Source organism: Antechinus flavipes, chromosome 2, assembly GCF_016432865.1.
Source record: "Antechinus flavipes isolate AdamAnt ecotype Samford, QLD, Australia chromosome 2, AdamAnt_v2, whole genome shotgun sequence".
Lineage (NCBI taxonomy): Eukaryota > Metazoa > Chordata > Mammalia > Dasyuromorphia > Dasyuridae > Antechinus > Antechinus flavipes.
In genome coordinates, this window is record NC_067399.1 from 81,858,723 (window position 1) to 82,002,901 (window position 144,179).

A 144,179-nucleotide genomic window follows, 5' to 3' on the forward strand; every position below is an offset into this window, starting at 1 on the left:
TAGATGAAGGATTCATAGTATTTTTTGTGTATACCATAGGCATTTGACAATCTATTAAAGCCTGTGAGAAGCTTCCCTTCTCCTTTCTTGAGAAGACTTCCTTCTGAAAAAAAAAATTTAATTTATATTTTATGTAAATGCTTAATTTTTAATATCCAAATTCATGGAACCCTTAAGTTTCCCCACAAATTCGATTTCTGAATCCCTAGTTAAGAACTCCTAAACTAGACTCTTGACCCTCTCTCTCTTCTTGATCACAATTACATATTTGCAAAGTTGAAAAGGATCTAATTGGTGATCCAGTGGAAACTACAAGAAAAAATATCCAACAAATGATTATCAGGGCTATACATAAAGATCTCCAGTGAGAGAGAACTCAGTACATCCTGAGACAGTCCATTTCTTTGCACTTGGCACAGTGTTTGGCATATTTTAAAAAGCTTTCTTTTTTCCTTCTTTACTTCTTCCTTCCATTCCTTCCTCCTCTTTCTTCCTTCTTTCTTTCCCTTATTTTCTTTCTCCCCTGCCTCCCTTATTTCCCTTCCTCCTTTCCTTCTTTCCCTCTCTCTTTTCTTTTTCTTCTCTTTTTCCCTCTCTCTCTCCTTTCCTTCCTTCTCTACCTCTTTTCTTTTTCCTTCCTTTCCTTTCTTCCCTCCTCCTTTTCCTTTCTTTGCTCCCTGTTTTACTTCTTTCTTTTCCTCCCTCCTTTATTTCCTTCCTTCCTTCCCTTTTTTCCTTCCTTCACTCTTTCTTTTTCTTTCTTCTTCTCTCCTTTCCTCCCATTCCTTCTGGATGCAACTTTGGAAAGAAGAGAACAAATCGCTCATTTTCTGATAAACAAAATGCTTTCTTAGGGAAGCAGTTTGGCTTAGTAGAATAAATGCTTTATTTAGATTCAGAAGAATTAGGTTCAAATCCTATATCTGCTACTTGCAATATATATACATGGCCTTTCTTTGGATACACACTTTCCTTATCTGTGGATGAGTAGAATCAACCGGATCACCTTTGAGTTTCCTTCCAACCCTAAAGGTTTATTTCTATGATCCTAAACCTTAGCAGTTGACAGTAGGTGGGCAAATGACAAGAAATCTTAGATATTATTGTGTAGGCAAGAATCCAGCACTTCCTATCCATGTGATCTTTCGCAAGTCATTTCTTTTTCTTCTGGGTCTCAGTCTCCTCATCACTAATGCTAACATTTACAATACCTCTTTAAGGATTGCAAAGCACTTTACAATTGTTATCTCCTTGAAACCTCATCACTACATTGGAAGGTAAATGCTAGTACCATCTCCATTTTCCAGACAAGGAAGCTGAAACAGAAATTAGTTGACTTACCCAGATAACAGAGCTAGGAAATATCTGAAGTTGCATTTGAATTCAGATCTTCCTGAATCGAGATCCAACATTTTATCCACTGATCCATCTAGAAGCCTAACTATAAAAAAGCATTGTTAGATTTTATGATCTCTGAGATTCAATCTAATTAGTTCTTTTGATTCTATTCTATATATATATAGGACCAGCACTAAAAACAATACTATCTTACCTAACAATGAAAAAGTAGTTTTCCCAAATGTGAAATTTCACATATCTATAATTGATTTCAAGATTCCTCTTCTTGATCACAATTACATACTTGCAAAGTTGATAGCAAGATCATTATTGTATTACACTACACCATGCCAACATTCAGCTAGTCAGAAATAGTTATGGTATTGTTTTAGGGAAACTGTGATCCAACTAGAGATAAATGTGTTATCCAGAAACTTGAAAGCTAAAATCAAGGATAAGAAGGTTAATTCAATATATCAATACATGTATTGATTGGTTTGGGGGATTTTCTTTCTTCTTTTTTAATTATTGTATGGGAAAGCTTTTTGAGAAGGATAGGGAAAAGAATCTTGGGGGAAAAAAGTACTAGGAATGTAAAAACAATGATATTAAGTTTTTCAATTTTAAAATAAAAATGTTTGCTAAAAAGAAAAGGACATGAGGAAAGGAGAGAGAATTTTTTTAAAGGAAATGGTAAAAAGAAAAGATAGAGGGAAAGGGGAATGAGGAAAGAGAGGAAAAGAAAAAAGGAGCAAAGAAAAAAGAGTAGGAAAGAGTAGAAAGGAAAAAAAAGAAGAAAGAATGAAAAAGAGAAAAAAGTAAAAAATTAAAAGGGAAAAAGAGGAAAGAAAGGAGAAAATGGAGACTGCAAAATGGAAGAAGGAAAAATAAAAGAAAAGGAGAAAAGAGAGAAAAAAAGATTGGAGAAAGGGGCACCGAATAGGCAAGGAGAGAAAAAAGAAAAGGGAAAATGGGAAAGAAAAGGTAAAAAAGAAAAAGGGAAAGGGGTGAGGTAGAAAAGGAGAAAGGGAGGAAGAAGGGAAAGGAAGAAAATCCATCTTAGGCTGGACTTCCTGTGTGAGGCCCCTGATATCAATTGTAATTCAATGTGAAGAACGTCTTTGACTTGCCCCACTCACCAAGAAAGGGAAAGTTTTGGATCCTGTGGTGCAATAAATAACCCCTCATTATCTGGAAACATGACTCCCAGGCAAGCAAAGCCATTTGGTAACCACAGCCCCACATGGCAGAAGCCTTCTTGTGAAATCTGGTACATTTGGTCCTCTTCCCTTTTGAAAGCTATTAGTGGAACAGAGCCAGCTCCGTCTGGGTTTGTGGTCCCCTGGCTGGGTCTTACAAAGAGCTGTTCAGCCCTGTGAGAACACAGCCTTGCCTGGGAATCTCGAGCTGCAGCAGGCTCCATGTGGTCAGGGGGACCAGCTCAGAGGGAGCACCATTTAGTGAAATGGAATTCTCCTCTAGAGGAATTACAGATGGATGTAAATGAAGGTTTTCCACTCAAAAACAGGGCCTTTCCAGGCTTTTGATAGTTCCCTTTGGCCTCCATCTCCCTCTCCAATTTTCCCCTCTGTAAGAAATGTTTCCTTGGAAAGGGATGGGGACTTGGGGGTCTCTCTCCACTTTTAGGGACATGCAATTGTAAGGCATTTAGAAAATGTTTAGCAGCCTGCAGCTGCTAGCAGGTCGAACCACCAGACCCCTGAGTAAAATTCCTCCCTTGGGTTTGTGCCCTGTCCTTATGTTTCAAAATAAAGATCTCCAGCCTATTCACAGCTGTCAGAAGCTTACAAGGAGTGTTAATCAGGATCAGCACAGACTGGCAGGAACAAAATCCCCACTCATGCTACAGAGACCCATGACATCCATCCACCCGCTAGACCACATGAGGTATTTGAGAGTCTTTGACCTTGTTAGAAAGGAATGAGCAGAGGAGGTATCACTCCCCAAAACTGGGGGAAATCAGTAGAACACAGCCCAGGCTGGGGATTTGGCCCATATCCAAGCACTTAATAAATGCTCATTGACTGACTGGCGTCATTTTTTTAAGTAGCATAAGTTCAGTCTAGCAATTCTTCTGATGACAATCATCATCTCAGTCTGGACTTTAGAGGCTCTGGAATTTTAAGCAGAGAGGTTTGGAGGAGGCTGATCTAGGAAGATCAAGGTCAGAGTTTGAAGGGAAGAGATGGAAGGCTTGTGGGCTGTTGGGGTTGTGGAAGCACATCCGAACATTATATTGAGTCCCAGGGCACATATTAGGACTAGGAAAGCTCAGGGGTTTATGAAAGGAGGGAGGGCCAGCTACAGAATATCAGAAGAGCTGGGCAAGGACATAAAAAAAAAAAAGTAACAGGATTTTGCTGATGGTAACTACTTGTGTGACCTCAGCTCAGTCACTTGTCTGATGCCTCAGTTTCCCCATCTGTAAAATAAGAAGGTTGAACTAGCTGGACTAGATTTCCTTCAGCTCTGGACCTATAATCCTGTATCCTTGAAAGGATGTTGAACACATTGATGCTCCCATCCAGAGACATTATTTCATAATTATTTCAAAATTCCATATTATTTTAGTTTGTTGCAAGAATACTTTGAAAGAGGAGCTTTGGCATCTTAGTCCTAGTAGCACATCTAGAACAGCTGCCATGGTGTCTGCATTGAGAGCCAAGAACAAACTAGATACCCTGAAGAAGGAATGCTTCAGGGCTATAAAAAGTTCAGCAAGGAGGGTACACTATGTTGTTGGTTGCTCAATTATTTTGGCTGTGTTTGACTCTTCACGATGCCATTTGGGGTTTTCTTGGCAAAGATGGTGGAGTGACTTGCCACTTCCTTCTCCAGCTTATTTAAAGATGAGGAAACTGAGGCAGAGTTTAGTGACTTGCCCAAGGTCATACAGTTAATAGGTATCTGTGGCAAGATTTGAATTCAGATCTTCCCCTGATTCTGAGCACTAACCACCAGTGAAGAGTCACAAACATGCACTTACTAATCATACATCTCCCACATACTCCATCTTCTTTTACCAGACCGGCAATTGGTAGCTCCTGAGAACTCACCCAAACTTTCCTCATCAAGTTCCCTTCTAGCCCTCAGGGAGACCTGACTTGCTGGCAGCCCCCTAAATAAAGCATGGCACCCAGTTCCTGACAGAGAAGCAAAATGGAGAACACATTGTACATTTTCAGATACAGCCAATGTGAGAACTTGTTTCCCTTATCTGTGAATATTTGGCACAAAGTTCTAGGGTTTTTGTCCCTGCTGCAGTTGCATGAGGAAAGGAAATAAATGCTTGTTAATTAAAATTTGCAAGTTTAATTAAGACAATACATGAAAAATATCTGAGGAGTTTGGTTCATCTTTTTAATTGATAATAGTATGATGCCCTAGAAAAGGTCATCAACTCAGAGAAAGAGGACTAAGGTTTAAAACCCTTCTCTTCCAGTTACCATTTATGTGACCTTGCATGAGTCAGTTGTCCACTTTGAGCCATGGTTTCCTCATCTGTAAGACAACAGAGTGGAATCAGATGATCTCCAGATCTTTTCCAATCTATGTGTTGGAATGCAACAATATCAATGCAAAGAAGTTGTATCCATCAAAGTGTAACATCCAAATCATAAGAATAATAGTCTTGCCAAGCAATATAAGGATCAGAACACATCTTCTGCTCTTACTTCCCAGTACCACATTTTTTGATACTTTATTTTTTGTTATATTGTTAAATCAAATTTAAATATGGGATGAAAAAAGAAAAAGAAAAAAATGGGCATATACATAGAAGACCATAAGAAAGGATTCAATATAAAACAATAAATTTTTATATCAAAAAAAGCTTTATAACAAATACTTTACATTGTTGTCAAAGCTACCCAGATTTTCTTTGTTTCCTTATTGTTTTTGTTCTCTGCTGGGTACTTTTACTTAATTTTCCCTCCCTCCCAGCACTTTAAAAAAGTCTTCAATTAAAACATGGATATAAATATATAGATATATAGATATATATGGATATAGATATAGAGATATCTGCAAACATACACAAATATACATAAACACTCATACATATATTTGTAAGACTGAACTATGCTTATTTCCTCCTATCTGTTTCTCTGAAAGTATACAGCTTCCTCCTTCATAAGTCCATATCTTTCTGTGTTTTTTAAAACAATCAGCTCATCATTTCATACAACACAGCAATATCCCAATCCAATAAACATATACCCTTGCAAAATCTTGTGTCCAAATTTTTCTCCCTCTCTTCCCAACTTTCCACTCCCTTAGATAGCAAGTAATCCAATATAGATTATGATTGTCTATGAAAGTTTTTCCCTAATTTTATTCATTTTTTCCTGTCCTTGACTACAAAGCTTTTTTAATTTATACAAGAAATTTTTAATTTAAAATAATCAAAACTATCTTTTGTATACTTCAATGTTCTTACCTTACAATATGGTTTGTCTGATAATGCTGAATCTATTTCCTTTATATCTTTTCCCCCTGTTTTCTTTGAATCCTAATTTTTTGTTCTTCCATATGAACTTTGTTGTAATTTTTTTCTAATTCAGTAAAATAATTTTTAGTAATTTAATTGGGATGACATTGAATTAAACTGATTAGGTAAAACTGTCATTTTAAATTTTTCATTAGCACCCACATATGCAAAAATATTTGTAGCAGCCCTTTTTGTAATGGAAAGGAACTGGAAACAGTGGATGCCCATCAGTTGAAGAATGGCTAAATAAGTTATAATATATGGATGTTATTAAATATTATTGTTCTATGAGGAACAATGAGCAGGCTGATTTCAGAAAGGCTGTAGAATTAACCTCAGTTTGAAGGATTTCACATTCAACAGGCACAGGCTTAAATTAGTGAAATACAGAAGTTTATTACTAGTCAGAACCTTGATTTAAACAAGATATAAGAAAAAAGAAAACTTATAACATAAAAGTAATGCATAATTAAGAAATGCAGTGATCACCTAGACAATATAAGAAACAAACATACAACATACAACATACATCATCACCACTATGAGGAAACACCAACATCTGAATTCCTTCAGCTGGGAGAACCTGGGTCACAGATATTCAGAGTCTCAAGTGGGAGACTGTTAGGCAAGTAGCACTAAACTTCCTAATTGAATTCTCCAAGTTCCTTTTCACCAGGAATTTTTAATAGACTGAGAACAAAGAAGACATTACATTAAATATTCTCATTTAATACAAGATCCTTGAGACAGGATCCTCAGGTGCAGAATTTTTCCATCACAAGAGGCCCACCAAAGAGCATATTTGTTTATTCCTTTAGGAGGATTATGTTTACTCCAGGAATTGGCTGGGTTTTTTGAGGTAAATATAGGCATGCCATAAAGGATATTCATTAATTAAGAGAGAGATCTTCCTAATGCTTCCTGAGATTCTATGAGATAACTGGGAGTACGTTCCAAAGTTCTAGGCAACAAAATTTACACAAAGGCATGCCCAAGACTCACTGGGATTTTCCACTAGGATTCCTTACAAAGCCCTGGAGAGACTTACATGATGTTAAATGAAGTGAACAGAACCAGAAGAATACTGTACAAAGCAACAAGATTATGTGATAGTCAACTGTGATAGACAGTTGATCTTTTCAACAATGAGGTGATTCAAGGCAATTTCAATAGACTTGTGATGGAGCGAGCCACTTGCATCCAAAGAGAGGATTATGGAGACCCGATATGGATCACAACATAGTATTTTCATCTTTTTTGTTGTTGTTTGTTTGCTTGTTTTTTTCTTTCTCATTTTTATTCCTTTTTAATCTGATTTTTTCTTGCAAACCATGATAAATCTGAAAAATAATGTTTAGAAGAATTGCACATGTTTAACCTATATTGGATTACTAACTATGTGGAGGGGAAAATTGGGAAGGGAGAAAAATTTTGCAAGAGTGGATGTTGAAAACTATCTTTGCAAGTATTTTGAAAAATAAAAATCTATTATTAAAAAAAAGTTTAATTAAAATTGTATTGGCCTTTCCTACTCATAAACAATAAATATAATTTCAGATATTTCCCAGCACTATATTTTACAAGGAACATTTATGAACAAGAGTCTCCAGAGAAAACTACCCAGGAGAGTGAGATTTGAAAATTATTACATAATTACTTGAAGAGATTGGGAATGCTTAACTTGGATTTAAGAAGAGGGATAGTAATCCTAGCTCAGATTTATATAGTGCACTGTGGTCTTCAAAGAACTTTTTATACAAAGTCCCATAGTCCTCACAATACCTCCATCAGGTCCATGCTTTTTTTAAATCCTTATTTAATAACTGATAAGACTGAGGTTAAGTAAATTTACCTGAGATCACATTGCTCATAAGCATCTGATATAAGATCAGATACAAGATTCCTGACTCTAAGCCAGGGTTCTTAATCTTTTTGTGAGGAATTGACCTCTTTGGCCATATGGTAAAGACTATAGACTTCTCAGAATATTTTGAAATAACTGAATGAAATACTAAATTTCAGTTAGAGATTAGTGAAAATAATATTTTTTTCTCATGCAAATTTATAGACACCACCACCCTAAGGCCCACAGACACCTCCTCCCCCCTCAGACAAAGGACTTCTACTCTCAGCTCAGCTCTCTATCCCCTCTGAGAGATTCCTTCTCTAAAAAGAGCTTAATAGTTGTCTTCAAATAATTTTTTAAGGGATATCACATAAATGAAGGGACTGGGGAAGAATTGTTGAGGCAATGTCCAACAAAAAAACAAAACTTCATAACAATTAGAGCTCTCCAACAATGATCATAAGATAATGAATTTTGTCACTGGGAGCATTCAAGCAAAGACTGGCTGATGTCTGTCAACTACAATAGGGATTCTTGCTATCAGTAGTAGGTTGAACTAAATATCTCTTAATGTCTTCTCTACTTATTTATTGTATGCTGACACTATCATTGCTACTCTCATGTTGGTAGACTTCCTTCCTAAAAATACAAGCTATTTTTTTTGATATGTAATAAATTACAACTGTTTGACTATCAAGGGTTAATCTCTAACATTGTTTATTAGAAATTCAATAGATTTAAATGTTTTTTTAAACCCACTATGTGATTTTGTGAGGAACTTTAGTATATACAGACTTTGTCTTCTCAACATTCCCAATCCCACTCCCCAACCCCCAAGATAGAATAATGGTGAGAAATTGGCAAATACAGGCTTCCCATCCAGATAATGGCCATTGGTGTCTAAGGCTTCAAAGAGCATTGAATGAGTGCCAAGGTTAAGTTGCCCAAAAAATCACTTCAGAAAAACTGGCAATGAACTCAGCCACCTGTGCTCTGGACAGTCAACATTCTCTGAACCTTCAGAGTCAGATCAAAGATAAAACTTTTTAAAAATTATTAAATTACTTTAAAAGCAAAACTTTTCCTTTATATCTCAACTTCTTACATTGTGGTTTCCTACTCCATATGGGATCTTGTAATTGAATGTGAGGGTCCCAAAATTATAATTTGTTATCAGGATGTGATTTGTATACCTATACACCCAGACTCATATAAAAATTACTCAGGAAAAAAAGGGATTTCAAATGGGATAAATTTAAGAAGTCCTGCTATATGAGCAAGAATAGCCCGGCTGCAAATCATACTGCTTCTAAAGATTCACTACTGCCTTCCTTTTCCTTTGTACCTTTCCTGACCATCCCCAACCACCCTGGACTCAAACCCTTCAAAAGGTCAACATTGGTTACAGAGACATAAAAATTTACCAATCATAATGGGAATCAGAGGTCATTACAACTCCATCCCCTTTATCATTTTGGTACCAGACCAAACATACTATATCCTTCACCTCTAACTATACAATCTGTGTCTTAGACTCACCCTTCACTTTTTAATAAAGTAGAATTAATGTTTACCACATAGCCATGCATTTAGAGAGCATCTGCTGCTTAATGTTGGAAACTGGTTAGTAGAGATTGATCACCTCCCTCCAGCTTCTGAACTTAGACCTTCAGGCCCAAGGCAATGAAACAAAATAGAAGCTATGCTTTGGAAAAAACAATCAAATCAAAAGCACCTAATCAAGTCACAGAACAGAAGCGGGAAAAGAGGCTACATCTTAAAATTAATTTTATTTAGAGTGTCAGGTTTGGCCCCCTCCTTAGTCATTGAGTAGTCACTCCACACAGTGTCTTCGGTATTTAAAGGCAATTGAACTTTCTTTCTTAGGGAGACTAGCTTTTATTCATTCCTCAGCAACTTTCTCAATTCTTGCCTGAGAGCATAGTTCAAGTTTCCAACAAACTATTCGGCCAACAGGCTTAAAGCATAGATACAAAACTAACTTGAATGTGCTTTCAAGATTGAGGAAACATGGATAAAAAGTTTAATAGAGCATGGCATCCTTAGGAGACCAGGTCTACACCCTCAGAGCTTCTGGGATTGAATATATATATATATATGTATGTATGTTGCTCTGTAAAAGGAGTAGCAGAAAGAAATGGCAAACCACTACAGTATATTTGCCAAGAAAACCTCAAATGGGGTCACAGAGTCAGACATAACTGAAATATGACTAAATAACATATACATATGATTTACATATGTACATCTGTATAAATATGTGTGTATTCTATATGTGTGACTATAGATGTGCACTGTAATGTGAACGTGTGCCTTAATATCTATGTGTATATGGGTGTTTGTATCTACATGTATATGTGTGAACACTGTATGTGTTATATTTGTACACATTTACATGTACATAATCTTTAGTGTAGTAGTGCCCTCCTCCAGAGCATTTAGATACTTCTTCATTCCCAGTCCCATACAAGTTCCTCAATGGCAGCAGAACTGGAACTGACATAATGACATAATCATCACGAACCAGCTTCTTAATGCTGTGGTATTTGCCTCTGACCTTCCCTATCTGGGCAGTAGGTTAAGTATTGGAGACATGGAATTAAACAGACCTAAGTTCCAATTCAGCTGGTAGTGACTTAACCTCTGCCTCCCTCAGTTGCTTATCTGTAAAATAAGAATGATAACAGCACTTATCTTACCGAGAATAAGTTAAGAAGTGTTTCACAAATCATAGAATTCCTTATAAATGCCATTATTATACTTGCTATTATTATTATAATTCCCACTGTGTGAGGGTTTTTGAACTGAAAATAAAGTTCTAGCATTCTGACAATGTACAGCCTTCCCTAATTTGGGGTAACATTGTACTATCTAATTTCAAAATGTTTAAATTGTTTTAAAATGTTTCAGTCAGGAAGAAAAATCTGGATTCAAATTCTGACTTAGATATGTAAATGTGTGACCATGGCAAGTCACTTATTTCTCTCAGCCCTGCCAGTTTCCCTCTCTATAAAAAGGAAATAATAATGGTACCTCTTGAAATGCTCCTTGACTGGCTTTCTCACAGGTTATTATTGTAATAATATGTTGTTAACATGTTGTTAACATAAATGTTTAACTATTATTAAAGATAACATAAGTGTTAACTAATTATTATTATTCCTATTTCCCACGTAAACCATGATTCAAGAAAATTTATTGGCTTGCCCAAGGATATACTAGAGTGGTTTAACTAGACAGAAACACTGAAGCAGTAAGTGTATAAGAAAACAAATAAAGATGATAAATTAGTGTTTAAATAGAACCTACTCTGTTCCATAAACTAGGATAAGCATTTTTACAAATTGTATCTCATTGATGTTCACAATAACCATGGAAAATAGATGCTATTATTGTCCCCATTTTACAAATTTACTCATTCATTCAATAAATATTTATTGAGCATCTTCTGTGTTCTACTCACTGTGCTAAGTGTTTTGCAAATAGCTCATTAGGTGCCCATCAATTGGGGAATGGCTGAATAAGTTATAGTATATGAAAGTAATGGAATATTTTTTAAAAATTTACACAAACTGATGCTGGGTGAAATAAGCAGAACCAGGAATATATTGTACACCATAACAGCAAAATTATACATTGATCAACTATGAAAAGCTTAGTTCTTCCCAGCAATTCAGTGATCTAAGGCAATCTTAATTAACTTCTATAAACATTTATATCTAGAGAGAGAAATATGGAGACTGAATGTAAATCAACACATGCTATGTTTCCTTTTTTTCTCTCGTCGTTTTTTCCTTTTGTTCTGATTTTTCTTTCCCAACATGATTCATAAAGAAATGTGTTTTTTTTAAATAATAATAATAATAATAATAAATGGGACAGCTAGTTGGTATAGTGGATAGAGAACCAGCCCTGAAGTCAGGAAGATCTGAGTTCAAATCTGGCCTCAGACAGGTATCACTTCCTGGCTATGTGATCCTGGGCAAGTCATTTAGCTCCAATTGCCTCAGAAAAATAATAATAATAATAAATGTACATAAATAACCATAAAATAAAATTTTTAAAATATTCTCTCATTTGATTTTCATAATAATCCTGGGTAATAGGAGCTATTATTGCCATTTTTTAAATGAGGCAATTAACACAGGTAGAGATTAAGTAACTTGTCCAGGGTCATAACAACTAGTAAATGTGTGAGGTTAGATTTGAACTCAGAACTTTCTTTCTCACTGTAGCACCAGCCTATATGCCTCTACAGTTTAGTCTTCCCCCTGCCTAAAATAATATACTTATTTCCCTTCCCTCATTGAAACCCTATCCAGCAGTCCATGTTGGTGTTTCGTTTTGTACAGTCTAGCCCATTGCTAACTTACTTTTCCATATCTATGCTATGCTCATTCCTGCTTGCGTTCATTTCCCCAGTGCTCCTCATGTTTAGGATGAAATCTCACTTTTTCTCCCTATTTTTAAATTCTACCTTCCCTTCAAAGCCGTCTTTTCCACAAAGATGTGTTTCAGCTTAAGGGAATGCAAAAAATCCTTATCTAGATTTACAGAAAAGACAAATTAAGGAACTGATTATTTCTTTAACAGAAACAACTTTCAGGTGACAAGAGAATTCAGCTAGAAATCCTTCACATAGCAAGCTCTCCATGTGATTTAAAGTGTGACACCCTAATTAGCAATTTTTAATTAGCAATTAGAAAATGAAATATACCTGCAGCCTGATTTTACCTGAACTTTGTGATCCCAGAATTACTCAAGCCCAAGCTGCTCTGAGTAGACATAGAACCAAGATCCAGGTCCCAAACACTCCACCCCCACCCCCACCCATAATCCTGGCCCTGGACTGAACAAAACCCAATCGTGTAAACTAAATAATCATCCACATTCTCACAGAAGCTAACTGCTCAAACCGTTCCCTTGTTTGGGACCACTGAAAAGATGGTCTTCGTCTGTCCCCTGCTGGCTTGCTTGGGAAACTACAACAGGAGATACAAACAATGGCTGTGTCCAAACACAGGTTGGCAAGATGCACATAACCAACCGATGGGGTTTGGCCGGGGGTGTGCTGGTTGTCACTTCATTTTACTTTCCAAGAAATTCAGGTTAATGTGAAGTGATTTGTCTAGAAAAAAAAATGATCCTAGAGCCAAGCTCTCCCAATTCCCAGTTTGAGGCTTCTTCTACAAGATTAAAAGGCTTTGGGAAACTAAAATTCACAATCAGCATTAAACTTTTTAAGCTCTTCTTATGAGGGAAAAAATACTGTCCACCACTAGAAAGATATTTTTTGATGTAGTTCCTAAAGTGCACTCTTTACCAGCATAGATCCATTCATTTCAATAAGCATTTTAGGCACCCAGGACAAGGCTAATTGCTAAAAGAAATAGAAAGCATATCCCTACTCTCAGTAAGCTTACATTGTCAATGAATAGATAACAGCACCGTTCCACATGTAGCCCTCCTCTTCCCCCTTGTTGACTACTACTTCCCTAAATCCTACTGCATTGGCTAACTGGATTCCAGAAAGACAATTATTCTTTCTAGAGTTCCCAGGGAAAACCAGATATAGGATTACAGATCTGGGACAGAAAAAGATTATAAAAGGCCAAAGTGATATGGCCCACCTTCAAATAAAAATTGGTTATAATTGAAATATCTTTAATAAGAACCAGAAAGAACTACTCTCATATGCTAGAAAATAAACCAAAGGAGTCATGTGTAATATATGTACATATGACCAAAACTCTTGGTTGTAGCCAAAGCTTTTGAGAAGTAGGAGTTCACAGGAGACCACTATACACGGCAACAACAAGATTATATGATGCTCAATTCTTATGAACGTGGCTCTTTCCAACAATGAGATGATTCAGATCAGTTCCAGTGGTCTTGTGATGAAGAGAGCCATCTACATCCAGAAAGAGGATTATGGGAACTGCATGTGGACCACAACATAGCATTTTCACACTTTCTGTTGTTTGCTTGCATTTTGTTTTCTTTCTCAGTTTTTTTTCCCCTTCTTGATCCGATTTTTCTTGTGCAGCAAGATAATTGTATAAATATGTATATATATTTTGGCTTTAAGATGTATTTTAATATGTATTGGATTATTTGTCATCTAGGGAAGGAAGGGAAAATTTGGAACACAAGTTTTGCAAAGATCAATGTTGAAAAATTACCCATGCATATGTTTTGTAATAAAAAGCTTTAATTAAAAAAAAAAAATACAAAGCAGCAATTAAGTGGCACAGTGCATAGAGTATCAGTCCTGAAGTCAGGAGGACCTGAATTCAAATCTGACCTCAGACACTTAATACTTCCTAACTGTGTGATCCTGAGCAAGTCACATAACCCCAATTGCCTCAGAAATAAATAAATTTTTAAAATTTAAAAATACAAAATTTTTAAAAGGAGAAGTAGGGATTCAGGGAAGACTAGTATCTCTGATGTGAGGACTGCCAAGCTTTTTCAGGCTCATCCACCATTGGTGTCCACTTGATTCTCCACCTCTCATATTTGGTTCCAAGAGGCTAGATAGCACACACAGTGGCCATACTTCAGTAACTTTCAACAGATGAGCTAAACCAAGTTGATGGTTAGTAAGAAGTCTCAAACCTGTTGGTGAGTTAGGAGAGTGTCAGCCCCAAACATGTGAAAACTTACCCCAATAGAAAATTCCCCAAATAAGAAAACAAAATAAGAAGCATTTGACAAAATTTTCTCAAAATTTCTGTTTTCTTAGCCTTATGCTTATAGGCCCTTTCTCCTCTCACAAGCAAAAGAAAAAACAAGACAAAGAAAATCTGGCTTCCAGCTTGAACCTGATTTCACATTAAGCTTTCCAAGTTACAAGGAGTTTTCCCTATAGAATTCTGGTTTCTGAGCATAGCCCCTTTCTCAAATAAGAAAACTTTCTTGAATAGAAATTCTTCAATGATTCTCTCAATGAATAATGCCATTTAACTGAGAACTATACAAAAGTTTCTATTTCTACACAAGGCATACTAAAATTCTTCCCCCAGAGATCTAATGGGATGGGAGTTGTCTAGTCTCTCTGGTGATGGCTCCAGCTCCCAGCAATAGTGTTCTCCCAAGTGTAGGGGAGATTCTCCTGCACCCCAATTTTATTAGCCATGAGTAGTCAAATTAGCTTTTACACAGAATATTGATTTTGGAAGGTAAAATTACAAATATATAAACTTATGCCCTCAACACTAAAGTGATTTTTCCAAAAGCACAGCTCTGATCATGTCATCTCCCTGCCCTTTAATCAATAAATTCCAGTGGCTTCCTGTTGCCTCCAGAATTAAATACATAATGCCCTGTGTAATATTCCAAGCCCTCCACAACCTAGTATTCCTGTCTTCTTGTATCTCACACCCTCACACATATTCTTAGATCCAATGACACTGACCTCTTTGCTGTTCCACAAACAAAACTCTCCATTTTTTGTTCTGGTCATTTTTACTGATTGTCTCCCATGTCTGAAATTCTCTCACCCATCCCTTCTCTCTTCCTGCTGACTTTCCTGGATTCTTTAAGTCCCAAATAAAATCTCATCTTTTGCTGGAATCCCTCTTAATTGTTTTCCTCCATTAATTATTTCCTGCTTATTCAGCACACAGCTTACTTTGTATATATCTGTTTGTTGTCTCCCCTTTAGATTGTAAGGACTGTCTTTAGTCTGTTTTTGCATCCCCAACATTTAGCACAGTTCCTGCCATATAGTAGATGTTTAATGGATGTTTATTGATTCATTAAACATAATCTTCTTCACTCTTTGCACCACCTCAGTTGATCTCTGGGGAGAAGAAAGGGATTAGGTTAATAATTTAATGTAATTCCAATAGAGCAAAGTCCCCATTCCACGGCCACAATTCACTTCAGCCTCATATTCTGTTGTGCCACAGTTCCCTTTTAATGTCCTGACCCAGTTCCTCCAATTGTCCTATGTAGTTACTCTGCCTCAGGTTATAACCTTTTCCTTTTAATGTTTCATGAGATATCTTTAAGCTATAATCATTTCTTTTTAATGTTTGACAGGATAAAGGTCTATCCATTTTAGACATCATTAAAATATCAAACCTCTCCAGTACCTCCCTCCATTGTGTCATCCTAGGTGCCTCCCCCCATTAGGTTATCCCTATCCAGGTACCTTCCCCATTATGTCATTGTTCTTGTTATTCTATAAAAATCAAGGCTGTCCCGATACTCAGGGCTGGATTCTTGGAGACAATAGTCTCGTTCAGCCCTAGGACCAACCATGGATCCTTTTGGTCCCAGTAAATCTCTGGGATTCACTATTAATAAACTATTTAATAAACTATTAAATTGGTCTCTAATCTCTGTCTTGCTCAGTTACAATCCCACATATTCTGATTTCTCAGGGATCCCATGCCAGGCTGACTAGTTGCACTGGTCCACCTGCAGTTCTATCTCTAAGGTCACTGGGGCTCAAACTCTTGAATTCAAACTGAGGAGGACAAACAATACAGAATAGAAAAAAGTGCCAGGATTGTTTCTCAGAGTAGGGGAAGAAAAATCCTTCACCTCTCACCACTTCAGTTCATGGCAAATGAAACCCCAAGTAAAAATTGTCAGAAAAGAGCACAGCAGAAAGCCAACAGATGAATCTCAATGGTTTTAAGATTAGCGATCACTAAATAGATTGTTCCCACCCACGTATTAAGGAACAGAGCAAAGTCCATGTAAAGCAAACTAGGAATTTTCAGAAAACTCAAAAATGTCTCCATGTTAGGAGAATTAGACATGCATTAGAACCATTATTACTATTAATGCTAATAATTTATTCAATTAATGTAATAATATTACTAATGCTATATATTAATAATAATAGCATTTATATAGCCTTTAATGTGTACTAGACACTATGCTAAACACTTTTTAGTTATTTGATTTGATCCTCACAATAACTCTGAGAGATAAGTGCTCTTATCCCCACTTAACAGATGAAGAAACTGAGACAAACAGCAAATAAATTACTTTCCCAGAATCACACAGCTAGTAATAAATGCAAAAATACTGAGAGGGATTCTCAAAACTATGGCTTGGAAACCATTATGAGCTAAAAGATATAGAGATCTTGCGGTAGTTTTCTGAGGTCTAATAAGGGGTAGAGAGGAGGAGAAACATGAAGAACTCAACAAAATTTTTTGCAAGCAATATCCTCAGTATTTGTTACCAGCCATTATAACTATTAAATGCTTTTCATGGTGAACAGGTTTGGGAGCTTATCACAAGCATCATTTGCTATCATATCATTATTATTATGTTCTTATTTGATTGTTTTCAATCATGTCTAATTCTTGGTGATCCCATCCATTATTTTCTTGGTTGAGATGATGAAGTGGTTTGCCATTTTCTTCTCTAGCTCATTTTGCCATGAGTAAACTGAGGCAAACAAGGCTTAGTGAATTTTCCAGGATCACCTAGCTCGGAAGTGTCTGAGACCAGATTTGAACTCGGAAGATGAGTCTTTCTGATTCCACATCCAGGACTTTACCTACTAAAGCTACCTAGCTGCAACTAGGTCATACTAATTAGCCCTGTATTCCAGAACCTCCACAATCTGGCATCACAGCTTTATACATGCATGCCACAGTTCAGCTCATATGGACAACTTACGACTTCCAGTACACACCCCCCATATGTGTGTTTTTCCTCTCCCAGTTATCCTTAACCTCCAACTCTTTCTTCTCCCACCTTACTCTGTTGAATTCCTCTCAGTCCTAGAAAGCCCATCTGTCCTCTGACTATTACTAGGACAAGCTATTCCCTGAACAGATAGGACCCAGATGTTCTAAAGACATCTCCTTTTCTTGGATTTCCCATTAGAAGCTGAATGTCCTTTATTGTTGTGAGTCTTATGTGTCCCTGAGGATAGGATAAGATTACTCCCACATATTCTGATTTCTCAGGGATCCCATGCCAGGCTGACTAGTTGCACTGGTCCACCTGCAGTTCTATCTCTAAGGTCACTGGGGCTCAAACTCTTGAATTCAAACTGAGGAGGACAAACAATACAGAATAGAAAAAAGTGCCAGGATTGTTTCTCAGAGTAGGGGAAGAAAAATCCTTCACCTCTCACCACTTCAGTTCATGGCAAATGAAACCCCAAGTAAAAATTGTCAGAAAAGAGCACAGCAGAAAGCCAACAGATGAATCTCAATGGTTTTAAGATTAGCGATCACTAAATAGATTGTTCCCACCCACGTATTAAGGAACAGAGCAAAGTCCATGTAAAGCAAACTAGGAATTTTCAGAAAACTCAAAAATGTCTCCATGTTAGGAGAATTAGACATGCATTAGAACCATTATTACTATTAATGCTAATAATTTATTCAATTAATGTAATAATATTACTAATGCTATATATTAATAATAATAGCATTTATATAGCCTTTAATGTGTACTAGACACTATGCTAAACACTTTTTAGTTATTTGATTTGATCCTCACAATAACTCTGAGAGATAAGTGCTCTTATCCCCACTTAACAGATGAAGAAACTGAGACAAACAGCAAATAAATTACTTTCCCAGAATCACACAGCTAGTAATAAATGCAAAAATACTGAGAGGGATTCTCAAAACTATGGCTTGGAAACCATTATGAGCTAAAAGATATAGAGATCTTGCGGTAGTTTTCTGAGGTCTAATAAGGGGTAGAGAGGAGGAGAAACATGAAGAACTCAACAAAATTTTTTGCAAGCAATATCCTCAGTATTTGTTACCAGCCATTATAACTATTAAATGCTTTTCATGGTGAACAGGTTTGGGAGCTTATCACAAGCATCATTTGCTATCATATCATTATTATTATGTTCTTATTTGATTGTTTTCAATCATGTCTAATTCTTGGTGATCCCATCCATTATTTTCTTGGTTGAGATGATGAAGTGGTTTGCCATTTTCTTCTCTAGCTCATTTTGCCATGAGTAAACTGAGGCAAACAAGGCTTAGTGAATTTTCCAGGATCACCTAGCTCGGAAGTGTCTGAGACCAGATTTGAACTCGGGAAGATGAGTCTTTCTGATTCCACATCCAGGACTTTACCTACTAAAGCTACCTAGCTGCAACTAGGTCATACTAATTAGCCCTGTATTCCAGAACCTCCACAATCTGGCATCACAGCTTTATACATGCATGCCACAGTTCAGCTCATATGGACAACTTACGACTTCCAGTACACACCCCCCATATGTGTGTTTTTCCTCTCCCAGTTATCCTTAACCTCCAACTCTTTCTTCTCCCACCTTACTCTGTTGAATTCCTCTCAGTCCTAGAAAGCCCATCTGTCCTCTGACTATTACTAGGACAAGCTATTCCCTGAACAGATAGGACCCAGATGTTCTAAAGACATCTCCTTTTCTTGGATTTCCCATTAGAAGCTGAATGTCCTTTATTGTTGTGAGTCTTATGTGTCCCTGAGGATAGGATAAGATTACTCCCTCATTTTTCATTTTGAAACATGTACCAAAGGGAAACCACTTTGGGGAGAGGGGGCATTTTGTCATAAATAAAGAATCCTGATTCTAGGTTAGTCCTAATAAGGATCTTCTCTTTTCCCATATTTACAGTCAATTCTTTCTCCCAGGAAGGAAAAGACAATGGAGGCACAGTTAATCCTGCCATTTAGATTTTTTTCTCAGTGGCTCTGTCTCCATTAAAATTCTCCTCCAATATTTCACTGTAATATGGAAACACAATGGATGGTTGTTGTTGCTGTTGTTTTTTTTTTTTAAAAATTTGAATAAACAACATTTTTTTTAAAAATACAAAATGGAGTTGCCATTTGATATAGTGAAATGACATTGGATTTAAAGTCAAGTTCAAACTCCAACTTGGCCATGGGGTAAATAGATGATCTCTAATATCCCCAGATTGTAAGAGAAATGATCATTTATCCCTCATATTAATAATTAATTAGTGAATTAGAACCAGGATTGTTCCAGAAGTCTGTAGGTTGCTCAGTCAAGGACATTGCTAATAAGGAGACTGGATTAACTTTCTCCTCCATCTTGTTCAGACCCCATCCAATCTTATAAGGAATTTAATCTAAGGTGGGGAAACCCATTGTGCTCTTCATTTCCATTTGAATTGTCTTAGAAAAATTCTGAAGATCACCTGGCAGGATAAAATACTAGACACAGATGTCCTATATAAACTGCTAAGCATTCTAACTCTACTGCAAAGCACTCAACTCCATTGTATGGGCCACATTATTCAAAAGCCAACTGTATGCTTGTCAAAAAGATTATTTTTTTTGGAGAACTCACAAAGGGTAAGCATTCCAAAGAAATTATTTTTTGGAGAACTCACACAGGGCAAGTGCTAACAAGATGATCAGAAAAAGTGATACAAGGACACTTTTTTTTAAGAACTTTAGAATTGACTACTCAACATGGAAGACACTGGTACAGGACTGTCCTGCATGATGTGTACTCATCAGATGTAGAGGGCCAAACTTGGAGAAGTATTATTTCTCCAAAGTTTGGCCCTTTACATCTCCCACTTTCTTTTGTTTTAGAACACAGGTGGTCACGCCCTCCCTGACTTCTAAGGAGGAGAGGTGAAAACACCAAAAAAAAAAAAAAAGGTGACCACACCCTTCCTGACTTTTCAGGAAGGTAAGAACACCAAATCAGATATTGTTAGCAGATTTTCCTCTGGGCTGAAGGGTCTTACGTGAAACAGATATACCTGTATCCTAGAGAAGGGGCTGTGCTCTGTAAGTAAATCAGAATTTAATTAGATCAAAAGAAATGCGAGTTTAGAGAAGCCACCCCAAATGGCCATAGGGACTATTTGTGTCCTATCTGTAGCAGAGCATTCGGAGCTCACGTTGGTCTGATCAGCCACGGTTGGAAACACTGTAAACTAACTCTAACATACCTATGTCATTTTGCTCCTCTTTAACAACAAAAGACAATAACCAATCAACAAACTCAACACAAATATGGAAAAAGCAATGCTGAGCAATTTAGAGAATTTAGAATAATCAAAATTACATATCCCAGCCCTCAATAGATAGACCCACCTCTCATAATATTCATTTTTAACCTGTCAGAGTTAATTACTATCATTAGGAACATCCCCTCTTCTTAGAATATATAATCCATGAGCCCAATCCATGATTGTTCTTTGTCATTTGAGATTGTCACTAACAAAATTAACAAATATTAACAAAATGCTGGCATTATTAATAAAATAATAATTTTATTATGTCTCTTGAACTTTTTAAAATATCACAATTGTATCTCAGGTAAGGGATGCTCAAAACTCAAAACTCCAAATAGTTGCTAGAAAGCCTTGTGACTTCACTTCTAGCAGGAAAGAAGGACAAAGGTTGCCAGGAACAGCCAATACTTTCTAATCTTGCTAAAGGAAGCTTGTACTGAAAAAAACACTAAGGGATAGGATAACACTTGAAAAAAAGTCAAAGTAGACTCAGTTCAGAGAATGGCAAATCAAGCAGAAATGAAAGAATTTGAAAGACCACTAATGCTAATAGGTTTCTCCAGTTACCCTAATCTTAATCACAACAAAGTCAAAATAGTGATAGGGGTTTTGTTTTAAACTCAATGGATTAACTACTAATCAGATAACTACAAATTACAACTACTCAAAGGTACCACTACACACCTCTCAGACTGGCTAAAATGACAAGAAAAGATAGTAGTGAATGTTGGAAGGGATGTGGGAAAACTGGGACACTGATGCATTGTTGGTGGAATTGTGAACGAATCCAACCATTCTGGAGAGCTATTTGGAACTATGCTCAAAAAGTTATTCCAAAGAGATATTAAAGAAGGGAAAGGGACCTGTATGTGCAAGAATGTTTGTGGCAGCCCTCTTTGTAGTGGCCGGAAACTGGAAACTGAGTGGATGCCCATCAATTGGAGAATGGCTGAATAAATTGTGGCATATGAATATTATGGAATATTATTGTTCTGTAAAAAATGACCAACAGGATGAATACATAGAGGTTTGGAGAGACTTACATAAACTGATACTAAGTTAAATGAGCAGAACCAGGAGATCATTATACATGGCAACAAGACTATATGACAATCACTTCTGATAGACGTGGCCCTCTTCAACAATGAGATGATTCAAACCAATTCCAATTATTCAGTGATGAAGAGAGTCAGCTACATCCAGAGAAAGAACTGTGGAAACTGAGTGTGGTTCACAACATAGCATTTTTACTCTTTTTGTTGTTGTTTGCTTGCATTTTATTTTCCTTTTCTCTTTTATTTTTTTTTACTAGTTTGGTTTGATTTGATTTTTCTTGTGCAGCACAACAATTGTATAAATCTGTATGCATATATTGGATTCAGCATATATTTCTACCATGTTTAACATATCTTGGACTATTTTTCATCTAGTGGAGAGCATGAAGGAAGGGGATGGGAAATTGGAACACAAAGTTTTAAAAGGGCTAATGTTGAAGAATTGTCTATGCATATGTTTTGAAAAATCAAAAACTTTAATAATAAATAAATAAAGTCAATGGATTAATTTCTCTGGAAAACAGGCTATATAGTGGTTGAAACTCAATAGAAGGCCAGAAGGTGGCAGAAGAGGATCCATAAATAATAGTCCACCACTGGACATGACTAAGGGCAGCCCAATGACTTTGGTGCTTTTAAATTGGCTATCCCCATTAATTATGTCTTCTGATTATCCCGACTTCCTTTAAGACTCAGCTTCGTTCTTAGTGAGAGGCCATCACAATCTCCTCCAGCTGCTAGTCCCTTCTCTCAAATTACCTTCCATCTGCCCTGTAGTTATCTTGTTTGTAAGTAGTTATTTGAAAATTGTGCCCTCCATTAAAGAGTGCATTCCTTGAGAGCAGAGACTGGCTTTTTTCCTTCCACACCCATCCACCCTCACCACCACCATCCCCTCCCTCCACTCCTAAAGTTCCTAGAATACATAGTAAGTGCTTCACAAATGCTGGTTGTCTCATTGACTTAACGCAGTGCTTGATGAAGAATTCTAGTTATTATTTAGTCATTTTTCAATCAGATCTGACTTTTTTGTGTGGGGTTTTCTTGCCAGAGATACTGGAGAGCTTTGCCATTTTCTTCTCCAGCTTTCCTTTTCCAATTCATTTTACAGATAAGGAAACTGAGGCAGACAGGTTAAGTGGCTTACCCAGGGTCACCAAGCTAGTAAATATCTGAGGCTGGATTTGAACTTAAAAGATGATTTTTTTCTAACTCCAAGCCTGATACTCTATCCATTTATACCTCCTAGCTGCCCCAAATAGAAAGTATTTAATAAATACTTTGTCGATTGGCTAATTCTGCTAGATAAATATGTTCACTGGCCACATATGATCTTTGTGTGTACCTTTTCCCATAAGAGAGTGCTCTGTAAGTACCCTCTCTGGTCAAATCTGAAACCATACCTGTTCTCTGCCAAAATTTTCTCCCTTACTGGTGGAGTGATGTCCTACAGGATAGTATATAAGTCTCCTGAGCACATAGGTGATCAGCTCCTTCTTATCATTTATTTTGCTGAAGTAAGTTTGGAGGGGATCCCTGGGTGTTACACTGAAATTATCCATGAATCAGACTTTTAGGAGCTGAAAGGAACTTGAGAGGCATCCTAATCCAATTCCTATGTGAACAAGAATTTCTTGCCACTTTATATACCTGATCAATTTAGCAATCTTTGGTTGCTGTATCACCCTGTTAACTCATAGTGGATTTGCAGTCCATAAAAATCCCTGAATCATTTTCCAATGAACTGCTGACTTGCTTATAGGGGTTAAGTTGAATTTTCAGAATCAGAGTATAAAGTTTTATATTTATCCTGAAATAATCCTTCTTAATAAAGTTAATATGCAACCTTGATCTCCAGTATATAGATCCTTCCTCTCCATTCTCCTATAATATTTAATCTCTCCCTATCAAATTATATATTTGAAATGTATTTAGCACAGTGTCTGGCACATATGAAGCACTTAACAGATGCTTGTTTGCTTCCCTTTCCCCTTTTCCCTATCTACTGGCTCCTTGCCTGTTGCCTACAAAAATGCTTACATCTCCCCTGTTCTCATCTCAAAGAAAGAAAAAAGAATGATCCAATCTTCTCTGATAGCTATTGTCTTATATGTTGAAAGGAAAAATCCTTCACTTGTTTATATCGGTCACTTAGGTTCACCTCAGCAGAAGAGGTTTGCCTCAGTTCCTTCCCAAGGTAGCAAAAAGGAGACATTGTGTAGAGGTAAGTGACAAAGAGCAGGTAATACAAAAAGCCACCCACTTGATGTTTCCTTCCTCACCAGAGCCTCCCCCAGTACTGATTGATAAACAGGATTACTGAGTCTACATAACTTAAAAAAAAAATCTCTCATTTTCTTCTCAATTAAACTGACTGAGGGCAGGGTGGGGGGAGGGAAGAAAGGAAAGAGGGGATTGGTGGTGAGGGGAGAGCAATGCTTGATGCCTCTATTCCTCCCCTCATTCTTTTTTCTAAACAACTTGATTTCTGACTTCAGCTGAAACTGCTCTTTCCAAGGTTGTCAATGATATATTTCTTTACCCTAGAATGTGATTCATTTGAGCCAGTTGACTTGGCTTCATCAAGGATGCTAGAACTTTTTCTTACTATCTCACTATTTGGGGTATTAACTCTCAATTAGCCATTTTTTTGTTCTAAAGATCATTCTCTTAAGCAGAGAAAGCAAAAATATGAATTGAACAATTCTGCTTTATTCATGTGATTCAAGATGCCAGAACGCCAAAAAGCACTCCTTCTCTTCTTTAATCCTCCAATTTACCTTAATAAATAATGGGGGGTTAGTAGGAAATGTAGTATCCTTAGTTTTCCTCACTAGCTTCAACAAAGCTAGGACTTAGTATACCTAGTATTTATTAAAGGACTGTCATACTTATATATGTATACTTCCTTATCTGTCCTTATTTACATCTTCTTAATCTTTTTTGGGGGGGGAGGAAAGAGGGGGCTGAGGCAATTGGGGTTAAGTGACTCACCCAGACTCACACAGCCAGGAAGTGTTAAGTGTCTGAGGCCAAATTTGAACTCGGGTCCTCCTGATTTTAGGGCTGGTGCTCTATGCACTGCACCAACTAATTGCCCCAATCTTTTTAAAAATCTTAAACTGGGGGAGCTAGGTGGAGCAATGGCTAGAGCACCAGTTCTGAAGTCAGGAGGACCTGAATTCAAATTTGATCTCAAACACTTAATACTTTTGTAGCTGTATGACCCTGGGCAAGTCACTTAACCCTACTTGCCTCAGCAAGGAAAAAAAATTTTAAACTGATTGTCTTCAAAGGTGTTCTTTGTATCCATATGTGTCAATTGCCTTCAAAGGGTTTCTTTGTATCTACATGTCTTTTCCCTTTAATAAAAATTGTTTTCTTTGTGTTTTTAGAACCTCATTTGTGAGATCAATGGGATCAATTACCATAGGATCAAACAATTCTTCATTTGAACCTTCTGAAATTTCCCCTCCCCAGTTGTAAAGTGCATTTCAAATTATGTCCAGTTTTCTTCCTTCTTGAGAACAACTGCTAATGGTTTGGGGTCTCTTTTCTCGGTAATATTTTATTTTTTCCCAAATACACGTAAAGATGGTTTTCAATATTTATTTTTGTAAGACTTTGTGCTCCAAATTTTTCTCCTTACTTCTTCTCCCCAAGACTGCAAGAAATCTGATGGAGGTTAAAAACATGCAGTTCTTTTAAACATAGGGAATCTCTTTTCCTAACATTTTTACTGCAGGCACTAGTACTTCCTCCTTGGCAAGAATCAGATTCAGAACAGAATTTCCCTGATTGTTTCTCTGTCTTTTGAATGGCAAAGTCATCATTAAGGCAAATGAAGACAGTATTAGCTGTTCCATTTACAGAAGTTTACTCTAGCAGATGTTCAGATAATTAATTATTCTATGCAAGGCTTATGATCTATTTCCCAAATAGATTCTTCTTTTTTCTTTTCATCTAGGTAGTCTGTATGCTCTGATAAAAAAAAATCATTTATGCTTCTATTAATCTTCACACAAATGCTTTACACCAATAGTGTCAAGCTTAAATACAGGGAGGTCCTGGGTTAGCATGGAGAACCACTAAACCATATATAAGGATCCCTGATGGCTAGATATTTACTTAGAAAACCAAATATTAATGTTATTTTATGTTCTATTTTATTTTTCTTATTTTGTAAATTTATTTCTCAATTATATTTTAATCCGGTTAGACAATATTCAAGACAATATTCAATTGTGTTTGCTCTCCTTACTGATTCCTAAATTTCCTGAAAAAAAGCATACCTTACTAATATATCATATTCCACCTCCCTTCACACTCACTCTCTCCCCCTGCCCTGTTTATTTTGAATAAGATATGTCCTTCAAAGTTAGCATAGTGATTGATAAGTTTCATCCTGCCCCATCTTGGAGATACTTTTGAGGTCAAATTTTCCTCCTTTGAAAGAAAATTTCTTCCATGTTCCTTATGCATTTTTTGCATAGATATCTAAACCCAGGGGTTTTATGATTTCCTTCTTTCTTATGTTTTATCTTCTATATACTTCTGGGTGTCTCGAGTACCATTTTTCTTTCTATACAGTAACTTCTCTATAGAATCTAATTTGGTGGTTCTACTTAAGTGGTTTTCTCTATACCTACCTTCCTTTTCACTTTAAAACCTTTAAATTAGATTTGTAATGCTCCAGGCAAGCACATCTTACCAGCAACTTATTAAAACTCCTAGCCAGGAATGGAATGTGTCTATCATTTTTATACTTGGCATATTTAAGCAACTGTTGTATAAGTTAAATCCTGTCCTCCAGCATCATCTTAACTAGCTTTCCCATTTTCCAACTCCACCTCCCTTGCTTTCAAAAAGTCAGGAATAATAAAAATTCCACAGGTGCTCCTGAGGTCTTCAGCATCTTGCCCAAGACTTTGCGATCTTCATTGAGGCATTACTTAAATCTATAAGACCTGATAACACCAAGAAAGAGGGAAGAGAAGACCCAGGACAGAACTTCAGGAAAGATTCATATATAATAGACAGGTGATGAGGCAGTAAAAGAAAACAAAAAAGCAAGCTCAGACAGACAGAAGACTGAGAGAAGTATATGTGCATGCACCCAAGTTTGATGGGTGTGGTGAAGAGAATGATTGATAAGTGTTAAAATCTTTAAAGAGGTTAAATAGAATGAGATTTAGAAAAGGGCATCAGATCTAGCAGTTAAAAAGTTGTTCATCTGTTGTACTGACATTTCATAATATGCATGTGGTTTGGGTTTTTGAGGGCTAGACCAACAGAGCACAAGTTCTGGCAAGTTCTTTACCAGTTGCTTCTATTTTACTATTTCTCAATAAAATTACTCTTTTGTTATTGTTGTTTATAGTCGTTTCAATCATGTCCAACTCTTTAAGACCCCATTTGGGTTTTCTTGGCAAAGATATTGGAGCAGTTATCCATTTCCAACTCATTTTATAGATGAGGAAACTGAGACAAACAGGATTAAATAACTTACCAGGATTACACAGCTAGTAAGTGTCTGAGGCCAGACTGGAACTAGGGCAAATGAATCTTGCTGACGAAGGGCATGGTACTCTATGGATGGAAAGAAGAAAGGAAGGAAAGAAGGAAAGAAGGAAGGAAGGGAGGGAGGAAAGGTAGAGGGAGGGAGGGAGGAAGGAAGGAAGGAAGGAAGGAAGGAAGGAAGGAAGGAAGGAAGGAAGGAAGGAAGGAAGGAAGGAAGGAAGGAAGGAAGGAAGGAAGGAAGGAAGGAAATGAACAAAATGTGCTTAAGTCTACATTCTCTCCCTCGAGGGAGATAGGATTTTTCATCATGTATCCTTTGGAAACATCTTGGATCATTGTTTTGATCCAAGTAGTTAAGTATTTCACAATTGAGCATCATTAACAATATTGCTATTACTGTGCATAGTGTTCTCCTGGTTCTGCTTACTTCACTTTACATCAGTTCTTATAAGTCTTCCCAGGTTTTTGGAAGGCAGGAAGGAAGGAAGGAAGGAAGGAAGGAAGGAAGGAAGGAAGGAAGGAAGGAAGGAAGGAAGGAAGGAAGGAAATGAACAAAGTGTGCTTAAGTCTACATTCTCTCCCTCGAGGGAGATAGGATTTTTCATCATGTATCCTTTGGAAACATCTTGGATCATTGTTTTGATCCAAGTAGTTAAGTATTTCACAATTGAGCATCATTAACAATATTGCTATTACTGTGTATAGTGTTCTCCTGGTTCTGCTCACTTCACTTTACATCAATTCTTATAAGTCTTCCCAGGTTTTTTCTGAAGCCATCCTGCTTGTTATTATTTATACCACAATCGTATTCCATCACTATCATATACCACAACTTATTCAGCTATTTTTTTCATTTTAAGTAGTATTTTATTTTTCCAAATATGAGCAAAGATAGTTTTCAACATTTACTTCTGAAAAACGTTGGGTTCCAAATTTTCCTCCCTTTCCTCTTCCTCCCTTCTCCCCAAGACAACAATCTGACATAGATAGGTTAAACATGTTCAACCATTTCTTAATTGATGGGCATCCCTTTAATTCCAATTCTTTGCCACCACAGAAAAAGTTGTTATAAATGTTCTTCAGTTACTTAATCTTCATGACTCCATAGACCATGACAGGCCCTTCTATCTTTCACTGCCTCTCAGAGTTTATATTTATTTTTTCCAAAGCACTATATCCACCTCATACTTTGTTGTCCTCTTCTTTTGCCTTCAATCTTTCCCAACATCAGAGCCTTTTCAGTAATTCCACCTTCTCATTACATGACCAACGTATTTAAATTTCAGCTTCAGTATTTGAACTTCCAGTGAATAGCCCAAAATAATTCTTTAAGTATTGACTTATTTGATTTCCTTGCTTTTCCTCTCAAAACTCTCAAAGTCTTTTCTTCAATTCAAAAGCATTGATTCTGTGGCATTCAACTTTTCTTCTCTCACAGCTTTCCTTATTCAGCTTTCCAACTTTTACAGTCACATTGCTACTGGAAAAACCATAGCTGTGACTATCTGGATCTTTGTTGACATGTCTCTGCTTTTTAGTATGTTATCCAAATTTGCCATACATTTACTTCTAAGGAGTACACATCTTTTAATTTTATGGCTGTAGTCATTATATGTGATGATTTTTGAGTCCAAGAATAAAATATCTAACACAGCTTCCATTTTTTCTTCCACTATTTGCCAAGAAGTGATGGGACCACTTGCCAAGATCTTAGTTTTTTAATGTTAAGCTTTAAACCATATTTTATGCTCTCTTCTTTCACTGTCATCAAGAGACTTCTTAATTCTTTATTTTCAGCCATCAGATTGTTATCATCTGCTCAGCAAGAATTCTATCATCTCCACTAATATTATTAGCACTGCTTCCTAAGGCCCTCTTGATTTTTTTCTCCAAGATATCTGGTTCTAGATAAGTAACCACACTATTATAGTTCTTTGATTATCAATAACGTTAAAATCTTTCTTGTATTGTTCTTTTGTGTATTCTTGCCACCTCTTAACCTCTTCTGCTTCTGTTTAGACCCTACCATTTTGTCTTTTATCATGTTCATTTTTGCATTCCCTTGATATTGCAGGTTTTCTTGAAGAGATCTGTATTTCCTATTCTATTGTTTTCTTCTTTAACTTTGCATTAATCATTTAAGAAAATCTTCTCTCTCCTTGTTATTCCCAGGAATTCTTCATTCAGTTGGGTATATCATTTCCCTTTTCTTTTCCTTTTCCCTTTCCTTCTTTCCTCCACTAAATCTATAAAGCCTAATCAGCCATTTTGTTATCTTGCTTCTTTTTCTTTTAAATATTTTTTGTTGCTGTCTTCTGTACAATAGTGTGAACCTTTGTACATGATTTTTTAGTCATTCAATCCACCAGATATTATCTGCCAGATCTACCTACTCTAGGATTATTGCTTTGTCATGGCAGAGAGGCTTATGTAATTCAATGAAACTATGAGCTATATTGTCCAAAATGGACAATTCATAATGTTGCTATAAATATTTTTATACAAATAATAAATTCCTTTCTCTTTTTAAATAATTCTTTGGAATATAGACCTAGTAGTGGTATTTCTGGGTGAAAAGTTATACAGAGTTTCATAATCCTTTAGGCATAGGTCCAAATTGTTCTCCAGAATGGTTGGACCAATTCACAACTCTACTAACTGTTCATTAGTGTCTCTATTTTTCCACATGCCCCTCAGAATTTTTTTTTCTCGTGTTAGCCAATATGATAGGTGTGAGGTGATATTTCAAAATTGATTTAATTTTTATCATCAGCAGTCATTTTAAATAGAATTTTTCTTCTCTCTCTTGCTGGGTTTTAATGGTAATATATAAAAATGCTGATGATTCATAAGGATTTTTCCCCTTTCTTGCAACTGTGCTAAAATTGTTAATTGTTTCGATTAGTTTTTTAGATGATTCTTGAGTATACTCTAAATATACTATCATATTGATGCAGTTTGAATGGTCTCAATTCCTGGTGGTCTAGAGGTTAGTGGCAATAAGAGAGTTGTTAAGAATCCCCTTTAAATCAGCCACAGATTTTAGGAGTGAAAGAATTCACTCATTCTCAAATTATTAGTTGCAAAATGAAAGTTTATTGTTGGATAGAAATCAGTTAACCAAGAGATGACTTCTATAATGGCAGATTTATTGGAAAATGGAGTTTTGCACTGAGAATACCTTCTCAGTGGACAGAAAGTCCTGACAGCTGAGTGAGCTACCTAAGTCCATCTGCAAAAACCTTAGTGGAAGGAAGCTGTTATATTGGATGTCTTGATGGAGGCTGGGACAGCCCAGGTTCCCAGGCTTAGATTCTTATCAGCCAGGATCTCCTATTGGAATTAACAACACTTCAAAGTGTTTTTTGACCAGGATTTCTAATTGAATCAAAGGCCCTGGCATCCTGGAAAGACCTGGGGAGGATAGGCTCCCCAAGAGGGGCTGAGAATCTGAAAGGGATCACAGATCAAAAGGAAATACAGTTTCTTAAAGGGACCACAACCTGCTTCAATATCACTTGCAAAGACTGATAATTTTGCTTCCTCATTGCCTAATTTTATTCCTTTGATTTTTTTTATCATAATTAATATTCCAAATACAATATTGAGTAAAAAAGGTGATAATGGACACCCTTGCTTTTCCCTTATTTTCCATTATTGATAAAGATTCATTTATTTCTATGCTTTGTTTTGTGTGTGTGTGTGTGTGTGTGTGTGTGTGTGTGTAATGTGAATGTGTATATATATTGTGAAAAACTTTCTGCATCTATTGAGATAATCATATGATTTTGGATTTTGTTTTTCATCTGGTTAATTATGCTAATAGTTTTCCTAATATTGAACTAGCCTGACACTTTTTGGTAAAATCTCATCTGGTCATGTATATAACCTTTGTGATATGCTACTATAATCTCTTTACTAGTATATTATTTAAATTTTTTTACATCAATATTCATTAGGAAAATCATCCTGTAGTTTTATTTCTCTGGTTTTTGGTTTTTTCCTTTCTCTGGTTTAGGTATCAGCCCTATATTTGTGTCATAAAAGAAATTTGGTAGGATGCCTTCTTTGATATTATTTTTCCAGATAACATATAATATTGAAATTAATTGTTCTGTGATCAATGATGGACAGAGGCAGTTACACCCAAAGAAAGAACACTGGGAAATGAATGAAAACTATTTGCATTTTTGTTTTTCTTCCCAGGTTATTTTTATCTTCTGAATCCAATTCTTCCTGTGCAACAAGAGAACTGTTCACTTCTACACACATATATTATATCTAGGATAGACTATAATATATTTAACATGTATAGGACTATTTACCATCTGGAGAAGGGGGTGGAGGGAAGTAGGGGAAAAGTTGGAATAGAAGTGAGTGCAAGGGATAATATTGTAAAAAATTATTCAGGCATGGATTCTGTCAATAAAAAGTTAAAAAGAAAAAGAAAAAAAGAAAAGAAAAAAGAAATTGTTTTTTAAATGTTTGGTGGAATTTACTTGTAAATCTGTCTGTCCTGGAAGTTTTTCTTCTTTTTCTAAGAGTAATTTTAAGTATTCTACTTTTTCTTCTGTTAACTTGGACAATTTATACTTTTTGTAAACATTTATTTATCCATTTCAATTAGATTGTCAATTTTAGTGCTTATAAGGCAAAATAGCTCCCAATAATTGCCTTAATTCATTTTCACTTGTGTTGCATTCAATCTTTTCATTTTTGATATTAGCGATAGTTTTTCTTTTTTAATCAAATTAATCAATAGTTTATATATTGTATTGCTGTTGTGTTGTTTTTCTCACAAAACAAATTTCTAATTTTATTAGTTCAATTTTTTTGTGTGTGCTTGTTTCACTTTAAATTTCATTAATCTCTCCTTTAATATTCAGGATTTCCATTTTTGATATTTAATTAGGGAGTTTTAATTTTTTCTTTTCTTTTTTTTTTTTTTTGTTTTACTTATATGACCAATTCATTGATCTGCTCTTTCTCTTTTTTATTAAAAGATATAAAGATATAAAATTTCCCCTAGGTACTGCTTTGGCTGCATCCCACAATTTTAGTTCAACAAGTTGGAACAAAAGGTTTTGCAATTGCCAATGCTGAAAAATTATCCATGCATAATATCTTGTAAATAAAAAACTATAATTTAAAAAAATTCAAATGTTATGCTATTTGGTGCAAAAGTTTAGTGCTGATATTACTTTATTGTCTATAGTACCTTTTTAGCAAAATGTAGTTTGTTTTATCTAATTGGATCTATTTTTGTTTTTGCTTAGTCTGAGATGATTGCTAACCTTGCCTCTTTTTACATCAGTGGAAGCATAATAGAATCTGCTCTAGCTCCTTTTTTTAACTCTGCATGTGTGTGTCAAGTATTTTTCTTGAAAACAACATATTGTAAGAGTCTGATTTCTAATCTTTTCTGCTTTTTTATGGAGGAACTAATTTCATTCACATTCACAGTTTCCTTCCATCCTATTTTCTTGTATTTATCCTTTTCTGTTTTTACCATCTCTCCTTAAAAGTCTGTTTAGCTTCTGATGATTACTTCTCTTTATCTGCCTTTCCTTTAATCACATCCCCACCTCCTTCTTTTATGGTCTTCCTCCTTAACCTCCTTGTGGGATAAGAAAGATTTCTAGACCCAAATGAATGTGTGTGTATGTGTGTGTATATATACATATGTACATATGTATATATGTGTTCTTCCTTTTTGAACCAATTCAGATGCAAATGAACTTCAAGTGCGATCTATCCAAACACCATCATTTTCCCCTCCATTGTAAAAGCTCTTGCTTGCATGTCTCTTCTATAACAATTTTCCTCATTCCTCTTCCTTCCCCCTTCTCTCAGTGCATCCTTTTTTCTCACCAATATTTTTTTTAAAGACCATCCCAACATTACTGACCCACACCCATGTCCCCTTTATTAGGGCAGTTAGAAGAGGACATGAGAGTGAGTCAGTAATGTTGGGATGGTCTTTTAAAAATATATTGAAAATATGCCTAGACTATCTGATCATGGCTTTCAGGTGTCCAATAATTATCTTTTTAAAATATATTTGAGGAGTTTTTCACTTTTTCTTCTGTCTTCTTTATTCAACTTTGTTTTTTGATGTCTCTTGGAGTCATTAACTTCCATTTGTCCAGTTCTATTTTTTTAAGAAATTCTTATCAGTGTTCTCTTTTGCTCAATTCTGCCTTTTCTAAGGAAGTTTTGTACCTCTTTTACCATGTATCCAATTCTATTTTTAAGGGTTTTTTTTTGTGTGTGTTATCTTTTTATGTACCAACCTGTTAATTTTCTTTTCATAGTTTTCTTGCATCACTCATTTCTTTCCCCAATTTTTGTTTTACCTTTTTCATTTATTCATTCATTTACTTATTTTCTTTTTTGCTGAGGCAATTGGGGTTAAGTGACTTGCCTAGGGCATCTAGGAAGTGTTAAGTGTCTGAGGTCAAATTTGAACTCAGGTCCTCCTGACTTCAGGGATAATGTTGCACCATGTAGCTGCCCCCATTCCCTCTTTTAAAGTAATTTTTAGCTCTTTCAGGAATTCTAATTGGGTATGTATTCAATACACATCTTTAAGGTATAGCTATTTTTGACATCATTGTCTCCTTCTGAGTTTATGTCTTGAGCTTCCCTGTCTCCATGCCAGCTTTTTATGATCAGATTCCCTATCGCCTTTTAAGCCTATTTTTTGACTTTGAACTTTTTAAAAGTTGGGCTCTTCTCAGGATTAGAAATGGAATGGAGGCACTCCAAGCATCAGGGTTTTTGTTTTGTTTTGTTTTGTTTTTTTGGTTTTGGTTTGGTTTTTTGCACCGCTACTTTCAGATGTATTTTTCAAGTTTTGGAAGCTTTTCATGCTTCCAGGATTATCAGTGTAATCACTGCTCTCCTAGTTTGTTCTGATTTTACCCAGGAAGAGTCCCTACTCCTTTGCTCTTTTTCTAACCTCTTAAGTTATCTTGTCTCACCATTATCTTTTCTTGGCTCTGCTATTCTAGAATTCAACTTGAGGCATTATTTTAAAGTCCTTTTTTTTTTTTTTTTTTTTTTCAAATAGGGGAAGGCTAAGAGCTTGCTGTAGTGCTTCTCCTATTCCACAACCAAGATTCCCATCTCACATTCCCCACTGCTACAACTTTCAATTGCTGTAGTAATTAAGTCATTAACATTCCAGAAATTTGTTATCCAGAGAGGAAGAAGTGATACTGCTCCTTAGGGTTTCTGATCCCATAACCAAAAGCACTTCTCCCAGCCCTGAACTATGACCCACAAGTTGGTATCCACCAAAGCGTCTTAAACTGTGGGATGCAACATTATATGTAATCACATAACTGAATATGGGGATTGTGGAAAAACTTAGCTTCAGTGTTCTGCCAGGATTTAACTGTGTAAAAATAAGCATCTCCATCTCATCGATATGGAAATTTATTTTCATCATTTCATTCATAATGGATTTAAAATTATATATGTACCAAAGTATTGTTTTAAATCTTTATGGTTTATTATCCATATTTGACTTGTGTACTCATGTACCTAAATACTCAGGGCATTGTAAAAATTCCTCTGGTAAAAAGGGATCACGAGCAGAAAAAGTTTAAGAAGCCCTGGCATAGAAAATGGAATTGCCAAACAGCAAGTATTCTGTCCTGAACTCTGTGCTGGCACAAATGCCCGCTATAATTTAATTGCCCAGTCTCCTACTGTTTCTAGCTTAAGAGCTTATGAAACACTTCATGAACTTATTATGCAGAGATCACACTACAAGGCACAAATAATCAGGCATTTTCTTAACTTGTAGATTTCAGAGAATGATTTGTCATTGAATGACAGAGCAGAAAAATGACCTTAAAGGACCCACCTTCCAAACGGGCTTTCATCTTTTTTCCTTCTCCTGAATTCAAATATTGGCTCTCCTTTTTTCATTTCCTTAGTTTTGAATTGGTTAATAATTTAACATTTGAAGATATTGAAATGTGATAGATTGTCTACCTTTCCAGTGGACTTGTTTCAAAGAAAAGCTTACAGATCCAAGTTTCTGGAAATAAGTGTATAGCTTTCTTTGGATCCATTCACCTAACTTAAAATGGATTTCAGGTATTGGCCGACTCTTTCTCCTAAGTAATCAATGTTCTGTGGACTACCCAACCGCACCTTGACCAGTACTTTGAGACTTTCTTTAGAACATCATTCTTCTCATGAGCAACATAAGTTACCAGTCCTCCAAAAGGTGGTTTCATCTCTCATATTAGACACACGCGTGGCATTCTTCATCAGCAGCTCTGCTGCTCCATAGAACAATCTCCCTCCTCTCTCCCATCCTGCTCCTTATAGACTAACCATCCAAAATGTCAACTTAGGCTGATTTTCTTCTCACCTTAGGAGGGCTGGAAGGAGGGGCACTAAACACCTCCCAAAGCCTTCCTGTGCAGGGAGCTCTTAGTAACTCCATTCTCCATCTACAGCTTGAATTGGTTTTTTAACTCAATGAACTCCTGTTGACATTCCACTTCCTGCTTTTCAGCTCTCGTTTGTATCTTATCTATCCCCATAAACTCCTTGAGGGCAGGAATATTGTCTTTTTCTTATTTATATCCCCTATATTAAGTACAGTGTCTGATGCATAATAGGCACTTTTTTCTATTGAATGGACCTGGCAGGTGATATAGGTGAAATGATGTAAACTTCAGTAACAGATACTCAAGAAGTCAAAAACGATTTATTTGGTAATTAGATAATGAGAAGCTACAGATCTATTTAGGAAAAATAATCACTCAGACTAGTAGTAGTCTAAACATGAGTATTTCACAAAAGAATTGATTTTGTGAAGAAATGGCTTTTGCAGTGATTATAGAAGCAAAATCTCAGTTCAAGAGTTAAAGGGTCCCCCCAGAAGCCACTTTGTCCAACCTAAACATGAACAATCTTTTACAACACATCCAGCAAGGGATCCTATGACCTGCAATAGAAGACCTGGAAAAAAGGAGGAATCCAAATACCATTCGAAGCAGCAATTCCCATTCAAAAAGTAGATTGTTGGACAGTTTTCCTTATATCAAAACTACATTTTCTTCTCTGACTTCTACCTTGTTCCTATTTTTGCCCTGTAGGGTCAGATGCCTCTACTATCTAAAAGACTTAACACAATTATCTTGCCCCACTCTGACTCTTCTCTACACATCCCCAGTTGCTTTGAACAATTCTCACGTGGCTTGAACTTGACAATGCCATACCAACTGCCCTCCTCTCAACACTCCTTTATCAGTGTTGTTCCTAAAACACGGTGCTCAAAACTCCAATATTCCAGGAGGGTGGGAAGGGGTTGGGTATTATCTCTTCCCTAGTGCTAGACATTGTGCTTGCTTTGGTGTAAGCACCTTAACATTTTTGATTGCCATATCAAACTGTTGTCAAAAATTCTGTCCTCAGAGCTTCTCCTCTCATCTTAACCACCTGTAAACGCACTTCCAACATCATTATTCCAGGTGATTCATTCAATGCTATCTCCAAGGTCATCGTCCTTTTAGACACCTCCTCAATATCCCACTAAACACACTTCTCTTGGTTCTCCTTCTGGCTTCAGTCTCCACTGCTCGATCAGCCCCATCATGTTCATGAGGTAAGAGTTCACATATCTAAAACAAAAATTTGTGATCTTTACCCCAAAACCTGTCCTCTGGCCAAATTAAGAATACCATCATCTTCCTGACCATTCAGATTCATAACCTTTGGAGCAACCTTATGCTTTCAATCCACGTATCCAAACGTTTGCCAAAAACTCTCAGACACGTTCCCTTCTCTTTACTCAATGTAGCCAGCACCCTAATTCCACTCGTCACATTTATTCTGTGCTACCATAATTATTTGACCTCCCTACCCTATTTCTCTATTCCAAGGAATAGAGCTTCCAAACTGCCTTTCCTAAAGCATGTCTAACCATGTCACAACCCAAACTAAGTCTAAAGAATTCCTTTTACCTATAGGATCCAATTTCTTTAAAGTAAATTTGCTTTAAAGCAAAGTCCCTTCCTACCTTTTCAATTTATTTGCATATTGCTCCCCTCCCTCCATGATGCAGGTATGCTATCCTGTTGTTCTTTACACTTAACACATCACCTTCCATCTCTGGGCCTTTATCCCAGCAATCTCCAGGTTCAAGAATGTCATGCCTACTATCCTGTTGTTCTTTACACTTAACACATCACCTTCCATCTCTGGGCCTTTATCCCAGCAATCTCCAGGTTCAAGAATGTCATGTCTACATCTCTGCCTCCTGGGATATCTAATTTCCTTCAGCTCGCATCAAATACCACCCACTGTTGAAAGAAGGGGATCTTTCCTGGTCCACCCAGGACCAGGGCCAGCTACTAGTACCTTCTCCAATGCCAACTTGAATTTAACTATATATAACTATATATGTTGCCTTCTCCATTAGAATATAAACTTCTCGAGGGCAGACTTTTCCATCTGTCCAAGTATTGCCAATACTTAAAGCAATTTTTGGCACATAGTAAACACTTAATAAATGTTTGTTAATTGAAGTCCAGTAAGACATCAAGATTTTTTAAAATTCCCCAAAAAATTATAAACTTAAATTTAAATGGATAACTGTCTTTTGAAAGGGGGTTTCCCATTTACCTATGCGATTCTCTTGTAGTTCTGTTACCAATGACCAAGAGTGCCCAAAGACCACAATTTGAAATAAGAGAAATTATACCTAAGGTTTCAGAGACCCCTGCAGTGAGGGAGCCATTTGCTGCTAGACCTGTTCCAGAGAAATCCTCTTGAATTAATGTGCCACACTATTAAGATAGTGAAAATCAAAATTATTCACAAATTAACTAAGGCCAGCATGAATTCTATGGCATATTTCAATGGTAGAGAACATAATAATTAAAAAATATACCTCCCTAGGATTTCTGAAAAGTTATATAAGAGAAAGCCCTAATAGGTGGCACCCTAGTCATAAAATATCACCAAAGGGGAAAAAAAAGATCAGCTATATTTGTCTTCCATTTCTCTACAGTTCCATGAGTCCTGTGAGTAGGCAACAGAGCAGCATTCTTCCCCATCCCCAAAGAGGGCAGAATAATCAGTTTTGTTTGTGTGTGTGTGTGTGTGTGTGTGTGTGTGTGTGTGTGTGTATGTATGTGTGAAAGAGGGGAGAAGAGGAGGAAAGGGAGAGGAAGAAGAGGAGGGGAGGAGAGAGAGATGAAAGGGGAGAGGGAGAAAAAGATACAGAATGTTCACAGATCAATAATGATTCTAGATAAACTTATTTTATTCTTGAAATATTTCTGGATAAGTAATTTTATCAAAAAGGAAACAAACAGTACTTTTGTGGATTCCTTTATCTGAAAGGTATTATAACACAGTAAACACTGTCATCACACATTTGGGAGACAATCCCAAGTAAGGTTCTGGTCCACCTTCTTATAAAAGATCTCAAATTCTGAATAATCTCACATCTGAGTATCAAATCAAGCCTAAGGTACAGCCAAGTACTCGGAAGAGTTTGGGGATTCAACCTCTTAGAGGACTCTTAGTAAGCAGCATTATCACCTTTCCCATCTAATCCCCCCCCCCAAAAAAAAAAAAATAATAATAATAAAATACTTCACTTTGTCACATAACTTGAAGATCTGGAACAATGTTCCAAAGTAGATTTTTACACTGTGTGAAAGAATAACCCATTTGCTGGTGATGATTATTTGTAAACTATCTGGTCACCAACAGCCTTGGAAGGCTAGCCTACCTAGACTCTCCCATCTTATTTCAGTTGTGAGACATATTTGGCATCGGGTGCAAGGTGGTATAGAAAGAGTACTAGAAGAAGACACAGGTTCTAATTCCCAATTCTGCCTATGTATAAGTCAGAGATTCTGAGCCTGTTTTCTCACCTATAAAATGAAGATACTTCCTATCATCTAATTCAAAAGGTTGTTTCAGAGCTCACAGAAGATTGTACACAGACTGCAAAGCACTTTGTAACTCTCAAAAGGGATTGATGAATGATGGTAAGTTGGTTTAGTGGCAGAGCTGCATGTAACCTACATGTCTTATTTCCCAGTCTAGGGCTCTGTTCTTCAGAAATGGAGGTTCTCTGGTCCTTATCATCTGGCCCAGTGCCTTAGCCATTGTCTTTTAATTTGCCTCTGCTTGTTACCAAGCTCTTTTCTTCATCCAACAGCTAAATCCTGTTTCGATATGGATCCACTACTTTTTTCTCATAGAGGCCTCTCCTTGAAAGCAGAAAAAATCTCCCTTTTCTCTTTAAGTGCTTGGAGCTTAATAGTGTTTAGCACATAGTTAAGCATTGAATAAATACTTTTTCTTTCATTGATTCATTGTACCAGGTTTCCTTCTCTAGGAGACAGGAAAGTCACACCTTTTGAGCCCCAGGACTGGATAAGTATCATCAGACTACCTGAAATACTTTCATGTACAACCTACTGTAGGCCAGATGTACGCCTTTAAATCATCTTAGTGACTCAGAAGGGAGATTAGAGGGAGGGAAAGGGGAAGTAGTCTACTTATAAGTGAAGAAAACTACTTAAAATTCCTCAAACCTCTTTGTAAACAAAACCATTAAAATAAATTGTGCATACAAACCATAAAGAATTTTTACAGTAACTATCTGATCCAATAGCTTTGTTACCATTACTTACCTAATAAGGGTCAATCTTGCTGGCCAATGTAAAAGATTTTTTTAGATATCTTTTATACAATCCCATGACTCTCCATTCAATTCAGGAATACTCTAGCTCATATCAGACCTGAAGAAAGCAGTTTATGTACATTTGATCCCTGTAACCCTTCTGAGGTAGGTGGTATATGTTGTTCTAATTTTACAGATGAGGAATCCAAAGCTCAGGCAGAAAATACAGGAGGAAGGGCTTGAAATGATAAAGCATGAATTATTTAAAAACAAGCAAAACAAAAACCTTAAGTAAGTAGTCTAGCCTTCATTGCCCTATTGATTGGAAACATGTGAAATCCAGTCTTCAATTTCAAAAGCTTTGCTATGACACAGCCAACTTTTTATTTTTCTATTCATCAACAATCCACAGCATCATTAAACAGGGTGATTAAAGAAAACATACAAAGTTCAAGTGGACATTTTTTTTTCTTTTTTGCTTGAAAATAGGTGAGCTGGTATCAATTTAATGTGGATAGAAATAAATACAATCCATAATAAAAACAAAATTGGAAGAAGGGAAAAAAGATACAAAATCAAAGTGTGTTTCAAAAACGTGGAACATGACATCTGACTTCTTTTTCACTTAGAGAACAAGCTATGTGCTTTCACATGTGCAGGTCACTGTAGAATATCAGCCTTAACTTATACCCCCAAAATGAAAACAAACACCAACAAAAACAAAACCCCACAATTACACCTAGACTCAGACAATATTTTTTCTTCTTCTAAAAAAGATACAGACATGGAAGAATAACTGCATTCTTTCACAAATTTAGCTTAATCTCAAGGCATAGTACCTTAGGAGCTGTCATTTGGGCATTTCCTGCTCATGCTCATTTTAGTATAAACAAACATGGTTTGTGTTGTGTAATATATATTTGAAGAGTTTCTTTAAAAAGAATCACAAGTTTCATTTCATATATACATATATGCATGAAATATGTATATATGAAACATATATATATATATATATATACACACACACACAAAACCAATTTTTAATTATGTACTTAAAATAAATTACAGGAAATAACTTTAAAATGCAACGGAAGACAAAAGTTTCACAACAAACATTCCCACTGAATTCCCAGGGAAGGGGAGGAAGGGGTGGTGGTAATGTGAAAATGCAGTGCTCAAGGCAGGTAAATATCACAAATATATCAAAAACTTCAAATTGTTTATGCATTCACACATTTACATGAGCCACAAACATTCTTTTACATAAACCATACTTAACCTACTACAGAACCAGAGTTTGCCATAAACTACAAAACTTTTAATACAAAATCGTATTTATATATTTATAATTCATATACATGCCCTATCTGTGATTTTAGAAAATAAAAGCTACACACTGTACAGACAATCCTAACTCATTGCTGTAGGCAACATTTTTGGCTGGAATTATCCCAATAAAATTAATGGCATATTTTATATACACAAAGGCTAAACTGCAGAAGAGACAGTTCCATTTCCCAGTTATGCATCTCCTTTTAGGGCAGGTCTATGGAATTTAAGAAGGCATGACAAATGTACACTCCAAAATCATTTCCTTAGTGACAAAGGTGAAGTCCTGTCATTTCTGTGAAGAACTGATGATACATGCACTTTGTGTAACACTGGTACTGACGGCAGGAAAGCAATCTATATTCTTAATGTCGTGGCTCAATAGAGACATCCCTGGTGCCAGTTGTCACTACCATCTCAAACTGATTCTGATTCACAGCTACTCCAAAAATTAAAATCTCAATGGGACACTGTATGTTTACATTCTGTTAAAAGACTTCACTTTAATAGATTTCTCAAAATATTTCCCTGATACATCCTTTTCAGACAACGACTTTTTTCTAAGAAGCCAGAGACTGAAGATTAAATTAAGAATTAAACATGGCACAAATGTGCGTAATAAAAGAAAGCTCCTCTCTGTCTCCATGGCACTAACTTGTGTCTTGGAAGCAAGCGAAGAAGAGAATGCTTAAAACCAACAACCAATTTTCACACTCTGTGGCAACAATCTGTGGAGCCAGTTATACTAAACTACTTCTATAGTGGATTGTAAACTTTGGTTTATTTTGAGTTCTCATTGTACAGCAAGCATGAAAAAGGACGGGAGAGCAGAGTTGAAGAGGAGATGAACTGTCAGTCTGTCTTTAATCGGGCATGATGAGACACCTGGTCAGTCAGGCCTGCTTTGATAGAGTTTGTTACAGACTGCCTTATGTTTTCCTCCATCAATTTATCACCCAGGGGCTTCAATACCTGTGGTATGAGAAATGTGCAAAACAAAACAAAAAGCCATAAGGTAAAAAAAAAATTACATATAAAAATAGTTTAAAATTCAATTCAAAGTAATGAGCAAAGTAACCAAGAATATGGAAAACTAAACTAAAAAGTTTCAAAAGAATAAGTAATACTGCTGGAAATAATGTATTTAGTCACTTTACAAAGAAAAATAGAAATTATTTTCTTCCTATATGGTTATGTCATTGAATTCAAACCATTTTATAGTTCCTATGAGACGTATGTGCAATTCCATACCCTCTATGCAGCATCAATCTGGTATGTTTACAGCATTTTATGCAGACCGACCGGCCCAGACGGTCCTGCTTAGTGTCCTACATGTGTAAATGTGAACACTTCATATACAGAAAAGTTAAAAATACTGTCTAATTTTTCTTCTTGTTATTGTTGGATGACAGTCTCTGTCGCTGTGCTGATGAGAGAGCACGATGAACCATTCGGCGTCTAATAACTTCAAACAGTTTGGAAAACACCTAAAACATGGAGTGATTGGTTAGGAAAATGACGTCAGAATGATTTGAAGTTGATAGAGTTTAAGACTAAGAAATTTGAGACTTGGTAGGTTTCTCACCTTCCTGGGACTCCTCTGAGGCAAAAGAAAAGAGAAAGGCAAAGAAATTTAGACAAAATCAATCACAGAGGGCTTTTGTCCTCTGAATAGTAATCAATACAATCCAAACTAACATGAAAATTATTTAAATATTACAGACTGTTTTCATCCAGTTGACTTTGTTTTAATGACACTTAAAATTATAGAATTAATGCTGCACAGGAGGTAGATTATTTTAAAGCAAGAATCCATATAATGAAAATACACTCATAATTTAAAATAATAAAAGACAACTAAGACAAGGGTGAGGAGAAATTATAAACTCAGTACAAAAACAATCAAAGGACAAATTGAAAGTTTTGTCTTCCAACCAATCCTTTAGTAAGATCTCCAAAATGCTAGGAAATAATTAAGAGAAGTTTCAGGACAGGGCAGGATTTAAGTTTATACATACATGAATTCTCATCAACTATGAATAAATAATATTATCTCAAAGACTAAGTGGTAGAATCTACCAATGAATCTGTAGAATTACCAATAATCTACTAGCGAATAGAAGAAAACATTTTTATGAGATAAATTTGAGGGATAGATATAATTAACCCCCAAAATGAATTACTTTTTAAAAAAAATTCTAAAGCAATAGAACCATAGAGACTCAACACAAATTATAGCTTTTTGATAAATATCTCAGTAGGCTACAATAATGCAAACTAAAAATAACTACTATACTGTTCACAAATGACAGCAGTTTTATTTTTCCATCTGATAATATTGTTCATATCTTCCAAAGTGATCATTTTTCATATCTGTGTACTACATGCAAAAACCAGCACATAAATGCCAGGTTCACACATAGTCACTCCAACTGAGTAACTGCTTAGTATTAGGTAAAGTTTGATTTTGACCATTACAATAACATCAAAAAAAAAAAAAAAATCCAGAAACAAGTCCTCCTGGTTTCCAGTCTATTTTTGTCCCACGTCATAGGGTTAATAAGTTAACAGCTTCTCAGGTTTGATACACAATGAATTCTAGATTTTTTTCTTCGTAGTGCTTCAGTCTGCCAACCTTATCTTCCTGGTAAGCAATTTTGTCACTTGGTTGTAGATATGTCCACTACTCGATACTCATTATGGAATATAGCAATGCATTGCTTCTTGCTCATATTGCTAAGTAGCAATTTTCAAAAATATTTTGATCATAAAACTTATTTGTCTTCCTTCCTGAAGTATTTTCCTGATTATGTTACTATTGAGGACTTTTTCATATTCCAAATAAAATTCACCAAAACCATTTTAAACTGAATAACATTTTTTGTTGAATTGACTATATCTCTATGATAATCAATAACTAAAAAAGGTATTTAGTAGCTATTCCAAAGATGTTGATGTTGGTATAGCCAAGTTTGCATAATCATCATGATTTAAAAAATAAAACTTTTTACCCATGCAACATATTGATATCTTGATTATAAATTCACTCAACAGAGAGAACATCAACACAATTACCAGTTCATGGGATTTAAAGGTGAAAGAAACCTTAGACATCATCTACTTCAATTCACTCATTTTACAGACAGGGAAACCAAGACCCACCAGAGAGGCTGAGATCTGATACAAGAGAGAGAGAATACCTATTCAAATAATGAAGGAGGAAACATCAAGATTTGGAGAGGGAGGGAGGGAAAGAGAGAATAGTCAATAAAAAATTAAAAGATATATACCAACCTGTTCCCATAGTGTTTCAGCAATTTGATCAATCATTGTTCCAATTTCTCTGAACTCCCCAGAGTATTTAACATATGCCCAAGTACAAAGGGATGTAAGTGCTAAACCCATTATCAGGTTACACAAGACAGCTATGGAGTTCAGGCCGATGAAGCCAGTCAGTCCTGAGATTATGTACATAGCAAACATGACTGCAAATAGCGTGGCAGGGGTGCGAGCAGCATAGAAGATGTTTTTGCCATCATTGTGCTTTACAAAATTTGCATAGGTTTCTTCAATCTCAGCTTCAAGCTGGTCCTGATAACGACGACAGAACTCATCTCCTCCCATTTTTTTCACAGAACAAAACTGTTTGACAGCCACCTCCTTGAAATCCAAGTGTTTTTTTTCTAAATCCGAAGGTGCAATGTAAGGCTTATCTCCACCACATACCTATTTAAATAAAATAGGAATACAATAAGCTACCTTCTAAAAAGGTTTTTAAAAAAAAAAAAAACACCACTACAAACCTTTATTACAATGACAGACAGAACTGTGCAAGGCCCAAGGGCTTAATAGCTCAATGTAGAAATAGAGACACCTGAGTGATGTGCTTCACTTTATAAGTCACACAGACACGCCAAGTCATTTCCCTTCCAAAAAGTGTAACGGAATCATTTAAAACTTCCCCAAAACTTTGATATTATAATATCATCTTGATACAAACAGAACTAACACATGGAAGGCAAAATTACTTCCATTATTCTGAATAACCTTCATTTCTCCTTTGCCTACATGTATTTTCCACTGATAAAATGTATTATCCTTGGAGGAAGTGGCAGTTTCATTTTATCTTTGAATTTCCAGTGCCTAGAATGTAGTAGGCACTTAATAAACACTGAATGACATACCTGAATGGAAGATACAATGATAATTGCTAGGAAGATGCATCATGAAAATACCACTGAAATAATTTTAATTTAGAGTTGATTTTAGAAACTATTATGGGCCTTAAGCTTGCTTATTCATCACAGCTACTAATTAACAGTCTTCCAAATTAGTTAATCCTCCCCTCCCCCGAAAAAAATTCTATTTATCTGATATATGGTCTGCTAACCAGGCCTCTTTTCCTTCTCATAAGGCTCATAACCTTTGTAAAAAACAACTTATTTCCAAGAATTAGAATGAGGAAGGAGGACAAGGATGTGGTTATGAAGACAATGTACTGGGATACAAACTCAGAAAGATTGTATTTAAAATAAATGACATCACAAATGACTGCAAAATTATAAAATTACCAACCTGCTCCATGTTTTTGCTATAGCTGTCCCTTGCTCCTGCTACTGCAGCAAGATTGTTAGCTTCGGCTGTTGCCTATTTAAAAAAACAACAATCAAAAACACCACCTTCTATTAAGGTTCTATTATTTCTGTTCTTTCCTAATTATATTTTCCTTATATTAAAAGAAAAGCAAGAAATAATGTACAACTCTCAGTGCAAAACTCAATACTGTTACTTGCTACCTATAAATTCCTGAATAATCAATTTCTGGACCTCAAATTTCATTTTAAAAAGAGAGGGTTAGACTAAAAGACTGATGTTTTTTCAGATCTAAATCCTATGACACTAATATTTAAAATGCCCTGAGCATACACCAAATATTTATAGCTAGAAATCATTCAAAAATAAGTTGGGTGAGCAGAACAGGGTTAAAAATGAAACATCTCCATTCAGTAAGTAACATTTCTCTCACAGTCCATTTAAAAGTAAAAACAAAGTCACATAAAGATATACTCCACTCCATCCAGTTAAATTCCATGGGGGGGGGGGGGGGGGGGGGGGAGGGGGAGAGAATGTGCCTGCTATGCTATAAAACTGATAAGTTGTCCAATGGCAACAAAAAAACTTCTTAGTCTATCAAAATTTACCTAAGAGAATGATACAGTATATTCTTACTTCTACAAACTAAGTCTCAGATCATCCCATTTTCAGAAAATATATTTCATTCCAAAAGATAAATTAGTGGAAAATAAAAAGAAATTAAAATGCAATGTTATTACTATTCTTGGTTCAAAAAAAAGTTATTTCATGCTTATTTTATATTAATCCATCATTAACTAGCATACAAAAAAGCTTGATAAATTTGAAGTTATTTTCCAACCCCTAACAGATAGTTTCTCGCACAGTACTTTTCCCATTAGTACCAGTGTATGACAAGAAGTGAATTCAGCCTAAGTTAATTATTTTAATCTATGCCAAGACAAATCAGCTATTCAAAACATTGTCAAATTTTGCCATCCAAAATAAAACTTCATATTATCTTCAAAAATATGTAACCATATATTTTTAAAAAATTTTCATATCCTTAGCATAACTTTCTACATTAAGCCCATTTTCTCCCTCAAATACACAAAGTAAGATAAAGTACCTGAAGCATAGATTTAGGGTGTGGAAGCTCTTCTCCTTGATAGATTTTAATATAAGCCTAAAAACAAATAAATCTTCATTAATTGGTTAAATTCTGGACCAAAAATATCAAAACAAAATTTAAAATAAGGGGGAGGGGCATTCATACACACAATCATTCAAAATCTTCATCACCAAGTAAAACAGAGAAATCTTATGTTGGTTTCATAATATCAACCTGCTCCCCCTTTTAAAAGTTATTTAAATAAAAGGTAAATTAAACCTAAAACACTGTAGGATATATTTGAACTGAAAAATTTCCATGTATCTTAAATTAGGTCTGTTTTATTAGAGATCCTGGAAAACATGACATAGAATAAACTACAGTAACATAAAGGGAGAAAAACCTATAGAAGTTTTCAAAGTGGAATGCTTTGAAATTATAGTGTTCAAGCTTGGCTCCAAAGAAAAGACATGAGAAACTATCTTCTACTTTTTTGCAGAGAAGGGGAATAAGGGTGCAGAATGCTGCAAATGGAATCTTTTTCAACATTAGTTAATTTTAGTGAACTTTTAAAAATTGTTTCTTAAAAGACATAACTCTCAAGGGGATTAGGGAAGAAAAGGAAATTTAGAAGATGGAAAAAAAGATATCAGTAAAAATTTTTAAATCATATCTACTTTCAATTATAGATAAATTATATCCCCACAATTCTATGCAGAAAATGGTTATATAATGGACCAACGTCTTTCGCTATATTCTATCTCACGGAAGTTAATTTCCAATTTTTGGTTGAAGAGAAAGATCAGGTTTGGGGCACTGTGCCACCTTCCTTCTATCTACACCTACACACTTACACACCCGTACAGACATACACACAAAATTTTTCACATAAATGACTATCAAGACTATCTTAATGCTATGCATAATTATTCAGAAATATAAGTTTTAAAATGTAATAACAAAATCAAGAGTTTTTAGAAAAGGAGGTGGGGATAGATTTTTTTTTTAAAAATCAACTTTCATTTCCCTTTATCCCTAATCCAAATTTTAATTAATACAAGGTTGATTTTCCACTATATTATTTATTCTAACTCATTCTGAGCAGTTGTACTCTGAAGAATGGAAAAGAACTGGAGAGGAGTGAAATGTGAAATGTTAGCCATAAAGTTACTTTACCATTATTTATACTTTAACTTCATTTAGTAAATCATCATGATTCCAAAAGAGAATTTTCCTGATCACCAGAGATAAGAAATTAATGATTATCAATCCTAACAGGTATTATAAATGCTAGTTACAATATCATGAATGTCATTGTTCTTGCTGTTATCTTCCACACTCACCAAATCCATTTCAAACTTTATGGTAAATAAAACCTTGTATAAAATGAAACCAATTTATCACAACTAAAAGTTCTAGTCATGAAAAGCAAAGAATTTTCCTTTAAAAACAGATTCTCTCTCATAATACATCTTCATGTAACAATGTCATACCCCATGAGCAAGCTATCACTTCTAATTCAGTTAATTTTATTTTAGTAATTTTAAATGTAACAGAGTATGCCTACCTTAAAGTATTCTACAAGATCTCTACAAGTCACTTTGGATCCACTTATCTCTTTTTCTACCAAATTTTCAGGGGCAAGCAGTAACGGAACCAGATTGCGAAGCTCTTTTTTAAAGTCTTCATCAATATCTAGTAGAGATGGAATTAGTCAACACTAAATTAGTCACAAATGAAATAAAGATTCATTCCCCAGTGACATAAAACTACAATAGGTTTCTATTATGGAAAAGCAGTAAAGAAACCACACCTCATTTACAGAGCTTCATTGAGAAGATATGATTTTTTTTTTTAGATTATATAATTCAAAAAAAAAATTAATCACCTTTACTAAGCTATACTATACAACTAGTGACAGCAGGTATCTGACTCAACATTATAAACAATTTCCCTATACCTTTGTTGAAAATGATGCCTTAATACAATATAAATTCATAGAAAACAGGAAATGTTTTGTGTATTAAGCCCTGGTCTCTAGTACCATGCTTGTCAAACATAAGGGATTTAATGAGTCCTAAATGAATAGCATAAGAATAACCCTTGAGCCAAAAGTCTCATTTTTGTCAGTGGCTCATAGGATAAGAAATTGTTGATGTTTTTGATTTCATATAAATGTTTTTTTCTTTCTCAATCCTCCTAAATGAGTTTTTTCAATACTCAATTTTCACCTAGTCTCCATTTATTTCCAACTAACCTACATAAAAAAATAAACTGCACTATCTTCTCAACAAAAAAAGATTGAAATCTAAATGTCTTAGTACATTAGATTTCTTAATATACTCTGCTATGAGTCTTGCAAATAACTAAATAATCTTCAAGACCAACCTTTCATATCATTTTTCCACCAGCAAAAAGCTGATATATAAAAGTTACCATTAATATAGTGGTTGTAACAAAATTCAACCTTAAAAACCCTGAGACAAGAAGTAGCATGGTATCTACTTTTTAAAAATACTTCAAAACAGAAAAATGAGTAAGCAAAACATTTATATCCCATATATCCTAGTGAAAAAATCCAAATGCCCATATGAAGCAAAATCCAAGTAATACGTTACTTTAATAAATGGTATTTTCACATGAACGAGAATGAGAAATTCCTACCAGTCAATCTCCCATCAAAACTTGGATTGGTTGCAACTTTAAGACCAGGATGTGGCAACAGGAAACAACCAAGGTTAGAGAAACAATTATGAATATGCTTCCTTACATTCTGCAACTCTTCATGTTGGTTTTGCTTTACCTATAATGAAGTAAGAAAAAAACAAGATAAAGATATTAAACTTCAGGGAAATTTTTCTTTTTAAACAAATGATTAAATGCCACCAGCATTAGGGAATCCTAAGAAAATCACCAAAGATACTTTTCAGATTCCACTTAATACATGCATTCCTTTTTTTAAATTAATTTGTTTTTTTGGGTTTTTTTGTAAGTATGAGCACTAAAATTCAAAGAGAAGAGAGGAGAAAAAAATACTGGTTTTGAGTCTATTCCAGCTAGGCAAGTTAATACCTGGGTGACTTAAGTCAGTTTAACGCTTGTTCATTAAAAGGAGACAATTGGACTCAACCTCTCAGGTCCCTTTTAAGTCAATCTATCACTCTATGACAAGTTCTATTCCATCCCCCTCTGACTTAGAGTTCCCCACACAACCCACCAAGTGAGGAAAGTCTCCAGGCCTTTTTCTAACATTGTGACAGCTACAAGTCTGTCCTGCTCTGAAGCTCTGCAACCTAGGAGTCGATGTGCCCCCCCAAAACCAGCTTCACTACGACATGTGGAAAAACTTAGTCCTGTCCACTGGGGGAACATCAGGGCAGGGTCCCTGCCCCTCAGAGATACCATGTGGCAAGTATGTTGCCTCTCACTACTACCTGCTTCCAGCTTTTGGGTGCTTAATTCTCCACTCCCTCCCACCCCCTACCCCCAGTTCTGAAGAGGTTGCCCCCTTCTCCAGTCCTACTCTTTCCTTTAGTATCAGACGAAAGGTTGTAGTCATCCTAAAAGTGTCTCACAAGGCAGAGTTTGGAAAAAATTTGTTTTGCAAAGACATTTATGTTTTAATTTAGTTTTATCTTTAAATGAAGAACTGGGGTACGCCTGTACATTGTGTAGTAGGAAAAAAAAAAAAAAAACCAAGAATCAAGAGACCAGAACCACAGTTCATTGAATCAAAGAATTTGAGAATTTTAAGAGACCTTTTTAGCCATCCATCTAGTCACACTCATAGTTTCTGTATGAAGACTTCAAAGAAGGAGAACCCATTTCTGTAGGCAGCTATATGATAACCTTTCAAATACTTGAAGACAGCTGTCACCTCCCCCTCAGTCTTCTCTTTTCTTAGCTAAACAAGTTCAACTCTTTAATCACTCTTCATATAACACACTGAAGGTTGAAATTCTACACTTCAGCGAATTCTGAATTCTGGTTCCCTGACTTCTGGTGCAATAGAAATACAGTGGACAAGTGAATCACCACTTAAGTGGTGCTCAATTTCTTCTTGTGATCAGATCAGATCATCTCTGAGGTCAAGATTCAGTGACTGTAAAATATAGTTTTCAGGGTGTTCCTTTTTGTATTTTTAAAAAATCCCATAGTTATTTTTTAAAGTATTCCTATTGTTTTGTTGTTTTCCTTTCTCTTAGTTTTTACCCTTCATTCCTCTCCTAGCCCCACCCAGTCCCCAATAATCATCTACCACAACGTTGAGACAGAGATAGAGAGACATGTAGCACATCCAATGAACACATCAAACAGATATGATGCAACTTTGCAAAGCAACAGACCTTAACCTCAGCAAGAAATAAAGAGGGGTATTTTCAATCTCTTCTTTTGTAAACAAATAAAAAGTTTGTGGTAATTGTCCTTTCCATCTATATTGTGGTTTGCATTATGCAATGTTTTCCTGCTTCTGGACATTTATCTTTTACCTGTTTACACATGTCTTTTCAGAGTTTTTTTTTATCTGTCATATTCAAAATTTTTTACAAGACAGTAACAGTCCATTACACTCATGTACCAAAATCAGTTTAACCATTCCCTAATCGATGGGCATCTAATTTGTTTTTAGCTTTTGTTATCACAAAAAGTGCAGCTATAAATAATTTAGCATATCATGAAGCCCTTCTGCACAGTGGTGAATGATCTCCCCTAGTGTATATGCCTATTAGTAAGATTTGGGTCAGAGAATAAGGACAATTGAGCCATAATTCCAAACTGTTTTCCAGAATGGTTCTATCAATCTGCAGCTATACCAACAATACCTTATCTATCACCTGGACGTGATTATTCCAAATCCTTTTGGATTTGGATTAGAATACAATTTGTTGGGTGTGAAAGGAAGCACATCACAACTGATGTGATTTGATTTGCATTTCTCCTATTATTAGTGATGTGGTATTTTCATAAAGTGGATGGGGAATGTTTCTTTTGAGAATTACATGATCATGCCCTCAACCACCTTATCTGCTGAAACACAGCTTTTTGTCTTACCTACACAGCATGTTCCGAAAGTCTTAATGCTGTCTTTCAGTAGCTTAAAATTTTTTAAACTTTTTGATAGCTGACTTCTGATGTAAATTGCAATAAGACCTTGGAAACACCCTATGTTTCTATTAATTGTCTAATATCAAAGACATTTGACACAAAGATTTCTTTACAATTAAATGCTTCCCCTCTTATAACGTCATGTATTAATTTTGTTTGTATGTTTCAATTTCAGGTAATCAAAATTCAACCTCATCCCTTGTTTGATTAAGAATTCATCCCGTACCCAGGGCAGAAAATGATACATGACTTGTCTCTCCTCTAATTATTTTGTGGTAAGAGCTACCCATTTTTAATTTGTTATAAAAGTATGGCACAAACTGTTGTCAGCCTTATTTCTACCAAACTGTTTTCCAATTTTCCTAGAGTTCTTATCAAACAGGGAGTTCTTTCCTGGGTAATTTATATTTGGGGGTATATCAAATACTGAGTTAATGAGTTCCATTTTTCTGCTTCTCCTTGGACTAGTCTATTGATATACTTTTCCATTTTTTTAAACTAGTTCCAAAAGATTCTAATTGCTACCTTATACCATCTCAGATCTGGTTGTGCAATTTCCAATTCATGATCAAGTTTTTTCATTATTTTCCTTGATGTTCAAAATATTTGGTTCCTCTCATTTTATTATGGGGATTAAAATTATCCCATCTACAATGAGAGACTGAGGCAGAAGTCTGAACCAATGGCCCTTTATTAAAGAGTCCATGGTGCCCTCTAATGAAGTGGACCTCAGATCTCCTCGCAATCTAAGATGTCTCTTCTTTCAAGCAATCTATTTTTATAGGGCTAGACATTCAGGCATTCCAGAACTACTATACCAAATTCAGAATAATTTCACTGAATAAGCAAAATAATATGTCAACAGGGTCACAAGTTGGGTGAAGAAAAGAATATCTTCACATAATTCTCTTTAATTTGGTAGTAAGAAATGGTACAAGCTATCAGTCAGTGCACTAATAGTCATAAAATGGTCATCTCCTACTGGACAAGAGATTGGTCCAGAGGCACAAAAATATTTTGGGGAACTTTTTATGTAGTTATCACTTCTGTCAAGCTGGCCTGATCATCATCATAAGGCAAAACAAGAGTAAAGGATCTTTAGTTAACCTTCCTTTAGTCATGCAAGTGAATTTAGAATCTGCAGTTCACAGATCTGAAGCCTTTTATCAGAACTTTAAAATGATTCTATCAAACTGATTAATACTGATTGGAACAGAGTAGGAGTCCAAAATGAATTACTTCTCTCAACTGCTTTATGTGGCTCTAGCAAGTATTCTTCAGAAGTCTGATTGGTATAGAATTAAATCTACAAAGTAATTTTTATAGTAAGATCATTTGAATTTTATTGGTATAAGCTCACCCATGAGCATTGAATATTTATTTATTCCCCTAGCTATTTAAGTTATTCTTTATTTCCATAGGAAGCATTTGGTAATAATCTATATAATACTGAGTTCACTTTATTAGGATGACTCCAAGTAGCTTATATATTTTGTAGTTACTTTGAAGAGGACTACCCACTTTCTAAGTATTTTCTGCATTTATTATTTCGAGTTAATACATATTAATTACTAAATACTCCTTATTGGGTCATTTGTACTATTTGTGCTATTGTTCATTCTTCATTCTCCAACTTTGGCTTACCTGTAATCTTTTTTCAAGGAATTGTTTTCCTCCTTCCAAGCCATATGAATGCTCATATGGATAACTCCAATCTCGAATCAAGAACATTAATGTCTTAAAAAAGAAAAAAAGCATTTTATTAACACAAAAGATAACTATTTACCTAATATAACCAATCAACATTTCCCTTAATACTCTAAATAATTTTTACCAGAAACAATGGTAGTTCTCTACTTCTGATTATCTTTTACTTATTCTCTCTTCTTTCAACTGTTACATATACATACTTTTATAATATACACATGTGTATAGGTGCATGTGTATGCAAGATGCCTATGATTCAGTAATATAGCCTTCTACTTCTATATATAACCATTATCTAACTAAAAATTTAAATGCTATCAGAGTTCTTGCCACAATCTTAAAGTACAATGGCAACTTAATTTTTTAAAACCACAATGGGATTAAACATGTAATTTCATCATAATAAAGTACATTAGCTAAATCCTCATTCCAGAACAATAAGATAAACCAACTATGTTAAGTCTGTGCTAAGTAAAACTACTGACTTGAATCTGAAAGTTATTTTGGAAAATTATTTAGTCCAACTCATTAATTAATTTTATAGATGAGAAATTAGACAAGCAAGGTGGTTAGTGCTCAAAGTTATGCAATCAGTATATTGCATAGCTGAGACCAGGATTTCAAAAAACCAAAGTCCAGTTTACTTTTTCCTTACGTAATTTTAACTGAGGCCAAAATAACATATTTGATGCAAGGTCAATGCAATAACATCAACTCTAACCATACTAATATGAAATTATAACCTTTACCCTAGCCAGTTAGTTTCCAAAATGTAGTCAGCATAAATCCAGTAAAATAGTGTATCAACAAGGACCATTATCATCATCAAAAATTTGTAACATCAATAAACAAAATTTGGTGTAAAAGGAAGAACAATCTTAATGTCTACAACTGTCTCCAAAAATAAAATGAAACTGCCAAGTAAACTGACCAAATCTTTTTTCTTTTCTAAAAAGAGGATATACTGGATGATCTCCAATGGTAACAAGTTTAATATTGTTTGATTTCAAAATTGGATGCTATTAAATGCAGAACATATGAAAAAGAAACCATAGCTGAAATAATAGCATTTGCATTCCCTTCATTACTAATGATTCTTCCAGAGAAAACAAAATTTAAAAGCACTTTAATCTAATTTTAGCCTCACAAATCCTAGAATCCTACTACAGAGACAAGTTAAAAAGTGATCAAATTGACCCAAATCAAAAAGCTACAATCTATTATGGTTACCTAAGGTGTTCATGAAAAATAGTTCAGAGTTGAAATAAGTGGGGCTTTTCTCAATATAAGGGTCAAGTGGAATAGAAGGTAATAATATAAGGGTGAAACAGAGACCTTAGCCCTATAAAGTCAATTATACAGAAGGAAAAGTAGTAGCAGAATTTTTTGAAAACTTGAAAAAAATTACGAAAACAAACAGTCCAGACTCTTATTCCTTATCTACTTTCCTGGCAATCTTATGACCATCCAAAAAAGATCTGAGTTAAGTGGTATTTGCTAAAAATTCAATTATTACTTTCAAAAGATCTACTAAAATCTACTATTTCTCTAGAAAATAGAAGCTAACTTGAAATTTTCATGCTGATAGAATAACTTTTAAAAATTTACCTGAAATGGTTTCTGATAGATTTCTTCCATTGCAAGTCTTCCATACTCTGTAAACAACTAATAAATCAGGCTATTAAAATTAATGACAGGAAAATAGGAAGAGGATGGATATGACACTGATTAAATGTTATTTTCTTTAAAATCAGGAATTAAATATACCTCAAAACAGAACATTAAAAGAAATCAACCGTGTTTCTAACAGTATTTATAGAACAAAGGTTATCCTGATAAAGAACCAAACACACTGGTTTATAACTTCACAATACTCAATGATGTTATAGAGTTATCTCAGAGGGGAAGGGGAGAAGTTAAGAGTTTCCAAGTATACATACTTGTAAATGCTGAAGATCATCTTCTTGAATATTCTGAGATAAATTATAAACCTGTTAAGAAAAAAATAAATCTTTATATAGCACTATAAGATTTACAAAGAGTATAGTTTATCACTTTAAATGGAATACCAGTTGTAATTTAAGCTTTCACCTATTATTTAACCAACAAAGTTAAGATATCAAAGGTCTTTTCTATAATACTCATTTTATGATTTTAGAAGTCAAACATTTCTATGATACAAACTAAAAACAAAACATTAAAAGCAAAGCAATTCTTAGTCTTATCAGCAAGAGCTTTTACACTATCCCTCCTATCAGGTGAGTTCTTCAATTTGGATTAGTATAATCTCTTCTCAGTAGTTCATGTGCTTGTATCCTTCCCATTGGGTGCTTTGAAATGTTTCCTATTAACAGATCAACTGGAGGACATTGCAATGTGGGAAGGGCTAAGCTTCCAGGTAGTCCTTTCTCCAATTTCTTTAGGGAGGTGAAACAGCACATTGTTACAATATTATCTACACTCACATGAATTAAAGCAAGTTAAAGGGCTTATGATGTTATCAATTGAAATACCCTTTAAAGAAACTGCATTACCACCTGCTTTGCTGCCTCACCCTAAGTAACACTGCATCTTTCCATCTGACTTCCAGTTGCAATGTTGTTTCTCATTAGAATGTGACCTCTTTGAAGGAAGAAACTCTTTCCCTTTTCTATTTGTATTCTCAGCACTTTACACATTTCAAGAGCTTAAAAAGTATCTTTTCATTTATTCAGAGAGGATGTTAAAAATGGCAAAGATGACACTGTTTCACAAAAACTAGTTTAACAGTAAATGGAAGTTTAAACAGGAAAATATATACCAGCAATGGATGCAACAGGTGACCAAATGGTTACCCAGAGCTGGGTGGAAAGATTAAAAGAACCCAGCAAAAATGACCTCCAAATAGGCGTTGGAAGCTCTAAAAAATTCATGGCATTTCTACCACAAACAAGCCTCACACTATAAAGCAGTATAAGATTTACAAAGTGCTTTCCCTAAAATGATCGTGTAAAGTAGGTAGCATCATTATTCCTACATGTAATAAATGTGTGTAAATTTTAATTACAATTTAAGCTAAATCAATCAGTCCAAAAGCATTTACATTAAGCTTTTACTATGTGCTAACCTTACATTAAGTATGGGGGATACAAAAAAGACAAAAATCTTAGGAGCAGAATGCTCTAGTAATTTGGGAAAAGCTTCCTGTATAAGGTGTCTTTTAAGCTAAGTCTTGAAAAAAAATCCAGAGATTCCATTCCAAGAGACAGAATAAAAAGGGAGAGTAATCCAGGCCCAAGAGATGGAGCAGCCAAAAGCACCGGATAAGGATGAGGAACACTGTGTCAGATACAAACAGGGGACAGGCCAGAGCAGTAGAGGATAGTGAAGAGAGGAGGAAAGTACGAACAGTTTCAAAGGGCCGAGAGGAGGGTTTTTATTTAGCACTGGAGTTACTGAAGTCTGTGGGAAGGAGGGAGGAACTGAAGAGAGTATGGCCTGAAGCAGAAAGACAAACTAGCTAAGTGCAGAGCACCAGGAAGAGGCGACAAGGGCCTGAAAAAGGCTCGTGAGAAAAACTGAACAAGTTAAATGTGGGGAGTGAACTTAGAGGAGGAATCAAATACCAAGCTGGGAGCCCGAGTATCAAGGCTGATGGTGTGCCTCCAACAGGACAGCTGAGGAAGAGTGGAAATGATGAATTGGAGATGCTTAAGAAATCCAATTCGAGACACATACACAAATAACCAGAGCACCAATTAAAATACAATGGATGTCATCATAAGCATGGACAGACAAAATGCTATAAAGAATAGAAAGAAATTACTTTTAAGGCTACTGTGTAAGTCAGAGAAGCCTTAGTAGAAAGAGTGGAACTTAGAAGGGCAGCTATGATTTCAAAAGTTTGAGATGTTAGATTATATTTTAAATTCCACAAAAATTTATCACATTACAGGGTCTTTTAGGATTATGCACTTTGTAATTTCAAGCTTCTTTATAAATGTGAGGCTATTTATGGTAGAAAGGCTTTGTACTCTTCCATCTGTTGTTATGTCCTGGTAAGACCAGCTAACTTTCAACTGGGTCTCATTTCTGCTGTGCTCTCTTTCATTTCTATAAGAGTTGAGGAGTTTACTTTTGTCTGGAGCAAGACTTTTTAAACTTTTTCCACTCAATGTCTTTTTGCCTGAGAAATTTTTATATGACCCCAAGTATATAAAATGGGTATATAAATCAAACATTTGCTGGCAATAAATTATAATTTAAAAACCCACACATTCAGTATGAGACACCATATTGGGTTGCAACCCACAGTTTAAGAAGTTGGTGCCTACCTATATGGTTTTATACCTAAATCAGGAAGGCTCAAAACAGAGAAAGCTAATTATAGATCAATCTTCCTAATGAATATGATACGAAAATTCCAAATTAAATACCATGAAAGTGAATGTACTAACTTATCACCAAGAAAAACATGACCAGGGGGTATTTATATAAGTAATTCAAAGTAGGTTCAATATTGGGAAAACTGTCAGTCTGATTGATCATATGATTAACAAAACTAAGAAAAAACATATGATTATCTGAATAGATGTAGAAAAAATATTTGACAAGATATAGCATGCATTTCTCTTAAAAAGAAAGCACAGAAACAAATGGAGTTTTCCTGAAAATAATAAGGGTTATTTATCCAAAGCCATAAGCAATCAGTATACAGAATATGCTACAAATGTCAGCTTTGGTAATAAGAAAAGAAAAAAGAAAAAAAAGAAGTTGGTGTCTAGAAGATATATCACATACAATAGTAATTAAAACTGGAAAGACATGTTGGTACCAGATGCTAAAGGCATCATAAAATGGCAAGCTAATGAAGTTGAACTCATTGTCTATACCATTCATTTAGCAATTATAATATCTCCAAGCTTTATGAGATGTCTTGGTAATTCAATTCTTATATTTTTAGTTAATTTTCTCTATGAGGATAAAAGACAGACCAATCAGACAACTCACCTATAGATTCAGACAAGGGAATCAATCAATCCAGGCACCAAGATGGCCCAACAAATCCTTAATTGGACAGAGCATGATGTGTCCAACATTTGAATTTATTATACCATCTATTATTCTACTATTCACCTCTTTCTCCCCCAAACCCACCCTATCGCCATGTTAGTGGATCTCAGGTTTATCTGGAAGGAAGGAAAGAGGTTCAAGAAAGAGGTTCTTAATCTTTTTGTGTATCATGGACTTCCTCCTTGGCAGTCTGAGGAAACCTATAGACACCTCTTCAGAATGTTTTTAAATATATAACACATAGGATTACTACTGAAATGTAGTTATCAAAAAAATTTTTTAAAACAAGTTCAGTAACTGCAAGTTAAGAATTTCTGGTTTAAGAAAATGCTTCCTCATCCTATACTATGCACTTAATTTCTCAGGAAATAGTTAATACAGTCTAATGGAAAAGAAATGGAAAGGAAACCAATAAAACCGAAGCATAGGAGGACACTTTCCAATTTGGTAGAATACTAAAGTGTCTCCTACACATCAAGGACATGTATATTCCTAATACTTTTCATGCAAATTTCCACAATAACAGTGTTACCAACCACAATAGCTGCCAAAGACACATTTTTATCTTTAGAGCATCATATTTTCTTTTCTTAAATAAATATGCTTCTAAATTTTAAGGGCTGAAATATCTTAATGATCCCTTTCCTCCAGTGTCCACCCTTCAATCATTTATTGGCTTGGATTAGTACCCACTCAATAAGAAACTTAAGGAAATAAATGCCAAACATTTAATGGATTTGTCTCACTACAAAGCTAGAGGGGGAGGAAAGTGGATAAGAGAGAGAAAGGACAGATTGTCTTAAGAACTTGTGATACAGAACAACAATTATATCTCTTATCAACAAAACTGGTAGTAACAAAAGTTAATATGTTTTTTCTTAACAAATGAATCAGGGGTTTAAATTCTACAGTAAAAGATAAATGAGAAGGCAAAAATTATAGCCTGAACAAAATTTGGACATCTATACTTTTCTGTACTTTTACCATTAGTTGAGATAATCACCAAGCCCTGGTTTTACCAAAAAGAATGAAAAAGTTCCCCAGTACTAAATGTTTTATTCCTGATTAGTCCAACACATGTAAAAATACACTGTGCACTTTATAATTCTGGTTGGACTGGATTGGCATGCCACCTCTATTTTCCTTTTATTAAAACAGGTACTGTGGGAAAGGAATAAGAATTTAAGATGAATAATTTACTGCCTCTTCTTAAAAAGTAATTAAGTATCGTATGACTTTAGAACAACAGAAAATATGAGAAAGACAGACACACACATAAAGAGAGAAAGAGAGAATATGGCAATGTGGCCTTAAGATATCTCTCAGTTTTTAAAGAAAAATGCATATAGAAAATAATTAAAATGTGTTAGGATTGTCTAATTTGCACATACTTCATAATTTCTATGTCCTACCTGAACAGAACTTGTCATAGTGCTCAAAGCAAATACAGTTGCACAGTCTTTAATAGTTGATTGGCTATCAAAAGCACCCTGGGTGTCCATTAGCAGTACAGCAACCTAGAAATTACCAAAAAACAAAATAAAAAAGCAGCATATTAAACAAATGCATTGACCAGCAGCAACAGACTCCTTAAGATTCACAATACTATATGTCAGCAGAGTTACATTTGGAATCCTTACGATATCCTTGTTAACTATTTTGTTTACGGAACACTTTTTTGCACTTAACCAATAAAGTATTTACAAGGAGCAATGAGCCCAAGACAAGAAGCTGAGTTTCTGAAGTTATTGCATAATAGTTAAGAGCTTCTCGGGCACTGTGAGATTTTTGGGCTACCTGCCATAACTCAGAATACCCAGCAGTCAGTGTGACCATTCCCAATGTACGCCTTGGCCAATAATTCTGCTCCTTGTCCCTGACAAACAGAAATAACAATATCGACCTAGGTTACCAGGGAAAAGGAGAGACCTGCCAGAGAACACTTCTTCCTAGTAATAGCAGGGCTCTCTGCACATTTCACAACTGACAAAAAAGAAAGCCTTCCTTGCCTAGCACAAGTAGTCCCAACTCCCCCTTTCTCTTCTGACTGCCAAGAAGTTCTCCTTTATCTTTACTATAAGAGTTTGATAGGTGATCATCAGGAGAAAACAGAATCACAGAGTAAGAAAAAGGGACAGAAAAATGAAAAAAGAATAAGAAAACATTCTTGTCATGGGATAAAATGCCCTCTAGTAACAATCTTTTTTTTTTTTTTTTTTTTTTAAAGAGCAGAGAGATTACAAAGGAAGAGATGGTCTAGACTAGTTGGTACCACACACCTGAACTTTACAATTCAGACAAGGTGTTCAGACAAGATATTAAAAAACGGATGTCATCAACAATACTATATGATGATCACTTCTGATGGATGTGGCTGTCTTCAACAATGAGATGAACCAAATCAGTTCCAATAGAGCAGTAATGAATTGAATCAGCTATACCCAGCAAAAGAACTCTGGGAAATGAGTATGAACCAAATACATAGAATTCCCAATCTCTCTATTTTTGTCCACCTGCATTTTTGATTTCCTTCACAGGCTAATTGTATACTATTTCAAAGTCTGATTCTTTTTGTACAACAAAATAATTGTATGAACATGTATACATATATTGTATTTAAGATATACTTTAACATGTTATATATGTATTGGTCAACCTGCCACCTGGGCAGGGAGTGGGAGGGAGAAGGGGAAAGATTGTAACAAAAGGTTTTGCAATTGTCAATGCTGAAAAATTACCCGTGCATATATCTTGTAAATAAAAAGCTATAATAAAAAATAAAATAAAATAGATGTCATAGAGAAAACTTCATTAATAATTTAATCTCAACTAAAAGATGAGTTTTGCAAACACTTGGGGATGGGAAGGGGAGAGTAGGAGAGAAAAAACAAAGGGAAAATTTGTCATAAAAATTTACCTTGGTTCCATCTGGCCTATCAATTACAAACACTTCATTCCAGACCTGTATGCCTGTTGTTTCTCTCTCACATCCGCCTCTCCACGTAAAGCCGGTCAATGGTTCATTGTTTCCACCAATCCAACTAGAGGAATTCTGTTGAAGTCAAACATAAATTTATATATTGAAACAAAGCATTCCAAACACTGGTTTTCAGGAAAACTCTATTCTAGAATAGCTTTACAGAACCTTAATTTTCTTTAAAAAAGGGTCCATTTACTAAAACAATTGTTGAGCTACACAGTGCTATAAATCAAACAATATAGAAGTAATGCGTCCCAGATCCTCAGCCAAAATAGAACAAAAAAATGAGAAAACGAAAACAAAATCAACCCTCTAATAACTGTTCTTCTGTCTCCTTTGATGAGCAAGTTCATGCACTGAGACAATCATACAAAATTGTCTTAGGCAGACCTTCAAGTACTCATCCAAAATTTATTAAATCTCACATTAGAAAAAAATTCTAATATATTATCTGGTCTCCTAGCCCACAGAGGTCTTAAAGAAAAAGAAAGCGGGGGAAGGTTGCTAGAGAGAAGCATACATAGCAATAAGTGATAGAAAAGCAAATTTCAGAAAAACTAGAAAAAAGCAAATTCAAAGCACAGAAGTGTGGGACTGTACACTGTAAGTCAGCAATCCTACATACCTCAATTACAGTCATCAATATCCTTTTACAGAGTTAATTTCAACTAATGTTTATGATGAAAAAAATAAATGACCAAGGCTCAATTCTTTTTAATATCCTCCTTACAAAAAAAAATTCATAAACATTTTTAAAAGGATTGACATGGTGTTTCCAACTGTCATTTCACTGAATGAGCATCAGTTCTCTGGACATTTCACCTCCTCTAACCTCTTTAGATATGCTAGCATTAAAGACATGGACAGCTTTGTAGCTTTGTGTCTGTCTGTTGAACTCAATGCCTTCCAGACAATTTCAAAAATTATTTGTGGGATAAACAACAAAGCAAGAGTAAGAATTTTAAAAACCAAACCTACAGATGGAGATTGAATGAAAAAAACACTGGCTTTTAGTCAGAGGAAATGGGCTCTAATGCCAGCTCTGACATACTATCTATATGATCTTGGTAGGATGATTCATTTTTCATCTTTTTCATCTTTATCTGCCAAATTTGGGGGGGAAGAGGTGTGCACTGACTAATTGGCTTCTTCTAGCTCTCAGTCTATGAATATGACATACCCATTTAGTATAGAACATGTAATGCAAAAGGTCATATTCTTGATTAATAAGCTATCATAAATGTAAGTACTCTCTTTAAAAGGGTAGGGGGATATGAAGAAACTCATTTTTGTTGTTCTGAAATACAATCAACTTACTTGAAAACACCAGACTTAAAAATGAACAGAAAATAAGAGTTAAGAGGTGGAAGAGATCCTTAAACAGGTTCAGATCCAACTCCTTCATTTTATAAAGAAACCAAGACCTAGAGCAACCATATAACTTGCCCAGTAATAGAGTAAGGAAAAATGAATTCATAGATTAAGAGATTTTCGTTTTCTGCACCAACTGAACTTTCCAAAAGAATTCCAATATGAAATAATGTAATGAACTCATCTCTGGTATTCAATGTGAGTCCCTGGTAGAAATCCTCAAAAATAGTCAAATGAAAACCAAACTGGATAGTCATATAAAATTATTAAAAGCATAGCTCCAAGAATAACTCTTCTTCCCTCCTCTAACATGTATAAATATTACTGTCAGACATCCCATACAATCTGAATTCTATTTGAAGTGTTTTTAACTTTACCATCATAATCTTAGAAATTGCAAAATTGTCTGATAATTTTTAAAATTCAGCTAAATCATCTTGAAACCAATCTCCAGTCCAAAAATATAGAACGTGTACCTATATATGTGTGTGTGTGTATGTGTGTATTCACAAAACAAAGTCCCAAAAGATCAGCATAAAACCAAAGATACTTACGTCAAATGGGAAATATTTTTGATCTTCAAGAAAAAAAATAAAATATCCTGGCTACCTCAATAAATCAAAACAAAACAAATGAATTCACTTCAGTAGCAAGAACTGGATCTCAAGCTGGCTAAAACAATCAACATAGGTCCAAAGCTAAGAGCACATTCCAGATGACCAGCACTCACTTTTGTTGAGTAGCCTTGGTGCTACTCCATCAACAGCTGACAGGTAGACAGAAAAAAGTCACTGACAAAAGATGGTGGAAATAACTATGAATGTGGCTGTTCATATACTTTTCTACTCATACTAAGAAAAGTTGTCCTCCAGTCAGTTTTGAAAAATCAGGAACTACAATTGATTCAACATGGTTCCTCTTAAGTCCTCCCTCAATTGCTGTATAGTTCCCACTCAAAAGACTGCTGCTATTGAGTCCCATCTGATTTTTGGGGATTCCTTGGACCATACTGTCCACGGCATTTTTTTGACAAAAATATTAGAGTGGTTTGCCATTTCCTTCTCTGATGGATTAAGATCAAATTTTCTGATATCAGGAAGACCCTTTAAAATTCCTTTAAGTAATTGAAGGACACCTTACCCCCCCCATAAAGAAGGTTTTGTTTATGTAGGTTATATCTATTAATAATTACCATCCTAGACACTTAAATGACCTACTTATGTCAGTACCTTCAAGAGCACCCCAGAACATACTTTGAGAAGCACTAGATGGAGGCAGAGGCCAGAGGCCAAGTTATTGGACCAGGATCACATAGCTAATAAATGTCTGAGATTAGATTTTCCAAACCCAGTGCTCTACTCACTGATTTAGCTAGATGCCTCCTAGAGATTAAGCAGAGGTTAAGTGACTTCCCCCACCCCTTTTCCCTAGGACACACAGCTACTAAGTATTTGAAGCTGGATTTGAACTCGGGTCTTCTCGACTATAGGCCCAGCACTTCACCCAGCTGCCCCACAGAACTCAAAAGCTACAGTCACAATGTTATTGCAGCAATGGCAGATATAAAATTAAATTAATATAATTCAAAGCCTTTTTTTATTTGTTTCTCATATGAGTGTGCTATTAGTTTGGACAGTCAGAAGATTGGAGTGGGGAGGAACTGGTGGTCTTCCTAGTATTTTATCTCCATTGCCAAAATACAAAAAAAAAGCACCCCCCCCAAGTATACTGATAATCCCAGCAAACTGGGTGAGGCTTTTTAAATAGCAAATATGTCTTTTTAGAGATGTCTTTTAAGCTTCAATTGTTCAAGGATGCTTTCTTCCCTTCTAGTTATTTGTCACAAATATAGTTAACATTTCTTCTTAATCAGAGAAAAAAACAATCAAACAGTACAACCTATATAAGAGATAAAAACAATTTCATTTCAATTAACCATTACCAAAGCCATTTACAAGAATTTAATCTACCATTTCTTCTCTATCAAAATTATCTTTGATTTAAGTCAAAAGAAAAGGAGTGGGGGAAAGTAGGGAGAAGAGAAAGAGGGGCTAGAAAAATAAGCCAAGTCAGTGATTTCTTTTGTAAAGAGACCGCCTCTTAACAAAGCAGATCAAGTAATCTGCAATTTACAGTCTTTCAATTGCCCAAGCACTAAAAAGTGGTTAAGTGACATATCCAGGTTCACAGTGAATAATCTCGCATATAGATATATATACATGGGTATGTATATGCACATCCATACACACACACATGTGCACATACCTGGTTATATCATCCACATACATAGTATTGCACAGATTAGCTACTATGTTCTGTATATTATCCAGTGTACCTCCCGGGGAGGACAATGGGGATAAGGTGTGCCTCAGAAGAGCTGGTTTCAAATCCAGTCTACATAAAAACATACACAATTTGGGGTGGAGGTATAGACCTATAAGGTCATTGGTTGAGGGTAGTGCCCAGGGAACTGAGAGTCTAAGTCTTAGAGCACTACCTGGGGGCACTGGGAGATCAAGGCCACCCAGCTACATGGCAGAAGCAGGCCTTGAAAATTAAGTCTTCCTAAGATAGGACTCCCTCTTCATATCACACTTCCTCCTCTCCAAAACCTTTAAAGTTTATTTGGTGATCAAAACCTTGCTGTGCCACTTTTTAAATAAACTTCAATCCCTTACAGAAAAAGTACGGACAGAAGTAACATGAAACAACATTTGTGTATTAAGAGCTTCTCCCCTCTCCACACTGAAGGCAAAGCAGGTCAGACCCAGCCCACCCTCTGGCCGGGAGGGATTTCACTATTAAGGTGTTGGCCCCATTCTGGGACAATTCCCTGTGGCTACAAGGCCAGTCTGCAAAGGCGCTGCTTTGCTGCCCTCCTAACACACTCTAGACATAGCAAACAGTGCTCCTTGGGACACAGGAGGCAGTCAGGCCCAAGGCCAATGCAACCTTGGGGATGGAGATCCCCCATGGAAGGAGCAGTCTCCGAGTCTTACCAGCCTGACAGCAAAAAAAGATTACAGCAGTAATCTAACCCACCCTAAGTACCCTGAAAGCTTATCCACCAAGAACAAGGGAAGAGCAGAGGAATCTGAACACCTCAAGTAACTCTTAGGTATTAAAGTGCTACGTCAATGCTACATACTATTACTGTTGTTGTAAGGAGCACTGCTAAATCAAGAGAGAACAAAGTATTTCAGTGAAATACTTATGCCCATTTCACTAAAATTCATCCCTGAAAATACTTAAAACTGGATTTTTTAAACGTTTTAACTTTAAATAATTTAAAAGGGCATGATTTTAGAGATTTTAAGCTAAGAAGTTGAAGTGCCATATAACAATACCATTTTCAAAACTGGACAAAACAGGACTTCTATCTGAATCCTATCAAAAACACTGGCTTACACTTTAGATTAATGCAGATAAGAAAATTTTGTTCAATTTTAACCTATACATTGTGTTTGAGAAAAATTTTCAAGGTCACCTCTTGTTCTTTAAATTCTTGTTTCCTTTTCAAGAAAGTTCTATGGGGGGAAAAAAGAAAGAAAACAAATCTGTCAGTAATTACTGATCTTTCCAAAAAAAATTTTTAATGGGGGAGAGGAATGATGGGTGGCAAAGAGGGTGGTCTCTAAAAAGTTTTACCTGTAGTCCTTTCCTTCATATTCTTTTGAGAAACTGAATTCAAATGCCAGTAAAACTAACATAACCACATTCTTTTCTGCACATATCTGAAACTATACTTTAGGATTTCATCTTAAGAGCCATTATGGCTTCCTCCCACAGCCCATTTACATAAGACATCAAGAAGAGTAGAGTCCAAATGTGGTGTTACCTTTTATGACATGAATAGCTGCTCAACACAAAGTTGTTTTTTGTTTTGTTTTGTTTTACTTCTAGTTGTACTGTTAACAATATCAAGCCTATTTACTGGTTTGTTTGTTTTTTCATCACTCCAAATAAAGCTTGTAAACAGTTACTCCATTTAATTGCTTTCAATAGTTAGGTACTATTAACTGGTAACTTGTACCTTCCAATCACTTACAGTGAAACTATCAATATGGATATAATTGTTTTCAGTAGTATATCAACAGACTGGGGGAACAAGATTACACATTAAGTACAAAGAAATAAGTTAACATTTGTACACAGTCTAGATACTGTGTCATCATCAGCTCTTCTGGACCATTGCCTTCATCTTCTACTCTATCACTTACTGTAAAAGGTGAGGGCTACTCAGAATTGGGCTATTTTATACTTGTCTATCAGCCAAGGCCAGTGTATATATATCTATTATTAGCTGTATTAGTAAGAAACTTATAAGCTTCTTTTTGCTGCTACTAAAAATATTCTTCTAACTTACAATTTGAAAAGCATTTATTTCTATGTGTGGCATGATGCACATAGTACTGCTTTTGAAATGAGAAGGGACAGAAGTTTAAATTCTCTACCAGTACACAAGATCTCTCTCCACAGGTAAATCACTTAAACTTGCCAAGACTCATTTTCTCCATCTGTAAACAGGGATAATAATTGCACCTACTCATACTATTGGTATGAGGATCAAACTAAATAACGCATGTAAACTCTTAAGAAGCTATTATTTATATGTTATCATAATCATCATAGGGAAGTCTATTATTAGCAATAACTACTTATTTTTCATAGGGAAACTAGTCTCTTATCAATAAAGGAGAAAAGTGCAAATAAAAATAACTGAGATTTCAAATTGACAAAGATAGCAAAAAGAAAGTGATAAATATGCAGGGATTATGGAAAGACAGACATATTAACATACTGTTCACTAATCCAGTAATTCTGTAAAACAATCTGAACTATACAGAAACCTTTGACTTGGGAGACCACATTTATTGGGCATATATTCCCAATAGAGTCAAAACCTAAAGAAAAGTCTCCTGGATATTAAAAATGTTTATGGTCACAAATCTGCCCACAGAGTGGGTTGCCATCACGAGAGGAATGATTATGAGTGCAAATGATGCTACACCATAGGGAATGTCAGACAGAAAGGATTTCAGAGCAACATCATAAACTAAACTTGAGCAAACCTGATGCATAGAGTACACCAAAGCAAACACTTGACCCACCGACCACAACAGTGAAAAGGAAAACAGAATGTTAATCGGTGTCACTGATCAGCCTTGAGCTGAACATGTTGGCAGTGAAATACACAGGATCCCAATGTGCGTAAGGAGGAACACAGCTCCTAGGTCAGTTTGCTTTTGCTCAATTTTATTTGTTAAAAGGGAAGAGTCAATGGAGAGGGGGAGGTGGCGTGACATAACAAAGAAACAATAAAACTTTATTGATAAATCTCAGGAAACTTTACAATTATTCAAATTTTAACTGACAAAAGATCACCCATCTTATTATACCTTAAATACATTTTAAAACATACTGCAGCAGTATACAATGGATAGAGCACTGAGCCTGGGATTAGGAAGACCAGAGTTCAAAACCAGTCTCAGACACTTACTCACCTGCAAAATGAGAGTTAGAAGAACTCTTACCTCCCAAGGCTGTTGTTAGAATAAAGTGCTTTATAAACTTTAAGTTATTATCTAATGGTTGGATAATATTATTACTGAAATGTTTACCTTTGCATTTTATCTTTTTAACACCCTTAAGTACTCTGTATGCTTAAATGTTAGGCAATCTACTTCAATTGAGTACAGAAGTTAACAATTCAAAATTATTTTATCTCTTTCATATTCCCTAAACTGTCATACTAATTAGCAACATTTTCTTGACTGATAAATTCTACCATGGACATTTACTTTTTAACTGTCACCTACCTAAAACAGATACACAGATACACACACACGTTGCACACACACTATATCACAAAACTAGTTCAATATAATCGCTTTAATTCCATTTCGGATTAATAAGCAAAGCTGCTGATTTGCATGAAGAACCCCAAAGAGTAATGATCAAATATAATAATTAAGAGATTAGATAAAAGAGCAAAAAAGCAATGTGGAGGAATGAGGAAAACTATTTTAAATCTTAGTATTCTTTAAGCTAGTTAAATAGCTGCCTCTTGGAGGAAAAGAAAAAAAATTTTTTGTACTTTTTTATTAAGAAAAAGCAGTTCTTTATAATAAGGATACTTTTCAATATAAATCACAACTCTATCCCATGATTTTATTCAGAGGAAAGGAGAAGGAAACAAGCATTTATTTAACCTTACACATAGCTAATATTTATTAATACTGTCTTCTATGTCAGGCCCTATTTTCAGTGTATTACAAATATGATCTTATTTGATCCTCACAACCCTACAAGGCAGGTGTTTGTTATCCTTTTTTAACAGATGATGAACTGGGACAGAAGTTAGGTGATTTGCCCGGTCACAAAACTAGCAAATTTTATTAGGCCACCTCTGACCTCAGATCTTCCTGACCCCTGGCCCAGTGCTCTATCCACTGAGGCACCTCAGTATTTCCTACTCAGTAAGCCAGCATATTGTCAGTACAGTACAATTATCTCAAATGACTATAACATTGTTAGATAATACATTCTAATAATCTTCAAAATAGTACCAGATTTGATTACTGAACTTTTTCTACACAAGTGACAGATTCTACAACAAACACAATTATTCAGAAGGAAGGTAGGGGATGATGTGGGGGAATCCTTTTAATCTGAGTAAATACATGGCCACACATGGCACAATAACCTTAAGACCAGCTCAGTATACCACTGCTAGTAGATCTGGTCCAACTATTCTGGAAAACTATGAGTCAGACAAGAAATACTATGAAAATTTTCAGATTTCTTCCTGGTAATTCCACTACTAAGTACAATATATATACCCCAAGAAGATTAATGCAGAAAGAAAAGATCAATATATAAAAATATTTACACCTGCATTATTTGTAACAAATTCCAGATTTACTTACTTCCCTCAGCCCACAGAATTAACCATAGAAATATTTAGTTTAGCTATATAAAAGTAGCATTAATTATAACATATTACTTCAACTGCTTAACAATTTGCCTTTAATATAATAATTAAGCTCAAAATTTAGAATCATAAAATTTTAGAGGTGAAAAATAAATTCAATTCAGTGGTCCCCAATTCAAAACTATACTAAAGATCAATAAAATATTTATATATTACTCTTCGACTGTGGACTATCTATTATAAAACTAGTGGTTTGGAAGAAACAGGACATACAGGGAAAGAATCATTTAAATTTAAAATTTTGAAAAAGTTAATAAACTTTCTAGTCTATGTAGTTGCAAAGAGGGCCTCCCACTCCTAATTTGAAAGATTCCAGTTCCAGTGAATAATAATGTCCTGCATTTTGAGGGCATACAGACACTATGTGCTTAACAAAAAATAAGTGACAAAATTATGGGGGAAAAAAATAGAATACAAACTAGTAATAACTTACAAGCCTGCAAAAATCATTATTTCTATATAGCATTTTATAAAGTGAGGGGAAAATTTTGTTTTTTTTTAAATGAAGAAATACTATTCACCTTGTTATACATATATCTCAGCATGAAGTCCAATAAGAATGATTTCCCTTTTCGGAAAGCTCCTGCCACAGACACCACTACGATATTAAGATCACGTATATGCTCTTGTAATAAAATTTGCTCCAATGCCTCTTCATCAAGCTCAAAGTTGTGATCATCTTCATGAGCAAGAACAATCTGTACTGGACAGGGTTTCTTCATAGCCTCATCTGAGTTTACCAGTTCATTGTCTTCATAATCTTCACCTAAGAGAAAAGAAAAAAGATGACATTTTTTATACTCCTACATTTATTAATAAACCACCCACAATCTCACTACTGAAGTAGACCCTCAAAGTAGGCTACAAGCCCTTGAAAGACTTGAAGTGTAAGTAACACAGCATCTTGCACTGTTCTATAGAAGGCATCACAGTAGGAAATGGAGTTACAGGAACGGAAATATAACAACTCCTGGTCTCAAAAAGTTTATGTCCTACTGAGGGCAAACAACACACACACAAATGAGCAAATATGTACAAAAGAAATAAATATATGTACATGTAAAGTAGACTGGTCAAAACAGAACCAGGAAAGAAATGACACTATAAGTACTAAAGAAAAGCTGGGGATGGATTACAAGCTAAAGTGGGAAGGTTCCTGTATGATATTTCCCTGTGGATAAGAGATAAAATGTCATTAACAAAGAAAAGCAAATAGATCTGGATGAAATTTACTATCTGACTGAAATACAGAATACAGTAAGGCAAACGTGAAATTAATGAGACATATTATAGCTAGAAGTCTTGTATGTTCTAGGAAAAAAATTCTTAATCCAAGGTCATTTGCCAAGGGAGGAATCCAAAGAAAGAGTTCTGAACACGGATGAGAAAAAAAAAAAAATTACTTATTTTCATTAGCCTTTGCATGAAATTTAGCATTTCCTTCAATAATTTAAAAAATATTCACAAAAAAGTCGATAACCTCATGAAACAGTGAAAGGGAGTGTAACAAAGCTGAAAAACTCCTAGAGGACTATGAGGACAAGAATGAATTCCTAAAGTTTCTTGAGAAGTGACAAGGTCAGATCTGTGCTTTAAAAATACTGCTTTGAGAAGATCTAATTCAGTTTCAAGTGATCAACGAGGGACAGAAGCAGCTACACTCAAAGAAAGAACACTGGGAAATGAATGTAAACTGTTTGCATTTAGATTCTTCTTCCCGAGTTATTTTTACCTTCTGAATCCAATTCTTCCTATGCAACAAGAGAACTATTCGGTTCCGCACACATATATTGTATCTAGGATATACTATGACATACACATGTATAAGACGGTTTGCCATCTGTGGGAGGGGGTGGAGGGAGGGAGGGGAAAAGTCGCAACAGAAGTGAGTGCAAGGGATAATGTTGTAAAAAACTACCCAGGTATGTGCTGTCAATAAAAAGTTATAATTATTAAAAAAAAAAAAAATACTGCTTTGGTAGCTGTGTGGAAGATGAACTGGAGAGAGGAAAGACTTAATTAAGGCAGGGAAACCAACTAAGAGAGTATTTAAATGGATTAGACAAGAGGTGGTCAGGACATGGACTAAAGTAGTGATTGTGCTCATGTAGAGAAGCCTCCAAGATGAGAGAAATGTTATGAAGTAGACACCACAAGGCCAATGAAAGGTTAAATGGGAGGAGTGGGATTGTTACAGGGAGCTTTTATTATACAGCTTACGGTACAGCATTAAACAAGATCAACTAAGTGATCTATCCTGTAGTTGTGTACCGTACTCAAAAGACAAAGGAAATAAAATAATTTATTGAAAAAGTAAGTTCTAAGTTAAAGAAAATAATGTAGAGATTTCACAAAATACATTTAAATATTTCATAATTAGTTCTCTCCATATAGAAACATGCACTGTGCTCTGGACAAATTGTGGAACAAAACTGGGTAAATACTCACAAAGTACTTAGGAATTCTGTGTTAGGAAACAAGTATAAAGAATCCCTACTTACAATATGGTTACATACTGGAAAAACAAATAGACTATTAGCATAAAAGGGATACAAGTAGTGTGGGAAGGAGAATGCTAGTAGTTGGGAAAATTGAAAAAAGCTTTATCAGATGATCCTTGAATTTCATATTAAAAGAAAGAGACTCTGAGGTGAAAATGAGGATAACCTAAATTTAAGATATGCAAAGTGAATATAAGAAATCAATACTACACAGTGCAAAATTGTGAAAGGGAGAAAGTTAGAGAAGTGAAGGACATCTTGTAGAACACCTTGTAGGAACAAAAGTAGCCAGGAGCATAATAGGACCAATGGAACTTCCTAATATCTCAATTATGTTTAAAAAAAAAAAAAAAAAAGAAAAAGGAAAGGTTTCAGCACTACACCACAACCAGCAAACAATAATGACCTCAAAATTTTACAGAAGAGCAAAGCAAGGCATAATTTTATTTCATCATGACTAAGGTGTAATAACAAATAATTTAATTACTGTTGATATTTTAAAAGCATCATCAGAATGAATGTATTCATAAAAATGCAATGTATTATGTATATAATATTCTTATAGAATTAATGTTAAGTTTTCGTGCCCCTGAGGGTTTCCTTGAATAAAATATCAGCACAAAACAAAACAGAAGTATACAGAATATACATTCTCTATTCAGAGAAGTATACAGTTATGGTATAAAGGTACCATAAAAGCTTGTAATTAAGAGAGCTATGTGATTAAAGAAAAGTTTGGGGTCTTGTTTTTCTATTATATATTTTATAAAAACAATGTGCCTAAATCTACTAATTCAGTTCCAATCATTAACAATGATAGAAGAAATTAAAGCTAGTCCTAAGAATAACATGCTTTTTTCCCCTTTTTAATCTGATTTTTCTTGTGTAGCATTATAAATGTATTTAAAAAAATCATTTAACAGTGTGAGATATGGTGATCTGAAGGTCTGGTCATTTTATTTCAATACTTGATTTCAATGACTGTCTTAATTGGAAGTTTCCTCACAAAGACAAGTAAATCAAAACAGAAGTAGTATATTGGTTATAACTAAGTAAAACATATCTGCTTTTGAAATTTAGCTAATAAATTTCAGCCTTCACTGATACCCATCAGTTCTTATATATCTTATTGTAATTACATCATTACAGCATACTGATTATGTGTGAACTTAGAGAACCATTATATCACCATGCTAAGTACTAAGTATATATGTAAACTAGATAACCATTGTCTCATCAATTCCTCTGAGTTAACCTCTTGTTTCAAGTATACTTCTCCAGAATTTTACAGAATTTAGATAAAATGCAAATTCAATCAATTTATTTTATAACATGGTAATCAAAAAAACTAATGCAACCCTGAACTGCATAAAAAGGGCAGAGCATCCACAAAAGCAAATGGTATTTCGGTTACATTCTGCCCTTATATCTCAAAGGAAATGCTATATTCAGTTCTAAACAGTACATTTTAGGATAAAAATGTTGATAAGATAAGGTGCAGAAATGACAGTTTAAGATCTATGCAAAGAAAAGTTTATAAAATCACTGGGTATCCATAAATAAATAAAACAGGTTATCTTAGGAAGTCAGTTTTTTCCCCTACTAAAACTCCGCAAAGAGGTGACTCCTCTACAAATGCCCAACAAGCAGATTCTTGGATTCCAGTCATTCGTACAGGTATGTGAAGTTAAAGCAAATCATAATGCTAGTTATCATTTCCTTATTGTAAAATTTCAGTGACTCCCAACTGATCACACTTTTCAACTCATCATGCTAGGAGGTGCTGTTTTTATCCCCACTTTTTTTTTAACAACTGAGGTTACTGAGGCAAGTAGGGAAAGGTTGTGATTTGACCAAAGTCTTACAGCTAGTGACAAATCTGAGGCCACATTTGAACTCAACTCTTCTTGATTCTAAGTCCAGTGCTGAGCTGTCCCTATTTATTATCTGTATTATTTAACAAGTGTTACATCAGTACAAATCATAGGTTTATAGAGTTTATTTATAGATCATCTAGTCCACATACAAACACTTCATTTTATGAGGAAAAGGAGATTCAGAACTGAGAATGTGACTTATTGTGGCTGGTGTCATGCAAGTAATATATGAAAAAGCCAAGATCCAAGTCAGGCCTTTTTGGTTCCAAACTAGGCAAAACTCTTCTCGTTTCTTTCAAGTGATATCTGAACACAGCATGAAAAGTTATGTCAAGATAGCCGAGTCTTCTTTAAAATGACAAATCAGCCAATTTAAAATTAACTATAGCAGACTTGAAATAAATACAAATTTAAAGGATTTTTAAAATATAAAAATAAGGCCAAGATCAAAATTTAAATATTATACAGTATATGTATATGTGTATACTCAGACCCAAGTTTTCTAATAATACTACAATTCTATGAAAAGTTAATATACATGAGACTCCTGTGTATGGCTAACAAAATATTCAACTTATCTAGGTAATACAGAATAAGTAAAATATCTTTTTATCAGCAGCTGACACAAGAATTTGCAGATTTAATACTGATTGTCCTTTACCTACATAGAGATTAAAGAGTAAAAAACTGGATGAACTGAAGAAGTTGGTTGTCTTTCTATAACAGAGCCACATAAGTTACCAGGCAAGAGAGGGCACATTAAGGGTTATATTAAGCTACTTGTAGCCCTGATGTAATATGTCTTTAGTCATTCTGCGGCATATGTATAAGATAAAACATCAAACCTCCCAAGACTTATCAAAATGGATGACAACTACTTACTTTTTAGTGACTGACACAGACACAGATGACACTAGCTGAAAGAATCTAAAAAATACTGTCAATGATTATGAAGAGTTGCACAATAAAGTCAAGAACACCAAGGAAGAAAACAAAGAGAAAAACTAAGAAATGAGTTATCTGCTTACAAGGTAGCATTAAAATGGGATCTAGAATTTTTAAGTTTTAAAGGTTATAATACAGGGATAACTAATTTCTAGCCAGAAAAAGATTACAATTAACAAAGGTTAATAAGAATGTATTTGCAAGTATATTCAAAAGTGTTGTAAACTAAAAAAGATGGGAAGGGTTAGGGTTAGGGTCTACAAACAGAAAGCCAATTAACAAAAGGAATGCAAGGAGGGGGAAAACTGACCTCATAGAAATTAACTCATCATTGTAATATACTATAGAACCTCTAATCAAAGAAAGAAGAAAGATGAGCTTGGGAAAGCAATCAAAAAGACTGGCACAGAGGGAGGAAATAGCATAACAGTGAAATTCTACTGGTCCCAAATCTGCCAAAACTCTTGTTCTACCAAAAACAGAATGGATAATAATTTCCTGACTTACCTAGAGGTAGCTAGAGGCCCAGTGGATAGAATTCTCAGCTTCAAGCCAGCACTTAACACACTTCTCAGACAATAAGTTCTATTTAAGTAATCTTTATTATTATGACATACTATTACTATCATTTTACTTACCTAAATGATTTCATCCTTCAAAAGATGGAAAAAGTGATAAGGGGAAATCTTATTATGGATCTGATTTTTACTAATAAGGAGGATCTGACTGCTGAGATGGATGTAATAACAACCTTTGGGTAAAATGACCACTAGAGCATACAATAAAAACTAACATGTTCCCAATACTGCCATGGTTTAGCAAAGCACATTCCATATATTGCCTCATTTGATCCTCAAAAGTAACCCTGTGAGATGAGGGCTATTATTACAACAATTTGACAAATGAAAAGATTAAATCTGAGAAATTAAGCGATTTGCTCAAGATTACATCAGGTAGAAAATCCTGTTTGAAGCAGAATTTTAAATCATGTCTCCCAACTTCAAATCCAGAAGTCTTTCCACTAATAGGAAAATTAGGCATAACTAGGCATTTTGGGAAAGCAAATTTCAGTAAGTTCAAAGGAAAGTTGGTTAGGATGCTATGGACTAAAATGTTCCAGGGAAATTTAGTCCAGAAAGATTAAGATGCTCAAGAATGAAATTCTGAGGAAACAGTTCTGAGGAAGAAAACTGATGTGTCTAAAGAAGCCAATGTAAATAAACAAAGAATAACTCATAGATCACTTTGGATTTTTTTTTTAAATAAGGTAAAGTAATAATAGATGAATATAAGAACATGGCTCAGTCCTTTAAAAAAAGCAGTGTCAGTAATGTTAAGTAACGTTAACGTTAAATGTCAGAATGAGCTGAAACTGGTGAGAGAAGCTAAAGATAACAAAAAAAGCTTTTTTAATTAATGCTGGGGGGAAAAAAAAGAACCTTTGCTTAGGGGGTAAACGAAACAAAATGGGATTCAGATAATGCCCTGAATCTAGTAAAATGAAATTCAATAAGGATAAATGGAAAGTCTTGCAATCAGATACAAAAAAATAATTTCAAAACTGCAAGAAGGAAAAAGCACAGATCGCAAGCAATTCTGAAGCAGAATTGGGGGTTTTAATGACATGCAAGCTCAATATGAGTCCCACAATGTGATATGGCAGCAAGGAGCTAATGGAGTCTTGGACTACATTAAGAAAGGTACAACTTCCAGGAAGAGAGAGATGACATACTTTGTCCTTGTTAGATCCCCTTTGCAATGTTGCATACAGTTCTGATATGCCAAGTTCTGGTCTACCAAAAAGGACAGTGTAAGTTGGAAGGTGTCCAGAACAGAGCAACCAGAATAGGGAAGGGCCTTTATCATAAAACAGGAGAAGCAAGAGAAGGAATTAGGCATGGATTTTCTTTAGAAAGGAAGACACAAGGGGACAGATTAACTGTATTCAAGTATTTAAAGGGCTGTCAAGAGGATGAGTAAGATTTGCTCACTTGGCCCCAAGGGGAGAACCAGGAGCAGTGCTTGGAAGTTGCAAATAGTCTAATTTAAACTTAATACAAGGAAAAATTTGCTCAAAATTAAGCTGCTCAAAAGCTGCCAGCTTTAAGAAGTAGGGGGCTCCCCCTCTTTAGCAGTCTTCAAATAAAAACTGAATAACTGCCTGTCAAAAAAAATTATTAAAGGTAGGCCAGCTATGTGGCTCGGTGGATAAAAAATTCAAATATGGCCTGAGACGTTTCCTAGTTGTGTCTCTGGACAAGTCACTTAATCCTGTTTATTTCAGTTTCCTCATCTAGAAAATGAGCTAGAAAAGGAAATGGTAAATTATTTCATTATCTGAGTCAAGAATACCCAAATGAGGTCATAAAGAGTCGAATATGATGAAAACAAATGAACAACAGCTATGTGTTTTGAACTAGATAGCTGCTGAGGTCCCTTCTAAATTCAAGTTCTATGAGTCTAAGATTCTATACCAAATTTTAGTGACTTGCCCAATGTCATACACCTCCTAAAGGAACAGCATAACATTTTATCAATTTCCATAAGTAACAGAATTTTAAACTACAGTATGACTTAAATGGCAAAAACAAACCAAATTAAAAACCTCTACTATCATCCAGAACAATAACTGAAAGGAATTTTGATATTGAATATGCAGATATATATACAACAGCTTATAACTCTCAACACTCAACAATTCCTGAACTCAATGTCTTCTTTTAATTTATTTTACAATGTGATCTTAGAAGCAGAGTTTATTTTAAAAAATTGTAATTCTTTGGTCATGGACTATATATATTTAGCATGCTAATTCTATCCATGTGGTTTTCCTAATAAGGATACAGGAGTAGTTTGTCATTTCCTTATCCAGCAAATTAAGGCAAAAAGAAGTTTTGATTTTTTTGATTTGCCCAGAGTCATACAATTAATAAATAAGTGTATGAAGTGACACTTGAATTCAGGTTTTCCAGATTCCAGGTCCATAACTCCAGCCACTAATATAGACAATAACATTTTTAAATGCTCAGGACCATTTTTCTGCTATTTCCATAGTTTAAAAAAAAAAAGTATGCTTTTCAGATATTTCTGGTTAAATGATAAAGAAGGAAAAATAAAGAGGAGAGGGAAGAGGATACTTGCAGCAAGTTAAATTTTGAAGTAGACTGCTATTTCTAAGATCTAACTCAGGGCACACTTCGTATGTAATATACAAATCAACAAATGCTACCAATTTTTGACCTTGGTGGCAACACACCAATAAACTTGAGAATACGGAGATTAGTGAACAAATATGTGGTTTTTATATAAAAACACTGTATGAATTTTTAAGGCTTTCTGTCCCAAACACAAATGAGACAGGAGAATAGTAGTAAACAAACTAAAAACTCTAATGATCATTACTATTTTGCTCCATGCACAGAAGCATACTAGCTGTCTCATTAAAAACAATGTAACAAATACTGCCCTTCCTTACTAGGTTTGGAATCATGGAATTTTTTCCAAAAAATCTTTTTTAGGAGGAATGGGGGAGACTTCTACTAAAATATTCTGTTTCTTCCCACTAGAAGTCAATTTTGTAACCACAGCAACCAGCCTTGATGTCACAGAACTGAATTGTGCCATTCTTTAAAAAAAACTGAGGCAGAAAAATTATGTTTTTATAAACTTTAATTTAAAAAAATAAATATTAAATATAACTAATAAGATCTTTGGCTTGTTAAATACAAATGAGTCTTTAAAAGTAGTGCTTATATTTTTCTCACTTAGGGGAATAAAGGTCTAAAAATTTTAAACTGTGGAGAATTCTAAGAAATGAAAAAGGTTGACCCAAAGAGTAATATAGACAAGTTAGCAGAGTTGCAAAGATAAAATATGATACCTTCTTATAGACAAGAATAAACAATCCTACAGGGAAACCAAAGAGTTATCTGTGAGATAAACATCTAGAAAAGAACAAGTCTAGTGTTCTACATGAGGATCCCTAATAGCAGAAACGAATAAGAATCAAGAAAATGTTAGACATTTTCAAAACACTGACTGTTGACACTTTAAATACAACTACATAGTGACTAATACTCCTGAAGAGATTCAATAAGATCAAAATCAATGTTTTTTTTTCTTTAAGTCAAACCAGAAAACAAAAGCAAAGTGCAAATTAATAAAAGAATGATTCAGAAGCTTCTCTCCAAGAAATGCAAATAAGAGTTGGCTAAATTGGTTTTAACAGGAAGTACAGTGATACTGTGAAAAAAATATTGGGCTTGGAGTCAAAGATCAAAGGTCCTTTTTTCAAATGCAGATCCAATCACTAGTTTTCTTTGCCACCTAGTTATCTTTTCTCTAAGTCTCTTCATCTGTAAGATAAGAAAACTAGACTAGATGACTTCTAAGATCCTTTCCAGGTTTAAATCTACCATCTATAATTCTGCATCAAAAGTCAAACTTCTTATGCCCTAGTGTTCAAGATAAGCATTATTTATTATAAAAGCAGAAAAAATAAAAATAAAACAAAACCTTAACAAATTTCAGCATCAGTTGTAGAAAAGATGTAAAAAAAAATTACAAATTTAATAAGAACCTCTCCCCAATTAAAACCGATATACATTTTAAATTCAACATGTCTAAAACTGAACTCATCGGTTTTCCCCAAACCCTTCCCCCTTCTTTCCTAATTTTCCTAGTATATGGATCGAGGATACCACCATCCTCCCAATGATGCAGGAAAGCTTGCTTTCTAGATTCCCACCCTCTCCTAGTTAATAATGTAAATTGCCCTTTAACTCACAAATCCTGGTCCTTTTGAATTCCAATAGAAGATCTGACCTGTTTCCAGCCCCACCCGGATATGAGCCAACTTTGGGGCTACACCCAAAAGCCCCTCGAGCTAAGTCTCCTATTATAAAAAGGCCACGCTGGGAACCCCTCTTTGCAGAGATTCCAAACATGGCTACCATGTGAGGACCCTCTGTCCACTGGACCCTCTGTCCAGTGCCCTCCTTATCTCTACCTTCGCCTATACTTTAACTTTGCTTACCCAATAATAAACCTCTTTTATCAATCTAGCTCTCTGGGCCAATAAATGCTTTTATTGGGAACTTGCGCCGCTACTAGACCCCCTTGCGCCGAATCTGTACCCCAAACCTGCCACTAGACCTTAACCCTAATTTCATTTAGATACCCTAAAGCTAGACCTCAACATTAAGTCACCCAAACTTACAATCCACATATCATTATCATCAACTCCTCACTCTCTCACCCTCGCATCCAATTGGTTGTCAAATTTTTACCAAACTTTGGCCCTGACAATCTCTAGTATATGCCCTCTTCTCTCCTCTGACATTGTCACCACATAGGTGTGGACCCTCACCACCTCACTCCTAGACTACTGAAGAAGCCCCCTTCCACCTGCTCATTGTGTCCCAAGCCTCTGAAATTATCATCCACCAAGCTGCCAAAATGATCCTCCTGAAGAGCAAATATGACTATCCCCACCCATTAATTCAATAAAATCCAGTGGCTCCTTATTACCTCTCATTGTCAGGACTACAGCTCACAGAAATGCCATTAGTGTAACACGATCTCCCCACTCTGCCTCAGGTACCCCCAAAAGAGACCTGACACATGCATCTAGATTCCCACCGTATTTGCAAGCCATTTCCTCATTTTGAAATTAAATCTGTTTGATTCCTGACTCTCCTGTCTTTAGCCAGCCCAGACCATCTACAAGTCAGAAATCCAATTTAAGCCAAGTCATCCCATCACTGTTCCAAATATCCAGGATTACAACCTTGAAGTCATTTTCAACTTTTCACTCTCCTTTTATGTATGTATTTGTCAACTACCAAATCTCCTCAATTCTATTTCCACATCTATAGTATCAGCCACCATCGGAATTCAGGCTTATGTCACCATGATTTATTTTAACAGCCTCTAAACTGATGTCCTTCCTTCTAGACCCTTCCATTTCCAACCTACCCTCCACACAGCTTGCCTGAGATGACAGGAATCTCAGCTCAAAAAGCTGCAGAAGCTCCCTAATTTACTCAGTATATAATACAAACTCTTGTTTCACATTTAAAGCTTTTAAAAATAAGAGTTCTAACCTGATACAGAGCAATTTCACATTACTCCCTTTTATATATACTAGATCCCAGGCAAAATGGCTCAACTTTTTATTCTCTAAACACAACCCTTCTACTTTATTGCTTTTCTCACCTACTGTGACTTTGCATGGAACACTCTCCTAGTTCATCTATGTCTTCTTCAAATTCCTACTGTCCATCAAACTCAGCTCAACCTTCAAAGAGCTGATCCTGATTCCAAATGCCCCAAAATGTATTATACATACCTGCCCGTTTACATGCTGCTTCTATCTGGTATAATGTAACCTCTTTCAGGGCTTCCTTTGTTTCTTTTTTAGTCTTTGAATTCACAGCAGCTAACTGAACAGGCACATAATAAATGTTTGTTGTATTAAACTAAAAACATTTAAAGATTTAATTGGAACAATCAGAAGAAAAATGAGAAAAATCTACAAAAAAATTTTAAAACAATTTTTTTAGTTATTAAGAAAAAACCTTCTACTGGTCATCCTGCCATCTTGGGGAGGGAGTGGGAGGAAAGGGAAAAATTGGAACAAGAGGTTTGGCAACTGTCAATGCTGTAAAGTTACCCATACATATAACCTGTAAATAAAAGGCTATTAAAATAAAATTTAAAAAAAAAAACCCACCATATAACATCAACATCCTGGATATGCTATCAGAGAAACTAGAAACAGCATAAAGAAAACAAATATGAAAAAAATAACAGAATTGTTCTAATTATATACACAATAGAAGATAAGACAATCATAAGGGCATCAAAGCATCCATGTTCAAAATACCTAAAGAGGAGCTTATCAAGACATTGGGGGAGGGGTAATCAAAAACCTTATTATCACTGAAAAAGGGCCATCTATGACATTTTTTATAATCTAAAACTAAGGCAAAACAAAACAAACAGACCCAGAACCATATAACACAATGGCAATTCAAAGCAAAAGTGCAATCAAAAGAAACAAAACTGAGTAACTAAAAAACCAATGCAGGTCCAAGATAAAGAAGAGACAATGAAGTACATCTCTTCCCTCAGAGTAGACAGATTAGGAACTATGAGGCCAGAATATTTTCTATACGATCAGATATGGCCATTGTATCAAATGTTTTTGTCCTTTTACCTTGTGACAATTGGGGGGGAAGAATGGTTGAAAGTGCTAATACAAAAATAATAGACATTCATTTGTGGGAAAACTTGAATTTGAATAAGCAGAACCAGAAGCATAATTCATACAATATCAACACTGTCATGATAAATTACTTTGAAAACCTTAAGAATTTTGAGGAGCACAAACATCAGTCATGATTCCAAAAGAATGATGATGAAACATATCACCTTCTTCTCGACAGTAGTAACAGACTCAAGGTGTTAGAATGAGACATATTTTTGGACATAGTCATTGTGGGAATGTTGTATGTTATAAGGAATGTTGTTTAAAGAATATTTATATTATTTACATTATAATATTTATGAATATTGGTTTTAATTTTGCTTTTTTTTAAGTAGGAAATCTAGAAAGGGAAAATATATTCTTGTTCATTTAGACAATTTAATTTAAAAATTAAATAATTTTAAATGTTGAGTTTTTTTAAAAGAAATAATCTATTCAAATATCCCGGTCAAGGTATCTCTAAAGACAATGTTACAAGTAGATTAATAGGCTTTTTACAATCGATGATGCCCCAGCAAATCATATAAACTAACTAAAAAACATAAAAAAGATCTTACTATAGGTCCTTTCCCTCAGCTGCTTATCTTAAATCATGAGACCAAAGGGCCTAGTTGTACAAGGGAGTAAACGTGACCCTTTAACGGAATATCAAATTTTAGCAATTGAGACTAAAAACCCTGAGACACCAGAAACTGGGTTTTAGTTCCTCCTCTGACACTTAACTTGAGGCTTGTAGGGTTCCTTTCCATAATCTGTATATTTCTGATGCTCAGGAGTTCATATGGCTCCATTCCTGCTTATCCTAAACTTCAGAAGAAGCGGAATGAACCTGTTACTGAGCAAGTCTCCACTTCCATGCCTTTGAACTAGTTACCCTAGAGAGCATTAGAATGTTCTAAACCCTCACCCACCTCAAATTCCCTGACTTCCTTCAAGACTCCGTTAAAATCCTATCTGGTCTGCTAAGTGAAATGAGCAGAACCAGGAGATCATTATACACTTCGACAACGATATTGTATGAGGACATATTTTGATGGAAGTGGATTTCTTTGACAAAGAGACCTGAGTTTCAATTGATAAATGACGGACAAAAGCAGCTACACCCAAAGAAAGAACACTGGGAAACGAATGTGAACTATCTGCATTTTAGTTTTTCTTCCCGGGTTATTTATACCTTCTGAATCCAATTCTCCCTATGCAACAAGAGAACTGTTCGGTTCTGCAAACATATATTGTATCTAGGATATACTGCAACATATCCAACATATAAAGGACTGCTTGCCATCTAGGGGAGGGGGTGGAGGGAGGGAGGGAAAAAAAAATTGGAATAGAAACGAGTGTCAATATAAAGTAATTATTAAATAAAAAAAGTTTTTAAATTAATTAATTAATTAATTAATTAATTAATGGGGGGAATCCTATCTGGTCCAGAATGTCTTCCATTAACTCTACATATGTCGCATATACAACTAAACTGTATGTGTATCTTTTCCTCCCTCTGTTCCCATAAGAATATAAGGTTCTTGAGAGCAGGAACTAGTCTCTGCCTTTCTTTGAATCCTACAGCTAACATTTTGATAAACAGTAAAATTTAGTCAAAAATTTATTTTTTGGAGGGCAAGGATATTATAGCCTCAAGTCCTTTTTCAGACCTTTCCCCAGAAGCACTCTCTTTATCACAGGAATTAAAACTACTTTGCCTTTGGTTCTGCACACATATATTGTATCTAGGATATACTGTGACATATTTAACATGTATAGGACTGCTTGCTATCTGGGGGAGGGGGTGGAGGAAAGGAGGGGAAAAGTCGGAACAGAAATGAGTGCAAGGGATAATGCTGTAAAAAATTACCTTGGCATGGGTTCTATCAATAAAAAGTTATAATTATGGAAAAAAAAAAAAAAAACTACTTTGCCCCCATTCCCCAGTTGCTAACTCTGAACAAAAACTTACTTTCAGTATCTAATTAGCAATACGGACAGATGAGAACTGTAATTTACAGAGAACTCCTGGTGAGGAAACTCTACCAATGCAGGTCAGCATAATCTACACTGCACAGTCTTGGATGACAGATGACCTGCCAAGGGCACACAGACAGTCCAAGAGCAGAGGTGAGTTTTCCTGCTTTCTGCAGGCTCTCAGGCTGATGGGTCAGTCCCCTACTACCTAGTTATCCAGGATTAGTGAAGACGGGAAGCTCTAGTTATCTCTTATCTCCTGGGATTAAGTGCCCTTTCACTGGGAGGGATGTGCCTGGTAAGGCCTTTTCTCCTCTCTCCCCTCCACCTTTCATTCTCTCACTAATTTTCAATTCCTCCTTCTCCTTACAATCTATACTGCTTCCTACTAATGTGTCCATGACTAGGCCATCTCTGCTAGCTATGGTCTTATTGCTTCCCTCTTGTGTGATTAAACTTCTTCAAGAAGTGGTGCCTCCATTTCTTTTCCTCTTTTTTAAACCCTGTGCAACTTGGTTTCTGACCTTATCAATTAATTGAAATGGCTGTCTCCAAAGTTACCAATAATCTTTAATTTATAGCCAAATCTGAGGTCTTTTTCTCAATCCTAACCGTCTTGATTTTTCTGCAACCTTTAACACAATCACCCTCTTTTCCCTGATAGTCTCTTCTCTCCAGGTTTCCACGACTCTGTTCTCTCTTGCTTCTCCTAACAAATAAGACCTTCTCAATCTCTTTTGCAGCACAGATCAGGCCTATTAACCATAGCTGCTCTGCTATGAGCTGCTGCTGTGCTGGGCTCTCTTCTTTATTATTTTGCTTGGTGATCTCATCAGCTTCCATGGATTCAATTATCACTTCCATCCAGATGACTCCAGATCTATTTATGCAGGTTCTAAATCCTGCCCAGATCTCCAGTCACACACCACCAACTGCCTACTGGACATCTCAAATTGGTGTAACAGACAAAACTACAACTCAACATTTCCAACCTGCCCTCTACCAAACTTTCTAATTGTTGAGGGTACCATCATCCTCCCAATTACCCAGGCCTACAATCTCTGTGTCATCACTGATTTCTCACTTATATTTACCCTGAGTAAAGAAACTGTTGCTAAGTTTCATCATTTTTACCCTTACAATATCAAGTGTATATCCTCCTTTTTTCCACTTATAACTGTCTTCTCCCCCCACCCCCCACCCCCCACCTTTCCCGGCAGAGCCTATCTCCTCACAGCTGGTCTACTGAAATGACCTCATGTCTCTCCTCACTCCAGTCCAAATTGAGGCATAGTAAATAGGGCTGAGCCTGGAGTCAAGAAGATCTGAGTTCAAATTCAGCCTCAGAAACTTATTAGTTACTTAACTCTGGACAAGCCATTTAACCTGTTTATTTCCTTTCCCTTTTCCCCTAAAGATTCTATCTGACCATGTCATTCTCCCTATCCCCATTCAGTAAATGACAAGATCAAATATAAAATCTGTTTGGCTTCCTTTAAAAGCCACAATGTTTTCACAATGTTACCCCTTCCTACTTTCCACTCTTATATTTAGTTTCCTCCACATACTCTACCAACCACAAACACTGGCTTTCTTTCTCACCTCTATCTCCTGATTCCTTCAAGATGTAACTAAAATCCCATTTTCTGCAAAAGGCTTTTCACATCTCTCCACCCCTCCCTATTACCTCCCATTTATACTCTGTGTGTGTTTGTAGAAAAGTCAATTGGACAGATAAAAATGTACAGAGATATTTTACATGTATGCATGTTTACATATATATATGTATATGGGAGAGGGAATATTTGTTTGCACACCAGCTCCTTGTGAACTCCTTGAAGGGAAGGACTGGGTTTTGCCCTTCTTTATAACCCAAGCAAGTCACCCAGAAGCACCTACTAAGTGCTTAAGGAACACTTGCTGCCTGAGCATGAGTGGACACTACCTTTTATGACCCAGGGAGGCTGGTGGTCCTTGCCTCAAGCACAGATCCTATGCTTCTAGTTTGGGCTCTACTTGTAGAAGCTCAATCTGATTTTGGAGTATAGAATAAGAGAAAGGATTGGAGTCTAGGAGCAAGGAGTCCAGTCAGAGGGCTGTTGACTGGACAACATACCTAGTCCAGGCATACCTAGTAACGGCTATGGGCATAAGGATGAAAAGAGAGTGGTCAGAGGATTATAGATTTAAAACTGAAATGGCCTCTATCATCTGGTTCAACCGCCACATTTTTCAAATGAAAAAGCTGAAGCCCTTATGAAGTATTTAATACTGGTAACAAACCTCATAGTGGGATGTGAATCCAAATCCTCTGACTCCAAATCCAACAAGCCCTTTGCCTTCTCCTAGGCCACTATGGTTGTTGAAAGAAGCATTCAACCAGAAAACATACTTTCCATTATGCCTTTACCTATTTATACTCAAAACAAACTAAGCAATAAACAGTACATGTGCAATCAGGATTAGTTAGCAAAAGTTATAAATGTTTAAAAATAATTCCAAGAAACCTGTTGTAACAAGAATTCAAGGAAATCACAGGACTGATGGAGAAGAAATTCATCACTTTTTTGGCCAAAAGTTAATAAGATAATAATAACACTGGATTTGACATCAGATCTTGGCTTTGACTCGTGGTTCTACTATTTACTACTTGTTTAACATTAAAGTCATCTAATTTGCTGGGGGGGGGGGGACCCCAAGTTTCCGTACACCAAAAATTGAAGATGCTGCCTAGAATACCTCTTTTATTGTGATCATTTTGAACCTAACAAGTGTTCATTAACTTAAAATGACTCTCTTTGATTATGTAACTAATAAAAGCCATCCTCTGTCAACAGCCATAACTGACTATAGAAAAAGGCATCAGTCTTTCCTCTGAAAGCCACCTGATTACAACTCTACTTTTTCAAAGAGATCTCAACAAGAAACTAAGATTTCTTGATCTCTACAGACAAATCTTAGGACCAGCAAGAGTATACTTCACCTCAATAAGAACCAACTCTTAGATTTTCTTAACAACATAAATCTTAACAACAAGTCTCACTGATTTGTTCCCAATCATTTTTCAATTCTGTATCTTTATCTCCAGGAAGGACTCTAGTCCCTTATACTCTCTACCAACTAATTGTCTAGAATGGTACAGGATTCATACCTCAAGTAGGAGTTCATAACATCACTTCTAATACCTGCAATTCTATGATTGAATGTTGCCATGACACTCGACTTACCCAGTATTGACATATACTCTATTTATTTTGAGATTCTGGCTTTTAATATCAACCACTAAAGCACCTACTCCTTTGCAACAAATACTCTTTATTATTTGTCCAAATAAATTAAAATCTCCCTGTCAGAGTCAAGAAGCACTAGGAGGACTCCTTGGCACAAATGAGCATATTATCTTCGCCAAGAGGAAAGAGTCCTGGATTTGGAGTTAAAGACCTTCGTTCAAATTCCACCTCTGCCACTTGTGACCTTGGAAAAGTGGCTTGACCCCTCTGGGCCTTTCTCTATAACAAAGATATCAATATTATCATTATCCAACCTCCTTTAAATCAAGTCATGCCCATCTTGATATCTTAATTACTTTAATCAGACACATACTGAACTGAGATTAATTGTGATAAAAGGAGGGGGGTGGGAAAGGTTGACCTAAAGAAAAGGAAAAAATAAAGGAAAAAACGGTTTAAAAGGAAAAAAAACGGTTGAAAAGACGGAAAAAAGAAAGATGACAAAAAGATCAAGTCTCTTACATTCACAAATTAGCCTTCCTACTCATAGGATCCCCTCCCAAAACCTACTTCTCATACATTTTTATTCCTTCAACTTAGTTATCTTATATAGCTGGCTTTCTAGAATGTTATCAAATAAAAGCAGTGACAATAGCCATCCTTTCTTTAACTGTTGTCTTACTGGAAAGACTTCTTTTATTTCTTCACTATAGATAACAGTAGCTCTTGGTTTTTAAGAATTGTTTTTCATACTCACTAGAGACTCATTTAGTGCTTGTTTTTAGTGGTTTAATAGTGCTTAATGCTTTAGTGCTTAGTGATTTTAGTATTTCTAAAAATGAGTGATACTATATCAAAATTCTCATATAATCATACATTGACATTGATATTCTTATATTTATAGTTATTCTAATGTCAGCCCATCCTTAAACTTGTTTTAATTCCTATTTGGTCAAAAGTGAATCATCTTTTAAATATATTGCTGAGGCTCTTTTGTTTCAAAACATTTTATTTAACATTTTTGCATCGACATTCATTTTTGATGCTGGCTTATAGTTTCCACAATCTTCACATCCATACCTGTCACCAGATGAATTGCTTCTACCCTTTGTCAAAAAGGCCCCTGTACTTTTACTGGAAATGGTGCACTTGTACGTATATTCTATCCACTCTTAGGGATATTAAATCAAATGTTACTTTTACTCCCAAGTCTTTCTTCATCCTATAGTCATCTCACTTTCCCCAATTTGAAAGAAATATCTCTTTTCCTTTAAAGTACTTTCGATACTTAAGGCTTGCATGTGCTTAACATATCAAGTGAATGAACTCTCTCTTCTACTAGATCACTAGTGCTGAGACTCTAGGTTTAGACCCCCTCAATGCCTAGTACAGTATTCTTTAAGGAAATAAATGTTGCTGAATAACATTTTCACATTTATTTTCTCTCTATAGACAATGTTATATTAAGTATTAAAATGAAACAAATAGAAATGAATGTAAAAGACCCAAGGTCAAGTTAGATTAGGGTTTCCAGAGCAAATTTCCAAAAAAATAAAAGCATCTGCCAAGTCTCTGGAAGGAAGATGCCAATTTCAATTTTGCCACATCTTCCCACCCCCAGATGACTTGATATAGCAGTAGTTTAAATAAAGTATATGCTCATCCCCCAGAGTTGGCTTAAAAATCAGACAAAATACCTACAAGGACAATAGCAAGCTTTAAAAAGAAAGGAATAGTGCCAAAGATGTAAAAACAAATATGTATTCTTTAAGGATCAAGCTAAAAAAAATGTTTTTTTTGATTCCAGTTTTGAAAAGCAGCTCTGAAGAGAGCAACAGCTTGTCCATATATCCTGCCTGGTCTTCTTTTTTCACTATCCTATTTGGAGATCTGGGCACACATACCCAATTTTCAAGTATTAACCACATGTCAAAACAAACATAAAGGTCAGATCTCCAATCACAGTGAAGCTGAAAACTGATGCAAAAATCTAGATTATTCCGATAAGAATTATTCCCAAATTATCCAGAAATATATGCTCATTTTAAAAACTATTATATTTCTCAGTTCCCCAAATAAAGAATTACATTACTATATCATAACCACACTTAACTAAATATTCATTCATTTAACCTACTTTGTGTAGAATTTCTTGCAAGGTCCTTGAGGAGGCAAAAAGTTTAGATAAAAAGAGTACACGTTATAACATATTCCATCTGTGAGACCAGGCTGAAATCTTTCTAAACTCTTGGAGAGTTGCTGAGGCTATAGCATTCATTACACTGAAGCCTCTCTGGAATGGAGTCTCTCCAATTTAACTAGGTTTCTCCTAAATGGGGAGACAGTCTTAAGTCATTTTGCTCATACTTCCCAGCTTTGTAAGCCAAGAGTTTACATTATGCCAATATAGACATTAAAAAGCTTCCTCCACATACCACAATAGCTTATCAAAGTAGAATTCTACAAAGAAAAATAAATTCTTAGAAAGCAGATATCACTATTTGCTGATTTAGCCAAGGTTTAACCATTTAAGATTGCTACATTCCCTTGCCAAATCCCAAAGACTTTGTTACCTTACTTTGGCTTCCTCTCTGAACTTATTACCTGCTACTCACTTGGCATTTAAATACAAAGCAATATTATCCTCACATATATAATTTATCTCAAATAAAGCACAAGATCCTTGAGGATAGCAACCCATCTTAACACATTTCAAGCCAGCTAAGACAGCCCTTTATATGCCGTAAATATTCCAAGAGAAAAGAGATGATGATTTCTGCTCATGTTTTATATTACCATCCACCAGTTCTACAATATCTCAAACCCACATGTTCCTTGAGGAAAACAAGCCCAACAGAGAAAGTGAATGATATTTAGATGATGAAAAAAAGGGAGTAATAGACCAGAGAGAGAAGTAAATAATATGTCTCAGGAAAGAAGTAGAATTGCAAGAAATATAAAAAGTATTAACAAGAGATAAACTGCAAATAGATATAAAGTTTTCAAAATAACTGCAAGCTATCAAGAAACATGGAAAAAAAATGTTCTAAATCCTTACTGAAAGTTAAAAAACTGAAGTTTTTACCTCACAGCCTTCAAAATGGCAAAGATGGGGAAAAAAGGATCAAGAAAAAAAGTTGTAGGGAAAAGGCAGACACACTGAAATACTACTGAAAGAGTTGCAAATTAGTAAAATCGTTCTAGAAATCAAGTTACAATTATGTGACAAAAGTCACTAAGTTGTTTTATATCCTACAACTCAGCAATTCCATAATTGGTCATATTCCCCAAAAGAGGTCAAAGAAAGAAAATAGGCCCCTATTTATACCAAAGTACTTATAGCATTACTTTTTTGTAATAGTGAAAAGAAACTTGAAACCAAGTGGGTGTTCATATATTATGGAATGGCTGAACAAAATATATGAATGTAATTGATGAAATGAGTTCAAAGAAACAAGACTTACATAAACTTATTCTTAAAGTAAATAGGACCAAGAGAATATACCCCAAACACAAAATAAAACAAAAAAAAAAAAAAAAAACTAAACTAAAAGAAAGCTGAGCTCCTGAGAGATCTAGAAAAGGCTATAAAATGATCTTAGAAGACATAAGAAAACATCCCTTCTTCTAACAAAACAGTGCAAGATCATGGATACAAAATGCATATTGTCAGACCCAATTTTTTTTTCTTACTCAACTGTTTCTCTTTGTTACAAAAAAGGCTCCATAGAGGAGGAAGTATTTAAATAGAGTGAAATGAATGACATAAAAACAAAAGGCAACAATAAAACATTTTTTTAAAATTAACACTTGGGAGTTGAGTAATTCAATAACCCTCTCTTACACTTTATGATGACCCCCTAACTCTCATACTTTATGAGGTCAAGATATAAACCACAGTACCAATAAGTTCAGCTATGATGTAACAGAAAGAGTACTGAATACGGAATGAAGAGACTTGGATTCCTATCACAATTCTGTCACTTATAGGTCATATACCTAAGGAAATCTCAACTTCTCCAAATTTCCATTTCTATGTTTAGAATGAAGATTCTAATACAGATTCTGTAAAAATATAATTACTTTATAGGGTTGTTGGGAGGCTAAAACATCAATTTACATAAAATACTTTATAAACCATCAGGTATGTATAATTCATTATTAGAGTAACAAATAAAAATAACAGGTATAGTTGTACTAAGCCTTCAAAGTCACAAACAATAAGTACATGAGAAAGGATTGTAGGATGAAATGAACTGAAACAAAAAATAGATATCATTTTCTGATTGTACTATATTTTTCTATTGAACTACCTGTCATTTTATGAGATGTGACTGCAGTTTTTTGTGCTAAGTCAATTCTCAAAAAATTTTCTTCTAGCATGGTTCATGTTGCCATCTATTTTAAAATGAAAAAATGCTAATAAAAGGCAACTTTATTTTTCTGATCTTATTTATTTTTTTAGTTATAGCTTTTTATTTATAAGATATATGCATAGGTAATTTTTCAGCATTGACAATTGCAAAACTTTTGTTCCAATTTTTCCCCTTATTCCTCCCAACCCCTTCCCCCAGATAGCAAGTAGACCAATACATGTTAAATATGTTAAAGTATATGTTAAATACAATATATGTGTACATGTACATAGTTATTTTGCTGCACAAGAAAAATCGGACTTTAAAATAGTGTGCAATTAACCTGTGAAGGAAATAAAAAATGCAGGCAGACAAAAATAGAGGGTTTGGGAATTCTATGTAGTGGTTCATAGTTATCTCCCAGAGTTCTTTCGCTGGGTGTAGCTGGTTCAATTCATTACTGCTCTGATTTGGTTCATCTCATTGTTGGAAGAGGGACACGTCCATCAGAATTAATTATCATATAGTATTATTGTTGAAGTATATAATCATCTTCTGGTCCTGCTCATTTCACACAGCATCAGTTCATATAAGTCTCTCCAAGCCTTTCTGAAATCATCCTGCTGGTCATTTCTTATAGAACAATAATATTCTACAACATTCATATACCACAATTTATTCAGCCATTCTCCAATTGATGGGCATTCACTCATATCCAGTTTTTGGACACTACAAAGAGGGTAAGACAACAACTTTTTTAAAAATCTTTGACTAACATCTGTTTTTAAAGAAACAGTTCAAAGAACTATTACCTTTAGAAAGGTTTTATAACTTCTTTTCATGGCTTAAGACTACATATTTCACTCAGGAAAAAAGCAAAACAAACACTTGTATAGATCTCATATAAAAGTGGTCATGAAAATATGTCAGAAGTTTCTCTTCCACAATTTTCTCAGCAGGACAAAGAGTAAAAAGAAAGGAGATTCAGCTCTATAAAGACAAAGTCAATTTCAGAAATGTAAAGACTGATTTTAGTTTCCATGAACAATTTAAAATTAATTCTAGCCATGACACAGTAGTGAACACAGCAGATGATTAAATGACCAAGGCTTTTTACTGCTTTCACTAAAAGTACATTTCTAGTTAGTTTTCAGAATGTGGGGGTGCTCAAAGACTGGCACCTCTGGGAAGAGGGCTTGCTGAGCTTTTTTCAGGGCTGCTCATTTTGATGTCCACCTGGCATTCAACTCCTACCTGTTGCTCCAAAATGATACAGCGTGCTCATTGGCCACATCTCAGGAAAGCACCTCAGCAGACAGACTAACCCAGGGAAAGTAACCAATCCCCCCCAACCCCTCAGTGGAGTGGGCAGATGAGAACAATTTGTTCCAATAAAGAAATTATAAAACCTTTCTAAAGGTAATAGTTCTTTGAACTGTTTCTTTAAAAACAGATGTTAGTCAAAGATTTTTTTAAAAGTTGTTGTCTTGCCCTCTTTGTAGTTCCAATAACCATGAAGGCAAGTGAAGCAGTCATCATGAAAAGCTTAGAGCTTGATCAGACGTTGAAAGATGCCGAAGGCACGCACTGCATCCTAGGCCACTGCCAGTCATCCTGATTTTTGTCTTGCCACTGAACTTCAATGACTCTGGAAAAGTGAACCAGATAATTTTGTGCAACTGTGCTTCATTTAAATCCAATTTATATATGAGTCAAGACATCATCCTATGTGATGAGTTCATCAATCTTCCAAAAAAAAAAAAAAAAAAAAAAAAGACACAACAAAAACATTTCCATTCGACTCTGAGTATGTATGCTCAAGTCCTAAAAGGCTTGAAGTCAATGTGTAAAGTCAATTTAAAAAATTAATTATTCTTGTAAACTATGATCTCAAATAAACTATTATCAAATCAAATAAGTAGTCATTTTAGAATGCTTTCCCTCCCTAACATCATAATCATAATCAAATAAGTACTTAGATCAATTAAATTAGTGTCTCTATTAATACATTTTAAGCCTCTCAAATCAATGATTTTAACATTTACTTATTAAATTATTACACAGGTTTGTATTCATAGCAGCAACATCATATTCTTAAAATTATTTTTCTTCCTCTCATAAGTATGACATTAAATTTTTTTTAAGTAAAAAGGGCCTACTTCTCTCCTAGTCATATTATGTGGAGAACCTTATTCCAGGCACCACATTTTAGAAAGCGTATTATAATGGCTCCCTATCATATGCTTCTATATCTTGTATAGTATACATACCCTGTATGGTTGTTGAACATATTTATCCAAAAACTAAGATAAAAGAAAATCATAAAAGTTACTGTTTTAAAACACTCCTGTATGTTTTTATATAAAATTATTTCAAATACAAAAATAATAATAATAATAAAATCTATTAGAATAGCATACTTTATTTTAACCTTGTTAAATGCTTTAAGAAAGCCTGTCTATCCAGAGCCAAGTTGTCAATAAAAATTCTTAGAAACAACTGGATTGTATATATGGAAAAGCCTAGTCCTCCTCCCAAGAATAATAGCTCCACAGATAACTTCCATCTGGCCTAGAAGAGTGGAACCTCCCAAGTCAAGGCCATTGAGCAACAGTTTCCATCCCTAACCCTAGATGCCCATTTTAGCCCATTATGGTAAGAGCCTAATACTATGAGTCAGATTGATAAATAAAGCAGATAGTACCAAAATATAAACTTAAGATATAAAAACCTAAAAGTTACACCAACTCATGTGTCTGCCCTACATGAACATCAACATTCACCTATCACAGGACTAAGTGTAATGTCAAGGAAGCTGTATTTCAGTACCCTTCTCCATCATCGTGCGGTGGATAGTTGTTGTCCTTTGTTTGCAAAGAAACTGCTGTTAGAGTTGAGCTATAGTGTGTCCGATTATGGCTTATCAGATCAAAATGAGTTGGAATGCTCTGCAACAATTCAGACACAAATAGTCCCTATGAACATTTGGGGTGACTTTGAACTTTGAGCATCTCACATTTCTTCTGAGCTAATTCAATTCTGCTTTGTTCACAGAGCATAGCACCTATGCTGGGCAGTCCTGTGCCAGTGTCTCCCATGTCATAGAATTAATACTAAAATTCGTGAGAGACCTTGAGAACGTCCTTGTATCGCTTTTTATGACTACCATGGGAGTGCTTGCCACATGCCCTCCATAAAAAAATCATTTTAGCAAGCATACATTTGACATTAGAACAATGAGGCCAGCCCAACGGAGTTATACTCTCGGCATAGTTTAGTTCGAGAAAGGACCTCTGTGTCTGGTATTTTATCCTGCCAGGTAATCTTCAGAATCTTCCTAAGACAATTCAAATAGAAGTGATTCAGTTTCCTGGCATGGAGCTAGTATACTGTCCAGGTTTCACAGGCATACAATAATATGGTCATCATAATGGTTCTGTGGACCTTCAGTTTGGTGATATCTAATACTTCTCCTCTCCCACATTTTCCCTCAGAGCCTCTCAAACACTGAGTGAGCTCTGGCAAAGTATATCTCATTATCAATGTGGACATCCCTGGAAAGTAGACTGCCAAAGTAGACTTTCTAAACTTCACCATTTGCTGTAACTGATGGGTCCACACATGGGTGATGTGGTACATGGAGCACCTGTGTTTTCTTGGTGTTAACTCTTAGGTCAAAAGTAGCACAAGCATAGATATTCAATTATTATTGTGTTGCATCTCAGCTTCGGAGGATGCACTGAGTGCGTCATCAGCTGAAAACAGAAAAGCATGCACCAACACTCCCTCCCTTTGAGTATGTCTTGTAGCCTTTTCAGGTTGAAGCATTTACCATCAGTACAGTAGATGACTGATTCTGTGTTTGTCCTCATTGAAAGCGTTTGACAATATGGCTGAAAACATCATGTTAAAAAGCATGGGAGTAAGCACATAGCCTTGTTTCATTCCACTGATGACTGGAAGAGCTCGAGAACATTGTGCATTGTCCAGAACCCAGAGAAGTGTGCCATCATGACACATGACAAAATTTTCCTTAAACCTCACAACTGACAGCATTATCAAAGGCCTTGGTTAGATCTACAAATGTACTCTTGGAATTTTTCCTGGAGTTATTGGGCTGTAAACACCCTATCAACTGGTCCTTGGCCCTTTCTGAAGCTGATTATCCTGTGACAATCACAGGGGAGTCTGTCATTGTTGGTAAGCTTCTTCCCAGAAGTGCTATCAAACCGTGTATACCCTTTGATCCAGGAGTGTCTCTACTGGGCCTGTGTAATGTTCTCTGGGAGTAGATTTCTTGGAGGGCTTCTGGGGGCAGCCTTTGTTTCAGTTCAGTAATTACAAGAGTAGCCAGGGGTTAAAGTCCAAATCCTTTACTGTCTCTTTCAAAGTCTTGTCTCTTTTCCTGGGGCTTCGGCTAGCTTTCTTGGAGGCCTTCCGTATTGTTGGTTCCAGGAGCTTGAGCTCCTGCCTCTTTCTCTGGCCTCTGAATCTACCCAAATTCCAAGGATTTGGAATTCAGTCTCCAGCCACAACAAAAGTGGAAGATGGAATGAATCTGTCTCAGCCTCCAAGAGCTTCTAGTGCACTTGTCTCTCCTGGTCCTGGCCCCAAGAACTTCTTGCTTATATGCTGTACACCAAGTACAAACCAATCATTATATGACTAGGAAACCATTATTTGTTGTAGGATTAAATCGATGCTAAACTAGATTTGGCCACTGTCTCCTCAATTCCACTTAGTACCTTGTTTCAAGTTCTGGCTCATAACATCTCCTCATAGGATCAGATCAATCATACTGAACCATGCTAAATTAGATAACTATTGTCTCTATCATTTCCCCTGACTTAGTAACTTGTAAGAATCCTTTGTTTCAAGTTCAGAGTTCTGGCCTACGGCAGGCCTGTATTCTAAAGAAATTATAAAGAAGAAAAGGAACCAAAATGCAATCCTTTTTGTAATGACAAGCAACTAGAAACTGGAGTGGATGCCCATCAGTTGGGGAATGACTAAGTTATGGCATATGAATATTATGAAATATTACTGTTCTATAAGAAATGATCAGCAGAATGATTTCAGAAAGGCCTGGAGACTTATATGAACTGATGCTAAGGGATATGAGCGCATTTAGGGTTAGCAACAAGATTATGTGATGATCAATTCTGATAGATATGGCTCTTTTCAACAATGAAGTGATTTAGGACACTTTCAATGGATTTGTGATAGAAAGAGCCATCTACACCCAGAAAGAAGACTGTGGGGACTAGATGTGGATCACAACACTTTTCACATTGCTGTTGTTTGCTTGCATTTTTTCTTTCTTCTTTTTTTCTTTTTGTTCTGATTTTTCTTATGCAACACAATAACTGTGGAAACATACATAGAACATACATATGGAACATATACAGAATGTGCAATTACATATATTAAACATGTTAGATTACTTATCTAGGGAAGGAGGAAAGGTTAAGGAAGGGAGAATAAAAATTGAAACACAAGATTTTGCAAGGGTGAATCTATGCTTATGTTTGAAAATAAAAAGCTTTATTTAAAAAAAAAAAATTCTTGCCATAGTCCTCCTTAATAGGCTGACCCCACACCTGGAAAAAAGTATCATCATAGGACCTTGAATGGTGCTATATTTCTTTCTTTTCTTTTTTTTAATTCAAGCTTTTTATTCAAAGCATATGCATGGGTAATTTTTCCCACACTGAGCCCTGCATAATCCCCTGCCACAAAACTTTCCCTTTTTTCTCCCCATCCCCATCCCCTTCCCCGCCCAGCAGGCAGGGAAAATACATGTCAAATATGCAAAGATACATGCCAGATCCAATATGTGTATACATAGTCACACAGCCATTTGGTTGCACAAGAAAAATCAGATCAAGAAAGAAGAAAAAGAAAAACTGAGAAAAAAAGAAACAAAATGCCAGCAAATAGTAACAGAGAGAGTGAGAATGCTATGTTGTGGTCTACCCTCTGTTCCCATGGTTCTCTCTCTGGGTGTAGATGTCTCACTTTATCACTGAACAATTGGAACTAGTTTGAATCATATCAATGTTGAAGAGAGCCACGTCCATCAGAAATGATCATCACACAGTCTTGTTGTTGTCATCCTGGTTCTGCTCATTTCACTCAGCATCAGTTCATGTAAGTCTCTTCAGGTCTCTCTGAAATCATCCTGCTGGTCGTTTCTTACAGAATAGTATTCCATAGCATTCATATACCACAGTTTATTCAGCCATTCTCCAATTGACAGGCATCCAATGGTGCTGTATTTCCCAATTAATCTCCTGGATATCTATGTTTTGCTCACTGGCTTTTTTTTTGTCTCTGACAAGCTAGCCAACTCATCACATAATCACTATTTAGAAAACTTTTGCTACTATACAATGAGGAACGGAAAAGAGACATCACCTGTACTTTTTGTAAAATTAGCCCTTTAAGCCCAAAATAGCCACTAATAAGCTAGAAGCATCCTAAAGAGAGCAATTAGGATATTAAGAAACCTCAAGATTATTCCATAAGAAAAGCAAATTGGAATGTCAACTTTAAACCAACAACCTATGTTTAGCCTAGAAAAGAGAAAACTTAGGAAGTATAAGACAGCTGAAAACCAAGAAGCAAATTTTATTAAACCTATACAGCAGGTAACATAAATACAAAGCTTAGAGGGAGGAAAAAGAAAAAGAGGAAGACATATATATACCTAAGTATATTCAAAATACCTGAAAATGTTTGTAAAGAAGGAACTAGAAAACCTGAGAGATCAAGAAAATTTCCATGTAAAAGATGGGACATGGCCTGAGTCTTAAAGGAGATCTGAGATCCTAAGATTCCCTGCAGGAAAAGGGTATAGCGTAGGATCACAAAGCAATATATGCCAGAAGTAGGAGTTGTTTGCAAGTCTTCCTAGCTTCGGGGCTAACTTTGTAGCCACCATGCCACTACTCTTATTATAGAAGGAAGCACACACCACCATCACCACCACCACCAACAACAACAACAAATTTACTAAGATTTTAGATACAAGGGTCCCTTAAGAGTCTTTTAGAAAAAAGGAACTAAGATCCAGAATCATTTAGTCAAAAAATATTTAAGTGTTTACTATGTACTAGGCACTGCGCTAAGCAATGGAAAAGGCAAAAAATAGTCTCTTCTGATTCTAATGGGAGAGAGAACATAAGAAATGGTAATACAAGAGATATACAGAGTAGATAAAAGATAATATGAGAGGGGAAGGGAATAGCAGTGGAATATGAAGAAATGGAGGGGGAGAGAGGAAAAAATGAAAATGTGAAAACTAAGCTGAGTCTTGAAAGAAGCCAAGAAATAAATGGTGGTAAAGGAGGAAAAAGTATTCACGTCTAGGGGACAGTCAATGCAAAAGCACAGAGAGAAGGAGGGAAAGAGAGCAACAGCAACAATAACAGGTTAAATAGATGACAAAGAGAATGGAAGAGAAAAAGGTCTAAGAAGTCTGCAAAGATATGAAGGGACCAAGTTTTGAAGAGCTTTTAATGTCAAACCAAGGAATCCTGGAGCTCACAAGGTCACTTCAGAAAAATCACCTTGGGAGCTTGTGTGGAAAACAGATCGAGGTAGGAAAATCTGAAGCAGGGAGACCAGTTAGAAAGTTGCTATAACCCAAACTAGAGATAAAAAGGATGTGACCTAGAGTGACAGCAATGTTGATGGAGAAAAGGGTACATACAAGACAGATGCTGTGAAAATAAAAATAAGATTTGACAACAGACTATGTCTATATGGATTGTCAGAGTAAGGAGTTGAAGATGAAACAGATTATTGACCTGTGACTTCAAAAATGGTATAACTTTCAACTATAATGGGTTGCTAAGGAATATGGGGTTTGAAGGGAAATATAATGAAATCTACTTGATACATGAGTTCCATTATCCAGTTCAAAATATCCAATCATCTTAATAGAGAAGACAACTAATTCATGGGAACTGAAATCATGAAGTGAGATAATATCAAGTGAAAGAAAAGAGAGTCTGGAATAGAGCCTTCTGGAGGATCCCCAGCATGACATTGAAAATTTATAGCAATTAAATTTCTTTTTTATATCCTAAATTTGGGGCTTTGGATCCCAGAGCCCAAATCACTTTCTGCTTTCTTCTAATTTGTTTCTTTCTTGTTCTCAACCAAAGAAATGGAAGAAAAAGAATGCTGAAAATGTTACTGTATTCCTGAGAAGAAAAAGAGACTTCAGAAATTAGATGAAGAAGTAGCAGAAGACTGAGGTCAAATTGATAGGAGAACCAGGAGAAAGCAGTGTCATGTACTCAGGGTAGAATAAGTCCCCAGGAGAATGTAATAAACAACACTGCAGGCTGTAGAGAGATCAAGAAGAATCAGTAAAAGGCTTATAAATTTTACAGTAAAAATGCCACTGTTAACTTTGAAGGGAACAGTTTCAAATGAATAAGGTACACAGCCAGATTGCAGAGAAACTGAAAAAGAGTAAGAGGTGAATATGTAGAAGCTGCTAGGGAGCTAAGAATTTCAGATCGTTGGATACTGCAGACTTGAGATCAAGATAGAAAGGGAGAGAAGATGATAGCCAATGAACTTCAATATGGAGCTCAGGACAAGGATGAAGAAAGTTAAAGGTTGTAAGGCTTAAGAAAAGATGTAAGGACTAAGCATTCATTAAGCACTTACTGTGTGCAAAGCATTGTGCAAAACACTAAAGACACAAGTAGGAAAAATAGCATTCACTCTCAAGGAGTTCACACTCAAATGGAAGAGACTGTACATAAAGGTTTCAGCACCAAGTCAGATAGAAAGAATGAATAGCTTTTAGTCTACTGCTGAAAAGCTGGTAATGCACCTTTTTCAATGTCAGTTCCAGGGCTCAAATATACTCATCTCGGCTCTGAACCACCAGCTGAGGCCAGAGGCTCCAGGAGTGAGGACTTTCTTTTCCGGTCTTTGGTAGCTATGGCTGGTTCACCAGCCAGGGTCTGCCAGGCTGTGTCTCCTGGTGTTTTGTTTCCTGGATAAAACTTGCTAGGCCTGAGCTAGCAGCAGGTCTAGTGGTTTGTAGGGGAAGCGGAGGAAGAGTGCTCTGCCCTAATTCTTGAGCTCAGCACCTTGAACTACCTCCACTGTCCAAAGAAGGCTACTGCTTCTATATAAGTGCATCACACTCTACTCATCCCAAACTATCCGTCAAAGAAATCCTGGTACTTGAATGTAGTAATGGTGGTAGAAATGTATTATACATTCAAGAAGCTACTAATTCAGAATACTAATCCTTCCCATTTCTTCCACTAAGGAATATGTTCTGAAAACTAGAGTATAATTGTCCTTGAGAAGCACTAGGTAAAGTGCAGGGAATATAGGACTAATTTGCCAGGAGACATGGGATTCAAATCCTTCTGCCATTTGGCATCAATGAGCTTAAAAACACTATGACCAAAAAAAAAAAAAAAAAAACAACACTATGACCCCCCCCCCAATTTCTTTATTTGTAAAATAGGAAAAGTATTACTTGCATCATCTACTTCATAGGATTGCTGTGAAACCCAGTTGAGGATAGCACTTATACCCATGTTTGCAAAGAACTCTACTTGTAAGTTTAGTCGAACATTCAGTTTTACGTAATCTATATTTTAATAAAAGAAAGCTTGGCTGAAATAAACTGAAGCTCACACAATTAAAGATAAGATGCTAGATTTCTAAGAGAATGCTAACATCAATCCCAGGTCAGCTAAGTAGATTTACTAGTAAAATTCAAAACTTAGGAAATTTTACCACCTAGATTCAAGTATAACAACATAAATTTATTCTCTCTGAAATGTAGTAATCTGAGTTCAGATCACAGAAATTAGTTCTTGTCATTTCATGTTATCTTGTGTGTTTAGGAAGCAGTTGTGCACAAATACAAGTTAGCAAAGAAAGCCTTAGAATAAACCTGAAATTCCTTTTCCTTAATGGGAGTATAAATTTTGAGAACTAGAACCTAAATTGTCCGGTACAAATTATGTTACTACCATATAATTTATAGGTCAGCCTTCCAAATAACTACCTATTCAAGATAAAAAGTTACGAAAGCTTTTTCTGTAGTCTATTTCCAAAGTAGTCATTAAAGACAACTGATAAAATTCAAAGGACTAAACAATTTGACTTAATTTCTTCCCACCCTTGTTTCTCATTATTTCTATTTTCTATTTTTTATTCTATATTTCTTAGTTTTCCAACTTCTATTTCATTCATTCATTCAATAAATTAATTCTCAACTCTGTGTTAGGCACTGTGCACTGAGGATACAAAAAGAGGCAAAATAAATCCCTATTCTCAAGAAACTTATAATCTAACAGGAAAACAGTATGCAAACAAATATATACAAAGCAAGCTATATGCAGGATAAATAGGAATTTTTTTTTTTTTAAGGAAAGTACAAGAATTAAGAGGGGTTATAGGAAAAGCTTCTTGTTTAAAATTTTAAGTTGGACAAGAAGACACGGAGGTCAGTACTCAAAGAAAAGGAGCATTCCAGGCATAGAAACAGCCAAATAAAATTCCCAAAGCTGAGAAATGGAATATTTTGTTCATGGGACAGCCCCAAAGGCCAATGTCACTGGACTGAAGAGCATGTGTTGTAGAAAAAAGTGTAAGAAGGAAAAGCAGGAGGCGACTGGATTAGGAAGGGTTTTGAATGTCAAATAGAACAGTTTTTGCTCCTTGAGGCAAAAAGGGGTCACTGTGTGTGGGATGGGGGGGAAGAGAAGAGGGTACAGGTGTCAAAGAACCACAACGTAACATGCTAAGAAAATTATCTGATTGGTGGAGAATGGCGTGGAAGGGGAAAGACATGAAGCAGGCAGACATTCTAGCTGACTACTGCAGTAATCCAAGTATGAGGTGACAGGTAGTGGTAAAGAAGAGAAAAGAGGACTTATAGGAGAGAGGTGGAGGTGAAATCGCAGGCCGTGACAGCATAATGTGGGGAAAGGAGTCCAAGATGAGGAACTGAGAGGATGATATTGCTCTCTACAGGAACAATGATGGGCCAAATTTATCATACCATTAGAATATGTCCATACATATTCTAATTCAGTTTCTAAATGCCTAGGTGTTGTGAATGTAGGTAAGATGGTGTAGAAGAATTAAAAGTGAGAAGTTTACTTATATATAAGTACACAGATGACATCCTTCCTCTATTGACTGACTAAACCTTATCAAGAAGGATAAAGGGTTGTGCTAATGGGTAAGATGCTCTCATTTCTAACACCTCTTCCTTGGGAATATGCTGCTAGTCCAAAGTAGAAATTGGAAAAGGTCTAAACAAATACCTGGCACAGAGGTGCTTAATAAATGCTTTTTTTATTATATTGCTTAAGTCTAATGCAGAATCTCAGCAACTCATGTCATTGAAAATTTATAGCAATTAAATTTCTTTTTTATATCCTAAATTTGGGGCTTTGGATCCGAGAGCCCAAATCACTTTCTGCTTTCTTCTAATTTGTTTCTTTCTTGTTCTCAACCAAAGAAATGGAAGAAAAAGAATGCTGAAAATGTTACTGTATTCCTGAGAAGAAAAAGAGACTTCAGAAATTAGGAATTCATTACCCCTGGCCCATATGACTGACATGATTTAATCAACCTACAGGGAAAGGATTCAATTGAACAAGGTAAGAAATGACACCAAATACAGAAGGCTGTTTTGAGTCAGGGAGGAAAAAATGATAAACAGTTCTATGTTCTTGTACTTTTTTGATCTCAGGTGAACCTATCACAGCTTGACTGAAGAAAAGAGTATGTATTCATACTTATGCCAAAGTCTGATACAACACAGAGGGAGAGGGGAATAAAAAATCTAAGTAACTTTAGACACTAAGAAGGAGTTGACAAGGGGAAAAGAAAAAACCTCTGATAGATAATTAGGGTTCAAATATTGTCTACTCTTCAAATTTTACTGTTTTATCACCAGAAAGGGTGCCTTTCTAGATCCAGATCTCTAGAGACCAAGTCCCCTACCCTCACCCTCATCCATGGAATTAATCCACTCAACTCTGTTTTGGGGAAATACTATCTTAATTGGTGGGTGACTGAATGAAAACTACTCTAGTACATATAATTGGTCCCAGACTATCTATCAGAAGCCATTCTGCCATCTGTTGGGTCATTCCTCTCGTCCAACTCTACCCATGCCCCAGGCCTAGTCCCCCAATTGCTCTGAAAATCAAATGTAATCAAAATGTAGCCACTACTGCTATTAAAAAAGTTGAGATAATCAATTGCCAGATGGCTATGCTCAAATATCATGGTGACTCCCCAGACCAAAACTCATTGCTGGTCCCCATTTCCCTATGTTTCATTCCTAATCCCCAATCAGAATGTAAGCTTCTAGAGGAACTACTAATTTCACTTTTGTATTTGTATTTCCAAGAATTACCACAGTGGCTAACATATGGCAGGTGCTAATCATTACTTTTTCATTTTCTTTCATACTGCTTAGCCTAATGCTTTTAAGAGAAACATTATAACCTTGAATTCCAAAAGCTTTCAACTAGTCAGTGATTTTCTGGTGAAAGGGTATCAGACACATGGACATATTTTGAAAAATGACAAACTACGTTTAAAAAAAAAATCTATACTATTAAAAAAAAAAAACCCACAAAATAAATTCCTGGATTTGAGTCCTAATTCCAACACTAGTATAGACAGGTATGTAAATCTCAATTTCAATTCCTCTCTACACCTGAGTTTCCACATATGTAAAAGTGGAGTTTGTAATCCTTCTCTATTCCCATTTCAATGACTTCAGGACTACTTGCTATAAAGAAAGTGATCTACACATTAGGAAGCAATATACATGTCATCTTTTTTTTTTTTTTTTTGGGTCTAGGACTCTTATGTTTTCACTGGTATAGGATCTCTGAGTATGAAAACTCCCCCTACCAATGCACATACATATTTATTTGCTGTCATTTGTAGTCTCAGCCCAAGTCCTGCCTTCTGCAAGATGACTTTCCCAGTTCTTCCTTAATTTCAGCGCATTCTCCCTGAGATTATTTCCAATTTATCTTGTCTGTACATAGTTGTTTACAGGCTGTCTTCATCTTTAAACTGAGTTCCTTGAGAGTAGTAGTGATTTTTATCTTTCTTTGTACCACCATCTTATGTGACTTTTGTGCTGTAAACAGAAGGCACTTAATGCTTGTTGACTTAGGAAATTCACTGTTGGAAGAATGAAGAGGTTAACTGAGAAAACCAGGGACATACAATTACTAAAAGCCTCAGAAGCAGGGCTTAAACACAGGCTTTCCCAACTCCATCCAAAGTCCTACTCCACAGGAGTCCACTAAATAGAATTCCAAAGAGATGAAGGTGTTCTAACCTTAGAACCAGAGTTGTTTTCACCATTTATTTATTTTCACTGAAAAGGGCAGTGTCTCTATTAGGCAATATCCATTTCCCCCAACCTCGAGGATTATATTCCACAGGCAGCCAAAAATAATACACTATAATAAATTTATTTTTAAATACTACATTGTTTTGGTCATAGTCTGAAACTTTATAAAAAGTACATTTAATAAAAACATATCTCTAGGGTGATTAGGGTTTTCCTTTGACACCAAAAGACTTCTAATCATAATTTCCATATAACACCTATATGAGGAATAAAGCCAAGAAATCGTTTCTTTTAAAAAAAAGGTTCTAAGCTGTCAAAATATACACTTAAATTCATGCTCCTGACTCATTCAATTAATCGAATGAAAAAAATTATATTAAATTTTAAAGGAGGTTAAAAAAAATTTAGACACAGGCCCAGTTACAACAGCTTCTCTTTGGCTCTTTCACTAAGGGCCCTTATTTCACTAATTAGTCCTAATTTCACTTACTAGTCAACAAGCAATGTTCTAGGTGCTGAGAATCCAAAAATTGTGAATTCCATTGGGCAACAAATACATAACCTAAGTTAACTAGAAAGCAGACAATAGGGGGAGGAGGCCCTTGTAGGGAGGAACATGGAATCAGGAAAACCTTCATATAGAAGGTCTGTGCTAAGCCTTGAAGGAAGCTAGGAATTTTAAGAGAGGACAAGTTAGGACAAGAAGAAGAGAAACAGATAATAAAGAAGTTAATTCCATTCCAGTGGGGAGATTACCAATAGCAAGACATGGAGAAGGAAAATGAAGTATTGTGTATGAGGAATAGTTAATATTTAGTCTTGTTCTGGGGCAGGTTAAGTGGCTCAGTGGATACAGCACCAGCCCTAAAAGAGGACCTTTGCTCCAGCCTGGCCTGAGACACTTCCTAGCTATCTGACCCTGGACAAGTGCCTTCATTCTGTTTGCCTCAGTTTTTTCATCTGTAAAATGAGCTGGAGAAGGACATGGCAAGCCACTCCATTATCGCTGACAAAAAAATAATCCCAAATGGAGAAGAGACTTGACGGATACAATTCAACAAGTCTTGCTTTATTCTTGCTTTATGTACTACTCTGTAGAGATTCCAAATAATCTTGAAACTAGTTTCAAGTTTATAGCCAAGCAGAACCTGAAAAATGATAAGACACTGCTCTATGCACACTGAAAACTGATAAAAGAAATAAGCAATTACTACTTATGTGTGCCTACTGTGTTAAACACTTTTTACAAATAGTTTCTCATTCAATCCTCTTAACAACCCTTTCAGGTAGGTGCTGAGATTATGTCCATTTTAAAGTTGAAGTTAAGGCAGACAGAGGTTAAGGGTCTTCCCCTTAGTCACAGAGCTAGTGTCTCTAAGGGAAGATCTGAACTCCTAATGTTAAGATTAGAGCTGTGAAATTGAATGCATTCCAGCAGGCAAAAATTTGTATTTACACAACCTAGGTAATTAGAAAGCAGACAATAGAGGGAGACCCTTGTAGAGAGAACATAAACCCTCTATGGCAGTTAAAACCCTTCAGAGTAGCTCAGGTCTACTTTCCAGCTTCTTGTTCATTTTATACACCACTTTCCTACACACCTGGCTGGCTGGCTGTGTCCCTCATACAACCCTGTTTCCTTCAAGACTCAGCTCAACTGTCACCTCCAACAAGAGACTTATCCTTGCTTGTGCCCTTGCAGCTCCCCAAAATAACTATATATATTTTAACAACTTAACTGAGCTCATAATGCATTCTTCCAATATTGTTGCTTGGATTCACTTTATCCCCATGAAGACTTCACACAGTGCCTATCACAGGTAAGCTCGACAAATGTTTCCTAAACAAATGCAAACATAATTCTGAAAGCATAGCAATAGATGACTTACTATAATGGCATAACCACCAAATAGCAAATTTTCATAACTGGCAACGAATTAACACCAACTTCTAATCCAGAGATCTAAGACTTCATCTCTAAGTGCTCCCTCCTGGGTGGATCATGTACATCCCTTAGATAAACTAGCCAACTCTTCATGAATTGCTACAGCTTGGGGAAAAAAAGTTGTCCTAGCTTCTCCTGTGACTTACCTACCCTAGTTCTCCAATGACAACCAGCCACGAACTGGAAACTTTTCAGGTTTGGTAGGTTTGCTGGCACACCCTCCAAAAATCTACTTCAGACACTTCCATGCCAGAGTGGGACATCAAAGCAGGAATTTAGTGAAGGCCAATTAAATTTCAGCAGGCATTTAGAAGTTAAATAATCTCAAAAGTATACTGTACAATGAGAACATTTCTAACATCTGAAGATTTACATTAAAAAGTATTTCAAATGACTAACCTTTCAAAGATATAATTAGTAAAGGGTAATATACCTTCAGCAAGTAGCTGAGTTTATATTACCCAGAGTGCTATAATGGCTAGATTTCTAACGCCTGAAAATTTATATAAAAAGTTACTTTAAATGACTGATTTTTGAAATAAAAACTTCCTACTTTTATTATTTAAGACTACTCATTTCCAAGGATTTTAGATAACCTCGGTAAAAGACATTACTCTAGTATACCTTAGCAAATTGTTTTCCTCACGAATTATGTCCTAGGAATAACACTAATAATAGTCAATTGTTCAAAAGATTAACTAATAACCTAAAAATCCTTAACATTCTAGTATACCTTAGCAAATAAGTTTTGTTAATGCTGGGAATAATTCTAACAACACATAATTGTTTGTTCAAAAGATTAGCTGATACCTAAAAATTCTTAACATTTTAGAGAGTTTTCCTAATATGGGGGGAAACACTAATAACTTGTAGCAAAAAAAATAAAAGCTAATAGCTAAAAATTCTTACATTCCAGTCTACCTTACTAAAAAGTTTTCCTAATGATGGGAATAACAGTGGAAGTATCAATTATACTGTCTTAGGTATTTTTGCTGGCAGGCATTTTAATATGTATTCTCATTCAATGGGGGAGGGGGAAGAGTTTAAATTTTTCCAACATGTAGGTGATTTTTTTCTTTCTTTTCTTTTTTTTTTTAGAATGGGAGAAAAAGAATTCAACCGGAATCCAGGGCTAGTTGGGATCATTTCGGGGAATGGGGGAGAGGAGAAAATTTACTTTAGGAGGCTAGCTGGGATTACTTTTTTAGAATGGGGAAAAGAATTCAATCTATAAGTGAAGAGCAGTTGAGATTTAGAGAATGGGGGGAAAGGAATCCAAGGGCTACAAGGATTACATAAAGTGATTCCCACCCAATACAGATTGAAGCCAAACAACTATCTAGAGCGAAAGGAAGTTTCGGGGAGAAATCAATGGCAAGCAGCAGCGAGGCAAAGTTGTGTGCGCGCCGGGCGGAGGGGGACCGCTGGCGCGGGTCGGGGGCAAGCTCAAAGAAGGGTGGGGGATGCATTGTTGCAAAGTGCGGGTAACTTTCGGTGACAGCGGGACTTTTTCGTGCCTGTGCCCCTGACGCCACCGCGACAGGCCAAATGCTCTTCTCCTAAAAATAGGGGTGTCAGGAGGCGGAGGGAGGGATCAGGAGGAGGAAGGTGAAGGGACGCCAGGAGCCGGGCTGTGGGCATGCACCAGCGCGCTGACGTTCGTACAGCGGGGCCGGGGGCTCGTCCCTTCGCCTACGGATTGCGCCCCCTCCCCGCCCCCGACCCCCTTTCTCTTCCATCCCTCCCTCCAACCCCGGCCCAAGCGCGCGCGGGCGGAGTAGGACCGCCAGCCTTGAACTTCCACCCCGAGGGCAGCCCCCGAGAGGGGATTCTGGAGGGGCCTTCGGCTCTCCGAGGGGCTGCCCGCTGGCCCCCTTTCCTCGAGCGCGTCCACGCACCACAGGCACCCCCCCCACCCAGCCCCCCGCAGCCCCCCGTTCGGTAGTGGGAACGGTCAAGGACGGCTCCCCAGCTCCTCGGCCCCCCGCCCCCTCCGGGGCAGGCCAGGCCGGCCCCACGCGCGCGCGCGCCCGCTCTCACTCGCTCCGGCAGCGGCCTAGGCGCGGGCGAGCGGGCGGGAGGGCACGGCCGCAGGGAGCCCCAGAGGACGAGGACGCGGCCCGGACTGGCCCATACCTAGGGAGGACGGGGACGAGACGTGGTTGTCCTGGACCGCCGGGTCTCCGCTCCGAGCCCGCCCCCGCCTCCGCCGCCGCAGCTCCTGGGGCAGGCGCTGCTGCTGCTGCCTCCGCGCTGCCGCGTCCCCCTCCGCCATCTTGTACCGATTTAAAATTAACTCCCCGCTGACGTCAAACGCCGCTGCCGCTTTATCAACCTCCCGGGAGCCGGAGGAGAAGGGCGGCGGGTCCTAGCGCCGCTTGAGCCACGCCCCGCCCCTCGCGTCCTCCGCCCCCCGCCCGCTGCGGGCTCGCCCCGGCGGCCGCGTCCCGTCGCCCCGCCTCGCGGTCATCCCTACGCTGGATGGGCAGCGGAGATACCACTCGGCGACCTGCGCCTTCTCCCCCGGGCTCGGGCGCTGGCCAATGGCGGCCGGGGCCCCCGGACACGTGAGCTCAAGGACTTGAGCGCATTTTGTAAACAAATGTCGGGTTCCTGCGGCTGCGGAGCCAGCCTTCCGGAGAGATGCAAGCTTGGGATTGTGTTGAGCCGAGTGTTAAATTCCTAGCGGTAGCGTTTACTCCTCGGAAATCCGGCGCACGTGGCAAATTTAGTCTTAGTTGTTTTATCGCTTGTCTAGACGTTTTAAAAAGTGGTCGCGAAAATGTTAATAATGCATGTTAAACTTAAAAGTGTTTAGTGGATACTTAAAGCAGGTGGTTAAACATTTACCAGCAGGTGCTTCCCCATTCCCACTTGAGTCTCCTCCTAGTGGAAAGATTCGAGGACTTGGAATCGGGATACCTGGACTGGTTTCGAAACTATGACAAGTCACTTCCATTTTAGCATCTGTAAAATGGGGGTGATATAAGCACTATCACCCCCATTAGTGCTTATATCACCCCCTAACGGGTTTGAAAAAGAGTAGTTTGTGGACCCCAAACGCTGCCCTGTATAAAAAATCCATGATTTTATCGTTCTGTCCTCAATGCTAAGCACAATGCCGTGATAAAAACATGGAACGACTTAATAAGTACATCTCGACTTAGTTTTTTGACGTGACATTACAGCTAACATTTATATAGCATCTACGTTATGCCTGTTGCTTTATAATTCATTTGCTCCTCACAATTCTGGAAGGAGGGGCGAAATGCTATTATTAAGATGGAAAAAGTGATGTAAACAGCGAGGAAGTCACTTAGCCAGATTTACATGGCTAGTGTCTCAGGCTGGATTTGAACTCGGGTCTTTCTGAATCTAGGCCCAGTGCTCTAGCCGCTTTACCACCTAGCTTTTCTTCCATTTAGTTTACTCGTTTTATCTTCTCTCAAGTCTCTGCTAAAACACCACATTCTGCAAGAAAGTTTCCTGCTCCAGTCCGATTCTTTTTGTACAGCAAAATAACTGTTTGGACATATATACTTATTTTGTATTTAATTTATACTTTAACATATTTAACATGTATTGGTCAACCTGCCATCCAGGGGAGGGGGTAGGGAGAAGGAAGGGAAAAATTGGAACAAAAGGTTTGGCAATTGTCAATGCTGTAAACTACCCATGCATATAACCTGTAAATAAAAAGCTTATAATAAAAAGAAAGAAAGTTTCCTGCTCACTTTTAATTTTACTAATTTTAAATTTACAAAAAGGTTTCCACCCTTCCTCATTTTAGTTCTTTCCCTCTGTTGATTAACTCCAGTATCTTGTAAATGGCACTTTTCTGCAGAGTAGTATACATGTTGTCTCCTGCATCAAACTGGTCCTCTTGAGACTATGAATTGTCTTTTACTTTTCTTTGTATCCCCTTTAATTAGTACAGTGCCTTCAATATAGTAGGTGCTTAATAAATGCTTCTAGATTAGCTGATTCATGCCTTTCACCTCAATGTGATTCTTTACCTGCTTTTCTACCTCTTTCTTCTGCCTGTCTTATTGATGACACTATTTCTTTTCTTTTATTCAATTGCAACCACCTTTTTCATCACCCTCTGGCATTTTCTGTACTTTTCTTCCCCTGACCCCTATCCCAGCTTTCCACCACCCCTAACCTTACTCACCAGTTCCCATCTTTCTGTATATCAAAGCTGTAAGAAAGTAGCTGTTACTTCTTCATGAATCCCAGGAATCTTTGGATAGAGCAACCTCTTGAAGATCAACCTCATCTCTTAGGGAAGAGTATATGAGTTGATCTTAATGTGATGGACTTCTGTGTCCTTTTCTCATTTTTTGAAATGAAATGACAATACTTCTGGCTTTTGCCACATCAAAAATTAGAATAGAATTCTTCAAAGACAGGATTTCCCACCCTCTAGTAACAAAAACAACACCAATATTCCCATATAGTCCTTTCATATAGCTTCAAAATCCACTTGGTTATAAAGAATAGCCTTCACTGGATGTGCAGCCTATATGTTTGGAGACATACCAGTCTAGTTAAATAGAAAACAGCTGATTCATCCATATCTTGACCTCAAAGAAGTACATTTCTTAGATATATCAACTGTATACCTTAGTATATAAAATTATATCTTAGATATGTCAATTCTCTTCTTCCAGTCTTCGCTCCCTTAATCTTTAACCACGTTAAGGATCTGCCTGTATCCCATTTCTAGGAAGCTCTCCTCAATTCTATTTCTGAGTTCCTTGGATTCCTTTAATTTATTATTATTAATTTTATTATATATTACATATAATTATTATTTAATTGCCAACTTAAAACCCATCTTTTCCAAGAAGATTTTCCCAACCCCTCCTAATTCTAATGCCTTCCCCCTATTAAAAGTATTTCTGGTATATAACTGCCTTTATGTAAATTTGTCTTCATGTTGCCTTTATTATTAGATTGTTAACTCCTTGAGGACCAGAACTGCCTTTGCTTCTTTTTGTATCCCCAATACTTAGCACAATGCCTATCATAATAAGTATTTAATAAATATTAATTGATTGATGATAGGAATGTGATCTATCTCTATAGAAGATATCCATACTTTTAAAAAGAGGAAGAAATCTAATAGTCTTTTTGATTAAAGAATCTAGTAGCACTGGTTTGAGGTTTTTTTATGTGTGTGGTTAATTTTTGGTTTATTTGTTTGGTTGTTTTTTTTTTTTTCAATTCCACCTTCCTCTCTGTGAATTTTTATATCCCCAGAGGTCCTGTATATGTTTTCATAGAATCACAGAATTTCAGTTGAAAGGGACCTTGTGGTCATAAAGTCCAAATCAAAATTGTTGGGTCCCTTCTACAAAATACCTAGAAACCAGATATCTATTCTCACTTCAAGACTTTCAGTGAAAGACCTCCACTCCCACAGTCCAGTTCACTCTTATGTAGTTCTTAATGCTATTTGGTATTTCCATATAGCAAGCCTAAATTGCCTCTTTATAACTTCTACCAAGGGCCAAGTAGGCTAAGTCTAATTCCTCTCCCTTGGTCAAGACTGGAAGATACTTATCCTAGCTATCCAAACCACAATCTGATTATGACAAGATTTCTTTTTGCTTCCTTCTTCTTTCCTTCCTTGCTTTTTCTCCTTCCCTTCCTTCCCTCCTCTCCCTTTCCCCTTTCTTTCTTCCATCTCTATCTTCATTCCTTCCTTCCTTCCCTTTTCCCTTATCTTCTTCCTCTCTTCTTTCCTTCCTTTCTCTTTTCCCTTCCTTTCTTCCCTCTCTGTTTTTCCTTCCTTCACTCCTCTCCCTTTTTCTTTCCTTCTTTCTTCTCATCCTTCTTCCTTTCCTTTTTATTCTTCCTTCCTTTCACAGGATTGAGGAGATAGCATTGTCAAGGCAAGAAAACTTGTGCAAGACAGTAACCAATTTCTATTTGGGCTATCCATCCTTATTGTTGATAAGCCAAAAATAGTGTGGGAGCACTATGCATTTAAATCAGAACAACCAAGTCTTTCACAGCTGATCATCATTACAATATTGCTGTTACTGTACATAGTGATCCCCCAATTTTTCTCACTTTACATCTGTTCATAGGGGACTTCATGTTTTTGTTTTGTTTTTTATGAAACCACCCCTCTTACCATTTTTTCTGGCACAGTAGCATTCCATCACAATCCTATGCTACAACTTGTTTAGCCCTTCCCAACTAACAAGCATTCCATCAACTTCTAATTTTTCACCACCACAAAGAACTGTTATAAATATTATTGTGTGTGTATATATATATATATATATATATATATATATATATATATATATATATTCTTTTCCTTTTTCTTTCTTCTCTTTGAGGTATAAACCTAGAATTGGTATCTGGGTCAAAGAGTATGCAGTTTTATAACCATTTGGGCATAGTTTCAAATTGTTTTCCAGAATGATTGGATTAGTTTGTAATTCCCCCAACAGTGTGTTAGTGTATTCATTTTCTTTCAACCCTTCCAGCATGTGTTATTTCTGATAGGTGTGAGGTAGTATCCCAGAATTATTGTACTTTGCACTTCTCTAATCAACAATGATTTAGAGCATTTTTTTACGGCTATAGATAGCTTTGATTTCTTCTTCTGAAAGCTACCTGTTTATGTCCTTGGACCATTTAGAAATTGAAAAATGCCTCATATTTTTGTGAATTGTACGTTTGAGAAATGAGAGCTTTATCAGAGAAACTTACTATATTTTTTTTTAATTATTTCATTGTCTCTGGTAATTTTTAGCAAAATATAATTTCCCAATGAATGGATGCCCATCAATTGGAGAATGGTTGAGTAAATTGTGGTATATGAACGTTGTGGAATATTATTGTTCTGTAAGGAATGACCAGCAGGATGAATACAGAGAGGCTTGGCGAGACTTACATGAACTAATGCTAAGTGAAATGAGCAGAACCAGGAAATCATTATATACCTCAACAACAATACTGTTTGAGGATGTATTCTGATGGAAGTAGATCTCCTCGATAAAGAATGCTAATTCAGTTTCAATTGATCAAGGATGGACAGAAGCAGCTACACCCAAAGAAAGAACACAGGAAATGAATATAAACTGCTTGCATTTTTGTTTTTCTTCCTGGGTTTTTTATACCTTCTGAATCCAATTCTCCCTGTGTAACAAGAGAACTGTTCGGTTCTGCACACATATATTGTATCTAGGATACACTGTAACCTATTTAACATGTAAAGGACTGCTTGCCATCTGGGGGAGGGGGTGGAGGAAGGAGGGGAAAAATCGGAACAGAAGTGAGTGAAAGGGATAATGGTGTAAAAAATTACCCTGGCATGGGTTCTGTCAATAAAAAGTTTAAAAAAAAAAAAAAAAAAGGAAAGAAAACTAAGCTGGCTATATTGAAGGACACAATAAAAGATTTGAACTTTATATATATATATATTTCCTGATTCTCTTTTGTCTATCTTTGCTTTTGCTTTGTCTGAGATCATAATTGCAATCCTGCCATTTTTACTTTAACTAAAGCACAATAGATTCTGCTTCATCCCTTTAAACCTTTGTGTCTTTCTGTTTCAAGTATGTCTCTTATAAACAATATATTTGTTGGATTCTGGTTCTAGTCAATTTTGCTTTCTGCTTCCATTTTATGGGTGAGTTTTCCCATTTACATTCATAGTTATGATTACTGTATATTTCCCTGTATCCTATTTTCTTCTATTTACCCTCCTTTTTTTCCCTTTTATCCTGTTTCACTCCTCAAAAGTCTGTTTTTCTTCTTACCATTGCCTCCCTTAATTTGCTCTCTGTTTTATCATATTACCCTTCCAATATCTCTTATCCCCTCCCTTTCCTATTTCCTATTGAATCAGAGTTCTATACCTAAGTCTATGTGTATATAGGTATTCATATATGCAAATAAGTGTGTGTGTGTATATGTATTCTTCCCTATTTGAACCAATTTTGATGAGAGAGGTTCATGTCCTGCCCACCACCCCTCCATTTTCCTTTCCATTTACATGCATCTTTTATATGAGAACAATTTTCCCATTCTGCCTCTTCCTTCTCTTTTCTCCCAACGTATCTCTTTTTCTCACTCTTTAATTTTGGGGGCAGAGGAGAGAAAAAAATCATCCTAATATGATTAACTCATCTCCATGTTCTCTTTTCTATGTGTACTCCTTCAAACTGCCCAAATAATGAGAAAGTTCTTAGGAGTTACAAGTATCATTTTCCCAAGTAGGAATACAAACAATTCAACTTTTTTGAGTCATTTATGATTACTCTTTCATGTTTACTCTTTTATGTTCTTTTTTTTTTTTTAATAATTTTTTATTGATAGAACGCATGCCAGGGTAATTTTTTACAGCATTATCCCTTGCATTCATTTCTGTTCCGATTTTTCCTCTCCCTTCCTCCACCCCTTCCCCCCAGATGGCAAGAGTCCTTTACATGTTGAATGGGTTGCAGTATATCCTAGATACAATATATGTGTGCAGAACTGAACAGTTTTCTTGTTGCACAGGGAGAATTGAATTCAGAAGGTATAAATAACCCGGGAGGAAAAACATAAATGCAAGCAGTTTATATTCATTTCCAGTGTTCTTTCTCTGTCTTTTATGTTCTTTTGAGTTTTATGCTTGAATGTCAGATTTTCTACTCAATTCTAGTCTTTTCCTCAGGAATGCATGGAAATTAGCTATTTCATTAAATACCTAGTTTTGCCTTGAAGGATTATATGCAATTTTGATGGATAGCTTGTTCATAGCTCTTTTTCCTTCCAGAATATCATATTCTAAAGCCTCTGTTCTTTTAATGTGGAAGTTGCTAAATCTTGTGTTATCCTAATTGTGACTCCACAATATTTGAATTGTTTCTTTCAGGCTACCACCAATATTTTTTTCTGGAATTTATCTCCATTGTTCTTGGAAATTTTCATTTTGTGATGTTTCAGAAGGTGATTAAGTGGGATCTTTCAATTTATTTTTTATCCTCTAGGTCCAAGATATTAGGACTGTTTTCCTTTGTAATTTCTCTATAGAGAAATAGCTAGGCTATTTTTTTTTTAAATCATAGCTTCAGGAAGTCCAGTAATTCTTAAAATTATTTTTCCTCAACCTCTTTTCTAGATCAGTTGTTTTTCTGAGTTTTTTCACATCTGTTTTTCAAGTTTCATTCTTTTGACTTTGTTTTATTGTTTCTTGATGTCTTGTGTAATCATTAGCTTCTAATTGCCCATTCTAACTTTTAAGGAATTATTTTCTTAAATGAACTTTTGTACCTCTTTTCTCCATCTGGCGAATTTTGTTTTTTAATGAGTTCTTTGATTTTTGTGTGTCTTCATTAGGCCAACTCTGTTTTTTAAGGTGAGGTTTGGGACTTGACTTTTTTTTTTTTTGAGTAGTTTTTGGTGCCTCTTTTACTGAACTGTTGTCTTTTCATAATTTTCTTGCATTACTCTCATTTCTTTTCCCATTTTTCCTTTACCTTCTTATTTGATTTTTGAAGTCATTTTTAGCTCTTCCACAAATTTTTATTGAGCTTGGATCTAATTAACATTTTCCTTTGAGGCTTTGTCTGAGCCAGTTTCACATTGTTGTCTTCTAAGTTTGTGTCTTGGTCTTTTCTGCCACTCTGCTCTCCTATGGCCACAAGGGCTGGCACTCCTCTTTAAATTGGAATTGCAAACAAGGCCCCTGTTCCTCTGCGACAGCCACAAATATGTCTCTTTATCTTGAAACTGTGACTAAAAAATGCTTCCAAACAATAGAGTTGCCAATCAGCGCCCACTGTACTTAGCAAAAGGTCCCCTGTAATCTTTCTGACCAATTGTCTGACTCCCGAACAGTCTCTAAGTTGAGAGCTCCTGAAACAGCTACTGCCACAGCCTCCAATGTCCATTACTGGTGCTACTGAGTCCTCTATAGGCTTCGAAAAGACCTGCTGATCTCCTAAGCTGCTTTAGCCTTTTGAAAACTCTTGTTTTCATGAAATTTCAGTGCTGTGATTCTTCTCCTAACTCTCTAATCAATATCCCTTGAGGATTCTTCTTCCTTATCCCTAAAAATTCCTCAAAGTTCTGACCTGGCTTTTTATTTCTTGTTTATGACATAAACTCTTTCCTCTCATTATCTCACCTATTTCTGTGTCTTCTACTATCATTTTTATGAAACCCTTCTCTCCCAAGTTCCAGTTCCATATTTTCAACTCTGCTGAATTTTTCCATTATGATGTTCCTTTGGCATTTCATGTTCAGCATCCATTACCAAACTCACATCCCTAGCATCAAACCTCTCAAAATGAGTTCCTCTTTGTGAATTTATTATTTCTGTTAATAGCACTTCTATACTTGCACTCAAGTCCTAAATACTTAACTCCTTCTTTGCTTTTATTCTTCACAAAAAATCAATTCTTTGGTATAATTCCTTATTCCACTCTGACCTAAAATATTGCTATAGCCTCAATCGGTTGGTCCACATCCATTCATTCCCTACTCTACTCCATCCATTCAATAACCACATTAATCTAATTAAATTAGTCCCTGGTATAATAAAACTTTGTTTTTGTTTTTCTTCATTGACTTCAATGCCAGTTTAAAGTTAGCATCTTTCCTTTGGCATTCAGGATACTCCACAATCTGGCCTGAGCTTATCTCTATATCCTTATCTTCCATGACTGCCAAGGTAGAGATATCCTATGAGAGCTGGAAATGTGGGTCTAGGACTTAGGAAAGAGATTTAAGGATTAGAAACAGATTTGGCTGTTATCTGCAAAAATATAAATTACTGAAATTGTAGAAATAAATGAATTTCTCAAGGGACCATTCTAAAAAATAATTCAGAACTATGTCTTAAAAAGTCACTAAACTGCGTATCCTTTTATCCAGAGATACTTCTACTAGACCTATACCCCCCATAAAAGATCAAAGGAAGAGGAAAAGGATCCATATATACATAAGTATTTGTAGAAGCTCTTTTTGTAATGTCAAGAAAACAAAGGCATGCCTATGAACTGGGAACCAGCAAACAATTCATAGTTTATGAATGTAATGGAATAGTTTATTGTGCCAAAAAAAAAAAAAAATGATAAAGGAGACAATTTCAGACGTGGGAAGTCTTATATGACATGTGAATTTATATGAGTGAAGTAAACTGATTGAGAAAAAAACTTTATGCAATAGTAACAGAATTGTAAAGATTTTTTTAAAAAATCAATTTTGAAATACAAGCATTTAGATCAATGCAATAAGCAAACATGATTGCAGAGTACCAGTGATGAAACCTGCTACCTATCTCCTGACAGAGCAATCATAGATTCAAAGTGCAGAATGAGACACATCTTTTTAGATATGATCAATACAAGAATTTGTTTTGCTTGATTATTCATAAATTTGTTGGAAGAGTTTTCATTTTCTTTTTCCTTTTAATGGTGGGGGAGTGGTGGATAAATTCTTGTTAAGTGAAAATTTTTAAATAAAAGTTACATTTTAGAAGTTAAAAAAAAAAAGATTGTCAAAGAAAAGTTTATAGAAACAGATGAAATAAAACCTAGGACAGACACTTGAGGGGGAGATTTCATTAAGAGTTTGGAAAGAAGATGAGATTGGTTAGCAAGAGAATCAGAAAAATATGGCACCTGAAGCTGAGCAAAGAAAAGACTATCTGTTTGTAAATGGGCAACAGCATCAAAAGCTACAAATATCAGTGGAATGAGGTGTGGAGGAAAAAAGTCATTAAATGTGATGGTCACATTTTCAAGGGTAGAATGAGAAATCTTATTTCAAGAGGTAAAAGAGCTAGTAAAGTAGCACAGAGAATGGAATATATTTTATATATAGCATATACTCAATATTTACTGAATGAATATATGAAATATATACAAAATCCTTGGCGGGAGCAGAGACCTAGTCTTTATATCAAAAGAGAATGTATATGGTAACATTATTTTAAGAACAATTTTAAGTGACTAAGTAATTTTGACTATTATAAATAATCAAATTACTCAAAAAGGACTGTCAGTCAAATCTAACTGGCCTTTAACCTGTGGAGAGTCAGAACCAAACAAAGCAAGCTAGAGATAGGAGAGTCAGGAATCAAACAGAAGTTTAATTTCAAAGTGAGGGAAACTGCTTACAAGCAAAAAGGCAGATTAGACACATGTGCTGGGGCCCTACCCCTCATGGGGAGACCTGCTTCAGTGTGACTGAACCTTGATTCATATATTTGTGGCTAGACAAATAATCAAACAGTGTGATGCAGTAATAGTGGTGAAGCACAATCCCAACAGGAAAGACTGTGTAGTGACCATAACAGGACTTCATGCCTGGTCTTTGGTGCTTGCCCAAGCTCAGGGAAGTATCAGTTCATCTAGAGAGAGAGTGCAAAGGATTGTTGCTATAGTAAGCTGGGGACCTAGCTGGGCCTTAGCTCTGGAAAGCGGGATGTCTCCTAACATCTTGATAGGACCTATGAAGGAAGACACTATATGTAGATAGATATATAGATAAAATAGATAGATGATGGATGGATAAATAGATAAATGTATACCTATATGTGTGTGTGTACATACACACACACACACACACACACACACATTTTTGTCTAATGGTAGTCATCTCTACGGCAGGGGAGGCAAGGAGAAGGGGAGAGAAAAAAGAAAAAAGTACATTTATTATATATTTAAAAGGAATAGTAGATTTGCAGATTCATGTGCAATCATTTTTTCTATTAGATGTTATAAAAATGTTATATGTATATATATTATAAAAATTTTTTATTAATAAATAAAAATGTTTAAGTAAGTTAATTATTTTTAAAGATGGTTGTTAAATCCTTTCAAAAGTCCGAGCTTGGGAAATCACTCAGCATCCACATTTTACAGTGAAAGAGAATTAACTTAGATCTCCCAAGATTTTAAGAAAACAAGTGAGATAAACTAGTTTAAACTGATGAAAAAAAGCATTAGGAAGAAGTAAAAAGATAGCTGAATTGGGAGTTAGAGATTCTGATTCTACCACCCACTCCTCCAAGGAAGTCACATGATCTCCCTACCTCAGTTTCCTCATCTGTAAACGATGACTTCTTAGAATCCTTCTAGTACTTAATCTATCTTCCTAAGACCTTCTTGGTTAGAGGGAGCCTGCTGGAAAACAGCAATGAAGGTTAAAGTTCCAGAGATTGTGATCCTAGTCTGAGTTTTTATGAACTATTCCAAAATAATGACGCTATGGTTTGTTTGAGTTTTTTGTTTGTTGGTTGATTTATTACTATAGCTTTTTATTTACAAGATATATGCATGCATGGGTAATTTTTCAGCATTGACCCTTGCAAAACTTTCTGTTCTAACTTTTCCCTTCCTTCCCTCCATCCCCTCCCCTAGATGGCAGGTAGACCCATACATGTTAAATATGTTAAAGAATATGTTAAATACAAGATATGTTTATATATTATGGTTTGTTTTTGAGATATCTTTTTAAAAATTTATCTAAATAACAAATATTATAATTTTCCCCAACTTATATTTTTATTTATCTGGTTCTCCAGAACAAGAGAAAAACCACTTAATAGCCTTTGAGGGAAAAAAAATCCAAAAATTATAGAATCTATCTCCCTCTCTGCCTATTACAGAGGCCTAGAATCCAGCATTGGAAAGGGACCTCAGAAGCCATTTAAAATCTCAGATCAAGTGGCCCATAGCATGCCCATAGCCTGCAAAGGCTGATTCATAGGAGCAAGTCTATCATCTCAAGAGAGGTTAATTAATGAGCCATTTAAAGCCACTTGGCAAAAGGGAATTTTTTGGTCACTCCAAAGGTTATTAATTCATTAGAATAAGCCCACCTCTCATTATAATTTCATTCTTCTCACTAATTGTTAACCAATCAAAGTTCATTGCCACCCTCAGGAACACCCACTTTCCCAAGAGCATATAAGCATTATGTGGGTTCCATAAGGGGTATTTGGAATTACTGACCTCTTTTATTGATTATTTAGTAGCATGATTAATGAAATGATTAATTATCCAGAAACTATCTCTCAAAAATCTTGTTACAAAGTTTAAATTATTTAAATTTTCAATATGGGCATTTACATCTCAGAAATCAAAAATTCTACAAATCAAGGCTTGATTTTTGTTTTGTTCAATATCTAGTCTTAAGAAAGTAATGAAGAAAATGTTTATAATAAAGATGAAATTTTAAAGTATATTTTGTGTTTTCAGAGAATCACTTGTTAAATATTAACCAGCAAACTCCTAAGAAATCTAGTCATACCATCTTGACATTTTTGCTATAAATAAAACCAGAAATAGAAGTTGCAGATCAATCAAAAAATTGGTTCACAGGTTTTAACTTAACAGAAAGTTAAATAAAAGATGGTGGAGTTGGTTTTATCATGTGTCCCAATTCAACAAGAAATATCATTTCATGGTATATTTGACCAGTGCTAAAGAAATATATTTTAAAAGACTACCATGAAAAATAATTACTGCTTACGTATCAATACCTATTACAGAAGATAAAGTAAATATATATATATATACATATATGCATGTATATATATGAAGAACTTAACAAATTCAACTTAATTTTACATATAATTTGATAGTGAATTCAATGCAAAGAGGGCACAGGTGAAGATGACCAAAAAAATCAGGAAATATAATTGAGAAATAAGGAATGAGAGAGGCCAAAAGCCTGTAGACTACAAAAAGTCACATCCCTATATATCATGAATAGTTTTTCTGAGAAAAGAATTAGGAGGTATTAGTCAAAGAATATACAAAATAACACCAACGCCCCAAAATATAGAATAAGTATATGTTAACAGAGAGGAAATAATTCATTACTAACATGAAAGTCATTCTTAAACTGGTTATCAATGTATAATCAGACTATCGATGTACAGCTCATTAAATCAATGATCAAAATTAGCAAAGCTAAAAGAACAAAAGTGAGACATGCAATTTACATAACTCCAATCTGACTTACAGAAAAATGTTATTGAAAGAGATGAAAAGAAAGACTCTGAACTTAATTATAACAATTTCAAGCAGAAGTTTAGCAAATGTCAATCAGTTGCCATCAGGAAGAGATCAAAAGATCCTGAATCAAGAAAATTTTTAATAATAATTTCAGTGAGAGCATCTATAAATTTTAAGGAAAGGGAACAAACATATACTCTATTTTGTAGTAGATATTGTGAGAAACGCATTACAAAGATCATCTCACAAGACAATCACAACAGCTCTGAGGAAAAGGTATTATTTTTATCCCCATTTTACAGATGAGGAAGCTAAGGCAGACAAAGTTAAATGATCTGGTTTTGAACTTAGTCTTCCTGACTTCAGATCCAGCATTCTGTCCATGGAGTTGTCTATTATATAATACAGCATCATATATTTGAGCTGAAAGGGGTCAACTTGTCCAATCCAATCATTTTTAAAAAGAGACAAGTGGGGCCAATATAGGTAAATAGACTTGCCCAGCATCATACAACTAGTAGCTGGCAGAATGAGATTTTGAACCTAGGTTCCCTGATCCCCAGTCCAGCACTCTTTCCTCTGCACCTACCAGACAATTTTTGCAAAGGAAAGACTGATAGCAGCCAAGAACAATACCTTTACAAAACAAATTCATCTGTAAAATATTAAGGGAAAAGATGGCAAAAGATTATGAGCTCATGCAATTTGGAACTATGTTATCAACTGTTATCAAACTGTGCATACCCTTTGATCCAGCAATGTTACTAGTGGGCTTATATCCCAAAGAGATCTTAAAGGGAGGAAAGGGACCTGTATGTGCCAAAATGTTTGTGGCAGTCCTCTTTGTAGTGGCCAGAAACAGGAAAATGAATGGATGCCCATCAATTGGAGAATGGCTGGGTAAATTGTGGTATATGAATATTATGGAATATTATTGTTCGTTAAAAAATGATCAACAGCTTGATTTCATAAAGGCCTGGAGAGACTTAAATGAACTGATGCTGAGTGAAACGAGCAGGGCCAGGAGATCATTATATACTTCAACAACAATACTGTATGATGATCAATTCTCATGGAAGTGGCCATCTCCAGCAATGAGATGAACCAAACCAGTTCCAATAGAGCAGTAATGAACTGAATCAGCTACACCCAGGGAAAGAACTCTGGGAGATGACTGTGAACCACTACATAGAATTCCCAATCCCTCTATTTTTATCTACCTGCATTTTTGATTTCCTTCACAGGTTAATTGTACACTATTTTAAAGTCCGATTCTTTTTGTATAGCAAAATAACTGTATGGACATGTATACATATATTGTATTTAACTTATATTTTATCATGTTTAACATGTATTGGTCAACCTGCCATCTGGGGGAGGGGATGGGGGGAAGAAGGGGAAAAATTGAAACAAAAAGTTTAGCAATTGTCAATGCTGTAAAATTATAACTTGTCAATAATAAGCTATAATAAAAAAAGAGATTATGAGCTCATGAATATCACCTCATGAGACAGCAAGAAGCAGCGAAGGGGAAAACAAGCCTGAGGAAAGCTTAGTAAGAGACCCAGCTAAGCAAAGTCATCATAGAGCATTTGAAGATGGAATTGAAAAGAAGAAGTAAGTAAATAATAGATATAACTATTCTATAAGGATTTTTATAACAAATTTTTTCACTATCAAGTACAGTGGAGCCCTCAATTTGGACTCTAGCAAGAAGAGATAGAAACAGCCTTGAAGCCTTGAAGATGAGACAAAAATAGGTAGACTAGACCAAGGAAATTGAGAAGCTACACTCTGGAAATAGCCCAATTTTGAGAGTTTTGAAGTGTAAGGGGAGTTCAGTCCTTAAAGCAAACCCAATAGGAAATATCGCTATTCCTCTGTGACTATATATATGTTTTGGGGAGTGATGGGATTGAATCAGCCTGTTTCCAAAAATGTGAAGGGACATGTAAAAGAAGTGCTTTGTCTCTGATTCAGAACATGATGTAATTATTTCCTGTCTTCTTACTGTTTGTGAAGAAAAGCCTTTTAATTGGCTGCTGAGTTGGAACCTAGCACATACAAAAGAGTTTGAAGAGGCCAAATTGCCCACCTGGAAGTTTCTCATCCAATTAGGAGAGGAGCAGGAATATAACATATTACAAACAAAGTGTGTAGAAGGGAAGCAAGATAATGATGTCAACAAAAAAGGCATGATCAAAGAAGGAATAGCCGATGGGCAGGCCACATATTGTCATCCCATTATCAATATTATTATCAATTGGTTGGTTAGTTGGTTGTTGTCCTTTGTTCTCAAAGAGGACCAAAATGACATCATGATGTTAGAATCAACTTGCAGTGTGTCTGTGGCTGATTGGTCCAATATGAGCTTGGAATGCTCTGCTAGCCACACACAGTCTCCATGAATATTTTGGGGGGATTCTCTTTATGCATCTTGTGTTTCTTTTGAATTAATTCAATTCTGCTTTGCTCATACAGCATAGCATCTTTTCTGATAAGGGCACGCCATGCTGAGACAATGTCTCCCATGTCATACAATTGATTCTGAAATTCTTAAGATATACTTTCACAGTGTCCTTGTATCACTTTTTATGACCACTTTGTGAGTGCTTGCCCTCTATGAGTTCTCCACAAAATAATTTTTTTGGCAAGCATCCATTTGGTATTCAAACAATGTGGCCAGCCCAACAATTCTTGGCAACAGAGTTGGAATGGTTGGCAATTTAGTTCAAGAAAGGAGTCTGGTATCTTATCCTACCAGATGATCTTCAGAATCTTCCTAAGACAATTTAGATGGAAGCGATTCAGTTTTCTGGCATGACACTGGTACAGCGCTGTCCAGATCTCACAGATATACAAAAGTGAGGTCAGCGATATGGCTCTGTAGACCTTTAGTGTGGAGTTGGTTTAATAACTCTTCTCCCCTACACTTTCCTTCAGAGCCTCTCAAACACTGAGCAATATTATTATCAATTATTAAGAAAATATAAGGAAGATCTCCCACATTAAGTTGATTTCAGTGTGAACTCAGGGAGGACAGGGAATAAGATTAGCAAAGATTGGTCAAGCATAGATAGATTGATATCTCATCAAAGGGGGAGGGGGGGATATCATCCTATTGATTCATACTGAGCTTGAAGGCCAGCCAGACTACTAGATCTTTTCAATAAGAATTGTGATCCAGCCATGTCTCTCCATCTCATGCTTGTAACATTGATTTTTTGGACCCCAGTGTAAGACTTTACATTTATCTCTATTAAATTTCATCTTATTAGATTCAATCCAATGGTCTGGTTTGTCAAGATCTGTTTGAATCCTAACTTTCAATCTGCTTTTTAATTATCCCTCACAGCTTTGTGTCATCAGAAAATTTTCCATCTTTGCCCTTTCCCCAGTCAATGATAAAAATTTTAACTCACATAAGACTAAATGCTGATCCATGAGAAATTTCATTTGAGACCTCTAAAGTATCAATAATTATTTTGGGGATGGGGAAATCTACCCACACAACCCATTCTAAACCCAACTAACTATTCTATTGTTTAACCTAGAACTTGCCATTTCATCTATGAGATTAGCATAAGATATGTTAAATGCTTTGTAAAGATATAGATAAACTACATTAGCTTCATTTCCTTTACTCTCTGTGATCAAAGGGCTAGGGATGAACAGACAAAAATGAAATAGTCCCTTTCCCCAAATAGTTTACATTCTACTGGATGTAGGGGTGAAAACATATAACATTCACAAATAAGAATACACAAAATATATGTAGTTGGTATCACTTCCCTAATTTGCACTTGAAATCAGAAATCAGAACTCTAGACTTTTGCTTACTCTTTTCTTTCTTTAAGGTTTTGAGTTTCTAGTACTATGTTTATAAGCCCCCTCAGTGTATTTTCCATTATCAGTTAGTTGAATTCCCTCAGCTTTTAAAAAAAAAGGGATTTACTGAGAAAGTAAAGCAAGAATAGTAATTATAAAAACCAATCAGGGACATGCCATTGTGACTTCCCAGGTAATCACCCCTGCTTGGTAATGTCATCACACTTGCCTAGCCTGTGCTTAGTTTGCTATATTCCAAGCTATACTTTCCCAGGTATTCTTGCCTGCTTAATTTGCATTCAGTCTGCAGTAACTCCTATCATTCTGACCTGGCACTAAACTTCCATTTCAGTTTGCTCATTGGTTGGTGGAGGCCTGGAAGCTTTGGGAGTAGATATGCTTGAGCAGTTGGGATCTGATCGGCAGGAGCCATAAGCCACCTGCCCAGATAGGAGGAGAGACAGTTTGTCTGAGAATGCTAAAATTTCTCCTTAAACCCAGCTTTCACATAGTCTCTTCATACACTGACTGATTTATCTACTTTTGTTTTCATTCATGTTTCCTTAGCAACATTGTGGTTAGAAAGCATTTAAAGTAAGAGTTGATGATAATAAAGATCTCTCTCTCTTTTTTATTCTTCTTCACTTGGAAAATGCTGGTGTCTATTCATCTTTTCTTTCGCTTTTCATGATCTCTGAGAGAGCCAGAGCAGCTGGTCTGATTTCTGCCATTTTCATGGATTGTGCATTCCACAATCATCCTCCATACACACAGAAAAAAAGTGAGTTTCAATTACAATGGTAGTGAGGCATAATAAGTGTAAGGAACATATGTGATAAAGGGGTATCCCAGAAGTCCTGACATTGCAAGTTTTTTCTTTCTTTATGTAGTTCTCATAAAATTTGCTGTAGAAGATAACAAGGACAAGTTGCTTCTCTATGATCATTTCTTTGATTTTCTTTTCTCCAACATATATATTTTTTAAAAGTCCAATGCCCTTTTTTTTAAACTATACTCAGCTTTCTCCACCAACATCAACTCATTTTGAGCTTTAGCACACTTAACACATGCTTCACTTTTGAATTTATCCTCCATTACCAGCCCTTGTTTCCATATTCCCTATGTATGTTTTGAAAAATCTAAATATGTTCCTAAGTTCTCTATGCAAGCAAAGAGGAAGAAGAAGATGGAAAAAAAAGAGAAAAAAGAAAACAAAGAAGATGAAAATGAAAAAGAAGACAAAGAAGACATAGATGAAGGAAGAGGAGAAGCAGGGAGAGGGGGAGGGGAAGGAGGAGAGGATAAGGAGGAAGGAGAGGAGGAGGAGGAGGAAGAAGAAGAAAATGGAGAAGGAGGAGGAGAAGAAGAAGAAAGAGAAGAAGAAAAAGAAGAAGAAGAAGGAGGAGGAGGAGGAGGAGGAGGAAGAGGAGGAGAAGGAGGAGGAGGAGGAGGAGGAGGAGGAGGAGGAGGAGAAAGAAGAACTCATTACTCAAGAAATTTATATTCTAATGGAGGAGACAGCTTGTACATAAATTGGCACATATAGAATGTCTGGAGAAGAGCTGGAAGGTTATCTCAGAGGATATAGCACTAGCAATTGGAAAAAGAATGAAAAAAAGCCTCCTACAGAAAGTGATCTTTGAGTTGAGCCTTGAAGGAAGTCAGAAGAAAGGAGGGGGAAAGAAATGAGACAAGCAATGAAATCACAAAAATAATAGGGCATCATATATAAGGAACAGAAGTAAGATAATATCTCTGGATTGTGGAATCAAGTGATATGTAAGGAGACCAGAAAGGTAGAAAGGAGCCACAGAGTTTCAAATGTCAAATAAAGAAGTACATATTTGGTCATAGAAGTAACATGGTGCCACCAGAATTTATTGATTTAATATGATTACAGTGAACATGATTATACCTATGCTTTAAGAAACTCACTTTGGCTGCTGAGTAGAGAACATATTAAAGTTCAGAGAGACTTAAAGCAGCGAGACCCATTAGTCTAATATGTTAGTCCAGGTCATAGATGAAAATATGTGAATATAGAGAAAGAAATATGAAGAAAGTCATGCGTCCAAGACATATGCAGAGATGTTGTGGGAACTTAATGAATAACAAATTCTCTTGGAACTTTAGATATAGTTCTGTGACCTTTGTCATTACAACACATCACACATTCACCCCCACTGAATTAGCCAACACTGCTAAAAGGCTATCCCCTGATAAAGTCCAGCTCTAGTTTCTGTGATTTCAGAGGGCACGTATCAGCTTGTTGAATAACACTCCTTTTATCTTCTTGTGACAAACTGTTTGGAGAGTCCACTTTGTCAGGACATTTTCTATTCTATTATTAGCCCAAAGAGCAAAAGTTGACAAAGAAATGTAAGACTAATAGATAATACTAAGGACAAGAAAACCCATTAAGTCTTGTAAACTCTCATTACTTCATCATTAAGTGCCTGTGAAGAGATATATGAGAATAGGAAGTTATTTAAGAATGAGACAAATTATGTGGCTTACTAAAATAAATGTGCCATATTGACTGAAATAGAAGGGAAAGGACATACACTTAATAGAAACGCTACTCTGAGACATTCATTTTGGATAACCCTTTCACTTAGAACTCAACATGATAACATGTGTTTACACACTGGGCCTTCATTACTGAAGAAAGCTAGTTTTGTTTCTTTATCTGGCTATTATCCCTATGTGTTTCATTTTAATTTTGCAGTCCTTTCCCACTGGCTGACAAGATATTATAGAATGTTTGTTTTATACCTGAGAAGGGAGCCCAATCCAGGCTTATAAAAAAGCAACTTGAGGCCTCTGGCTAATTAAATCTTCATGGATCCTGGATATGTTTTCATTCTCCTGTATAAACCTTTGTCCAGAGGTACTGCGCTACTCACAGTAAGTTCAACAAAATTTAGTGCCTACTGTGTGTAAGGCACTCTTGACAGGTGCTGGATAGAAAGACAAAAATGATAGTCCCTATTCTCAGAGATTCTTCATTTTATGTAAGCAAATAATATGTACACACATAAGCAAATACACATTTTTCAAGTAGTAATTGCCCCCAAAAGAAGACTAGGGAAAATCAGAATTGTAATCTTGAGAAGCTATTATTTGGAACTCTACTCCAGTGATATCAGACTCAAATACAAATGAAGGGGGTAGAATTTAGATTTAGAAAATGACAAATTAACATTATATTGCATTATATTTTAATTTATTTTGTTAAACATTTTCTAATTACATCTTAAGCTGGCCTAGTCTTCAGTCAGGAGTTTTACAGTGGCTTGCCTCCTGCTAGTAAAGAGTTTAATTCTTTGTCTTTACAGGTGGATAATAGCCTACTTCTAACCCAAGTTTTCTACATAATATTAAGTCAGGATGATCAGAAATTAGTCAAAGCATGCCAACAAGCATTTATTAAACACCTACTATATGCCAGGCACTGTGCTAAGTGCTAGTGATATGAAGAAAGGTCTAAATATATCACTACTCACAAGGAGTTCACAGTTTAATGAAGAAGGCAACATACAAAAAGAGACAGAAGAATAAGGAAAGACAGAGACAGAGAGACAGAGAGAGAGAAGAGAGAGACAGAGAGAGACAGAGACAGAGACAGAGACAAAGAGAGACAGAGAGAGACAGAGACAAAGAGAGACAGAGAGAGAGACAAAGAGACAGAGAGAGAGAGACAGAGACAAAGAGAGACAGAGAGAGAGACAGAGAGAGACAGAGAGAGAGACACAGAGAGAGAGAGAGACATAGAGAGACAGAGACAGAGAGAGAGACAGAGACAAAGAGAGACAGAGAGAGACAAAGAGAGACAGAGAGAGAGAGAGAGAGACAAAGAGAGAGAGACAGAGAGAGAGAGACAGAGACAAAGAGAGACAGAGAGAGAGAGAGACAGAGAGACACAGAGAGACAAAGAGAGAGACAGAGAGAGAGACAGAGAGAGACAGAAACAGAGAGAGAGAGAGAGAGAGAGAGAGGGAGAGAGAGAGAGAGAGAGAGAGAGAGAAGAGAGAGACAGAGACTATGTCGGGCACTGTGCTAAGTCCAAGGATACAATTTATTAAAAAAAAAAAAAGTTCCTGACATATTTAACATGTATAGGACTGCTTGCCATCTAGGGGAGGGGGTGGAGGGAGGGAGGGGAAAAATCGGAACAGAAGCGAGTGCAAGGGATAATGTTGTAAAAAAAATTACCCTGGCATGGATTCTGTCAATAAAAAGTTATTATAAAAATAAAGAAAGAAAGGAAAAGAAAAAGAAAAAAGTTGCTTTTTCAAACTGTTTACAATCTAAAAAGGGAGAGAACATTCAAAAGGAATTTTGACAGGACAGGAAAACAGGGGAGGGAAGAAAGGGGAAGGAGGGGAAGGATGGACACCAAGGGGTACCAGCTTAGGATGGGGGAATAAGAGAGAATCTTGCTCTGTAAAGGTGAAACCAGACAGGACATCAGATACAAGGTAGAGTGAGCAGAGTCCAGTTTCTGTCCTCTATAAAGGAAGGTATCAGGAAGTGTTTAGTACCAAACTTCAAGCCTCCAGTCAGAGGGGAGAAAAAGCTGAAGGAGTGGTGTCCATCAAGGCTTGAGTTAGCAGCCTGGTGGTAGATTTAGAATTAATGAGCTTAGCCTGGGAAGGGCATCTTATTCCATGAATTGTAACCAAGTATGGCAGAAGATACAAGGTGGAAATGGATAGACAGATATGATAAATTAGTAAAGGAAGAGACTTCAGAGGTGATGTAGTCCTTATTTCACAGTTGAAAAAATAAAGACCCAGAGAGAATACATAATTTACCTTAGTGATGTATTTGGCAGAATATGTAGCAGAGCTGTGATTCAAACTAAGGTCCTCTGACACTTTCCCCTGTATCAGGCTGTCCCTTCTCTTTGGATCTCTCTTCTCTTCCTCAATTTATAGAAGAGTAATGATGTCTCCCAGACTCTTCCTTTTTTTTTCAAAAATACAGAAGAAGAAAAACAACTACCCTTGAGCACAGTACAAATGGCATGGCAATTTCCCTGAGGCTGAAATTCAGTGAGAACCCAACTTCAGCTATTTCTTAGTTCATTTAATAGTCCCTGCATTCCTAGGATAGATAGAACATTTTAAAATGATTTTCATCTTCCTGGTGCACAAGAATCCTTGTGAGAACTAAAATATTTCAGTAGTGAGTACCCCAATTTCAGCAGAGCATGCGTCAATAAATTTGGCCTGATTAAAGAGTTTGTTTTTTCTGAAGATGGTACTCCTATATGCCAAAAAATATCTCTCTAAGGAATAATAATACAATCTTGCAGCAAAAGATATCAAAAGGTACTAAGAGTATCAAGAAAGAGGAAAAGAGGGCTACAGCTTCCAAGGTAAGAACAACACGTCAGCCAACTGAAGAAAAAATCAAATGGAAAATAAATTGTTACCGATGTGATATAAGCTCCCCTGCAAGCAAGGTCATGAATGATGTCTGGCAATATCCAACCTGTTCAGAATCTCCCTCATGTAACTTTTATTTCTCAAGAAAGCCTTTGAAGTCAGTGGGAGATTCTATTCACCAGAAAGAGAACAAAGCATCTGGGGCCCTTGCAGATTAGTATAACACACTGCCCTTATTACAGCAAACTTCTGTATATCTAACTGGAAAATAGCCAGAGCCTTTCTCCAACTTTAAAACAAAAGAATGTTGAGTTAGGAACTCCTAAAACTGCCAGTTCTAGTTTTTATTAAAATAAATACCCTTTCCCTTTCCTGTTTGTGTCTGTCTCCAGATATGTAATTTGTATCCCTCAGTATTTCAATCAATAGTCGACAGCATTTATTGAGAGGGTCCTATGTACCAGGTATCATGCTAAGCACTGAAATGCAGTCATAAGCAGAAACAATCTTTTACACCCTAATTCAGAACTGGAAAGGGTCTAAATGGGAAGAAGAAATGAACATATAGACTGGGGAATGGGAGCCACTTTGAAGAAAGACAAAGGAGAAGAAAGAAGACAAAGCTGGCTTTGGGTTCCTCCTTAAAATGGAAATTTGGGGAGGAACCAACCAGTGAAGGAAGAGAGGAGATTCTTTCAAAGTGTGAAGTCCACTGGTGAAGGGAACTTCTAGCTTGTAGAGGTTTCTGGGACATCATAGAGAAAAAACAGAATTAAGAGTGTATCCTGTAGAGGAACGTCTTTCACACACATTTGTGTTTCAAAGCTATATAAATGTGAGCTATTTTAAGGTAGCAGGAAGGATACAGGCGAAGAGGTCTAGACCTATGATTTTATTAATATACAGAATACTCAGTATAGACGCTCCTTCCATTGAGATTGCTCTTCAGCACTATTTCCTGGGCCATTATCATTATTATTCACCCTAAAGCGCAGCCCCCCTAAATGTCTTTGTTGATGAGTGCACTCTCCTTCAAGGTCAATGAAAAGAATGGGTTCATACTTGGAGTACAGTAGTACTCTGTTAGGGAATTCATACCCCTATTCATCTCCCTTCCCTTCTCTGGTATCCAAGAGCTTTCTCCATTGGCTTGCTGAAGGGAAATTGATAATTAAGGATGTCCTGATCAACTCCTTCCATGAGATATACAAAGCTTTGTAAGCTGTAGAGGACTTTATAAATATATGGCAAATTTACTCCTTTCCTCCAGAACTATCCTCCCTTTAGTAGAGGAGACCTTAGTGTTTGTAACTTCCTGCCTTCTTCCTCCAAAGGCTCACAAGGCACTTTGCAAACATTATGTACCCTGTATTGTGTTAGGTGCTACAAAAGAATACTAAACAGAAGGTGGGTCAAAGATGTCTGATTATCACTAAAACTAAGTAGACATTAAGTCAGAAACTTTGTGCTTTTGTGAGTGGTTAGAGTCAAAGTGTAAACGTGAAAATGATTTTACCTTTTTTTTTTTTACCTTCCCTATTTAAGTGTCCTGTTCATTAATATTAAAAAAAAAAAAAAACCCTAAATAACACTATCTATTGAGGGGTTCCTGAGATTGGGTGGCTAATACTACTAGGATAAGTAACCAAACTATTTAAATAGCATATTATGAAAGGAGGCAGCCTGGGATAGTGGAAAGAATAATGAACTTGAATTCAAAAGATCTGGATAGAAAAATTCCTTATTTGCTACATGCTATGATCTTAGGTAAGTTTTTTAATTCTCAAATTAAGTTTGGTGTATGTAAGATGGGGATAGTTGTGAGAGTAGTTGTGAAAATTAAATGAGGTAATGCATATAGAATGTTTTATAATCATCAAACGTTATGTAAATGCAACCTCTTATTATCTATTACAAAATAGAGACAGTGGGATCCAAACCACTGTGGTCATATCATCAAGTTACCAGACAACCAACCGCTGTTAGCTCTCCATGGAGCTCCAACTGCCAGAGAGATTCCTTTAGGGTTTCAGAAATGAATATAAGACCACCCTTGCTCACTCCCCAGATAACTCCCTCCCTTGAAATGGCTTTCAAAGCATTTGAGAGTATATAGTGGAGGCTCTTCCAATTGTCCCTCATCTCTTCCATATTAACTGGCTGAAAAGTGTCCATACAGAGTTTTATTAAGTCCAAGAACTTGGTAGCCAGGATTTTGCTACAATAATGCATATGACTTTTTTTTTTTTTTTAAGACTAACTGGAAGGGAATGTAGAATACAGAAACTAAGAGTAATAATTGCCACTTATGGGTAATTCAGTCTGTCCCATCTTCTCATTTTTAGAATGAGAATTGGAGTGGTGGGGAGGAAATTAGATGTGACAATTGAGAGCACCAGCAATGTGCTCTCATTACTACTTGACAAACAGAGCTCTCACTTGACACGAGAATGAGGGATAATAGTATCACTACTTTTGGTATCCTTTACCATCAGCTTCTCCTTCCCTTACTCTAGAAGCAACTGGAGCAATTCAAGAGCATCATTTCTATGTAAAAGCCCAGGAACAGATTAAATAATAATCATAGAGTCCTTTCAAAATTTAGAAAGCACTTTGTAAAAATTATCTCATTGAACCTTCAAAATGGTCCTGTAAGGTAAATACTATCATGTTTCCCATTTTATAAATCAGGAAACTAACCATTTAGTGAGATTGAGTAACTTGCCTGGGATCATTCAGTGAGTAAATATAAATGTGGGAGGCATGCATAATGCATAATGCAAGTTCAAATTTGTCTTTTCTTCAAGTCCAACAGTCTAAAATATTTTCTATGCTACTTCCCTATATGCTGAAAGGTTTCCTAAGCACTAAATAATTAAAGGATTGCCTTTTGTGAGATCAAGCTCCCCTAGACTTGAATCCAGATGGTGCATTTGTGGATGCAGAGTTAATGAAGTCCCTTAATAGAGAAGAAGAAGGCATAAGACCTGAGTCCTATGGGCTTACTAGTATTCCTGAATGCAACCAAGGATTCAAACCTGGGCTTCGGCATAAGACTCTTTCATTTGATAGAAAGAATGATAGAAAGGCAACATATTTGCCTACATGAAAAGAAGGTTGGTAAGTTTGGCTTTCATCCCAAGGTCACTCCCTAGGCCTTTCCCTAAAGAGGGCCTGTAATTACGTGTGTCCTCTCTTGAAGATAATAAGCCAACAGAAATTTTTCTTTAGCTTTTATCAACCATAGTTCACACAAGAATAGCTCCCGCAGTAATCATTCACCCCATCAAAAAAAAAGTCTTGTCTAAATGTCCAGGCTCAAAACTTGGGTTATATTTTTATTAAATTGTGGGACTCAGTTTGGAAGATAATCCCTCCAAGAAAGAATTTTAAAGAAATGACTGTATGCTTAGAAAAGCAATCCATCTTCAAGGTCTCTAGATTCCAGTAATGACTGCTACAGATTCCACTTTGTACCACTGGGAAAGTTTTAATATCACTCTGCTTCCATTTCCCCAGATATAAAATGGGATTCATCTCACTGTTATCCTTTGCTACTTGTTTTTGGTTTTGTTTTGCTTTGTTTTTTTTGGAAAGATGCTATGTTTTAGCTAATATAGAAATATATTTGCATGACTTCACATGTGAAATGGATATCAGATTGCTTGCCTTATAAATGGGTGAGGTAGTAGTAGAAGGGAGAAAATTTGGAACTCAAAAATTTTAAGTAAATATAAAAAAATTTTAATGGAAAAAAAGATGCTATATTTGTGTTAAATGTAATATCTACATAGTGTATAATATGGGGTAGTAGAATGAATGTTAGCTTTAGAGTCAAAAGACTTGAATTCAAATGTTGGCTTTACCACTCATTAGCACTGATAAGTCATCTTGTTCCTTTGAATCTCAGCTTCTTCATTTTAAAAATGAGGTTGTTGGACTCCATGGCCTCTAAGACCTCTTTCAGCTTTAAATCTATCATCTTATGATGATATATCTAGTTTTAAAAATTGTCAATTCATTAGACTGTCTTATGTACTACCTAAGGAAATGGTGGATCTGGCTACTCAAATGTAATAAAATAGATTTTATTTCATAAAGTATACTGTTGAAATTATAGAATATTAAATCTGTTAAAGATAGTTTAATAAATTTTGGTATATGAATGTCATGGAATTACTTGATTATAAGAATTGACAAATGTGACAAATACAGAGAAATATGGAAAATATATATCAGAGTTATGGGAAAAAATATGCAAAATAACTGCAACAATCTAACAGATCACAACAATAACAAAAAGAGAATGCTGTAAAATTATAAAAAACAAGCATGGCCCAAAAGAAGAGATATGAGAAAATACTCCCACCCCACCCCTTTGCAGAGGTAGAAAGTCCACAAATATTGTACATTGCACATATTTTGAGATTTTTTTCAACATACTGATCAGTTGTTGATTTTTTTTCTTCTTTTTATTTATCTTATAAAAACAGTATTTGTTATATGGGATATCTGGGGTGGAGTAGGAAAAAGGTTAGTGGGAAAACATGACAATGTGAAAAAACAAAATACTTCCATAAAAACATATTTTTTCAAAAAAAATTTAAATTTGTAGAAATCTTAGCTATCATCTAATCTAGCTCCATTTTATCAGATTAGGAAACTGAGTCTCAAGCATGTTATTTGATTTACCTAAGGATACATAGCCAGTAAACAAGAGATAAAATGCAGGTTCTCTTTCCACTACACCAAGCTGCCTCTCATCAGGAAATCAGTGTTTTTTCCTTTAGTCTCAATTTTCAGAACAGAAAATTATTATGTTCATTTGGGAAAATGGCACTTTTAGATTTCAGTTTATAGGAATATTAAAATATGAAGGATAAGGCAAGGTCTTGGACTCTGTGTTTAAGAAATATTCATTCATGTAGTTATTTATTCTTTCTTACCAAAAAATATCTCAGACTTAATTGAATGTGACTCTTTGGATTTTATAAAACTTAACTAGATAAATCTGGAGATTTCACATCTGACTATCAGAAGTATAATTTGATCTTCTAAAAAAAAGCTATATAGACACATGACCACATATGTTGCTTATTTCTCTTCATAAAAATTTGGCATTTGTCTGTTCCTTAACATTTCCCCAAGATAACTAATGTCATTCTATTAAGTAAAATAAATAAATTACTTACTGCTTTGATTAACAGGGAATTTAATTTAGTTTTAATGTCTTAAATGGCAGTTATTGGGGAAGGGAAGAGTAACTTTTTTTTTTTTTTAAGGAGTTGTTAAAAGTGGTGCTTAAGTAATAAAGACACAGGCTAAATAAATGGATCTAAGGCTTCCCAAGAGTTCACTGAAGACCATACATTGGTACTTGATGCCTAAAGTTTATTTGGGGAGAGACAAACAGAAAAGAGCAAGAATTGAGATTAATAGATTGGAATAAAGAATAAACACATGGGGCAGCTAGATAGTACATCTGACCTCAGTCAGAAAGACCAAAGTTCAAATCCAGCCTCAGATGCTTACTAGATGTAATTTTGATCTTAAGTGATCTTGAAGTTTAGTGATCTTAATCAAGTCACTTAATCCCAAATGTTTTGCCAAAAAAAACAAAAAAAAAACAAAACAAAACAAAAAAAAAAAACCAAAGAGTATAAACACTTGATAGGATGTCATGAGAAGATGAAAACAGGATAGCTATCCAAGATGCAAGGAAGAAAAGATTCTCACTTTTCACATTTTCCTCTGACACTTAGCAACTGAGCTTAACTTATTGACCTTCAGATGGCTTCTTAAAAGGAAGAAAAGGGAAATAGAAAAAAGGAATAAAAGAAAGAAGGAAAACAACTGGAAGAGAGGAGAACAACAGGATAATTTAATGGGAGGGAATCCAACACACTGGAATTAAGAATCAGAAAGTGTTTATGTACTGACTTTATCATCCTTAATTGCTAGGTGGTCTTGGTGAAATCAGTTAAATTTCTTCATCAGTAAAATGGTGATGATCAGGATGATACTTGCATAGCTTAATCCTCATAGAGCTCTATACAAATGGGGAACTTCTGGTTCAGGAGGAAAGAAAAGAGGAAGATAGATACGAAATACATTGGCTCTATTTACTTCCACCAGTAACATTAAAATAAAAGAGAACTGGTTAACTCAGTGAATATTAAAGAATATTTTTTTACTTTATTTTTCTTTCCTCCCCCCAACATAGCTAAGGTGGAAATATGTATATGTGTGTGTGTGTGTGTTGTATAGATATATTTGTGCATATGTGTATATACATATGCATACATATATGTATATATACATACACAATCATATGTATGTATATATACATGTATATCATGATTATAATGGATATCATATTTCTTGCCTTCTCAATGGGGAGGAAATGAAGGGAAGGAAAAAATTTGTAACTGAAAAATTTTTTAAAACACAGTAAAATGGGAATAATAATGGCACCTACTTCTGAGTTGTTAAGATCAAAAGAGAGAATAATTGTAATATAATTAGCACAGGACCTAGTATATAGGAAGTGCTTAAAAAATACATATTTTTTCCTTTCCCACTCCACCCCTTTACAGATGTAGGGGGTCCACACAAATATTATACCTTGTACAGTTTTTCAGGTATTTTGGCCATGTTGATCAACTCTACTGATTTTTCTCCTCTTCATCTTCTTTTTTTAATCTTTATTAAATTTAATCTTTAAAATGCCATTTGTAACATGGGATGGCTTTCTAGGAAGAGAAGAGGATGAATGCTGAGAGAAACTATGGTGATTAAAAAAAAAAAGATGTCAATACTTATGTTTAAAAGGGATTGTTTAAGAAAAAAATAGATTGATTCATTTTAAATAAAAGTTTTAAGTTAAGGCTAGGAGATAAAGAATAATCAATAAGCAGTTCTCATATATCTACTACATCCTGGGCCATCACCAGCCATCTTGGCTTTTGTCTTACCATTTCATTCAATGATTCTGGAAGAGAGAGTGAGGCTGACAACTTTGTATAATTCTGCCACAATAAAATTCAACTCATGCATAAATCAAGATAGCACCCCATAATGTCATTAGTCATTAGGGCAAACAACAAGCCAAAGAACAAGCTTTCTCTCGATGGTATGGAAAGAACTATAGGTCATATACAATTAAATATCAGCTGTTCTTTGACTCTTTCAGGATAAGCCTGAATCTGATTGTATCCATTTCCTGATGAGCACATCAGCTTTATTCAAGAAATGTTCAGGATATCAGAGTGATACAACAAACTACATTCCCATCCAATCTCCATGTCCAAGAAAACTGTCCCCTTTCTTCAACTAAACCATCTCATCACACCTCTCTGTAATATTCTTCTCTCTTAAGTTCCCACATAGACACAGAATAAGTTAGTTCATTGAATCATAGATTTATAAGCAGAAGAAACCTTGGAAGTCTAATTAATGATAAATACATTTTATTAATTATGGTTGTAAGCAATTACTAAAAGTATTGGTCATTTGGCCATCTCTCATGAATCAAAAACAATGTCAACTTATTGATACTTATATATCCTTGGAAGACTGGACGTTCCTTACAAACATTAATTGGTTAACAATTAATGAAAAGAATCAATAAATATTATGAGAGGTGGACCTATTCTAATGAGGTGCTAAGGGACATGATTCTGACCTCTCAGACCACTCCTAACTAGGACAAATCAAGACCAGAGGGGTCTATCTCTACTCAGATCTGTCTTGACAAGAACACAATTGGCTAGATTTCATTTGCACTAAAATCTCTTTACCTTTTGATCTGATCTAAATTTTCACAATTGGATGGGGTCCAAAGAAGATTGAGAAGAATGCTAAAAACAATTTCATTATCAGCTCTATTCTTCAGAGATTGATTTGATCTAGTAGATAAATAGGAAGATCTAGAAGGAAGGGAAAAAATCCTGACTCTCCACAATATTTACAATTGGTTATTAATTGTGATGACCACGTATTTTAAAATCAGCTAGAGTCAGGAATTCAGGGTAAGGGAAAATCTTCAATCTTTATTCTTTTGGAGGTGAAGGGGGATTAGCAATGTGAGCAGCTGCAACAAGACGCCAGCCAACAGTCTCTTTCTACTTCTCTCTCCGCCCCTCTGCTTCCATCCACCAAAATCATCATTTCCTATACAACACATCAGGACTTGCACAAAGAGTGGGCTGGAGCCATTCTTTCTCCAAGCATATATATTAATAGAGTATGGTCCAATTACTATTTAGCCTCACGTGCTTGGGACCTCATTGTATCAACTTAAGCTTCAGCCCATTATAATTAATATAAAAGAAATTATTATTTCTCTCAAAAGATGTAACACTTTTTCTTATCCTTTTTTGCATTTTTTGTATTTAAGAATACTAGTGAAGCAAAAGAGCTATTTCTTATTCTTCACTCATATTACATAATTAGTTCACCTTCTTTTCTCATCATATGCAACCTTGAAGTCAATAAAATCCCTAACCATTCAAAAAAGTGGTCAGCCTAACAATCCACACAGGGAAAAACAGGTGGATAAGCCCCATTTCTCAATTTATTAAATTCAGTTAGATGAATATATCTAGTCCCTCATTATATAGTAATTGGACTTGTATTGCAAGTAGACAAAGAGTTAGAATTGAATTAAAAAGAGAATAATCAGAATTGCATTTAGGACAATCAGTCAGACATTCCGTTAGAAATACAAATACAATAAATGAAGCAATCTCTACTCTCAACGGATCTTACATTCTAATAAGGAGAAAGGGGGATATTTGTGTGTATATACGTCACATATAGATTATATTTGAAACATAATGTATACATATGCTTATATGTTATATCCATGAAAATAAATAAATGCAGTTTGAAAGGAAGGGCACTAATAATTTAGATTAGTGATTATAGTGAGCTTCTTCAAAAAAAAAAAAAGAGAGAGAGAGAGAGAGAGAGACCATTTTAAGATCAGATTTTTCTAAATCTTAATATATTAATTAGTTTAATATTTTTATAACTAACAGTGATGAAAATAAAGAATTCAGGAAAACTTGGGAAGACTTATATGAACAGACCAAAGCAAAATAAGAGCATAGGATATGGTCCACATATCTGTAATCCCTACTAACAGGGGCAGTTGAGACCATTGAATCACTTGAATTCAGGAGTTCTAGGCTATAGTGGAGTTAAAGTGTACTGGGCATCCCCACTAAGTCTTCCACAATGAAGTGAGCGGGGATTGTCACCAGGCTACCTAGCAGGGACAAATCATCCCAGACTGGACACTGAACAGGACAAGGTTTCTGGGAAGATCAATGGAAGATCATCAGTGAGTCAGGCCTTTGAATAACAAGTGCACTATCTGCCTGAGCAAAACTGGGAGACCCATATTTAAAAACAAAACCAAATTGTCCTCACATAGTTACCACAAAAAAAATAATAATAATAATAATACAATGAGGAAGACATCAGAAGTTTGATCAATAAAATCACCAATCATGACAGACAGTAAAGTGGTTGTCATCAGGGAGGCTGTGGAGTATGGAGGTAGACAGAGGTATTGTCAAACATGATAAATGTGCTAATGTATTTTGCTAAATTATATTTCTTTGTTACAAAAGACGGCTCTATCTTTTTCTTTCTTTTTTTCTCAGCAAGAGAAGGAAAGCCATTGGGAAATGATAGCAATATTGTTGTTTTTTTTTTAAACAAGAGTATAAATAACTTTAAAAAATTCCAATCAAAGGTGTCCCCAAGTGATGCTATACAACTTCAATTCTTGAAACACTGATCTCAGGAGAAACACTGCCAGTGACCTAAAGGCCAATGGAAGGATTCATGACAGGTGAAAAGAGACTGTGACATATTAATGCTAATGATGCCTTACAAGCAAGAAGAAAGGTAAAACAGGTCAGATTCATGATGACTTTTTTTAAAAAAAGGGATGCCATCCTGTACTAAGTAATAATACCATATATTGACATAGCACTCTATATTAAACTGAACTTCACAACTTAGGCTATCCTGTGGTATATAGAGCATAAGAATTATGGACCACAATTTTGTAGATTTGCCAAACAAAACTTAGTCATCCTGTCTAGTAAGTAAATAGCAGAAACAAGATTTAGAAGACCATTCAGGTCTTTTGACTCAAAGTCCTAGAGCTCAAGTCAAGTCAACAAGTCAAAAAGCATTTATTGTACTTAATAAGTGCCAGGCACTTACTGCTAAATACTGAAAATACAAATAAAGATGGAAAGAAAGAATACCTTTAAAGAGTTACATTTTATAAGTTATAGCATATGAATGTTATGGGATATTATTGTTCTGTAAGAAATGACCAGCAGGATGATTTCAGAAAGGCCTGGAGAGACTTAGATGAACTGATGTTGAGTGAAATGAGCAGGACCAGGAGATCATTATACATGGCAACAACAAGATTATATGATGACTAATTCTAATGGACGTGACTCCTTCCAAAAATGAGATGATTAAGGCTAGTTCCAATGACCTTGTGATGAAGAGAGCCATCTACACCCAAAAAGATGATTGTGGGAACTGAGTGTGGATTACAACATAGAATTTTCACACTTTTTGTTGTTGTTTGCTTACATTTTGTTTTCTTTCTCTTTATTTTTTCCTTTTTGATCTGATTTTTCTTGTGCAGCAAGATCATTGTATAAATGTGTATACATATATTAGATTTAATATATATTTTAATGTGTTTAACTTATATTGGATTGCCTGCCATCTAGGAGAGGGGATTGGAGAAAGGAGGGGAAAATTTAGAACATAAGTTTTTGCAAGGATCAATGTTGAAAAATTATCCATGCATATGTTTTGAAAATAAAAAGCTATAATTTTTTTTTAAAAAGTTACTTTTTTTTTTTTTTTTTGCTAAGGCAATTGGGATTAAGTGACTTGCCCAGGCTCACACATCCAGGAAGTGTTAAGTGAGACTAAATTTGAACTTAGGTCCTCCTGACTTCAAGGCTGGTGCTCTATCCACTACACCAACTAGCTGCCCCAAAGAGTTACATTCTAATGGTGTAAGAAAACACATTAAATAGTAGGGGAGCAGTAGGAGCAGAAGAGATTGAAGAAGTGGGGTCATGGTAGGAAAAAATCCAAAGAATCAAAAATAGTTTGGAAAATAATGAAAACATGGTTACCCTGTATATCCTCTTAAAATGGAGGATCTGGAAGGAATCTACCTATCAAAGGAAAGGGTTGCAAGAGTAAAGGTCACTCTCAGGGTAAAAAGAGCTGACCTTCCAGGGTAAAAAGACTCTTGTAGGATGGCAGAGAAAGTCTATGATCAGAAGTGGAGCCTAAAGAATAACGTTTTACCTGAATGCTTCTCTAACCACCCCGTAGCCTAGTCAGAAGTCATGATGTGGAGCCCCAGGAAAGAAGCATGTGCTTCCCAGGCCTTGAGGAAAATGGCTATTTGTGATAGATGTCTAGAGCTAGCCTACAACAATCATTTTATAGCTGCAGGCCCCAGAGCACAGGATCTGATTACCAGATGATCATTATTTCAGCTTGCAGAGCAACCACTGTTGTTATAAGTGGCTATAAAATTACTGCCTAATATACTTTCCAAATCTAACCACAATATTGTTTCCAATGATGACTCTATTCCCTCCAGCCCACCCTCAGAGTCTGTACAGAGACTTCCCAAGTGGACTCTATACTCTGCTGACAGCTGGCAGACAAAACCAGTTGACTTCAGGGAGTATTTAATTCCACAACTAATGAGGGCCATTATATTGTCCTAACTTTTCACTGTTGGCTGTCACATATCCAGCTAGGTTGTCTGTTGGGTTTGAAATGTAGCACCTTCTCTGGACTAATTTTCCCAGCCCAAAGTCACCCTGGCCCTCTGGCTACCCAGGGAGGAGCTGACTGTTCCTTCCCTCAGAGTTCGAGAAGTAACTCCTGAGAAGTTGTGACTTCTAAAGTAATGCAAGACTGAATATTGAACCATAAAAATAGAACCAGATACTTTAAATAAAAGATATGACAAGAAGTGTTTTTCTACATTAGGAATAGTGCAGAATAGTGTCATCACTCACTCACATGCATATTTCTCTGAATTCTTCACAATTATCATTTTTTATGATATAATGATATTCTACTACATTCATGCACCATGATTTGGTAAAGTATTAAAAAGATGGATTTTTTTGAAGGAGACTCACACACACACACACACACACACACACACACACACACACACCAAGGATGAGAGTCCTCTAGATTAGAAAAGGGATGTGGGAGAGCTTGCTTCTCCCAAGCTGGATGTGAGCAGTGATGAAATCAAACT

At 35.8% G+C, this 144,179-nt stretch overlaps 1 protein-coding gene and 1 long non-coding RNA gene across 3 annotated transcripts; both read right to left on the reverse strand.

Moving 5' to 3' along the window:
• Positions 1-35,985: 35,985 nt before the first annotated feature.
• On the reverse strand, positions 35,986-38,410 carry LOC127547995 (uncharacterized). Its single transcript, XR_007950301.1, has 2 exons — positions 37,491-38,410; positions 35,986-37,401 (listed from the first exon to the last, which is right to left on the reverse strand). It is a non-coding gene; the product is annotated as an uncharacterized LOC127547995 (long non-coding RNA).
• A 1,883-nt stretch (positions 38,411-40,293) lies between these two features.
• Positions 40,294-110,023, reverse strand: ATL2 (atlastin GTPase 2). Of its 2 annotated transcripts, XM_051975131.1 has the most exons (14): positions 109,768-110,023; positions 70,687-70,931; positions 61,738-61,872; positions 60,233-60,337; positions 55,709-55,759; positions 55,377-55,433; positions 53,706-53,798; positions 49,620-49,758; positions 48,523-48,650; positions 46,974-47,030; positions 45,848-45,919; positions 44,567-44,998; positions 42,858-42,872; positions 42,343-42,759 (listed from the first exon to the last, which is right to left on the reverse strand). In XM_051975131.1, the coding sequence occupies exons 1-14, from the start codon at positions 109,904-109,906 to the stop codon at positions 42,652-42,654; spliced, it is 1,776 nt and encodes a 591-aa protein (XP_051831091.1). In that variant the 5' UTR covers positions 109,907-110,023; the 3' UTR covers positions 42,343-42,651. The 2 variants fall into 2 exon arrangements, with proteins under 2 accessions (XP_051831092.1, XP_051831091.1); XM_051975132.1 differs by lacking the exons at positions 42,343-42,759; positions 42,858-42,872 and adding an exon at positions 40,294-42,244 and having other exon boundaries at positions 109,768-110,002.
• Between the last annotated feature and the right edge of the window lie 34,156 nt (positions 110,024-144,179).

What these genes read in the sequence shown, in the direction of transcription:
- ATL2 (XM_051975131.1), bottom strand. Translation starts at nt 109,906, where the DNA reads ATGGCGGAGGGGGACGCGGCAGCGCGGAGGCAGCAGCAGCAGCGCCTG. An exon ending in TTTTGATGGGAGATTGACTG is followed by an intron (nt 48,651 to 49,619) that starts GTAGGAATTTCT and finishes CATCTCTACTAG; the next exon opens with ATATTGATGAAGACTTTAAA. An exon ending in ACCCTAAATCTATGCTTCAG is followed by an intron (nt 45,920 to 46,973) that starts GTACTTTATCTT and finishes TTTTTTAAATAG; the next exon opens with GCAACAGCCGAAGCTAACAA.